The sequence below is a fragment of the Mixophyes fleayi genome, chromosome 2 (assembly GCF_038048845.1).
Source record: "Mixophyes fleayi isolate aMixFle1 chromosome 2, aMixFle1.hap1, whole genome shotgun sequence".
Classification (NCBI taxonomy): domain Eukaryota; kingdom Metazoa; phylum Chordata; class Amphibia; order Anura; family Limnodynastidae; genus Mixophyes; species Mixophyes fleayi.
The window spans coordinates 362,681,887-362,812,042 of NC_134403.1; the positions used below are offsets into that span (position 1 = coordinate 362,681,887).

Here is a 130,156-nt window from a genome sequence, read left to right on the forward strand (position 1 = left end):
CATACGCAAGTGATACAACATTTGGCAAAGATTATTAAAACATATTAGTAGAGCCTCATGCTAGCAGCAATTAGTAGGACTTGCGTTATCCTAGCTCCAAGTACTCTGGACCATGGTAAGAGACCCAATTGACAACCACTCTAAATTTTTTAGCTCTTCCATAATCTTATTGATATTTTGTTCTATATCAGCCAAATTAATTGGTATAAAGGTACAACACTCTTGTCCTATCGAAAGCACAGACACCCTCCTTGCAGGCCAACAGAAAATCCAATGCCTTCCTATTTTAAACTACAACTAGAAGGTTTGGGCAGATTCGGTAACTAATTTGTCCAAAATTTTCGATAAGTAATTTATGATAGTTTCAATTCAGCGGGAGGTTCCGCAGAACATCGCCTCCAAGTACAGCGCTGTGGAATCTGAATTATTTATAATTATTTATTGCACAACAAAAGAAAGATCCCTCACTGACTTATTATTAAGAAGCCATCAAGCTGAATTCAAGTATAGTGAAATGACATTTACTTTTTCCTATATTCCTTGATCCTTTCCCAGTGAAGACAACATGTCCTGAGAAGTGAGATATCTGTGATCCTTTTTTTAAATGCACTGATGTAATAAGTAAGCCCTGTTGCTTCATAATACTCAAATACTGATCCATCCCGATAACAGCACCGTCATTGCTCATTTTGGGTACATAGAGAACTGCTGCTGAAGGATAGCTCCTTATGTATAAACAAGGACATTGGAACTCAACCAACAATTTATGGAATTAGTGATATATGAGTATTGTATAGCCATCATAAACCAAGCAGTATCAGACCAGAAAGCATTAAATAGTGGGAAAAAGAATAAATAAGGATAAAACGTCAGCGTTGCCAAATGCCAAAGCATCAGTATCTTTCCCTCCCATGCTTTGGAGCCTCAGAATTCTGAAGGATGTCCGGTTGCTGATACAAGTTGAGTTGTTTATGCTCTAAAAAAGCTGATACATCCACAACATGAGCTGCAAAATCAAAATCTTTCTTAGCCCATCTTTGTTTTGATAGTCCATAGCTCTTATTGCTAAATGCATTCAGTAGTCAGTAAATTAATCCTTTCTTCTCTATTGTATTATTTTCATAATTTTGTTTTTCAGAGTATGGTTCATTCTCTCAACCATTCCTGCTGATTGTGGATGTTAAGGAACATGAAACCTGATTGGGATCTCCAACAACTGACATGTGTTTCATAAACTATCCTATAAAGTGTGGACCGTTATATGTGCTTAATCTGTTTTGTTTGTGGCTGATAAAACCTCTATCAACTTAGAGAAAATATTCACTTTTACTAGTGCACAGCTAAATACTCCCTTTGTTATTGGCAGAGGACCAAAGTAATCCATCTGAATGGACAGCCTGTGATAATGCTATTTTAAGCTGTTTGAAAGTTTCTAAGGATGTGATGTCAGTGATTTATTCTGTCTGTTCAGGTGATCCCTTTAATAATCTATATAATGGTTCAGCAATTTCAGCAAAGTTTTCATTACACTCTCTAGAGAAATTGCCCAGTACTAGAAACTTCATCAAATCTATTACAATTTCTGGGATGGGCATTCGCTCATATCCTTTGTACTAATTCAGCCACTGGGTTTTTCCTTTGCCTGGAAAATATTAAACTGTGGCGCCTGCGGGAAAGGACAGATGCACACAGACTTCTTACCTTCCTGATGATTGGGCCACCTACTATTTGTACCGATCCCTCAGCATATTTCCCCGCGCCAATTCGGTCTAAGGGAGATACCACAACAATTATTGGAGTGCAATAATACAGAGTGGCAGAAAGGGGATGTCTGAGCTGACAGCCAGAAGTAGAGAACCTGCACTCTACTCTTGGGCGGCCAAATGAAATATGAGGTTTAACACAGATAAATGTAAGGTTATGCATTCAGGGATCAAAAACAAGCATGCAATCTATATATTAAATGGAATTAATTTAGGAGAATCTATAATGGAAAAGGATTTGGGAGTGCTCGTAGACAGAAGACTTAGCAATAGTGCTCAATGTCAAGCAGCAGCTGCAAGGGCAAACAAAGTATTGGCATGCATAAAAAGGGGCATAGATGCAAGGGAAGACAGTGCAATTTTGCCACTGTATAAATCATTGGTAAGACCTCATCTTGAATATGCAGTACAGTTCTGGGCACCACTCTATAAAAAGATAATTTGGAACTAGAAAGGGTTCAGAGAAGGGGCAACAAAATTGATAAAGGGTATGGAGTCATTAAGTTATGAGGAAAGGTTAGCCAGTTTAGGCATGTTTACTTTAGAAAAGAGGCGTCTAAGAGGAGATATGATTACTATGTACAAATACATTAAGGGTCAATACAGAGAACTTTCATGGGAACTTTTTACCCCAAGGACTATACACAGGACGCGCGGTCACCCCCTAAAGTTAGAGGAGAGGAAAATTCACAACCAGCAAAGGAAGGGGACCTTACCAGTGGCAGAACTACCATTGGTGCCGCAGGTGCAGTGCACAGGGGCCCATGGAGGTAATGGGGCCCACTACATGGCAGATGCAGAGGGTCTGGGGCCCCGGTTCTTTCCTCCCCGCCTCCCTGCATTGGGGTCCATGGAGATAATGGGGCCCGCTACATGGCAGATGCAGAGGGTCTGGGGCCCCGGTTATCTCCTCCCTGCCTCCCTGCTCCGAGGCCCATGGAGATAATGGGGTCTGCTACATGGTAGATGCAGAGGGTCGGGGGCCCGGGTTCTCTCCTCTCCGCCTCCCTGCACTGGGGCCCATGGAGATAATGGGGCCCGCTACATGGCAGATGCAGAGGGTCGGGGGCCTCGGTTCTCTCCTCTCCGCCTCCCTGCACTGGGGCCCATGGAGATAATCGGGTCTGCTGCATGGCAGATGCAGAGGGTTGGGGGCCCCGGTTCTCTCCTCTCCGCCTCCCTGCACTGGGGTCCATGGAGATAATGGGGTCTGCTACATGGCAGATGCAGAGGGTCGGGGGCCCCGGCTCTCTCTTCCCTGCATCGGGGCCCACTGTTCGCTAGTTCTGCCTCTGGACCTTACACTAATTCAAGAAATAAATATTTTCTCTATGTCTTGGGTTAAATGTATAATTAATGTTAGATAATGATAAGTGTGTGACAACTCCTCAGTTTTCTCAGAGAAAAATAATTTTGTCTTCACCATTTCTGTGTAGGAAACACATTTATCAAACTGAAATTTTCTTCCTTTCAATTACTTTGTTTTCTGGTGATCACATCATGTCATAAATAGGAATATTTCACATATTTGTAGATTTATGTTAATTCTGCACAATATGATCTTCATAAAGATTGTTTTCTTGTCCTCATCATTAATATTTAGTCATTGGTACCGTCGGGGACCAGTAAACCTCTGGTTCTGGTTCCTGGGTTGTCAGGACGCTTACTGAAAATTGTATGCAATTCCCTGTCTTCATCCTGGTGGTAACTTACATCATCATCATCATCATCAGCTATTTATATAGGTCCACTTATTCCGTAGCGCTGTACAGAGAACTCACTCACATCAGTCCCTGCCCTATTGGAGCTTACAGTCTAAATTCCCTAGCATACACACACACACAGACCGATAGAGAGACAGACAGACTAGGGTCAATTGTCAGCATGATGTCACATGATCAGTAATAATGCCCAGCAATATATAATATCATACTTGCCTAAAAGTGATAACTAACTAAGTGGGATAAAAACATCAAAAGTTTGGGTCCATGGCCAGGAAACTCCTCAGACCTTAATCCCATTGAGAACTTGTGGTCAATCCTCAAGAGATGGGTGGACAAACAAAAACCCACAAATTCTGACAAACTCCAAGCATTGATTAGGCAAGAATGGGTGTCCATCAATCAGTATGTGGCCCAGAAGTTGATTGACAGCATGCCAGGGCAAATTGCAGAGGTCTTCAAAAAGAAGGGTCAACACTGCAAATATTGACTCTTTGCATAAACTTAATGTAATTGTCAATAAAAGCCTTTGGCACTTATGAAATGCTTGTAACTTTACTTCAGTATAACACAGCAACATCTGACAAAAAGATCTAAAAACACTGAAGCAGCAAACTTTGTGAAAACCAATACTAGTGTCATTCTCAAACCTTTTGGCCATGACTGTACTGGTGAGGGCCTACCAAGAGAAAGACGAGGGCGAACAATGATTCTCTCCAAGTAGCCACTGTCTTCTTGTAATGGTTGTCTGCAACTACCAGGATTGGCATCCAGGAAAAAGGGCGATGCACCACAGCCCACCCACAGAGCTTTCTACCGGGCTAGTATGTACCACGCACATTGGTGCTAGCTTCTTATTCACTTTCCAGCTACTTATTCAGAGAACTTTATTTTTAAAGGACTAAATCAAGTTAGATCACTGACTTAACATTAGATTAACACTAAAGGGTGCTCCTTACACAAATTTCATTTGTATTTTGCCTGGCCCAACATGTGAAATCTGATGGCAGAGTTGGCACAGTCATCATGTTTTATCATTTTGTAGTAGATGTAGTTTTGCATGGGTTAATGTGTTTATGAAAAAAATTGCAACAGCAAACCTGTCCAAATTATAAAGGACCAATAGGAATGAAAATACACCTTATCATGACACCCAATTCTACTACAATCCCTCCACAAAAATTACAACATCACTTCCTAAATAAGAAAGATATATACACCAAATAAACAATACATCCCCTAACACAATACTCTGCATTACAACAGCCACACCACCACTCTAAATACCATCCACACACCCTTCACTGTCAGGAAATGAAACCAAACTTCAATTGTAAAAATGGGAAATTCCACAAAGTCTAATAGTGGAAGAGCAGGATAGATAGCCAAGAATGGAGAGACTGCTAGATCTTAGCTGCCACCTAGGGATGTCTCAAACCCCGCCAGAGTCTACCCCTCTCTGGCCCCTCTGCATTTACCTTATTTTCTGATCCTTGCGCAGAATACTATCCACCACCTCGCTACAGGGAAAGATTTTGCCCCTAATGGACACTAAACACAGTGCATTCCACATGTAAAAGTTAACAACAGTATTAACTAAAAAACGAGGGCTTAAATCAAAATCGTCACACATTTTGAGCGTTGAAGAGGCCTGAAACTTCCACGATCCTGTTAAAAATGACCTTTGCCAGACTCTTCCTCTCCGAATTTAGCTTCATCAAAAGGAGTGTGAAATACAAACTGAAGGATGAAGGTGGCCTGGGAATGGTAACCCCGGTGCTGCCTTTTTGAAGCTTCATCTTGGGAGTCTCTTTTTTGAGTCTCCTCCTCAGTGGGTAGTAATAAAGTAATAAAAGAATTCCTTCAGCATAAGAGACTTTAAGAATAAAATTATATCATTGTTTATTTACAAAAGAATAAGCAAGCGCTGTGATAATTATCACTCCATTTCCAGTCTCTGAAAACTCTAGTCTTCAACAGGCCAGACAACGTAGTTTTTGTTCAAAAAAAAGTAGGCTGTACTATAATTTACAAATATCATATTACAATTGGCTGAGAAGGTATATGGGCGTATCCTGATCCAGGCTTCCCTGGATGCAATGGAAACACTGAAGAAATTCTTGCAACTCTTTGTTCCATCTGTGATTAGAAACATCTGTCCTTTGAATAACTCCTTCATTCCTGTTCATATCCTTTAGCTCACACGTAATGCTCCAATTGACATAACAATACCACATCAATTATTAATGATATACTAAAATAAGATAAAACAATATAAATATTTTCATATTAATAAATTGTCTTCATCCAAAATAAAATATCTTTGGCAGTAGCTGGATTTTGACATTCGGTGCACCCCTGTCTGAACGCATGGTTGGATGGGGGTCCTGTAAAAAGTCTTAGGACCTGAGTCATTAAGGCAAAAAAGGAGTATATGTTCTCTGGGACAAACCATGTAACAATGCAAGGGGTGCAAATTAGTTTATTATTTTGCACATAAGTTAAATACTGGCTGTTTTTTTCATCTAGCACACAAATATTTGCTAGTTTTATTATTACAGTGAAATTTAAAGTTGATCTAGGACATGCCCTACCCCAACTATAAATCTGTCCCCACATTTTAAATTTACCTCCCCCTCCAATGCAACATGGTTTTGCCCAGGTGAAAATGTTACTCCTTTTTTATGCTTTGCTCTCCTTAATGACTCAGGCCCTTAGAGTTAAGCATGGATACCTCCCAGCCTATGTGGTTCAGGGTTTAAAGGTGACAAGGAAATGGCAGATTGAGGTGGGTGAGGCAAAAAACTCCTCTATGAGTGTGTTGGAGAGGATTTTGCAAACTCGCTTTGATGTGCACCTGTTACTAAAGGATTGCCCAGGTGATATGTGCTCGAAGGGTTTGTCTTTGGTGAATTCCAAACAGATTCCTTCAAAGCTTAGAAATCTCACTTGGCTTGTATTTCATGGGAGTCTCTACATTAAGGGGAACCTAAAGCATAGGAGTGTCGTTGACTGGGAGGAATGTTATGGGGAGGTGGAGACAATTGACCACTTCTTGCTTCAGTGTCCTTTTAATATAGAGGTTTACAACGATGTGTTTCATGCATTAGACCTTCCGTGCCTTTTGGAGTTTAGTTACCCCCTACCCTGAATGGGTGTATGGAGCGATTAAGAGTTGTGGGGGTTTTGATTTAAGCCCTAATTTTTTAGTTAGTATAGTTGTTAGATTTTACACGTGGAATGCACAGCATTTAGTATCCATTAGGGGCAAAATCCTTCCCTGAAGTGAGGTGGTGGATAGTATTCTGCGCGTGGTTTGGAAAATAAGGGAAATGGAGAGGGGCCAGATGGTTGCAGCGAACTGGGGTAAACTCTGGCGGGGGTTGAGACCTCACTAGGTGGAAGCTAGGATAGGTGGTCTCTCGATTCTTGGCTGTCTATCCCATACTTGCCAACATTTTTTTTTCCTTTTCCGGGAGATGCCGGCTGGGACGTGGGCGTGCAGGGGGCGGGGCTGCGAAATCGCGTCATTTTGGCCCCGCCCCCGTGACGGAATGACGCAAATCGCGTCATTTTACAGTGGGGGCGGGGCTAAACGCCGCGATTCCGGGTGAATCGCGGCGTTTAAACTAAATTTTTACCCCTTCCTATCAGGGAGATTGCCACACTCGTCCGGGAGACTCTTGCAAAATGCGGGAGTCTCCCGGACAATCCGGGAGAGTTGGCAAGTATGGTCTATCCTGTTTTTTCACTATTAGATTTTGTTGAAATCCCTCTATTTTTAGTAAGGCTTACATACATTTAAAGTTTGTTTTCATTTCCTGACAGTAAAGGTTGTGTGAATGATATTTTAGAGTGGTAGCAGGGTTGTTGTAATGCAGAGTATTGTGTTAGGCAGGGCCACCTTAACTACTTTATGGGCCCCCGGGCAATGCAGTGTACCGGGCCCCTAAAGAAAAAAAATAATAATATATATATATATATATATATATATATATATATATATATATATATATATATAGTGTGTGTGTGTGTGTAAAAAAATTATATATATAATCACTTTTTTTTTACATATATGTGATGTGACCGCAAGGTAAGTATTTAAAAAAAAAAAATTTTTTATTCGGATGGGCCCCCCTTGCCTGCAGGGCCCCCGGGCACCTGCCCATCGTGCCCAATGGAAGAGACGGCCCTGGTGTTAGGGGATGTCTTGTTTTGTTTGGTGTATATAGTTATCTTATTTGTGAAGTAATTTTTGTGGAGGGATTGTAGTAGAATTGAGCGTTATTGTAATGTGAAATTTAATTCCTATTGGTCCTTTTTACCCAAATCCTTTGATGTATATAGTCTATTTTACTTTGAACAAAGTGATATGGTATTTTTTTGTTGCAATTTTTAATAAAAACATTAATCCTTGCAAAACTACAGCTACTTATTCAAAATAATTAAAATGGTACTTTGCCACCTGATTTCATCCCCAAACCCATATTGTCCCAGTCTAAATACATTTGCAATTTGTGTCAGGAACACCCAGGGGCGCACGCAGGGTTTTTAGGTGGCGGGGGGGTTTCCCCCTCCCCCCCCCCAAAAAAGCAGCAAAAAAAAGCAATAGAGCTGCTGCGCATGTGCCCGCTCCGTTTCGGCAGCACTGTACTATACAGCAGCCGCGGCACTGTCAAAGAAGCGTCCGCGGAGGTGCTGTATACAATACAGCACTGCCGCGGATGCTTCTTTGACAGCACCACGGCTGCTGCATAGTAGAGTTCAGCTACGTGGGGCACTTCGTTACCAGAGGGGGGGAATTGCTGGAGGCCCAGAAACCCCCCCCTGCGTGCGCCCCTGACACCCTTTTGTGTTCATCTAATCTTAAAACAATGATCCAACTTGATGCAATGCTTTATAAGTAAAGTTTTCTGAATAAGCTGGAGCACGAATAAGAAGTGAATATATCTGTGCGGAATTTGTATGTTCTCCCCGTGTTTGCATGGGTTTCCTCCAGGTGCTCCGGTTTCCTCACACACTCGAAAAACACAATAGTAGCTTAATTATCTGCTATTAAATTGCCCTTAGTCTCTCTCGGTCTGTGTGTGTATGTTAAGGGATTTAGATTGTAAGCTCCAATGGGCCAGGACTGATGTGAGTGAGTTCTCTGTACAGCGCTGCGGAATTAGTGGCGCTATATAAATAAATAGAAGATGATGATGATGATTGTGATGATGAATATGAAACTGGCCGAATAAGAAGGTAATGGAAAATAAGTATCTGTTCTTACAGATGTTGTAGTTTCAGTTTTGATTTCTCAGAAATGTGCTCTCCTCCTCCTCCTATATCCTCCATCCCATCTATATAAATATGCTGTGTCTTTCGCTGTGCTCTTGTTGGACTCTGATATCCTGCAGCATCACACAGCCTGATATTCAGAGGGAGAACTCAACACATTAGACAGGTGAGATGGGAGATTTATTACTAAGCTTATATCTATCCTAGCACTAAATAATTGAATAATAAATCTGTTACTCTGAGATGTTTTGTTTATGTGTTTATATAACTTAAAACCCAGAAGCCGCAGACACGATTTGCTCAGATTTGCTATGCTACAGGTTTTAAGGGAACACTATCAAAACTGAGCACTGTATATTTTAATGTAAGCTTAGGGTCCCCATATGTAAATGAGAAGGAATGCAGGTAGGCAGACACTTGATAAGGGGCATGTGGAGTACTCAATTACTCAATGGTGAGGAGGGAGCAAGTGGGCACAATGAAATTTGGAGGTGGGGCACAAGCATGTAATGAGGGGGCTGTGCGGGACACAGGTAGGTGATGATAGGGCTGGGTTTGGCACAAGTAGGTGATGAGAGGGCTGGGTGGGACACAGGTAGGTGATGAGAGGGTTGGGTGGTACACAGGTAGGCGATGAGAGGGCTGGGTGGGGCACAAGCATGTAATGAAGGGGCTGTGTGGGACACAGGTAGGTGATGAGAGGGCCGTGTGGGACACAGGTAGGTGATGAGAGGGCTGCACGGGACACAGGTAGGTGATGAGAGGGCTGCGCGGGACACAGGTAGGTGATGAGAGGGCTGGGTGGAACACAGGTAGGTGATGAGAGGGCTATGTGGGGCACAGGTAGGTGATGAGAGGGCTGGGTGGGGCACAAGCATGTAATGAGCAGGCTATGTGGGACCCAGGTAGGTGATGAGTGGGCTGGGTGGGGCACAAGTAGGTGATGAGAGGGCTAGGTGGGACACAGGTAGGTGATGAGAGGGTTGGGTGGGACACAGGTAGGTGATGAGAGGGCTGGGTGGGGCACAAGCATGTAATGAAGGGGCTGTGTGGGACACAGGTAGGTGATGAGAGGGCTGTGTGGGACACAGGTAGGTGATGAGAGGGCTGCGCAGGACACAGGTAGGTGATGAGAGGGCTGGGTGGGACACAGGTAGGTGATGAGAGGGCTGGGTGGGGCACAGGTAGGTGATGAGAGGGCTGGGTGGGGCACCAGCATGTAATGAGCGGGCTATGTGGGACACAGGTAGGTGATGAGAGGGCTGGGTGGGGCACAAGTAGGTGATGAGAGGGTTGGGTGGGGCACAAGTGTGTAATGAGGGGCTATGTGGGATACAGGTAGGTGATGAGAGGGCTGGGTGGGACACAGGTAGGTGATGAGAGGGCTGGGTGGGGCACAAGCATGTAATGAGGGGGCTATGTGGGATACAGGTAGGTGATGAGAGGGCTGGGTGGGACACAGGTAGGTGATGAGAGGGCTATGAGGGGCACAGGTAAGTGATGAGAGCGCTGGGTGGAGCACAAGTAGGTGATGAGAGGGCTGGGTGGGACACAGGTAGGTGATGAGAGGGCTGGGTGGGGCACACGCAAGCAATGAGGGGGCTGTGTGGGGCACTGGTAGGTGATGATAGGGCTGGGTGGGACACAGGTAGGTGATGATAGGGCTGGATAGGACACAGGTAGGTGATGAGAGGGCTGGGTGGGACACAGGTAAGTGCTGAGAGGGCTGGGTGGGGCACAAGTATGTGAGGAGGGGGCTGGGTGGGACACAGGTAGATGGTGATAGGGCTGGGTGGGACACAGGTAGGTGATGAGAGGGCTGGGTGGGACACAGGTAGGTGATGAGAGGGCTGCGTGGGACACAGGTAGGTGATGAGAGGGCTGTGCGGGACACAGGTAGACGATGAGAGGGCTGCACGGGACACAGGTAGGTGATGAGAGGGCTGGGTGGGGCACAAGCATGTAATGAGCGGGCTATGTGGGACACAGGTAGGGGATGAGAGGGCTGGGTGGGGCACAAGTAGGTGATGAGAGGGTTGGGTGGGGCACAAGTGTGTAATGAGGGGGCTATGTGGGACACAGGTAGGTGATGAGAGGGCTGGGTGGGACACAGGTAGGTGATGAGAAGGCTATGTGGGGCACAGGTAGGTGATGAGAGGGCTGGGTGGGGCACAAGCATGTAATGAGGGGGCTATGTGGGACACAGGTAGGTGATGAGAGGGCTGGGTGGGACACAGGTAGGTGATGAGAGGGCTATGTGGGGCACAGGTAGGTGATGAGAGGGCTGGGTGGGGCACAAGTAGGTGATGAGAGAGCTGGATGGGACAAAAGCGTGTAATGAAAGGGCTATGAGGGACACAGGTAGGTGATGAGAGGGCTGGGTGGGGCACAAGTGTGTAATGAGGGGACTATGTGGGACACAGATAGGTGATGAGAGGGCTGGGTGGGGCACAAGTAGGTGATGAGGGGGCTGGGTGGTACACAGGTAGGGGATGAGAGGGCTGGGTGGGGCACACGCAAGCAATGAGGGGGCTGTGTGGGGCACTGGTAGGTGATGATAGGGCTGGGTGGGACACAGGAAGGTGATGATAGGGCTGGATAGGACACAGGTAGGTGATGATAGGGCTGGGTGTGGCACAAGTAGGTGATGAGAGGGCTGGGTGGGACACAGGTAGGTGATGAGAGGGTTGGGTGGGACACAGGTAAGTAATGAGGATGAGAGAGCTGGGTGGGACAGAGGTAGGTGATGAGAGGGCTGGGTGGGACACAGGTAAGTGATGAGAGGGTTGGGTGGGACACAGGTAGGTGATGAGAGGGCTGGGTGGGACACAGGTAGGTGATGAGAGGGCTGGGTGGGACACAGGTAAGTGATGAGAGGGTTGGGTGGGACACAGGTAGGTGATGAGAGGGCTGGGTGGGACACAGGTAGGTGATGAGAGGGCTGGGTGGGGCACAAGCATGTAATGAGGGGGCTGGGTGGGACACAGGTAGGTGATGAGAGGGCTGAGTGGGGCACAAGCATGCAATGAGGGGGCTATGTGGGACACAGATAGGTGATGAGGGGGCTGGGTGGGGCACAAGTAGGTGATTAGAGAGCTGGATGGGACACAGGTAGGTGATGAGAGAGTTGGGTGGGACACAGGTAAGTGATGAGAGAGCTGGGTGGGACACAGGTAGGTGATGAGAGGGCTGGGTGGGACACAGGTAGGTGGTGATAGGGCTGGGTGGGACACAGGTAGGTGATGAGAGGGCTGGGTGGGACACAGGTAGGTGATGAGAGGGCTGGGTGGGACACAGGTAGGTGATGAGAGGGCTGGGTGGGGCACATGTATGTGATGAGAGGGCTGGGTGGGACACAGGTAGGAGATGAGAGGGCTGGGTGGGGCACAGGTAGGTGATGAGAGGGCTGGGTAGGACACAGGTAGGTGATGAGGGGGCTGGGTGGGGCACAAGTAGGTGATGAGGGGGCTGGGTGGGGCACAAGTAGGTGATGAGGGGGCTGGGTGGAGCACAAGTAGGTGATGAGAGGGCTGAGTGGGGCACAAGCATGCAATGAGGGGACTATGCGGGGCAGAGGTAAGACTGGGCATGTGAGCAGAGAATGGTGAGGAGGCGGCATGCAGGGTATGGAATGGTGAGAAGGGGGGCATGTGCGGTACAATGAACCAGGGAAATCAACATCTGGGGCACAAGCAGGCAAGGATAGGGCTTGTGTTATAGAGACTTGTGAGTAAGGTGCATGTGGAGTAAAAAATGGTGAGAATGGGCGGATGTGGGGTAAAATGAAGTAAGGAGGGGGCATATATGGCACAAGCCAATGATCAGAGAAGGGGAGCATGCGGGGACAGAATGGTGAAGAGGGAGCATGGGAGGCACAGGTAGGTGTGGAGAAGATCATGTGGGGCATAGGCTGGTGATGAGGGGTATATAGTGTACACACTGGTAAGGGGAATGATGGCACAAGTTACAATGGAGAGGGGCATGTGGATTACAGACAGTTGAGGAGAGGGGCAAATGAGTTAGAGACAGGTGAGAAGTAGGTATGTGGGGTTTAAAATAAGACTTTTGTGCTTTTTAGTATGTGCTACAACCTATAGAAAATGTACTAGAAGGTGAAGTAATTGGTCGCTTTTTCATTAAACAAACCTCAATCATATTTTGTTAGTTATAGGTAAAATATACTCCTAAAATTCCCTCTGCTGTTGTGAACATTCCGATGCTCTGATTGGTTACAGGTTATTCTATCTCCACCCACTTCAAGACTGGAGACATGTGAATGAGCAGGAGATGAAATTAATAACAGAAAGATGCTCTGTCACTAAGCAAAAGCACTTTAAGAATACCATAGGGTGGCCTAAAAAGAGATTACCTCCGTTTCTGGAAAATGAATCGTTAAAAAAAGTTATAAACAAATACAGAACAATTTAATTTAATTTAATTTAGTATATGGCTATCCTGTAGTTTACAGTGGTACCAAGTTGCTTGTTATCAATAAAGTGTATGAAATGTCTTTAAAAACACTAATGTTAACTGTGGCATAGGCTACATTATTGCAAGACCCACCAGACTGAAAAGTAAGGCCGTTATAATGCATAGTGTCTAAGCTATGTTGTTAGTGAATTGACATGATTCCGGGGTTTTGTGGCATCCCCACAATATGATGTGACCACGCCCCTTTCTCATGCACACTTTGTACCGTATCATCCATCATAAATGTTGATGATGAGAAATAGGATGCACTGCATTATATATTTTTCTTCTTACAGGATGTCTAACTACTTGCATGACACCTATGAGGAGAAGATCCGCCCATGTATTGATCTCATTGACTCGTTGAGGTCACTGGGGGTGGAGAAGGATCTGGCGTTACCGGCGATCGCAGTCATCGGTGATCAGAGTTCCGGGAAAAGTTCTGTTTTGGAGGCTCTGTCTGGGGTCACTCTCCCCAGAGGCAGCGGTGAGAACCTTGTTTTTATCCTCTTCAGTATGCAACATGCCAAGTTCATGCAATTTATGTTGTTAACTTTGTATTCAAGGCAGAAAAACCTTATTTTTTCCATATGATTTCTCCAGTGGACATGAGACATAGAGAAATACAGATATATGAACAAGTCTGCAGAGGGGCTTTGCTAAAAGGTTTGACCCTCATATTGCCAAATGCAATGGTGGCCACTAGTGTGATCTTTGTGTACTAAATTGCCCCTGCTGCTGCCCTTATCTCTATGAGCAACTTGAGGGACATATCGGTTTACGTAGAAGTGAGCTATAGACATCTTATCTATTCCATGGGATTATGTTCTATTCTTGTTCTATGACAAATCAAATGATGGAACTATGATTCTTGATCATTTCAGACCCCTTCTTGTTTTGCAGGGATTGTCACCAGATGTCCCTTAGAGCTTAAACTTGTGAAAGGTAAAAAAGATTCCGAATGGAAGGGAAAAATCAGCTATTTAACAATCAACCAGGAGCTGGAGAATCCTATGCAGGTGGAGAAGGAAATCATGAAAGGTTAGTGATATAAGCACCTCCTGCTTGTTATCTTGCCGTGTCCTGTGTTGTGGGTAGAAGGATCATTTGTCAAAAACAAATGAGAACTATTTAATTGTGAGTGTCTGCTTATGAAAGTTTATGCAATTATTTATGGGAATAATAAAACAATAGTGGAAAAGAGAGTAGAAAATAAACTCTGGTAACTGGAGTGGGGTCCATATTAGAACCCCTGAGAACACTACACCATTCACCATCAGGACACCCAAGAGGAATGTGAGGCCCCAGGACAGCAACTTTTTGGGGCCCCTTCCATAGCCTCCAAAGGGTTTGTGGTTTCTACCACTATACAGGCAGGCCAGGGCTCCCAGTCAGGCCCAAGCCCCATGTACCTGCCCCCCCCCCCTCTCGGGAACCCTGTTCATCAAGCCCCCTGGGTGGGACCTTCAGTCAGACATGGCTTCACCTAAAGCCATGCAACCAAATGGACGTAACATATAAATAGATTTTACCTGGGGGTTCCCCCCAATACTTTAACTAATGTTGCTTTGCCTCTTTTTCATTTGCAGCTCAGGATGCAATGGCTGGTCCAGGTGTGGGGATCAGTTCTGAGCTTATAAGCCTTGAGGTGACCTCTCCTGAGATTCCTGATCTGACGCTAATTGATCTCCCTGGAATTGCAAGAGTGGCTGTTGGAAACCAACCAAGAGACATTGGAGACAAGGTGAGATGTTAAACTATGGTAAAGATCTATTCTGGAAAATGTTGGTGTTGCATGTTTCCAATCAGCATCTGAAGGGTCTGGTAACTGATATAGAAAGTTGTAGAGCACACATAGATATACGTCACACATAGATATACGTCACACACAGATATACGTCACACAGATATACGTCACACATAGATATACGTCACATATAGATATACGTCACACACAAATATACGTCACACACAGATATACGTCACATATAGATATACGTCACACTCAGATATACGTCACACACAGATATACGTCACACACAGATATACGTCACATATAGATATACGTCACAAACAGATATACGTCACACAGATATACGTCACACATAGATATACGTCACACACAGATATACGTCACACACAGATATACGTCACACAGATATACGTCACACATAGATATACGTCACACACAGATATACGTCACACATAGATATACGTCACACATAGATATACGTCACACACAGATATATACGTCACACATAGATATACGTCACACATAGATATACGTCACACACAGATATACGTCACACAGATATACGTCACACATAGATATACGTCACATATAGATATACGTCACACACAGATATACGTCACACACAGATATACGTCACACATAGATATATGTCACTCATAGATATACGTCACACACAGATATACGTCACACATAGATATACGTCACACACAGATATACGTCACATATAGATATACGTCACACACAGATATACGTCACACATAGATATACGTCACACACAGATATACGTCACATATAGATATACGTCACACATAGATATATGTCACACATAGATATATGTCACACAGATATACGTCACACATAGATATACGTCACACACAGATATACGTCACACATAGATATACGTCACACATAGATATACGTCACACATGGATATACGTCACACATAGATATACGTCACACATAGATATATGTCACACAGATATACGTCACACATAGATATACGTCACACACAGATATACGTCACACATAGATATACGTCACACACAGATATACGTCACACATAGATATACGTCACACACAGATATACGTCACACATAGATATACGTCACACATAGATATACGTCACACACAGATATACGTCACACATAGATATACGTCACACATAGATATACGTCACACACAGATATACGTCACACACAGATATACGTCACACACAGATATACGTCACACATAGATATACGTCACACATAGATATACGTCACACACAGATATACGTCACACATAGATATACGTCACACACAGATATACGTCACACAGATATACGTCACACAGATATACGTCACACATGGATATATGTCACACACAGATATACGTCACACAGATATACGTCACACAGATATACGTCACACATAAATATATGTCACATATAGATATACGTCACACACAGATATACGTCACACATAGATATACGTCACACACAGATATACGTCACACATAGATATACGTCACACATAGATATACGTCACACACAGATATACGTCACACATAGATATACGTCACATATAGATATACGTCACACACAGATATATACGTCACACACAGATATATGTCACACATGGATATACGTCACATATAGATATACGTCACACACAGATATACGTCACACACAGATATATACGTCACACATAGATATATGTCACTCATAGATATACGTCACACATAGATATACGTCACACTTAGATATATGTCACTCATAGATATACGTCAGCTTTCAAGACTTCTGGTTATTATATCTTATCTGACATTTTGGCACAAAATACCAACATTTGTATTGTAAAATTGTACTCTTCAACAGTATGTCCAGGTAGCTCAACCATTACTGTTCAGCAATAATATCATCACATTAACAATGGAAACATACATTTACCTTGCACAAATGCAATCTAACAGAGGTACTTTAATTATAACTTTCAGTTGCAATCTCCAGTAACTATAGTTATGCAGTATATATTAGCATTTCATTATTTAACAAAACAAAATCAGTTTTCATTACCTCATTTGCCATCCTATGATGTCTCATCATACTACATCATGTATAACACACTTTATCAGGAAAAACCTCATCTCCTCTACACTACCTCCCACATAGGAGGGGTGGGAGGTAGTGTAGAGGAGATGCGATCTCATATATAACACCAAAATGATTGAACAACTGGGCATGTCCATAATAACTGCCAGAAAGTACATACGGGGTCTCTGCACTTAGGACACTCAGAGGAGGTGCAAAGTCTCATCATGTGAAGGCTAGAGGGGGTTAAATGCACTCTATGTAATATATATATATAAATGTATTTGTTGGAACTTGAGACATGAGGTTGCATTTTTTTGTACCCCCTATCGCCAAGCTCCATTCGTCCTCTGAAAGGACGCCCAGATCAGTCTCCCATTTATTTCTCAACTGTTCCAATCCTCTCGGAGACACCTGAGTCAGTAATGTGGAATACAACACTGATATTAATTTACAGGAACCTAGAGAACCCATCACATTTTTTAAAGGGGAGTCTAGGATCTGTGGCTGCTCTCTAGAAAATTAAGCGTTAATGGCATGCCTCAATTGCAGATATCTGAAGAACCGGGAGTTAGGTAACTGGTAAGCGGACTTTAGTTGCTCAAATGATCTTAAGTGACCATCTATATGTATTTGACCAATAGTATGCACTCCCGCTTTTATCCACATCATTGTATCTTCTAACTTCACCAATTCCCCAAAATCAGAATTATGCCACAGGCGGAAGTCTGGATCCAGCCCTTAGCCTCCCAAGAGCGCATGTGCCACTGACCATATCATTGAGACCTGTCTTATAATTGGAGCCACCGTACTTGGTTTGTGTTGGATCAAAAGAACCTGTAGTGGTTCAAGGGAGGGATCGGTCTTCTTGCCCAAAAAGTGTCACCAAGCTACACTTCTTAGTGACAACATGCAAGTAAGCCTCTTTAAATGGAGAATAGACTTCTGGGTAATGTGGTTTAGAAATGTTAAAGCGTACGATTTTACAGCACAGAAGAAGCAATTGTGATCGGGCCAAGTATAGAGCCCTACAATTGTAGTTTTATGGTTGTATTCAATTAATATTATAATTTTGTTAAAATCTTTCCTTGAGCTTTGCTATTGGGCGATATATTCTCTAGTTATAGAAATCATATACAGTATATAAACAATACCAGAAAAGCGATAATATAAAAAGAGCAATCTGGCTGGTTCATAACGTCAATCTCAAAGAACACTAGACCAATAAGGACAAGATAATATAGCAGCACGGTGGCTTAGTGCTTAGCACTTCTGCCTCACAGCACTGGGGTCATGAGTTCGATTCCCGACCATGGCCTTATCTGTGTGGAGTTTGTATGTTCTCCCCGTGTTTGCATGGGTTTCCTCAGGGTGCTCCGGTTTCCTCCCACACTCCAAAACATACTACTAGGTTAATTGGCTGCTATCAAATTAACCCTAGTGTCTCTCTGTCTGTCTGTCTGTATGTGTGTGTTAGGAAATTTTGACTGTAAGCCCCAATGGGGCAGGGACTGATGTGAGTGAGTTCTCTGTACAGCGCTGCTGAATGAGTGGCGCTATATAAATAAATGATGATGATGATAATATACAACAAATAGGAATAATGAATGGTAAACAATACTCGATGGCTGGATTCTATACGTTACCTGTAACATATTATGTTTACAGATCAAAAGGCTCATCAAAAAGTATATTGAGAAACAGGAAACGATCTGCTTGGTGGTGGTTCCGTGCAATGTGGACATTGCCACCACAGAAGCTCTAGACATGGCTCGTGAGGTGGATCCTGGTGGAGAGAGAACTGTGGGTGAGTTCAAAGATCATCTCATATTTTCTCTGGAACAACGGTGGGGAAAAAACATGGGGACCCTACGGTATAGGGACCCTCAAGAGAAGTTTCTCAGGCAGCTATAACAGGAAGACTTTTCCGTTGAGCCTGTAGCGAAGCGCATGCTTTCAGATATAGCTGGTTAACGGATGCTTTGAGTTCATTGAGGAACACGTTTTATGTCCAGTATTGTCACAAGGGATCATTTCATCATTACTAAAATGATTTCCTTTAATCTGCTGCAGGAATTCTAACTAAACCGGATTTAATTGACAAGGGCACAGAGGAGACTATTGTTAACATAGTAAATAATAACATTATCCACCTGAAGAAAGGTTACATGATCGTTAAATGCCGAGGTCAGCAGGAGATCCAGGACAGGCTCTCATTGAAGGAAGCTATTGAGAAGGAGAAGACTTTTTTTGAAGATCATGAACATTTTTGGTGAGTTTCTCTGTAAAATCTTTTGCTTTATACATATATTCATGATGAGAGGGGTCATTGATGAACCAAACCTACTTTTTAGTTTGCCTAACTGTCCGCCAAGTGCATTTCCAGGTCCCTGCAGAGATCCCATCCTTTAGAAACACCCCTGTTGAAGAGGCATGCACCTCCATGTGCAGGGTTGTAGATATTCTGGAAAACACCCATGGTGGAATCAGTAAAAACATCACTGGCTACTTCCACTCTAAGATAACCCCCTTCATTAAACGTTTTCTCACTCCTTGTTTTAACCATATCAATATTGTGTATTTGAAGGCTTTCTAATTGCACTTAGCAAGAAATGCCCCCAATCCACGCATTCCATTGTGACGGGCAAACTTCAGATGCCTGGCCATCGTGGCTTTAAATCCATGCACTTACCTGTAAAAACATACGAATTTGTTAAAAAATTAATGCGTGATGTAGCTAAACAGCATTTGCTTTGTAATTTTGCACTTTATCACATCATCCTTAATATTGGAATCTTATTCACTTCTTCGTATTCAACAAAGTAATTAGTAGCGTCATTTATAGGCACACTAATCCTATTTTGTTGTATTTTTCAATGTAAATATTCTGATACATGTAGAAAAAATAAAATATCTTATTTTTAGTATTTCGTATTAGTTAAAAGAGTTAGTTAATAGGAATCCTCTTGTTTATAACACAATCTATAATAAACAATATCAGAAAAACAGAGGACTGATATATCTTCGGACACAAATCCATTTGTTTGCTGTATCATGTTCAGAAATGGACCTTACAGCGATGAGCACAATTGCACGGGGGTCGGGAAGGGCGGACGATTGTAGGCCATATACAGTAGGGAGTGGCGAGGGCGTGCTGAAGCAGATGTGGCTTATTCAAGTCCCGTGTTTCTCGAAAGTACGTTTATCATTTTCAGCAGCAACAGATCAGGTGTAAGTGCCGACTGATAGTGATGACGGACATGGCATAGTCTTTAAAACTACACATACGCGTACCACTAGCTAGCACAATAAGTAAGGTAAAAACTATAAAAACACATTGGACCTGATTCATTAAGGAAAGTAAAGCAAAAAAAATGAGCAACTTTGCACCTGGGCAAAACCATGTTGCATTGGAGGGGGAGGTAAATTAAAAATGTGGGGACAGATTTATAGTTGGGGTAGGACATGTCCTAGATCAACTTTAAATTTCAGTGTACAAATAAAGCTATCAAGTATTTGTGTGCTACATGAAAAAACAGCCAGTATTTATCTTATGTACAAAATAATAAACTAATTTGCACCCCTTGCATTGTAACATGGTTTTGTCCAGAAATAAACTTACTCCTTTTTTTGGCTTACTTTCCTTAGTGAATCAGGCCCTTTGTGTATATACACTAGGCATTAAGAACATTCTTATTTATATATTTATTGTTAAAAATACATTTTGTGTTACTAATATGTTTTATTAATGTTTATAGTATTAAGAGTTGTTGATTTGTTTTATAAAATATTTTTTCTTTTGCATGTGACTTTATATTGTGACTATGCTGCAGTCTGTCCTGTCTGTCTACATACGTCAAGTAACATTTAGCCAAAGTGCACTTATATACCCAGATTCAAATGGAGACGTATAATGGGATCCGCTTGTATTTGAATATGGTCAAAAATACGTTCAGGTTCCATGCTCGGTTATTAAACGCAAGTTGCGTGCCGGCTGTGTCCAAGATGAATGGGGGCCCATAGTGTCAGAAAATAGAGGAACAGAATAAACAACAGTTAAGAATAAGGAAGAGACAAATGTATGAAACATTAATAACAGGATCTTTATTAGCATCTGTGAAACAGTTATTAAACCGACTGGCAGAACCTTTTCACTAGACTGCCATTGTTTGTGTCCCTCTGCTATAACCCCCAGGTATTATCACAAAGCCTTCCTGTGTATCTTATTCATGAAAACCTCCCAACATATAGAATATTTTCAGGACAGTGTGCACACACTCGAAGGGCAATTGGTCATGCCACATGGAACGGTCATGCCATATTGGTGGTGTGCCACCTCCCACCCTTTCCCTCACCTAAAACCAGCTCTTCAATGCGACACGCACATGACATGAGTGGATGTGAGCAGCCCATGTTTAATCAGTGCCCTCTTCAGCCAGGTATGCCCGGTTGAAACCGATTGTAATAAATAGTCATCATCATCATTTATTTATATAGCGCCAACATATTCCATAGCGCTTTACAATTGGGGATTTGGTTGTGGGTATCAAGCCCATTTAATGGCTGCCCCTGCTGCACTTATGCTTCTCCTGCTCTCCGCTCACCTCATGCTTATTTTAGTACCAGAACCTGGCATTAGTGGGCTTTGGACTCTATTTACTAAAAGGTGTCGATAGAACTTGGTTTCTATCTCTGCTTAGCTCCACCACATATGGATTAAATTTTTCTGGGGCAGCTGAGTGATACACAGCACCCAGGCGACCCGTGCCAGCCGCGGAAAGAGGAGTCTTACCCCTTTTGCCAGCCAGCCTTGCATGCATCTGTGCATGCGTGACCCAGCTTTGCCAGTTCAAACGTGCGCAGAGGCACTGGGAGCTGTGACATGTTCTTCCAATGCCACCTTAAAAAATAAAAAAAAATTATTTCTTTTTTTTTTTACAATTTTTTTAAAATAATATTTTAATAACATTCCCAAATTTTAAAAATTCATTATTTAAATAAATAAAGCATTTATTCATCTATTATCTCTTGCTATCTTCATCCTGACACTGCGATAGCGGTAGAAGGACATAATCTTCCCCATCCTTTGATAGGAGAAACATTAGCTGAAAAAAACCCCTGTCCAGGTTTTCTCCACAGTTAACCCTTTGATAAATAGCTATAAGCGCTAACTCCAGTAAATACACCAATTTTCGCCAGAGAAACTACTTTTCTCGCTTTGATAAATAGGTCTGTTTCATTGATCTCTAAAAATATATATCACAAGCTGTTATCCATGGCACATTTTCTAAGAGGTGAAATGATGCCTCTGATGTATATCTAGGCAAGCAGTTCAACCTGCAATAGAACTTCTGATGCTGGCAGCAGAGTGGATATTTTTAATAGTTAATTACATTTTTTATTTAATGTTATGAATTGCATTACGGACCATGTAAAAATGTACTTGATCTTACAACACCCACAACACATTACAATTAATGTTTACTCACTGCCCTGAAAAAGGCCCTCATTACCTGTAATGATGCATCCGGTCCTTTAATTGTTTTATTTCATTCCTGCAGCGATCTTCTGAGTGAAGAGAAGGCCACGGTCCCCTTTCTAGCACAAAGACTCACAACGGAACTGGTGGAGCACATCAATGTAAGTTGGCCGTATTATTGTGATGTATTATTATTATTATTATCATGATGTCTTAGTCCTATTATTATTATTATTATTATTATTATTATTGTGATGTCTCTGTCTGACTTCTCTAACTGTGCCCTGGAGGACTCTGCCTTTTGGACACAAATCAAAGAGTTACAGGGACCATAAGATCCGACTGCTCAACCTGACCCCCAAGCTGCCGTAACTTACCATGCACGTTCCGTTAACTCTCATATAATCATCATCATCACCATTTATTTATATAGCACCACTGATTCTGCAGCGCTGTACAGAGAACTCATTCACATCAGTCCCTGCCCCATTGGAGCTTACAGTCTAAATTCCGTAACATACACACACAGACAGAGGGACAGAGAGAGACTAGGGTCAATTTTGATAGCAACCAATTAACCTACCAGTATGTTTTTGGAGAGTGGGAGGAAACCGGAGCACCCGGAGGAAACCCACGCAAACACGCGAACATACAAACTCCACACAGATAAGGCCATGGTTGGGAATTGAAGTCATGACCCCAGCGCTGTGAGGCAGAAGTGCTAACCACTTAGCCACCGTCTCTGTAATAACAACATTTTCTCTCACTCTTAGAAATCACTTCCCACTCTGGAGGATCAGATTAAAAACAAACTTCACATAACAAAAGATGAGCTAGATCGGTGTGGAAAAGGGGTACCCGAGGACGAAAGCGACAAAATCACCTTCCTGGTAGAGGTAAGTGAGTCAATAACAAAAAGTAAGTCAAAGCTGGCTAGTTAAAATACAAAAGAAACTAAACAGCAATTGAACATATTGTTGTATAAGCCTGCACTATCCAGAATCTTATTGGTCCCCCTTCCCCCAGTTAAACAAATGAGGTGCAGATTATAGATTAGATCTGCAGAGCGTCACCGTATTCCTACTAGAGATGAGCGGGCTCGGATATCTGAAATCCGAGCCCACCCGAACATTGCCGATCCGAGTCGGATCCGAGACAGATCCGGGTATTGGCGCCAAATTCAAATATGAAACTGAGGCTCTGACTCATAATCCCGTTGTCGGATCTCGCGATACTCGGATCCTATAAATTCCCCGCTAGTCACCGCCATCTTCACTCGGGCATTGATCAGGGTAGAGGGAGGGTGTGTTAGGTGGTCCTCTGTCCTGGTAGATCTCGTGCTGTGCTGTGCTGTGCTGTGCTGTGCTTTGCTGTGCTGTGCTGTGCTGTGCTGTGCTGTGCTGTGTTCTGCAGTATCAGTCCAGTGGTGCTGTGTGCTGTGCTCTGTCCTTCTGAGGTCAGTGGTGCTGCTGGGTCCAGTGCTGTGTCCTGTTCAGTCCAGTGGTGCTGTGTCCTGTGCTCTGTGCTTCTAAGGGCATAGTTATTTCCCCAATATTCCCCTGTGTTTAAAAAAATTAAAAAAAGTTATTTAAAAAAATACCAAAAACTAATTTAATTTTTTTTAATTACCACAAAATTTGCACAACCAATCCTGCAGTATAAGCCCATTGGTACTGCAATATTACCAAGTTCACACATTCAGCAGTAAAAGTCCAGTGGTACTGCAATATTACAAAGTTTACACATTCTGCAGTATCAGTCCAGTGGTGCTGTGTCCTGTGCTCTGTCCTGCTGAGTTCCGTAGTGCTGCTGGGTCCTGTGCCGTGTCCTGTTCAGTCCAGTGGTGCTGTGTCCTGTGCTCTGTGCTTCTAAGGGCATAGTTATTTCCCCATTATTCCCAAGTTTTTAAAAAATAAAAAAAAAGTAAAAAAAAATAAAAAATTAAAAAAAAAAAAAATATATAATAATTATTATAACCAAATTTGCAAAACCAATCCAGCAGTATAAGTCCATTGGTACTGCAATATTACAAAGTTCACACATTCTGCAGTATCAGTCCAGTGGTGCTGTGTCCTGTGCTCTGTCCTGCTGAGTTCCGTAGTGCTGCTGGGTCCTGTGCCGTGTCCTGTTCAGTCCAGTGGTGCTGTGTCCTGTGCTCTGTGCTTCTAAGGGCATAGTTATTTCCCCATTATTCCCAAGTTTTTTAAAAATAAAAAAAAAGTAAAAAAAAAAAAAAAATTAAAAAAAAAAAAAATATATAATAATTATAACCAAATTTGCAAAACCAATCCAGCAGTATAAGTCCATTGGTACTGCAATATTACCAAGTTCACACATTCTGCAGTATCTTGTGCTACATATAATGGAGACCAAAAATTTGGAGGATAAAGTAGGGAAAGATCAAGACCCACTTCCTCCTAATGCTGAAGCTGCTGCCACTAGTCATGACATAGACGATGAAATGCCATCAACGTCGTCTTCCAAGCCCGATGCCCAATCTCGTAGTACCGGGCATGTAAAATCCAAAAAGCCCAAGTTAAGAAAAAGTAGCAAAAAGAGAAACTTAAAATCATCTGAGGAGAAACGTAAAGTTGCCAATATGCCATTTACGACACGGAGTGGCAAGGAACGGCTTAGGCCCTGGCCCGTGTTCATGACTAGTGGTTCAGCTTCACCCACGGATCTTAGCCCTCCTCCTCCTCCCCCCCCTACAAAAAATTGAAGAGAGTTATGCTGTCAGCAACAAAACAGCAAACAACTCTGCCTTCTAAAGAGAAATTATCACAAATCCACAAGGCGAGTCCAAGGGTGTTGGTGGTTGTCAAGCCTGACCTTCCCATCACTGTACGGGAAGAGGTGGCTCGGGAGGAGGCTATTGATGATGTAGCTGGCGCTGTGGAGGAACTTGATGATGAGGATGGTGATGTGGTTATTGTAAATGAGGCACCAGGGGGGGAAACAGCTGATGTCCATGGGATGAAAAAGCCCATCGTCATGCCTGGTCAGAAGACCAAAAAATACACCTCTTCGGTCTGGAGTTATTTTTATCCAAATCCAGACAACCAATGTATGGCCATATGTAGCTTATGTAAAGCTCAAATAAGCAGAGGTAAGGATCTTGCCCACCTAGGAACATCCTCCCTTATACGTCACCTGAATAACCTTCATAGTTCAGTGGTTAGTTCAGGAACTGGGGCTAGGACCCTCATCGGTACAGGGACACCTAAATCCCGTGGTCCAGTTGGATACACACCAGCAACACCCTCCTCGTCAACTTCCTCCACAATCTCCATCAGATTCAGTCCTGCAGCCCAAGTCAGCAGCCAGACTGAGTCCTCCTCAATACGGGATTCATCCGAGGAATCCTGCAGCGGTACGCCTACTACTGCCACTGCTGCTGTTGCTGCTGTTAGTCGGTCATCTTCCCAGAGGGGAAGTCGTAAGACCGCTAAGTCTTTCACAAAACAATTGACCGTCCAACAGTCGTTTGCCATGACCACAAAATACGATAGTAGTCACCCTATTGCAAAGCGTATAACTGCGGCTGTAACTGCAATGTTGGTGTTAGACGTGCGCCCGGTGTCCGCCATCAGTGGAGTGGGATTTAGAGGGTTGATGGAGGTATTGTGTCCCCGGTACCAAATCCCGTCGAGATTCCACTTCACTAGGCAGGCGATACCAAAAATGTACAGAGAAGTACGATCAAGTGTCCTCAGTGCTCTAAAAAATGCGGTTGTACCCACTGTCCACTTAACCACGGACATGTGGACAAGTGGTTCTGGGCAAACGAAGGACTATATGACTGTGACAGCCCACTGGGTAGATGCATCCCCTTCCGCAGCAACAGCAACAGCTGCATCAGTAGCAGCAACTACAAAATGGCGGCTCGTGCAAAGGCAGGCAACATTGTGCATTACAGGCTTTAATAAGAGGCACAATGCTGACAACATATTAGAGAAAATGAGGGAAATTATCTCCCAGTGGCTTACCCCACTTAGACTCTCATGGGGATTTGTGGTGTCAGACAATGCCAGTAACATTGTGCGGGCATTAAATATGGGCAATTTCCAGCACGTCCCATGTTTTGCCCACACCATTAATTTGGTGGTGCAGCATTACCTGAAGAGTGACAGGGGTGTGCAGGAGATGCTTGCGGTGGCGCGCAAAATTGCTGGACACTTTCGGCATTCAGCCAGTGCCTACCGCAGACTAGAGGCACATCAAAAAAGCATGAACCTGCCCTGCCATCACCTCAAACAAGAGGTTGTGACGCGCTGGAACTCCACCCTCTATATGCTGCAGAGGATGGAGGAGCAGCAAAAGGCCATTCAGGCCTACACAGCCACCTACGACATAGGCAAAGGAGTGGGGATGCGCCTGAGTCAAGCGCAGTGGAGACTGATTTCCGTGTTGTGCAAGGTTCTGCAGCCATTTGAACTTGCCACACGAGAAGTCAGTTCCGACACTGCCAGCTTGAGTCAGGTCATTCCCCTGATCAGGCTGTTGCAGAAGCAGCTGGAGAAAGTGAGGGAGGAGCTGGTAAGCCATTGCGATTACACCAAGCATGTAGCTCTTGTGGATGTAGCCCTTCGTACGCTTTGCCAGGATCCGAGGGTGGTCACTCTTTTAAAGTCAGAGGAATACATTCTGGCCACCGTGCTCGATCCTCGGTTTAAAGCGTATGTTGTGTCTCTGTTTCCGGCGGACACAAGTCTACAGCGGTGCAAAGACCTGCTGGTCAGGAGATTGTCCTCTGAAGAGGACCGTGACATGCCAACAGCTCCACCCTCATTTTCTTCCACATCTATGGCTGCGAGGAAAAAGCTCAGTTTTCCCAAAAGAGGCGCTGGCGGGGATGCTGATAACATCTGGTCCGGACTGAAGAACCTGCCAACCATTGCAGACATGTCTACTCTCGCTGCATTGGATGCTGTCACAATAGAAAAAATTGTGGATGATTACTTTGCTGACACCATCCAAGTAGACATGTCAGACAGTCCATATTGTTACTGGCAGGAAAAAAAGGCAGTTTGGAAGCCCCTGTACAAACTGGCTCTATTTTACCTGAGTTGTCCCCCCTCCAGTGTGTACTCGGAAAGAGTTTTTAGTGCAGCGGGGAACCTGGTCAGTGAGCGGCGAAGGAGGTTGCTTCCTCAGAACGTTGAAAAAATGATGTTTATAAAAATGAATAATCAATTCCTCAATGAAGTACAGCACTGCCCTCCAGACAGTACAGAGGGACCTGTGGTTGTGGAGTCCAGCGGGGACGAATTGATAATGTGTGATGAGGAGGAAGTACACACTGTAGGGGGAGAGGAATCAGAGGTTGAGGATGAGGACGACATCTTGCCTCAGTAGAGCCTGTTTAGTCTGTACAGGGAGAGATGAATAGCTTTTTTTGGTGTGGGGGCCCAAACAAACCAATCATTTCAGCCAAAGTTGTTTGGTAGGCCCTGTCGCTGAAATGATTGGTTTGTTAAAGTGTGCATGTCCTATTTCAACAACATAAGGGTGGGTGTGAGGGCCCAAGGACAATTCCATCTTGGACCTTTTTTTTTTGCATTATATGACCAATCAACAGTCGTTTGCCATGTTCAAAAAGTAAAACCAAATTTAAAAAAATACAAGAAATTAAACCAAAAGTAAAATGCCGTGTCATAATTTAAAACAAGAGGTATTGACGTGCTCTAAAACTACTGTATTGTTGTTTATATTTTATAAACACTACACTTGAAAGCTTGAGTCTTTCAATAAAAAAGTAACTGTCCATTGCACGACTATGTGCAACAGGGACAGTTTTTTGGGTTTACAAAGTCAAACAATAACACTTCGACCCTGTCTGTCTGGGATCTCAATGACGAATTGTCTGTACCATGTTTGGAGGAGGTATTGTGGCCCCGGTACCAAATTGTGTACCGGGGCCACCACACTACGCAGTCCAGATACTTGTTTGGTGGAATTCAGACCAGTTGAGGGTTTTATTATTATTATATTGTGTGGACCACTCTATCTATAGTATACCACACTACAACTCTATATACCTCTCTATTTCATACTTTAATTCTATTTCATACTTTAATTCTATTTAATACTTTAATTCTATTTCATACTTTAATTCTATTACTAATTACCATAAAGAGGAACAAAATAAACCAATTTTACCAAAAGTATAATATGACTTAGACTTACAAACACTACACTTGAAAGATCGTGCCTTTAAATGAAAAAGTCAGTCTTCATTGCACGACTATGTGCAACAGGGACAGTTTTTTGGGTTTACAAAGTCAAACAATAACACTTCGACCCTGTCTGTCTGGGATCTCAATGACGAATTGTCTGTACCATGTTTGGAGGAGGTATTGTGGCCCCGGTACCAAATTGTGTACCGGGGCCACCACACTACGCAGTCCAGATACTTGTTTGGTGGAATTCAGACCAGTTGAGGGTTTTATTATTATTATATTGTGTGGACCACTCTATCTATAGTATACCACACTACAACTCTATATACCTCTCTATTTCATACTTTAATTCTATTTCATACTTTAATTCTATTTAATACTTTAATTCTATTTCATACTTTAATTCTATTACTAATTACCATAAAGAGGAACAAAATAAACCAATTTTACCAAAAGTATAATATGACTTAGACTTACAAACACTACACTTGAAAGATCGTGCCTTTAAATGAAAAAGTCAGTCTTCATTGCACGACTATGTGCAACAGGGACAGTTTTTTGGGTTTACAAAGTCAAACAATAACACTTCGACCCTGTCTGTCTGGGATCTCAATGACGAATTGTCTGTACCATGTTTGGAGGAGGTATTGTGGCCCCGGTATCAAATTGGGTACCGGGGCCACCCCACTATGCAGTCCAGATACTTGTTTGGTGGAATTCTGACACGTGGAGGGTTTTTTAATTATATTGTGGCCTCGGTACCAAATTGTGTACCGGGGCCACCACACTACGCAGTCAAGATAGATAGATGCGTATCATAGATAAAGTACATTCAGTGGTGTGGGGCAAATTGAAAAATATTCAAAATGCACTGACATTATCAAAAACAAGAGGTTGTCACACGCTAAAACTCCAACATGTATATGATGGAGAGGATGGAGGAGCAGCCGTATGTGTAGTGTAATGCAGACCTGTTGAAGGTTTTTTATATATTTTATTGTGGTGCCCAGTGCCCACTCCTCTACGCAGTCCAGGTACATTTATTGGTGCGATTCATAAAAGTTCAGGGTTTTTAATATATTGTGGTGACCCACTCCTCTACGCAGTCCAGGTACATTTATTGGTGCGATTCATAAAAGTTCAGGGTTTTTAATATATTGTGGTGACCCACTCCTCTACGCAGTCCAGGTACATTTATTGGTGCGATTCATAAAAGTTCAGGGTTTTTAATATATATTGTGGTGACCCACTCCTCTACGCAGTCCAGGTACATTTATTGGTGCGATTCATAAAAGTTCTGGGTTTTTAAGATATTGTGGTGACCCACTCCTCTACGCAGTCCAGGTACATTTATTGGTGCGAATCATAAAAGTTCAGGGTTTTTAATATATATTGTGGTGACCCACTCCTCTACGCAGTCCAGGTACATTTATTGGTGCGATTCATAAAAGTTCTGGGTTTTTAAGATATTGTGGTGACCCACTCCTCTACGCAGTCCAGGTACATTTATTGGTGCGATTCATAAAAGTTCAGGGTTTTTAATATATATTGTGGTGACCCACTCCTCTACGCAGTCCAGGTACATTTATTGGTGCGATTCATAAAAGTTCAGGGTTTTTAATATATATTGTGGTGACCCACTCCTCTACGCAGTCCAGGTACATTTATTGGTGCGATTCATAAAAGTTCAGGGTTTTTAATATATATTGTGGTGACCCACTCCTCTACGCAGTCCAGGTACATTTATTGGTGCGATTCATAAAAGTTCAGGGTTTTTAATATATATTGTGGTGACCCACTCCTCTACGCAGTCCAGGTACATTTATTGGTGCGATTCATAAAAGTTCAGGGTTTTTAATATATATTGTGGTGACCCACTCCTCTACGCAGTCCAGGTACATTTATTGGTGCGATTCATAAAAGTTCAGCATTTTTAATATATATTGTGGTGACCCACTCCTCTACGCAGTCCAGGTACATTTATTGGTGCGATTCATAAAAGTTCAGGGTTTTTAAGATATTGTGGTGACCCACTCCTCTACGCAGTCCAGGTACATTTATTGGTGCGAATCATAAAAGTTCAGGGTTTTTAATATATATTGTGGTGACCCACTCCTCTACGCAGTCCAGAAAGATACCTTGTTGCAACGTTTTGGACTAATAACTATATTGTGAGGTGTTCAGAATACACTGTAAATTAGTGGAAATGCTTGTTATTGAATGTTATTGAGGTTAATAATAGCCTAGGAGTGAAAATAAGCCCAAAAACTTGATTTTTAAACTTTTTATGTTTTTTTCAAAAAAAATCCGAATCCAATACCTTAAATCCGAACCGAGACCTTTCGTCAAGTGTTTTGCGAGACAAATCCGAACCTCAAAAATAACGAAAATCCGGATCCAAAACACAAAACACGAGACCTCAAAAGTCGCCGGTGCACATCCCTATTCCTAACCCATCTACAGATCTTATGGGGACTCCTGCGAGAAATACTCAGAGGAGCTAAATTCCCAACTGCACTACTCACATCCCGAACCTAGAAGCCCTGTCACTATCATTATCACCAATGAATATTTAGAAGGCATCTCAGATCTCCGCAGCTCAAGAAGGTCAATAGAGCAAATTATACATAGTTTCATTGTGTCTCGTTACAGAAAATTCAACTGTTTAACCAAGACATTGTCCGTGTCACACAAGGAGAGGAATTTGTATCTTCCAAAAAGGATCCTAAACTTTTTGCAGAAGTTCGAAGATACTTCAATAATTGGCAGGATGAACTGGATGACTCCATCATGCAATGTAAGATAAGGCAGTGGTCATCTGTGTTATTGTTGCATGTTGTGTATGTTTTTGTAATTCACAATTTATATGAATAAATTATTGCTGGAGGTTTTATATAAATGTTTGATAATAAAAAAATGTGCTATAGTTTTAGCACCACATATAGTGGCAACATTGTGGACGTTAGACATTATGGGCCTGATTCATGTTCAGACTTAAGTAAGGAATGGGACAGAAGAACGTAGGCAATATACAGTGAGGGTGTGCGGATGGCATGCTGGGGCAAATGCAGCCTATTCGAATCCTATGTTTCTCTTAAGTATGGCTATTTCAGCCGTATCACTTGCACCAGCTTTTGACTCCTGGCTGGGGGCCAGGGGTCAAAACAAGAGTCAGCCCCGATATGTGTTACTTTTTTTAAAAAATAAAGAACACTTAAATGATCTACGTATAATTTTTATCATACTTGCCAACTCTCCCGGAATGTCCGGGAGACTCCCGAAATTTGGATCGGTCTCACGGACTCCCGGGAGAGCTGGCAAATCTCCCGCATCTTGCTACTGCCACCATTAAATGACGCGACCCCGCCCCCACGACAAAGCGGCATTTCCATTGTGCGGGCGGAGCCAAAATTACGACTTTGGCAGTGCCCCGCCCCCTCTCGCCCTCCAGTCACGCCCCTCTCCCGGAAAGAGCTTCGAGAAAGTATGATTTTTATTCCTGAGCAAATTAAAGGGACTCACAGGACCTGTTTAAGAGCCCGAAAGTGCTTGAACCAGAAATATGTGGGTGTTAATCTGACTTCCGATTTCACTCTGCCACAAATCTTGCTTGGAAATATATATTTCCCAAATACATTGATGGAAAAACTCTCTAATTCCAACCAAGGGCCTCAAGGTCCTTCACCCGGATACAGAGCAGCTGATTATCTAGGTCAGATCTTATTTTTAAAAATCAGGGCACTGAACTCGCTCACCTGTCCTGGAGTTTAGAACAGTACAGGCGAGTCCGGGATGAGGTATATTCAGGTATATTCTCTACATGTCAACGCCATTGCTGTGAATATAATAGTGGGTGGTATATTAGTCACTATTAGATCCAGGTTATTATGTATTTTCTAATGCTAGCTATAGGATACACCCAAAAAATCAAATACTCCATGGTCTTTTCTTGTCTAAGGAAAGCAAAATAAAAAAGTTACAGAAAATGAGGGCATAGGGAATATATCATCATCATCATCATCTATTTTTATAGCGCTAATTCCGCAGCGCTGTACAGAAAACTCATTCACATCAGTCCCTGCCCCATTGGAGCTTACAATCTAAATCCCCTAACACACACACAAAGAGATAGACTAAGGGCAATTTAATAATAGCCAATTAACCCACTAGTTTTTGGAGTGTGGGAGGAAACTGGAGCACCTGGAGGAAACACACGCAAACACGGGGAGATCATTAAAATTCCACACAGATAAGGACATGGTTGGGAATTGAACTCATGACCCCAGCGCTGTGAGGCAGAAGTGCTAACCACTAAGCCACATTGGGGATAAAACACTGACAGCTGAACGCTCACTATGTAGGGGGGTTCACCTTCTCGGGGCTCCATTTTGTCTAAAACACGCCAAAAAAACTATAGTATATTGACTGTTTTTAGAAAAGTAATTTTATCTGATTAATACTTTTTACAAGAGAATAAAAACCAAATGCTAAAAATACCATTTAATTCCCTTTAAACCTTTTATTTTATGATTATAGTTAACGAAGAGCTAAGAGACGAAGTTGAGGAATTTGAGAAGTTGCATCGTGGAAGGGAACTCCCAGGATTTATCAATTATAAGACATTTGAAGCAATCGTTAAAGATAAAATTGGCAACATGGAAGATCCTGCCAGGGAAGTGATGAAAACTGTGATGGGTGAGAATGTCATAAAATATATGTATGTGAATTACACGTACTCTATATGTAAACATAGTCATAGCCGTGTTAGTCCACCTATATCAATATACACTGCTTAGTACTATTGTATTTAGTGATTTCTGTTAATGTTTATTTGTAAAGGGTCTGAGCATCTAATCTTCCAATAGTGATATAAGTCAAACCTACACTTGTCCAATGCAGCCATTCCACAGTTTTACAAATTGTAATTTTTGTTGGCCAGGGACTGTCCAACATCTATCTGCCATACAGTCCACTTAGCCACTGAGTTTGTTTTAAATGTTCTTTGAGCTTTGTGGGTGTGGCTCTAGTTTCAAATAGGCTGCCATTGTCTTCTGGAGCGCTTTTTGTTTGGGTTTTAGATTAGCTTTTTGGACTGCTGAACTTTTTGGACTGCTGAATTTAGTCCAGGGAGTAAATGTATCAAGCTGAAAGTTTTCCGGCGGGTTTGAAAAACCAATCAGATTCTAGTTATCATTTATTTAGCACATTCTACAAAATGACAGCTAGAATCTGATTGGGCAACATCTCCACTTTTCAAACCCGCCAGAAAACTCTCAGCTTGATACATTTACCCAGAGGACTTTTTTTTGTACTTTAATATGAAAGTAACTGCTGAGTGGATAACTACTTTGAGTTGCCGAGAGCAAACAGGAAGATGCCAAGGGTGGCAAAGGAAACTGCAATAACAATAACTAGAAGCACCAAGCCATTGACATTTTCCTCATCATCATCATCACCATCAACGCGTAGTCAGGCAACATTATGCATGCAAAGTTTAGAATAGGAAAATAGGAGCGTATTAAAGATGTTCCTGTACACTCACTACTTCTCTACACTGTTCCCTGATAAACTTGTTAATTACTGGCACCCTTTCTGTAATTTTCCTTGTACTATGTGAGATCTGTTTGTAACAAATTCACATCCATCCATCCATGATCTATTCATTTTAAAATCCCTCTCTCTCTCAGCCACACTCCCAGACCAGGAGAGAGACCAGATAGTGGAGAAGGCATCCTACCTTCTTCACGCTGCACCGTACGAGCCTTGTAAACCTTCCTCTCCTTCTCTTCTTTGAAGTCCACACTATCTGTCTATTCTCTTTGCTCCACCTTAATGTTGCATTTATTTATCAGCCCCCAGGTTCTGGCTCACATATTTTCTATCCTTTGACCTACCTACTCTCATACTAGGCCATTTAAACATTCCAGTTGCAAACCCCAGTCTCCCTGCTACCAGAAAAATTTTGCTCACTTCCTCCTATGGTCTCTCCCAGTAGACTTCATCTCCCGACCCCTGTGATAGACACACATGACCTTGCTTTCTCCCGCTCCTGCTCCATCTCTATTTTCTCCAACTTAGTCTTCTTACATTCTGACCACAAACTCCTATACTTCAGCCTCACCTTACCTCATACCTTCATTCTGCCAACTCCACATGCATACAGAGACACCTAAATATTTCCGATCCAATCCACTTCTTATCTTCACTAAAATTACTACCTTTCCTGCCCTGATCTGGGTTGTCTCTTTCTACAACAACACACTCAGTTTATTCTTAGACAATACAGCTCCAGACAAAACATACAGTCAGTGATGATCCAAACATCATTCACTGGAGGAAATCTCCATTATAAATTCATCCTTTGACCTTACAACATTGCCCTTTCACTAGCCAAGCAAACATACTTCACTTCTATACTATACACCCAGTGTTCTAAGTCCTAATACCTCTTTGCTGTCTTCAACTTGCTTATCTGCCCACTGACACAACCTCCTCTTCTTCCTTCAAAGTCCATGTATTTGTTGCCTTTTTCAAAGACAAAATCAACACCCTTCGACAAGATACTTCCTCACGCCCGGGGCCGGATTAATCCGAGGTCTAACTGGGCTACAGCCCAGGGGCCTCGGGCATCCAGGGGGCCCTTGAAAGTGCTCAGCAGCATTATTTATCAGTGCGGGGGCGCCCCCGGCCCGATCAATGCTGCCGAGCCTTTCACTGCAGTCCTTCCCCGGCACTCAGTAATCTCCTTACTGAGGAGATCAGTAATGTAGGCCACACAGATGTTGAGAGATCTGGAGAGGATAGATAGATAGATTTGGGTATCGTTGTGTAGATGATGATACGGAAATCCAAAAGAGCTTATAAGTTTTCCAAGAAAATTGGTGTAGATAGAGAATAGCAGAGGACCTAGGACTGAGCCTTGTGGTACGCCAACTGATAAACGAAGTGGAGCGAAGGTGGATCCAGAGAAATTAACACTGAAAGAGGGATTAGATAGGTAGGATGGGAATCAGGATACGACAGTGTCTTGAAGACCTAGGGATTGTAGTATTTGAATAAGAAGAGAGAAGAGGGAATGTAGACATTGATGACCACTAACTCACCTCTTCAACCTGTTTCTCTCTACTAGTACATTTCCATCCTCCTTTAAATATGTTCTCATCTCATGAATCCTAAAGAATTCATCTCTCGACTCAACTTCAGCCTTATTTCTCTTTTCCACTTTGCCTCCAAACTACTTGAGAGGCTGCTCCACAGAATTTGCTCATCTCTCTTTCTTTCCCAAACTTCTTTCTCGACTCTCTGAATTCGGCCTTCCAGCCCCAACATGCAACTGAGACTGTCCTTACAAAGTGATCATTGTCATCAATGTGCTGCAAAATCTAAAGTCACTTCTCCATACTCATCTTCCTCGTCATCTTTGCTGCATTTGACACTGATGATCAGGGTCTCCTCCAACGCACCTTTCACTCCAATCGGCCTTTGTTATACAGTTCTTTCCTGGTTTACTTCCTTCCTATGGAACCACTCCTTCAATGTCTCTACATCTGGCACATGTTGCCCTCTACTCCCACTTTCTGTTGGAGTCCCAAACGACTCCACTCTCTGCCCTTTGCTTTTTGTCAATTTACACCTCTTCCCTTGGTGAACTAATTTGGTTATTTGGCCTCCAGGACCATTCATGTTGATGACACCCAAATCTACTTCTCCCCTGACCTATTCCCTATCTTGTGAAATGAGTCAGCATAGAAGACAATCAGATGACAATAAGCTTTAAGCCAACAACACACATTGCAATCTGTGTGTTCGACACAACTACTATACAACCAGCTAAGATGGCCATGTTCCAATGATCTGGTTTGTTAGATGCAGTGTCAAACAGGATCATATTGCAGTAACAGGTTCCAACATTTTATGGCAAGATTTAAAGGGCAAAGGTTACACAAACAGGTATTAAAATGTTTCCAAACATGTTGGGGAAGTGGCTGGTATATGTCAAATAGATTGTGGTGTCAATGGTAACATTTTTGAGGGAAAAAAGTTGGGAAGAAAACCAATAAAGAATGTAATATATGTAAATAAAATATAATAGATCATTCTACTATTAAACATTACAAACAGTAAGCAAATTAAGTCAGTATTTTTGGAATTGCACTAATATAACAGCCTTTTCTTATGGCCATTAATAGTTTCTTTTCTTTTTGCCTCCAATTTCATTTTCACTTTCTTTAGTTATATTAATTATGTTATGCTATCAAAGCAAATGATTTCATCCTAAAGTGTTATAAATGTTACACCTGTCCCTTAGAATTAATATCCAGGAGCTGTACCCAGATTCAATGATTGCTCTTTCCAACCCGATTCCCCAATACTGCTATGATGTCCTTATGATGTTCCATAAATAATGTTGATAATGTTGATTTTAAGTTACCCCGGTAAGGATAGTTCAGTTCTATTTGTTTTAATTACAAACTTATTTTTTTTTTTTTTAGATATTGTACGAAAAATGTTCAGTGACATCGCAGAGTCACATTTCCATAACTTTAATAATCTTTGCAGACTTACTAAGGTGAGTGATGATATTTTTATTTGCTCTGTATGAGTTTACATGAAGTGTCAAGAAATCAGACTTGTTTATGGATATCTGACATTTTTTAAATACATTTTAGGCCATTTTTAACGCATGTAAATGTGCCTGACACAATTGTATCCAGTTCTACCATATCCATTGTTTTTTTACTTGCATTATGTTGTGGCAACAGTGATTGGAATGCTACTTATTTGTTTTGTTTAGTTTAACTTATGTAAATGCATCGGGAAGCCAACAATGAGCTCTAAAAAACTAGTAAACACACATATCAAACACATTTTTTAACTAACATTTTTTTTGCTAACATTACTAACACACGTAAATTGCTAGTGGGTATGAGGCTTTATTTACAAAACCTGTGCTCTTTCATACAATAATGTTCACTGTTGGAATTAACATTTTTTTTATATAATATAAAATATAGCTTTTGGTGATCGAAAGGACAACATTTTATAGCTTATTTTAACAACTTTTGTTTTAATTGAGAGCTGTGAACCCTGAGACCTTTGAACCGCGAATTAATTCAAGGACAATGAAGCGCTGTAGTCAAACCCAAACTGAACAGCCACAAAAATCACAATTGTACCACAAGCAGTCCAAGGCCTTCAATCCGGCCAATGTGATTGTATTTTTATAATTTTAATAATTCAGGCATCTTTATTGATGAAGTTTCTACTCTTGTCTTTCTGCCATTTCCACTCATCATCATCATCATTTATTTATATAGCGCCAACATATTCCGTAGCACTTTACAATTGGGGGCAAACATAGTAAACTAATAAACAAACAGGGTAAAACAGACTAAGAGGTGAGAAGGCCCTGCTCACAAGCTTACAATACACTTGAGTAGGTCCATTCTGTTATCTGATATAATACATGGTTGTCAGTGTCAGATTATATCAAGAGTATTAAGGGGAGGGGATATCCTTGGGTCCATGGCTGTAAGGCAGTGTTTTCCAAACCCAGTCCTCATGTACCCCTAACAACCCAGGTTTTCCAGGTCACAAGTGAAATAATTAGTACCACCTGTGGATCTGTTACAATGTGTCAGTCAGTAATGACTACACCTGTGCTCCAGCAAGGAGATATGGAAAACATGTACTGTTAGGGGTCCCTGAGGACTGGGTTTGGGAAACACTGCTGTATGAGATTCCAGACCTAAGCCATTGGTGTAAGTTGGGTGATTGGCTTACTGTGGGTTCTAATGAAAATTTGATACCAAGAGGTATGGAGTTCATATATTAGAAATTATGAGTGTCTTCTGGGATGATCAGCTGTGTACAAGTGCTGTGGAGGCCCATAACATGAAACACTTTGCAGGCCTGAAGGACGTTTTAATGTTCCACTGTCCAGTGCCAATAGTATAATCTCTTAAGATCTACATCCAAGTCCGCGGCACATTACGATGACTGCAGTTATGTGAACTGTAGTGACATCACTCGCCCTGTCCTTGTAGGGTATGAGTCAACCAAGTAACATAGTGCATTTCTGCAAAGTAAGACTGCCAAGCTGTCAGTCACTCTGTATCTGCCTTGTTAGAGAAGCACTTCCCTCTAAACATGATAATCTGCCTCAGAGGGAAGAGACCATGGTGAACTCAATAAGAATAAAATCCTTGTTTATTTTAGCTCAGTAATACACAGCCTTTGTTATATATTAATGTGAAATACTGGCTTTACTTTCTCTTTGAGTAGTCTACAGAAGTCAACAATTAGCTACCAGTGGTATGGTCCATGTATTAGGGAGAAAGAGATTTATCAATCATATCTGTTTCTCTGCTTCTAGAATAAAATTGAAAATATTCGCCAAATACAAGAAGACTCTGCAGACAATCTCATCAGAACCCAGTTTTTGATGGAACAGATGGTCTACTCTCAAGACAAATGTTACAGGAATGATTTAGAGGCCATCTGCTCTGAACTGAGCCAACCTCTGAACAAACATAAACAACAAGTAAACCTTATGCAGTGCTCAGTCAAAGAGATGACCCATCATCTAGAAGCTTATTTTAAAGTAAGTTTTGGACTAATACTGGGGGGGGGATAAATTGGTATGTTGTTAATTTATAAAGTGCTATTCTTTTATTTGATGACCACTGTAGATGAGCATACATAAGGTGATGTTTTTAGTTAGTTTGGACAATTTAAACATGGCCTGAAATTGCTTCACAAGTTGGCCTCCATTGACCACCATTTATGGTCAAAATCAAATAAAATCCATTTGATAATCATGATGGTGCTCCATGAGGTTTGGCCTGACAACCAAGTGGTTGGAACCTTCCAGTTTAACCATCTACTGCCAGGTTTTAATGTGAGTTTTCAGCTTGAACCAATAATACATGTTGCTTTATGGTCAGATATTTGAGGCAATAATGGAAATATACTAAAACGCCAAACATGCGAAACTGCTGATCCTACTAGCCCATACATAAGTTAACACCCACATACAAGTATTGGGACCTGCCCAATTTGTGGGAGAGTGAACATGACTGTAAATCTATTTGTGGGATAGAGGAGCCGACTGTAAATCTACATGGTGAAAAGAGTGAAAATGTGTCTTCGAAAACCGTCCTACAACCACTTATGTTCCACAACCTTCCTTAATTGCAACCATACCAATTTCTCCTAAAATAGGAGGATATCTGAACTTGCTTTTGTATCTGTTACTCTTGTGGGTTTGAGAGTTGTTTCACATTGGCTTGCCTGTGCTTTCCCATATAAAATGCATCTGTATGATACTAAATGCATCCCATTGAAATCATTGGCTGGTGTCCGGATTCTGATGTATTTCATGAATGCTCTACAGGGGCAAACACAGGATTTGTAGAGGGGGGTTTTCACACCACGCCGCCAGTGGGTGTGACTAGCATGCATGGGGGTGTGGCTATAGATATAGACAGTGCTTGGCTGCACTCCAACTCTTCCTATCCCCATAAGATACATGGGAAATGCTGCGTGGACTACTGTTAGGTGCACGCAGCTCTCCCTTTTCAAGCAGAGCCGCGTGAAGCGGGGGCAGGGTCCAACCACCTCAATTATACAGTGCCCCAGGCTTGGAGGGGGGTTTCCAGGCACTAGGAACCCCCCTTGGTTTGCCTATGCTCCGTGGTCCTCTACTAAACAGGGAATGGCGATATGCACTGCAAGAGGCGCATCTGTTGTACTTTGTAACATTTTTTTCAAATGTTAATATCCATTGCTGCCTTCCATGGCTGATCCCAGAGGACAATAATTGCACTAAGGTCATAGACAATGTAAAGCATCTCAAACATCAAACATCCACAAAGTGTCTCCTACCTTAGTGATGTCACTAGTTCCTAGTGAGTAAATAGGTTACATTCTTATGTAAATGGCTGGTACACTTTGACAAATTAATATTGCCTTAATAAAATACAGTCAACAACATATGGAAATCTCAGCCGTGGCCTGGAGACCGCCAGCCTTAATATGCAAGGCTCTAATTGGCCACTCAGTGGGATAATGGCATCCACGTCTGTGACCAAAAAGAGTAAAGGTCTCAATGCTATATGTGCTACATACATAACATAAACATCAGTGTTGAGGCATTACGTTTATTGAAATAGGTGGAGTAAGTAAGAAGTTTGCAGAGTCAGCAAAAATATTGTGTCCCTCTTTTTCCCTGGAGACCATAGGCACAGGTCTATATAGCCCATTGTGAAACCCATTTGTCTTTCATCAGTCACCAATGTTGCACTTGTCTCACAGGGAGCAGCGGACCGCCTCTCCAATCAGATCCCGCTGATCGTCCAGTTTTACATTCTACAAGAGAATGGGAAACAGCTGCAGAGAGAGATGCTTCACCTTCTGCAGGACAGAGAGCAGCACGATGAGCTTCTGAAGGAGAGTAGAGATCTCACCAGCACCAGGAATTTCCTGAAGCAAAGGATCCACCGATTGTCAGAGGCACATAAGCGTCTGCTCGGTTTCCCAGGCTAAACCATGGTCATCCCACCCCTCCAGTCAATGATAATGTCTACAAACGTAGTGGGCAAATCAATTAGTCGCGTGGTGCCCGAGGTCCGGTTGTGCACATTGGCGGCCAATACGGTACAGAATCTCCGCTCATAATCTCCTAGCAGCAAAACTCTGACACCTCGCATCAAGTTGAATTCCCCCAAAGAACAAAATATTTTTAATTTACCTGAACATGTCCTGTTATTGCACAAGAGCTATTTATCTCATTAGGCGTTACCATAGACTGTAGAAATCTGTAGTGTATATGTATCATTTATAAAGCGAAAGAATCTTCTGTCCGGTAAAAGCAGTGTGTTTCCAAAGCACTAAAATGTATTTGCAAGTGAACAATTTAAAGTCTCTCTTTGTGTCCTTAGATTACAGTTGGCACTCCTAGAATTACTGTGTCCACGTCTTCAGAAATTGCTCTTTGTTTTATATTCTTTGCTCATCATATTTTTCACTTATGTATCATGTGACATGTTCTGGTACGTTGTGAGGAGCTTTTACTGTAACCAAATTTAGTGGATGATTATATCCATTAGCAGATAACACTACATGTAATTTAGGCATTGATTAATGATGAAACTGTTCTATTATTGTTCTGTTACTGCCGGTTAGTGCATTAAACATGTGAGAGTTCTATTATTGGGTCCTGACTGCTTTCATATGGGCTTCATAGTAGAAAACATTTAAAAACAGATTCCAGGGACAATGTAAAGCTCAGAAGGTGTATGGAAGTTAGTCACGCCTTACAGACTCTAACATTTGTTAAATGGCCAGAGACCCCAATGCACACATCCCATAGCCAGGAAATTTGTATAACATAAATCAGACATTACCAATCAAATACCAACATGATCATTCTACATTGACTTTATCTATATATATAAATGTTAAAGAAGAAAAATGCAAGTCCCCCTCTCAGGTGGAAGCCTAGCAGGAGCTTCTCCCCTTGACTCCACCTTTCCTTACTTGCAGGATTGGCATAGAGCATGCAACCAGTTGACAAATGTTTGAATCTTTCCCAGCGTCATCATCATCATCACCATTTATTTATATAGCGCCACTGATTCCGTACCGCTGTACAGAGAACTCACTCACATCAGTCCCTGCCCCATTGGGGATTACAGTCTAATTTCCCTAACACACACACACACACACAGAGAGAGACTAGGTTCAATTTGTTAGCAGCCAATTAACCTACCAGTATGTTTTTGGAGTGTGGGAGGAAACCGGAGCACCCAGAGGAAACCTACGCAAACACGGGGAGAACATACAAACTCCTCACAGATAAGGCCATGGGCGGGAATTGAACTCATGACCCCAGTGCTGTAAGGCAGAAGTGCTAACCACTACGCCACCGTCCTGCTTCATCTCTCAAGCACTTGTGCAATCAGCAGTTCATTCTTCTTTCCATGCGATTGTAAGTTATAGCACTTTTTAACTAGAAACAGACATACACAGAGCAATATACATTACACAGAGTACACAAATTATCACACATGGACATATTTTTAATTTGAGCACTACTTTCACTGATATTTCATCTAACCACAGATGGCCAAGCGATACATATAGCAAATATGTTAGAGGTATGAACATTGTTTCACATCGTGATGCATTTCACAATACTCTTAGTGCACTAGTGTAACAGGAGCCTCTACTACTACTACTACTCTGTGCTGTAGGGAGGTTCCTGCCTCTTCCAATATCTAACTCTCAGTCTCTGACTTCCAACGTGTCCCTATGCCCCTCCTCATATAATGACACTGTCACATGCAGTCTTGCTCTCACCTGCACAGTCACGAGTGGACAAGCCACTGACTCCAACAGGATCAACACACTCATCTCCCAAATAGTCTACACTGCTGTTAATATTTTGAAGTTCTGGGTGGCTATTGGTGGTTCTGTCCCGGCCCACATCAAAACTGGGAATAAGGAAGAGCAGGAGATGAAGAATTACATTAGTACATTAAGTACTCTGACCCTTGTGAAATACACCTAATATATATACATCTTCGAGTTATGAAGTCACATATATAAAAGCAGCAAAGTGTTGGTTTATCTTGTTAATATGTAAATGCCTTATATATTATCATCATCGTTATCATCATCATCCTTTATTTATATAGCGCCAGAAAATTCCGTAGCGCTTTACATTTGGGAACAAACATTAATAAAACAATACTGGGTAATACATACAGACAGAGAGGTAGGAGAACCCTGCTCGCAAGCTTACAATGTATGGGACAGTGGGAGTTTGAAACACAAGGGCATGTGCTACATTATATTGCACACTGGACCAGCTAGAATGCAAAGGTAAAAGTATTGAGTGGGCTGTGTGTGTATCAATGTTGGCCAGAGGGTTGTTGTCTTGTGTTAGCAGTGTAGAGGGTGGTAATAGGGTAACCTAGGGAGATTAAGATGCTGGTTGAGGAATATTATAAACTTGCCTGAAGAGGTGGGTTTTCAGAGAACACTTGAAGGTTTGAAGACTAGAGGAAAGTCTTACTGTGCGAGGGAGGGAATTCCACAATGTGGGTGCAACCCGAACAGTCGTATAGCCGGGAATGGGAGGATGTGATGAGAGTGGAAGAGAGACGCAGATCTTGTGCAGAACGGAGGTGTTGAGTATTATGTCAGTTTCATTGAGTTGAGAGAGAAAACAGCCAATAAAAAGCAGTTAGCTAATGCTGGCCATCATCATCATCACCAGCGTGTATCTGCACCAGTCCCCAGGCTGGTGCAAATAATACAGCTGAGAAAGGCACATATGCATCGGTGTTCACATCTGCATTGGCACACAATTCCGTGAACGTGTTATTACTGTATTCGGCCTACATTAGAATGCCCCTTCCCTCTACTGTCACGCCTCTTCATGTACAAACAGGCACAAATGCGGACTCATGCCATTTTTGCAGGATTTGTTTGTGGACATGCGCAGAGCGAATCAATGCAATTTACACCACGCAAACAGGTGTACGTTCAAATCTGCACCAGACCCGATATGTACAATATTTTCAAAGTGAAAAACAACTAAAACCCCAATGTGATTTTGTCTAGTCGGAAGGTCTTGCTGAAATTTGAGAACATCTGGGGGTAGATGTATGAAGTATAGGTTTCTGTAAGTCGCCGGATATCGGCAACTTTGCAGGGGAAATTTAAAGCGGCATTGGCTTTCAAGGCAATACCTGCCTTGTAAACGATTGCCGTTTTAAATTTCTTCTGCAAAGTTGCCGATATCCATCCAGTTGCAGAAACCGATGCTTAATACATTTACCCCCTGGAGTAGATGGTTTGATTCCCCCTATGCTTGGACCTCCATGAGGAACTGAGTGTAGGTACTATAGCATTGAGAATTTAGATACTGTTATGTATGTTTTCTGTATCCGTATAAGCATTGACAATTCTCCACTCTCTGATTTACTGTGTTACATTTTGTACTTGGTATATATTATGTATATGTGGCCTACTTTGCGATATCTGTAGTATGTTGGTTTTAGTATTTTTTAATTTTGTTATGTTTTGAAATACCAATAAAAATACTTGCGTTATTTCTGCACGGGTGCCCACAGCTGGACCGCATGCTTCGTTATAGAGGGCCATTAGATGACCTGCACATAAACATTAATAACATACTTGCCAACTTTTTGGAGTTGGCTTCTGGGAGCCTCCCTGGGGCAGGTGGGTGTGCGGGGTGCGGGGCTCCGAAATCGCGTCATTTTGGACCCGTCCCCGTGACTTAATGACGCAAAACGCGTCATTTTACAGAGGGGGACGGGGCCAAATGCTGCGATTCCCATTTTGGCCCTAATTCTGCCCACTTCACTAGGAAGTGGGCAGATGCGGGAGAATGCCACACTCTCCCTGGAGTCTGTGAGACCCACGCGAAATGCAGGAGTCTCCCGGATATTCCGGGAGAGTTGACAAGTATGATTAATAAACTGTCCCGCCTGCTGTTATCTCCCTTAGAAAATATCCAAATTCCCATACCTTAAAAAAAAAAAAAAAATTTTTAAAATTTGTGCCTGCTGAGCCAGGAAGTGTTTCCTACGAGTCACACACATATGTATATATATATATATATATATATATATATATATATATATATATATATATATATATATCAAAGACAGACATAGATCCTCTGCACTCTCCAAGTACAGATTGAGGTGTAAGAGGGAGTTGCCCTCAACCAAACACATAATTAATGCTGTACCAATTACTTTTCTATATTAAAACAGGGAATGTTAGGATGAGAATGGGAAGACTTTGGAGTGAGTTGATCAACTTAACATCTATTGCAATATGTGGAACGAACATTCCCTGTTTTAATATAGAAAAGTAGTACAGCATTAATAATACCGGCTGTCAGGTCTTTTGCTGGGATGCGTTGCCTGCCTCATGCTTCTCGTTATTAGGGAGGATTGTTCCTGTCATCTACACATAATGGAGTCGGACAATTTACGGGTGTCCCCAGTATTCACCTTATGAATTCCATAGGTAATATCACCGATATCAGTGATATCCATGATATCTCGAGCTCCCAGTTTCTTAATGAGCTGGTTCCCATAAATATTGGTTCACCTGATAAAATGGCTGCCTGAATTGGGTGTACACGTTTATTTATTTCAAGGTACAAAGTTACAAATGATCACAATGGACCTCGTTCAGTTTCCTGATTTCTTCATCTATGCTCCATACACATGGTGTTGGTACTCCGTATATGGGACTGATCCCTATGCTGGGCCGCCAGGTCACTCAGCTTATCATTGTGTTGGTGAAGCATATCCTTTTCTTTCATTATGGTCTTATGCTCATTTTCCGTTGGACAAGATTGAGTAGAGAAAGTCTTTGGTCAGCCTCATCCAAGGGGCAATTTGAACAAAACATATCCAACCAGTGATTCCTATTTATCTTCCACCATGGTTAGAGCTCATCAGTGCAGGAAAAGATTTTCTGCTCAACATATGACGGTCTACAAAGATAGATGGAAATGATGTGCTCATTGAAAGGGGACAGACACTCTGGAGAAGTAATGGAAGAATTGAGTATCTTGAGAACTGCCGGGTCTGTGGTGTCGTGGGACACCCACTATAATGCTAACCTGGAGAGAGTTAAATCTCGTTAGAAAAAAAACCCCAACAGGACTTGTGTGTTATGTTCATACACACATTGTGCACTGAGTGACCTTCACAAAGCCCCAATAACCATTTTCAGCTTAAATGTTCTTACTGTACTTGAGTTTCAATACTCTGAGTAGCTCATACTATTTACATTCAGGTACTTCCTAGAGATGAAGAATGCAGGGTCATCACATGAACACTTTGCTAGAAGTTGTGTATGCGTGGCCGGCTCAACCGGTTCAACTGGCTGAGAACAAAGGGGAATGATCCGATTTCACTCTGTCCTGTTACAGTAAAGGTGGGTAACATGACCTGAGCTAATCTACTTTACCACTAGGATGAGAAATGCTAAATAAGAGGGGTGGTTCTGTATTGATGGGGAGGGGGGGGGGGTTTGTTACTACATAATACCCAGAGATGTCCCATATAAAAATGTACAGACTACATGTTAGGTGGATGCAAACAAGTGACAATGAAGGGTCACTGTGATCAGAAGTGTAGCGTGGAGCATGGTGCCATGCACCAGGTCCCATGGAGATAATGGGGCCCGTTGCATGGTGGATGCAGAGAGTTGGGGGCCCCGGGTCCCTCCTTCTAGCCTCCCTACACTGTGGCCCACAGCTCGCTAGATCCGCCTCTGCGGCCTGATTCATTAGTGATCTTATCTGCCGTTTTTTGCTTATCTTAAGCAAATCCACTCTGTGCATGCTCAGGAAAGAGAGATAAGAAGCAAAATCCACTGCTTAAGTGAAGAATTTCTGAAGTTAAGATGAAAATCCATCTTAACTTCACTTTTATCTTCCCATTTCTTCGTAAAAATAAGCATCTTAACTTTTGCACATGATAAGATTACTAATGAATGCCCCTGTAGTCCTATGTATCATCTTGGTTTTCCAGCATTATTGTAAACATCACCGGTTTGTGTGTATATGTATCCTATTATTATTTGAAGGCTATTATAAGCGCAAAAAGACATTCTATGTTTCTGTATAATTGGGCTTTACAGCTATTTTGGAAATACAAATTCCAGCTTGCCCTCTGGCAGGACATTCTGTGCTCTTTAGTTCTACACTGAACAGCCAGAAAGGCTGATAAAATTAAAGTGTCATTGACTGAAACCCCACTTATCTTGCAAATTGTATTCTGGCCTGTTGAGCTCGCCTGCGTAGCAACTCCGGCGCAGTGCAGGGAAGCGGAGTCCATCCCCGTGGGAAGCTTGCAGCTCTTCGGAGCAGAGCTGACAGCATTAGATTTCTTCAATTCCGATGATTAACATGACAAGTTCCCGAAAAAAATGTTTTTTCGGGACTTGTTAGATTGCGGCCAGGAGCAGTCACCATTCTGTTGAATGGTGACTGCCCCCAACAACGAAGAGGAATGCAAAGCAGCAGATATCCATGATATCTGCTGCGATGCACCCTTAATAAATTTGCGGAGGACAGGAGGACACCTTAATGACCCGTTAAAAGCACTATCGTGCTTTATTAAATATGCCTCTATGAGACCTTTTTATCATGATTGGCCCCTTTGTGGTGATATGTAACATGTAAAAATAAATCCCTTGTTGTTACAATTTATCGAAATTTTTTTTGCTGAGACAGCTGCCCTAGAAATACTGGCCCGAAGCGGTATGGGTTAACCTACCACTTTGCCAGAACAGTTTTTGCTTGACAGATGTGGTCTTTCATCATGCAAGGAATAAAGCATGTTTTAATGACTTTAATATGTTATCTGTGAACAAATAGGCATTGCAGCGGTACAAGTACCTGCTACTGTGGAACTATAACTACCAGCATGCTGGTAATGGTTGTCTGTAGGTTTCTGTTCTTAGAGAACTTGTAGTTTCAGTTTCGATTTCCTACAGCCAGAAAAATTCCCCTCCTCCCTGTTTCCTCTAACCCATTTATATAAGAGGCAGCAGGATGCTGTGTCATTAGCTGTGCTCTTGTTGGACTCGCTGCAGCTTCGCGCTCTGAGACAGCCTGGTATTCAGAGGGAGAGCGCTGCACACTTGACAGGTGAGATGGGTAAATTATCACATCTCTATAACTATCCTAACACTAAATAATAAACTGTTGATCTATGAAGGTTTAGTTATGTGTTTATGTAACATGACACTCAGAAGATGCAGACAAGATTTGCTCAGATTTGCTATGCTGCAGGTTTTAAGGGTACTCTATAAAAATTGTGTACTATATATTTTAGTGTAAGCTTAAGGTGCCCATAAGCAATTTATCAGGGGGGAATGTGCGGCACAAATTGTCGAGCAGTGGGCATGTGGGACACAGAAAAATGAGAGGGCATATGAGGCACAAGTAGGTGATGAGGGAGGAACAAACAATTGACAAGGGGAAGTTCCCCTTGTCATGCCCATTCACCTGCTCGTGCCTCCCATGCCCATTCACCTGCCTGTGCCTCTCATGCCCACTCACCTGCTTGTGCCACACATGTTCCTGGGGAACATGTGTGGCACAAGCAGGTGAGTGGGCATGAGAGGCACAGGCAGGTGAATGGGCATGAGAGGCACGAGCAGGTGAATGAGCATGAGAGGCACAAACAGGTGAGTGGGCATGAGAAGCACGAGCAGGTGAGTGGGCATGAGAAGCACGAGCAGGTGAATGGGCATGAGAGGCACGAGCAGGTGAATGGGCATGAGAGGCACAAACAGGTGAGTGGGCATGAGAAGCACGAGCAGGTGAGTGGGCATGAGAAGCACGAGCAGGTGAATGGGCATGAGAGGCACGAGCAGGTGAATGGGCATGAGAGGCACAGGCAGGTGAGTGGGCATGAGAGGCACAGGCAGGTGAATGGGCATGAGAGGCACGAGCAGGTGAATGGGCATGAGAGGCACGAGCAGGTGAATGGGCATGAGAGGCACGAGCAGGTGAATGGGCATGAGAGGCACGAGCAGGTGAAGAAGCATGAGAGGCACGAGCAGGTGAAGAAGCATGAGAGGCACAAGCAGGTGAATGGGCATGAGAGGCAGAAGAAGGTAAGTGGGCATGAGAGGCACCAGAAGGTGAGTGGGCATGAGAGGCACAGGCAGGTGAATGGGCATGAGAGGCACGAGCAGGTGAATGGGCATGAGAGGCACGAGCAGGTGAATGGGCATGAGAGGCACGAGCAGGTGAATGGGCATGAGAGGCACGAGCAGGTGAAGAAGCATGAGAGGCACGAGCAGGTGAAGAAGCATGAGAGGCACAGGCAGGTGAATGGGCATGAGAGGCACGAGAAGGTGAATGGGCATGAGAGGCACGAGCAGGTGAGTGGGCATGAGAGGCACAAGCAGGTGAGTGGGCATGAGAGGCACGAGAAGGTGAATGGGCATGAGCAGGTGAGTGGGCATGGGAAGCACAAGCAGCTGAGTGGGCATGAGAGGCACGAGCAGGTGAGTGAGCATGAAAGGCACGAGCAGGTGAGTGGACATGAGAGGCACAGTCAGGTGAGTGGGCATGAGAGGCACAGTCAGGTAAGTGGGCATGAGAGGCGCAGGCAGGTGTGTGGGCATGAGAGGCACAAGCAGGTGAGTGGGCATGAAAGGCACAAGCAGGTGAGTGGGCATGAGAGGCACGAGAAGGTGAATGGGCATGAGAGGCATGAGCAGGTGAGTGGGCATGGGAAGCACAAGCAGCTGAGTGGGCATGAGAGGCACGAGCAGGTGAGTGAGCATGAAAGGCACGAGCAGGTGAGTGGACATGAGAGGCACAGTCAGGTGAGTGGGCATGAGAGGCACAGTCAGGTAAGTGGGCATGAGAGGTGCAGGCAGGTGTGTGGGCATGAGAGGCACAAGCAGGTGAGTGGGCATGAGAGGCACAAGCAGGTAAGTGGGCGTAAGAGGCACCGGCAGGCGAGTGGACATGAGAGGCACAGTCAGGTGAGTGTACATGAGAGGCACAGGCAGGTGAAGGGGCATGAGAGGCACAAGCAGGTGAAGGGGCATGAGAGGCACAAGCAGGTGAGTGGGCGTAAGAGGCACCGGCAGGTGAATGGTCATGAGAGGCACAGGCAGGTGAGTGGACATGAGAGGAACAAGCAGGTGAGTGGTCATGAGAGGCACAGGCAGGTGAGTGGACATGAGAGGAACAAGCAGGTGAGTGGGCATGAGAGGCACAGGCAGGTGAGTGGACATGAGAGGAACAAGCAGGTGAGTGGGCATGAGAGGCACAGGCAGGTGAGTGGACATGAGAGGAACAAGCAGGTGAGTGGGCATGAGAGGAACAAGCAGGTGAGTGGGCATGAGAGGCACATACTGTTCGGTTTATTGACTCCTGACAGAAATGGACCCTAGTGTGTGTGTGTGTTTGTGTGGTAAGACATTAAAACATTTATGGGTTTATTTACTAAGCTGCAAAAAAAATCTGAAGAGAACTGTTGTTTTCCCTGGATAACGGCCATCACAGCTTTTCTTTTCATTTATCAAGGGGTTAAAACAGGAGAAATAAGAGATAACAGGAGAAATAAGAGATTTCTCCTGCCTTAACTTTGGTCACAGCAGTCCCTGTAAGCTTTATGGGGACTGCAATGTGACCCAATTTACCAAGCAGTGAAAAGCAAAGCTTTTCACTGCCAACCTTAAAAAATGAATGCCATCTCAAGATGGCATTAGCTTACCTTTCTAATGGAGTCAATCGCTGCTGGGGAAGCCACTACTCATTCATCAATGGGTGACATCTTTATGTGCATATGGGAGCTTAGCTACCAGTAGAGTCAGATCTTCCAGTAACCAGCAGTGTTAGATGCCGGTAAAAAATTAACAACAGGTTCTATGTCCTAATGACCATTTTAACTATACCAAAAGATATACCGAAAGGTAGTCTAACAATTCACGCATTAAATACTGCAATAAGAACAGTAAAAGAGGTAAAGACAACTAGATTATGTGTAACGGAAGATTTGTAATATTAAATACCTCATAAACAGTTAGTGAAGATATTTCCATATTGCTGTTTGATTGGCGTCCTCACTTGCAATTTTCTTTGCTTTTATCCGAGCATCATCAGCTGTGTGATTTACCCTTAACCATCTTTGCACTGTAGGAGTAGGATTCCATTCCTTCAGCGGTAGGCCGATAAGACCGATAATCATAATGTTTGATATATTGGAAACAGTTAGCCGACTTCTCTTCTCAGAACATATAATGTTCATCTTTGAAAAACCCCTTTCTGCTTCTGCTGAACTTACAGCAATTGTTCTGACAATATTTCTAGCTCTTTGAACACTTTCAGGAATTGAATAGTTCTCGTTGCTTTCTAACACATTTTCCACAAAATCTCGATACTCATTAATCTCAATTTGGTAATTGAAAAATGTATTAAATACATGCAATTGCTCTTCAGCTGCTTTCCATGGAACTATTACTTCTTCAATATTCCAGTAATCAGGCTCCAAAAACTTGAGAAATTGTAATGTATTACTATCATCAAATTGGCTACTACAACTTGCTTTTAAATGGCCACAATCCATTAATCTTTTTTTTAAATTCGTAACAATGCCTTGTAAGAGTGTTTTCGGAGGAAGGCCAACAAACCGATGATTTTCTACAAAATCGATTTTTTTGTAGCTTTCTGAAGTAATTAATTCATTAACCTTTTTTTCGTATGGACCCTTTTCTTTTTCAAGCATTTCAAATGCTTTAATAGATCGAATCACAAGTTTTTCAGCCTTTATTATGTCTGTATTTCTTGCTTGCAGTGCATTGGAAAGCAGAGAAATTTTGTTTAAAATATCAATCATTAATGCCAAATCAGTTAAAAAATATATATTTTTAAGACGGGTAGCCATACCCAAGTACTTGGCATTTGAAGAAAAATAGTGATGTAGTGCAGGATAAGCGCGCCACACAGCTAGGCTTGACCTTAAACTACAGGCAGCCCATCTTGGTCCCAAAATTCTACCAATCTTAATAATTTCAATTCCAAGTTGTTCGGATATTTTGGTAAGTTCAATCTGGTTCTTATTGGATTGATGAAAAATAGTATATATCTTATCAAGGAATATTTTGAAATGATTTACTTGCTTTATTTCCTTTATTGAGTCATCTAAAACAAGTTGGAGGCGATGGTTTAAACAGTGCCATATTATTATGTTTGGGAAGTCTTTTGTGATCCTAGTGCTCACTCCAGATTTTCGCCCAAGCATAACACTTGCACCATCAGAGCAAAATCCGATTAAATTTTTTTGTAAGTAGTTCTTGGTAAGCCCAATTTTATGTAAGCTTTCCAGAACTGAAGAACATATTGTCTCTGCATCTTGTTTTTCCAATTCAACTAGCTCAACAAAAATTGTTGGAGATGAAACTGAGTCCTCAACTTTTAAGAACAGTATTATAACTGGTTTGCAAGATATAGTTGAAGCTTCATCAATAATCAAACATATTTTCTTATCTTTTGCAGTAATTTTAGTAAATATTTCTTTTTTAATTTCCTTGGCAATAAAATCTACTATTTTCACAGCAGTTTTACGTGAATGCAATCCTATTTCCATATCTAATCCATTTTTCATTTGCAGTTCGATCTCATCTTCTATGTCTAAAAATGGTTTACATCTTTTTGTCAGGCTGTAAATTGTATTAAATACTCTACAAGTAGTGCTGAAATATTTTTTATTCATTGTATCTACTACGTTTGTTATAGTATTCTGCTCACGTATTTTGAAGTTGTCTTTACAAATGTTATGAGCATTTGAGGAAAAATGTTCTTTCATTTTTTTCCTTAGAGAAGCTTGTTGTACCATTCTGTTTTTCCCTGATGCCTCAATCTGAAAACCTTTCCACTCTTTTGACACATGAACACTTTTCTCTTTTATGAAATCATATTTCGCACAATACTCACAACCTAACTTTTTGTTACAAATGCCCAGGCCTTCATATTTTTCTTTAAAATTTTTATATTGTTGCACTGACCAGCATTCCGGAAGACTGTCTGCAATATTGGAGTTGTTGTGATTTTCTATTTCAATTGACGTGCTGCTTTCTTCACACTGGATTGGTTGTGCTAGTGACCGTGTTGAACCTTCCAAGGGCAATTCTGATACAACAGCAGAATCTGACTTTGTTTTCTTATTGAAAAAAATCTCTCAAAGTATGTTGCCTTTTCATCCTTGTTTCAAGGGCTACATAAAAAACATTAAAAAAAATTGTATATAATAACATTTATTTATGGACATGGAAGTAGAAGCATACATCTCAGCCTCACTCTAAGTACAGAAGTCATGGTCCCATGGCAGCATGAAGAATCTTCATCATACTACTGCGCCATTTTGATTCCCCCCTCCCACCCCCACCACTACAGGCTAATTAAAATGGCTCCTCTCTGGCCAGCCCTCAGCCAGCCCAGCAACCAGCCCAGCCATACTGGCTTCCCTCTCAGTCTCTCCCCAATTTGTGCAGCTACCTGGCAGCCCCTGAGCTAACCTTCTCCTCCTCAGCAAGCTAGCAGCAGCCTTCAGCCGCCCCCTCCCCTCTCTTGCCACATTAAACACTGCAGTGACAGGCTCAGCACATCAGCATCATCACGGTTACTCACCCCAGATGCCGACGGTCGGCGACGGTGAGTGACCCAGTAATGTCCGTACTCCTGGCCCGGGCTGCCTGTCTGCTCTGCTCTTCTGCGTTGCCGCGTGATGGTGGCTGATGGTGGCTCCGCGGCCTCCGCCCTGGGCTGGATCTTCTTCTCACATCTCTCCTCTGCACAGTCTGTTGTGCGTTCAGGACACGTGTAGGGGGAGCCAACCAATCATTGCAAAGAACAAGGGAGGCAGGGTGGGGCTTACATGATGACTGACAGCCTGGACAGCCCTGCACAGCTTAGAACAGCAGAGCCAGGCCGGTGTGAGCTATTAAACTGATTTGGGATCGTTGTCCAGGCCAGCAGGGCAAGCTGCAGTGCACAAGGTGTAAAAATTTAAAGCAGCCACACAGCAGGCCAGCAAACGGTTCTGCCGAACAGCAAGTATTTTAGGAATCGGTTCTATAGAACCGGTGCGAACCGGCTGAATCCCACCACTGGGTAAAGGGGGTTTTAGTTGGTTTATATGAAGGATGGGGGGTTGCCAGAGTTTGCCATTGAGCCCTAATATGGTAAATACCAGCGGCAGGACATTTTGTATCGTTGCGGTATTTGCAGTATGCAAGATTTTTCTCCCTGCCGCCCGCTGCTCACCAATGATAAATGGACTCCCTGCTCAGGAAAGTGCTGCGTAACACGTAACATGGTGGTTATATTTAATATAATATAATTTTCTTTCTGACAATGATGCTGGGTACATGGGACAATTATACCCCATTCATACTGCACCAAAATCCTGGGTTTTTGCCGGGGCGAGCTCAAACGACCCGGGTCTTGGTGCAGTATGAATGGTACAAGTCAAAAATCCCAGGTCTAAAAACCTGGGGTTCGAGGTGCAGTATGAATGGTGTTTCTGAGCTGGGACGCTCCGAGCCCCGGCAAAAACCCGGCTTGAAAAACCCGGGATATTGCTGGGACGGCAGTATGAAAGCGGTATTACTGGCAGGAGCAAGTTTCCTTTAAGGAGCACACAGAACCTTGTGTTACACAATATTGTTTTTCTTACTTTGTTTTATGTGTACCGAAACTGCATTTCTCCTGGAGTGCTCCATACCTGTTTTGCCATGGGAGAACGTGTTTATCTTCAGAATATGAAATGACAGACGTAGATTGGTAGTTGTGTTTCTTTCTACACTTCAAATTTGCCTTTATAACATTGTCTCTGTAGCCCTGATCTAATCGTAACATTATGTATAACTTCCAACTATCCCGACTTAGGCAGGACAGTCCTGATTTGAGGCGACTGTCCCGCCGCCTTGTGTTTCAGGACTTTTGTCCTGATTCGTTGTGAGATAGGTCAAACTGAGTGATCCTGTGGTAGGTGTGCACAACATTAATGGGGTGTTTTCAGGGAGGGGAAGGGGGCAAGGGGTGGCCCAGTACTTCCAAATTACTGTGCATTCCCCCACGGGGATATATCATATATCATGCCCTCAATGTGATGTGACCACACCCTTCTAACATGACCACGCCCCTTTCTTATGCACATTTTGTCATGAATTATCCATGATAAATGTTGGGAGATATGTATTATATACTTGATGATGAGAAATAGGATGCACTGCATTGTATATTTTTCTTCTTACAGGATGTCTAACTACTTGTATGACACCTATGAGGAGAAGATCCGTCCATGTATTGATCTCATTGACTCGTTGAGGTCACTGGGGGTGGAGAAGGATCTGGCGTTACCGGCGATCGCAGTCATCGGTGATCAGAGTTCTGGGAAAAGTTCTGTTCTGGAGGCTCTGTCTGGAGTCACTCTCCCCAGAGGCAGCGGTGAGAACCTTGTTTTTATCCTCTTCAGTTCACTGTAAAATGTACACACATCAGTTACTGCAGTGAGAAACCGTCTATGGTATACATCTCATAAATACAGGAAACACTCATAAAAAATATTTATAACACATATTAAACTTTAAAGCCTATATTAATTTGCATTTTGACCTAAAATAATTTACAATAACCACAGTGCCTGGCAGTGTAAGAAAGGTTTGGTGCTTTATCACCACCTGTTGGCCACAAGATTTAATGCAGCAACTATATTTCACCATGTACAGTTTCCACAGTACATAGAAAAACCGAGGGGGGGGGTTTCCTAGTGTGTGGAAACCCCCCTCAAAGCCTGGGGCACTGTATAATTGAGATGGCTGAACCCTGCCACTGCTTCACACGGCTCTGCTTGAAAAGGGAGAGCTAACAGTGGTGCACGCAGCATTGCCCATGTATATTATGGAGATTAGAAGAGTTGGAGAGCAGCCAAGCACTGTCTAAAATTATAGCCATGCTCCCATGCATGCTGGCCACGCCCACTGGCGGCGTGGCGTGGAAACCCCCCTCTACAAATCCTGTGTTTACCCCTGCAGTACTACAAGTTCATGTAATTAACGTTGTATTAAAGACCCACTAACCTTATTTCTCTGATATACTATGGGGAGACTGGATTACCATTGGGGTATAAATATGAGTGTGAGGAGCTCTGGCTCTTTAAATAATTCTTCAATGGACGAGCTCCTCTCCCTCTATACCTCTAGTGGTCACAGAATACTCAGTTTATATAAAGTGCCTGCAGGAACCAGAAAGTTTTAGGAGGCTGCTCAGCAGCTCCCACTTTTTAAAGTACTTATTCTATGTGCATTTGTTTATGTTAATTATTTTTGGCTGGTAACATGTAGCGCTGGGTTCCGGCACTCGGAGCTGCGACGGAGGGATTATAATAGAATATAGCCGGGATCCTTAAGCGTCAACTTGTTTCCAGTGCTTCATCGGAGAGGGGAGTATTTTGTTTCCTATGCAAAGCGGTCTATCCCTGTTGGGCAACTCGGTGATAACCGGGGTGCCAATTTGGTCGCCCTATGCATCAATGGAGATCGACAAGGTGGGGGTGTCCTCACAGGACTGGTGGATTATTATTTGACACACTCACTGAGAGAGTGTTACCATATTGGCAGCATACATTTGGAAGTATTGTTCTCATCCTCTGTGTGAGTACGTGTGTGTTTCCTTTCTGTATAAGATAGCGGCACTGTTTGGATCACACAAATTTTACGACAGTGACACCTTCTTTCTGTCTGTACTAGTAAATACATATACCTTGTACTTTATTGCCTCCCTCACTTGAGTATGCCTGGGAAGGGTAAGACCTCAAGGGCTTTCCTCAAGAGGGAACGGTGGCAGAGATTTTGGCCTGCTCTAAGTGTACTAAACTCAAGTGTGCACAGACAGACATGGGAGCTTTGTGTTCAGCATGTGAAGCAGAGGCTCAGTGCAGCGGAGGCTATGCGTCGACTGGGGACCAGGATTTTGGTCTTGCCTATGGCTGCTCACCATGGTATCTGGTTGAGAGCTTGGCGAACAAACTCAGAGTCCAAAAAGATTCCATTTTCTGGTGAGGTTTTGTTTGGCCCAGAGTTGGAATAAAAGCTGGGGTAGAAGTGGCAGGGGGAGGCTACTAGGAGAAGAGCTCATTCCTTCCATCCAATGCTCCTAGGCCTAGGGATCCTTCCTTTTGGTCCTTTCGTTCCCCAATAAAAGTCTACATGCCAGGCCACCTCCAGAGCCCGGGGAAACCAGTGGAGAGGTAAGCAATCCTGGGCAGCCAGGTGCCCAGCTTCCACGCCCACTGATAAGAAAATTATGTGACTGGCTGGATGCCCACCAGCGGGCTCCTGTGGTGGGTGCCCGTCTGCTCCTGTACCAGGACAGGTGATTTGATTCAATATCATATGCTTTGAACAGGGCATAGTCTCATGGGGCTACATGATAGATGTCACATGGTCTCCCCTGCAGAGGTTATTCATCATGGGTCCAACAGGAGAACCCACAAAAAGAATAGGCCATTCACACTTTCCTGTCTTGCAGAGTTATATCTCTGGTCCCAAAAAAGGAAAGAGGATGGGGTTTCTACTCCAATCTTTTCTTAGTTAAAAATATGGACATGTTTTACATACCATTCCTAAAGTCCTTGAACATCCATCTACCGATGGACAAGTTAAAAATGGAGTCACTAAGGTCTGTAATCAGCAGTATGGGGCAGGGAGAGTTCATGGTGTCCATGGACATCAAGGTACACACGCGTATACCAGTATAGGAGGGACATCAGTGTATCCTCAGGTTCACTGGGCAGTCTCAGCATTTCCAGTTCAGGGCCTTATCTTTTGGATTGTCAACAGCCCCTTCCCTCTTCCTCTGTAGCAGCATATTCTTCCCTCTCCAACCGTGCCATAGCACATTCTTCCCTCTCTCCCCCGTGTCGTAGCACATTCTTCCCTCTCTCCCCCTTGTCGTAGCGCATTCTTCCCTCTCTCCCCGTGTCGTAGCGCATTCTTCCCTCTCTCCCCCGTGTCGTAGCGCATTCTTCCCTCTCTCCCACCGTGCCGTAGCACATTCTTCCCTCTCTCCCCCGTGTCGTAGCGCATTCTTCCCTCTCTCCCCCGCGTCGTAGCGCATTCTTCCCTCTCTCCCACCGTGCCGTAGCACATTCTTCCCTCTCTCTCCCTGTGTCGTAGCGCATTCTTCCCTCTCTCTCCCTGTGTCGTAGCGCATTCTTCCCTCTCTCCCCCTGTGTCATAGCACATTCTTCCCTCTCTCCCCCGTGTCGTAGTGCTTTCTTCCCTCTCCCCCGTGTCGTAGTGCTTTCTTCCCTGTCTCACCCCTGTCGCATCACATTCTTTCCTCTCTCCCCTGTGTCACAGCGCATTCTACCTTCCCTTCCCCATGTCGTAGTGCATTCTGCCTTCTGTCCCCCCGTGTCATAGTGCCTTCTGCCTTCTCTCTCTCGTGTCGCATTGCATTCTTCCTTCTCTCCCCTGTCGCAATGCATTCTGCCCTCCCTCCCATGTGTAGTAGCGCATTCTCTCTCCCCCCGTGTCGTAGCACCTTCTGCCCTCTCTCCCCTGTGTAGTAGTGCCTTCTGCCCTCTCTCCCCATGTCGTAGCGCCTTCTGCCCTCTCTCCCCATGTCGTAGCGCCTTCTGCCCTCTCTCCCCATGTCGTAGCGCCTTCTGCCCTCTCTCCCCATGTCGTAGTGCCTTCTGCCCTCTCTCCCCATGTCGTAGTGCCTTCTGCCCTCTCTCCCCATGTCGTAGCGCCTTCTGCCCTCTCTCCCCCATGTCGTAGCGCCTTCTGCCCTCTACCCCCAGTGTCATAGCGCCTTCTGCCCTCTCTCCCCGTGTCTTAGTGCTTTCTGCCCTCTCTGCCCCCGTGTCATAGCGCCTTCTGCCCTCTCTCCTCCTGTGTCGTAGCGCCTTCTGCCCTCTCTCCTCCTGTGTCGTAGCGCCTTCTGCCCTTTCTCCCCCGTGTCTTAGCGCCTTCTGCCCTCTCACCCCCCGTGTCATAGCGCCTTCTGCCCTCTCTCCTCCCTGTGTCTTAGAGCTTTCTGCCCTCTCTCCCCCCTGTGTCTTAGCGCCTTCTGCCCTCTCTCCCCCCGTGTCGTAGCGCCATCTGCCCTCTCTCCCCCCGTGTCGTAGCGCCATCTGCCCTCTCTCCCCCATGTCGCAGCACAATCTCTCCTCTCTCTCCCCCATGTCGCAGGCGTATTCTCCCCTCTCTCCCCCGTGTCGCAGGCATATTCTCCTCTCTCTCCCCCCGTGACGCAGCACATCCTTCCATCTCTTCCCCTGTAGAGCCACATTAACACATTCTCCTCCCCTTCTGCACAATTCTTACTTGTCTTCCATAATCTCTCGGGAATCTAAAGTCCACACTTGTAGAAGGACAGTCTAGAGGCGAGTTAGAGTGAAGCTCATTCATGCTCATCTGCTGCAGGTTATCCCTCATACTCCAAATACAATCTAAGGCCACTAATGTGATCTCTGTTCTGGTCCCACTATTCTCCTCTGAATGAGCCGTGTGAGGTTAATATTAGTTTACCTAGAAGTAAGTTAGACATCCTATCCTTTGTATGTGATATTGTTTGTAATGTAAGTAATAAAATGATGGAACTGTGACTTGATCATTTCAGACCCCTTCTTGTTTTGCAGGGATTGTCACCAGATGTCCCTTAGAGCTTAAACTTGTGAAAGGTAAAAAGGATTCGGAATGGAAAGGAAAAATCAGCTATTTAACAATCAACCAAGAGCTGGAGAATCCCATGGAGGTGGAGAAGGAAATCATGAAAGGTGAGTGATATAAGCACCTCCCGGATATTATCTGTGTCTTGTGTTGTGGGTAAAACGATCATTTGTCAAAAACAGATGAGAAATAATTTCTTTGTGGCTCACACCCAAAAATAAAAGTTTTGACACAGCTGGGCTGGTGGGAGCCCAGGTAAATACAGCACCCTCCTGCCGCACTTACCGTGTTCTGGTGGCCCTGTGTATTACACCCTGTTCACTGGCAGTGTGGGTAGGTGCATCCCCCAAGCACCTACCTCTTCATTGGATCTCATCCTTGCTTAGTCCTCCTCAAGCTCTGGTGGATTTAAAGTGAACAGGTGCTCCATGCAGTTTAAGTAACATATTAGTTGGAGAGCAGCTGATACAAGTACAGAGACTAGGCACCAGACCATCTCTCTTGATTAAATAAATGCACATCTTTATTACATAAACCTTTTCCTCTCTCCTGCATAGTTCCTTGGTGAAATGCACATGAAGGTAGTGGCTCATAGCGGTGGACGTTACTCTGTCTCTACCTCTCATCTACACTGCAAGTCTCTACAGCTTGCTCAGCCTCAGGCCTCACTCTCAATGCTGTCACACATGGGTACCTTCGCCTTCCTTACTCGATTCCTCGATAGGTCAGATTTACTATTCTCTGTCCAGGTCTTCTATATTGAAGCTCTCACACACTCAGCTTCTTGCCAGCTCCTCACAACATTCACTGGGTTTGGGAGCCTCCCTCTTGGAACTCAGACTTGCTTTGCACTCGATCTTCAGCTCACTCTATCTCACTAACCCTTGGTAACCGGAGTAGGATCCTCATGAGAACCCCCGATCACACTACACCTTCCATCATGCCCATAGTGTGGTTCCTTCAGCACTCACACATACAGCCAAACGGATATTGCATATAAATAGTTTCCCCTCTAAGCAGGAGGGGGGGTTACCCCCAATACTTTAACTAATGTTTCTTTGCCTATTACTCATTTGCAGCTCAGGATGCAATGGCTGGTCCAGGTGTGGGGATCAGCTCTGAGCTTATAAGCCTTGAGGTGACCTCTCCTGAGATTCCTGATCTGACACTAATTGATCTCCCTGGAATTGCAAGAGTGGCTGTTGGAAACCAACCAAGAGACATTGGAGACAAGGTGAGATGTTAAACTATGGTATATATATATATATATATATATATATATAATCATAATGCAATATATAAATAATATCGGAAAACACATAATATAAAATAAACAATGTAGCATATCAATCTCAAAGGACACTAGGGGGTAAATGTATCAAGCTGAGAGTTTTCCGGCGGGTTTGAAAAGAGGAGATGTTGCCTATAGCAACCAATCAGATTCTAGCTGTCGTTTTGTAGAATGTACTAAGTTAATGATATCTAGAATCTGATTAGTTTTTCAAACCCGCCGGAAAAAACTCTCAGCTTGATACATTTACCCCTAAACCAATAAGTGAAGCATAATATACAACAAATAAAAATAATGGATGTTAAACAATACTCGATGCCTGGATTGTATACGTTACATGTAACATATTATGTTTACAGATCAAAAGGCTCATCAAAAAGTATATTGAGAAACAGGAGACGATCTGCTTGGTGGTGGTTCCGTGTAATGTGGACATTGCCACCACAGAAGCTCTAGACATGGCTCGTGAGGTGGATCCTGGTGGAGAGAGAACTGTGGGTGAGTTCAAAAATCATCTCAGGTAATCTGTGGAACAGCGGTGGGGAAAAAACCTGGGGACCCTACAGTATAGGGGCCCTCAAGAGAAGTTTTTCAGGCAATCTGTGCAAGTGGGATTCTCTACCGCTGAGCCTGTAGCGAAGCACATGCACAGATATGGCTGCGTAACGGATGCTTTGCATGTACATAAGTTGATTGAGGAACACATTTTATGTATAGTATTGTCACAGGGATCATTTTATTACTCAAATGATTTCCTTTTTTTCTATTGCAGGAATTCTAACTAAACCGGATTTAATTGACAAGGGCACCGAGGAGACTATTGTTAACATAGTAAATAATAACATTATCCACCTGAAGAAAGGTTATATGATCGTGAAATGCCGAGGTCAGCAGGATATTCAGGACAAGCTCTCATTGAAGGAAGCCATTGAGAAGGAGAAGATATTTTTTGAAGATCATGAATATTTTTCGTGAGTTTCTCTGTACAGTCTTTTTTTAATTCATGAAAATAGTAGGAGAATTTAATTTGGAGCCATGTGTCGCAGAGTGCCGCTGGAGCAGTCTGTGAAGGCACCCCACGGCGATGTATCTCCGCCCCTATAGAGGTGCACAGAAAAATGAGTGGAGGTACCTTATCATAATAAGCGGTAATGTGCAGAGCCGAACATTGCGTTAATGTCAGGCGGGACAATTATGTAAATTGAATTTACCCTTAAGGGTCATTTATCAACCACACAAAAAATGTTTCGCCGGACTGCTTTGTTGTTTGCTGAAGTGCACCTAATTGTCTGCCAAGTGCAATCCAAGGTCCAAGACCAGCTCCTGGCCTTAGGAAACACACCATTACTTAAATAAATAAAGCATTTTTTCACCTATAAGTTCTTGCTAGCCCTATCCTGAGATGGCGATGGTGGGAAGAAGACTACGGCAGTACTTACAAAACCATGTGTCCCCATAACTTGATTGGGAAAACTTTCTCCGGAGAAACACTGTGAAAGTTTTCTCCGGTGAAACACTGTGAAAGTTTTCTCCGGTGAAACACTGTGAAAGTTTTCTACGAGGTAAACCTTTGTTAAATAGGGAGAAGCACTAACTCCACAAAACACCAGTTTTTGCAAGAGAAAGGGCATCTCTCCCTTTCATAAATAGGCTAATTTGACTGACCTTTAAAAATATATCACAAGCTGTTGACCTCTTACAAAATGTGCCATGGATAAGTGATGCCTCTGACTTATATCTAAGCAAGTGGTACCATACATAGAACTTCTGATGCCGGCAGCAGAGTGGATATTTTTAATGGTTAATTACATTTTTTATTTAATATTTTGAATTGCATTACAAACCATCTAAGAATGTATTTGATCTTACAACACCCACAACACATTACAATTAATGTTTACTCACTGCCCTGAAAAAAGCCCCTTATTACCTGTAATGATGCATCCGGTCCTTTAACTGTTTAATTTCATTCCTGCAGCGATCTTCTGAGTGAAGAGAAGGCCACAGTCCCCTTTCTAGCGCAAAGACTCACAATGGAACTGGTGGAGCACATCAATGTAAGTTGGCCGTACTATTGCGATGTATTATTATTATTATCACGATGTCTTAGTCCTATTATTATTATTATTATTTAGATGCCTTTGTTTGACTTCTCTAACTGTGCCCTGGAGGACTCTGTCTTTTGGACACAAATGAAAGAGTTACGTGGACCATAAGCTCACCCTAACCCCCAAGCTGCGGTATCTTACCATGTGCGTTCCCTTAACTCTCATATAATGATAACTCTCTGCAATAAGAACATTTTCTCTCACTCTTAGAAATCACTTCCCACTCTGGAGGATCAGATTAAAAATAAACTTCACATAACAAAAGATGAGCTAGAAAAGTGTGGAAAAGGGGTACCCGAGAACGAACATGACAAACTCACCTTCCTGGTGGAGGTAAGTGAGTCAATGACAAATAAAGTCAAAGCTGACTAGTTATAATAAAAAAGAGACACAAAACAGGAGAAAACATATTTTTTTCTTTCCAGTAAATGAACATATAACCCTATAAACCTGCACTATCCAGAACCTTGTCCCCCTCCCAGATTTTAAGCTTTAAACAAACGAGGTGCAAATAATTCTCTAGTGATCACAGCATCACCATATTCCATTTACTGTTACACTTGCATATGTTCTGCAAAGGACCGGGAACAGCTTCAAATCAAGACATAGTATTAACCTATCTGCACATTTTATGGGAACTCTTGAAAAAAGGACCTAGCTCTGTCGCTGTCATTAATATCATTGATTATATATAAGACACAACAAAACTCTGAAGTTCCGGAATGTCGATATAGCAACTCATATGTAGAAACAAAGCAAGGATATACTTGGCTGACGGAGAAGGGGCCGATATGAGACAGGGTAGAGAGCTTTTGAGGGCTTACTATTCACTGTGTGTGGAGAACATCCATATTCTGGTCTCCTAATCTACCCCATTATGGTAGCTACTGGTAAAGCAAATATGAATAAATACATATATGCATTTTACAATAAAGGTCATTCTGAAGGCTCTGGCACTTCTTGCATTGGCGTATGTTTGTGTAATGGAGAATTTTTCAGTCCCTAACGTCAGTCCGGTTTATCAGCTCCACCAACGCATTTTATCGTGTCTCGTTACAGAAAATCCAGCAATTTAACCAAGACATTGCCCGTGTCACACAAGGAGAGGAGTTTATATCGTCAAAAAAAAATCCTAAACTTTTTGCAAACATCCGAAGGTTCTTTAATACTTGGCAGGATGAGTTGGACCAGTCCATCATGCAGTGTAAGATAAGGCAGTGATCATCTATATATTTATGGCATGCAGGCCCGGCGCTCCCATTAGGCAAGGTTAGGCAATTGCCTAGGGCGCCGGGCTCTGGAGGGCACCACAGATTAAAAATTTCTTTAAAACTGTGCGGCGACCGCTGACCATACCTTTCACGGCCGCCGCACAGCTTCAGATACATCCACAGGGAGGGGGGGGAAGGACTATTGCTCACCACCACCACCTCTCTGCTCTGTCTCCTCCCCTCCACTCACTGACTGACTGTCGGGCGTGACATCATCATCACGGCCCGACAGTGTCAGTGAGTGGAGGGGAGCAGACGGAGCAGAGAGGAGGCAAGTTAAGGTAAGAAAAGATGCACATTTTCAAAATCGGCGCCCCCACCCTGCACACTATTTTGTAAGTGTGCAGGGTGAGGGTGCCGATTTTGAAAACGTGCCTAGGGCGCCACGGACCCTAGCACCGGCCCTGATGGCATGCTGCAGATGACGCGTGAGCTATGCTCATTCAGTTTGAATTGTGTATTATTACTGATCTAAAAAAAATGTTTATTAGCACCACATCCTATAGCAACTGTCTGGGCATTAGACATACTGGCCCTGATTTCTCTTTGAACGCATCTGCCCATATTCAAGTACAAACGGATCTCAAGAAATGTTTCCATTTGAATCTGGGTATACATATGATCTGGCTATACATTACTTCCTGTATGCACAGACATAACCCAGTGCAGGATACACACATGAATATATGCAATATAAAGTCACATCATAATGCATGTAAAAATAAAAATGTATAAAAGAAATCTAAAACTTTTTATACTATAATCAGTAATAAAAATAAGCATAAACTTTTTTTTTTACATGAAATACATAAATCAGAATGTTCTTAATGTGTACTATCTTTTGCGTGCGACCATAAATTGCATGCAGTTGCGTTCACTGGCGTAAATCCTGTTCTGGCGTATTTTGGCTGATTGTTTTTAGTAAAGTAGTAAAATGTTACCTAATTCAATACTATTTACAAGAGAATAAAAAAAAACAAATGCTAAAAGTACCATATCATTTCCTTTAAGTCTTTCGTTTTATGATTTTAGTTAACAATGTGCTAAGAGACGAAGTTGAGGAATTTGAGAAGTTGCATCGTGGTAGAGAACTCCCAGGATTTATCAATTATAAGACATTTGAAGCAATCGTTAAAGATAAAATTGGCAACATGGAAGATCCTGCCAGGGAAGTGATGAAAACTGTGATGGGTGAGAATGTCATAGTATATATGTATGTGATTTGCACATACTCTACATTTAAAAATAGTTATAGCCCTGATAGTCCTGCTATAACAATATACACTTTTTAGTACTACTGTATGTAGCCCTATTGTTTGCTCTATCAAAAATTGAAACATATTAATTGGACATATCAAAAGAAAAAGAGTGTGGTAAAAACAGGGATGAAGCAGCTGTATTGGAGCAGTCACAGGAGAAATGCAGAGCCGTAACTTAGAATTCTAGCGCCTGGGGCGAGAAAGACAAATGACGCCCCCCTAGCCCTCCATTTTAACAGAATGAACTTAAAACATTCCTAAATTGCGCCCCCCATTCAGCGCTGCACCCTGGGCGGTCGCCCCTATCGCACAGCCCTAGTTAGGGCCCTGGAGAAATGTATCTAACCTTGTTGAGGTAAATAACTAGGAAAAACAAATCATGCTGAAATAAGCCACACATGTGGAAGAGGCTGATATCTCAATGGTGCCATTAAAAGACTGAGAAACAACTTCTCTAAGCAGAAGCAGCACCTGAAACTCAGAAGGATATGAATGACCTCATGTAGTGTCCCTGTTGATGTTGACACAAGCTCAGAGGTATCAACAACATCAGCGATTCGATCAAAAGCATGATACGTATTTACTGCTGCCACTAGATTAGAAAAACCGCTCTTGCTATAAAAAAAAATTGACAGCTGGAATATAACTTTGAATGTTGAGAAGGAGGTAGTGCAAGAAAGGGCAGATCACTTACATTTAAACAAAATTCAAAGTACAGATGTAGAAAGTGGGGTTGGTGGTGAGAACATACTGTGCTCTTAAATTGGTCCTTGTATTTTTGGAGATGATAAGTCAGATTCAAGTAACAGTGATAGTGATGATCTCTTGTTTTTTAAATTATAACTGCAAAGAATGCACTAAAAACAACAAATACAATCTTACAAAAAGAAAGCAAAACAAGACCATTTTTCACAAAATATAGCAAGTACTTCAAAATTACTTCCAAATTAATATCATATCAAGTTGTCTATTCAACAGTTCATGCTGAGTGGGTCACCTTGTGTGCCTGCCTTGGACTGGTTGGATTACCATTACTTCAGCAGCATCATTATCAAAAGCAGGATCATCCTGCCCCTCTTAGTCTTGCTTATTATGGTAATTACAAAGAACCTCTCTGCTACCACCACAACCACAAACACGATTAGTACACATCTATTTACCATACAATCCACTTAACCACTGACATACGGAGTAACAGGCATGGAGGTGGAGATTATATGACAGTCACTGCCCACTGGGTGAATACTTTGAGCTGCAGAGAGCAAACGGGAAAGATTCCAAAGGTGGCAAAGAAACTTCAGTAACAACTAAAAGCAATACCAAACAGTCATCTTCCTCGTCATTCTCACCAAAAATGCGTAGTCAATCAACATTATGCATGAAAAGTAAAATGGGAAAACCGGAGTGTATCAGAGATGTTGCTATACACTCAACAACTCGCTTCTTCCATATACTGTTTCTTGTTAGTTTTATTAATAAACAAAGTTTTGTAATAAACTCACATCCATCCATGACCTATTTAAAACCCCTCAACTTCCTAACCATTACAAACATCTGGCTCTTACAATAAATCCTCTGCAGCTCTCCTACAGGCGACTCTCCCTCAACCACACTCTTAGACCAGGAGACAGACCAAATAGTGGAGTAGGTATCCTACCTTCTCCATGCTGCCCCTTCCAAGTACTGGTACCTGTTCCTTTGAAGTCCACACTATCCGTCTATTTTCTTCTCTTCACCTTCATGTTGCTTTCATTTATCACCCCCCAGGTCCACATGCACACAGAGACACCTAAATATTCCCGATATACATATCATTTTCACTAAAACTACTTCTCCTATAACTACCTTTCTTGCCCTGATCTGGAATTGCCACTTTTTATAACAGCACACTTGCTTTTGCCGTGGACAGTGCTATTCAAGCCACCATGTATAGTCAGTGATGATCCAAACATAATTCATGATACACCAAACAGACTCACCACTTTCAAAAATACTTTCCCTACTCTGAGCATCACTGGAAGAACTCCCCTTCACTATAAATATATCCTTTAATCTTAAAACACTGCCATTTCACTTGCCAACCAAACATATTTCACTTCTCTAATATCCACTCAGTGGTCTAAGACCTAATACCTCGTTGTCATCTCCTTATCTGCCCCCTGCACCACCCCACCCTTCCACCATCAAAGCCCATTTTTTTACCTCCTTATACAAAGACATAAATCAACTGTCTTCGATAATACTGTATATTTCATCATGTCAGAAAACACCTTCTCTGACTCTCCACAATCCAACCTCAGTTCACTCTCCCTGGTAACTGAAGACAAAATCTCTGCACTCATGTCATCATCTCAAGTGTCCCCATTGACCTTATTACTTTCCAATTTCTCCACTCGTTCCACCAATTGCATGTCCTCTTCCAGCTTACCTCTTCTACCTATCTCTACACTGGCACATGTCTATCCTCCTTTAAGCCTGTTCTTATCTCACAAATCCTAAAGAAATCATCTCTTGACCCAACCTCTGTCTTCAACTACCACCAACTTTTGTACAACAGCCTATCTCCCTTTCAGTCCCCGAATCTCGAGTCTCTGCAATTGTGCTTCCGTCCCCAAAATTGCACTGTGACTGCAAACACAAGTGTGATCAATGATCCATTTATAGCAAAGTCTAAGAGTCCATAATCATCTTGGACATCTCTGCTGCATTTGATACTGATGATCACCCTCTTCTCCAGCGCACCGTTCACTTAATTGGCCTTTGTGACACAGTTATTTCCTGGCTCACTTGCTTCCTATTGAACCACTCCATCAGGATCTTTACCTCTGCACATCATCCCCTGCATTCCCACTATATGTTGGGGTCCCACCATGCTCCAATTCTTGGCCCACTGATTGTCTCATTGTACACCTCTTCCCTCAGTAAAATAATTTGCTCATTTGGACTCCAGTACCACCGTCACGTTGATGACACCCAATTCTACAGCTCCGCCCCTGATCATCATCATCACCATTTATTTATATAGCGCCACTGATTCCGCAGCGCTGTACAGAGAAATCATTCACATCGGTCCCTGTCCCTCTGGAGCTTATAGTCTAAATTTGCCAACATACACACAGACAGTGAGAGAGAGACTAGGGTCAATTTGATGGCAGCCAATTAACCTACTAGTATGTTTTTGGAATGTGGGAGAAAACCGGAGCACCCGGAGGAAACCCACGCAAACACGGGGAGAACATACAAACTCCACACAGATAAGGCCATGGTCGGGAATTGAAGTCATGACCCCAGTGCTGTGAGGCAGAAGTGCTAACCACTTAGCCATCATGCTAGCCTTGATCTCTCTCCTTTGGTACTATCTTGAAATGGGTCAGCTTAGGGGACATTCAGCCTTAAGGCACCAACACACATTGTAATCTGCTATACAACCAGGTGAGAGAGCAAATAACATGTTAGCATACATACATATTGTGGAAGTGGCTGGTATACGTTAAGCAGAGTCTAATTAGCTTGTTGTGTAAGTACATTTCTGAGGGGAAACAGTGGGGAAGGAAAACTTTTACACAAAAAAAAAAAAGTTTCAATGCAAAATATTTACTATTAAACATTACAACAGTAGACAAATTAAGCCTTTTGTTGTGGCCAGTAATAATTTATTTTCTTGTTGCTTCCAATGCACATTTTCACTTTCTTTAGTCATACTGTAGACCAGTGGTTCCCAAACTGTGTGCCACGACTCCCTGGGGTGCCTCAGCGATCTCACAGGGGTGCCTCCGCCAGGGCCAGTGGTAAGCAAGGCGGGGACTACTTGGTAATTATTTTGGCTTAGGGGTGCCTTGAAAAAATTATGGAGACCCTAAGGGTGCCTCGAACTGAAAAAGTTTGGGATCCACTGCTGTATACTATAGACGGTTCGGATTTGGAGAAACCCAACAGATCCGAATTTCAGAGTAACTAGTCGAACAGAGTCATGACTCGGTTTCTCGCATCAGTGATCTGAAAAAGAGTTGAAAACCTAATGGATAGACACCTCGTGCAATCTTACTGTCAACACCTCCATTGGCAACCTCCACATTATTAGTACATAGTCCAGCATCCAATTTGCACATGCAAACTGACTCCCCTAATGTAATCCATGATTCTCATGGAGAGTCTTTTTATGCTAGGGCTGCTGCTGCTGGCGGTGAAACTTCTTTACAGAAGGTGAAAGATAACTATGACATCTGGTCAGGCTCAAAAGAAATGTCCGAATATATTGACACCTCATCTCCGTCTGATACAGTTTGTATTAATAGAATGCTGGATAATTACGTTAATGATAAGCATCTCAGATTAGCATCTCAGACATTCCGTTTGTATTTTGAGAGTAAAAAAGGCAATTTGGATCCCCTTGTACAAACTAACTATGGTGTACTTAAGGTGACGACCCTCCAGTGTGTATGCAGAAGAAATGTTTAACACAGCCGGGAACAGTGGGAGTGAGCACCGTAGATAGCTACTTCCTAAAAAAGTTAAACTGGTGTTCATCAAAATGAACTACAAATTGTTTAAGGAATACCGTTATTGCCGCCAATCTAATGCTGGATCCCATGGGAATCATAGAATAATACTTGGGGGGGGAGTGCACCCTCACATTAGTATACTTCATTAAGAGTGGGAGGGGAATAAGAAAATGTGTCAACTTGGGACCCTCAATGACTTTTACATTCAATTACATAAAATATGCATTACAGCATTATCAAGACCTTGATAAAGCCACTAGCGAAACGCGCGTCGGTGCGACGCCACCTTTGCTACTCCTACTCTTTATGTTTAAAATATAATCCTCTTGTAATCAGATCTGGATGATGATCGGTATTTAGTGTCTGTGTGGGCGCAGTCAGTGTGAATGGGCTTACTTGTATGAATGTGTCCCAAGGGCTAGCAGTATAGTTAGCTGCTTCCTGCAATAGGAGAATTTATTACTAATTTATTAACAAACTGATTAGTACTATCCTACAAAATATAGAGGTTATGAAGTGGCATATGTAGGAGGAATCCCTAAATAGGAAAAGGCCAGTTAATGATATTAAACTGCTAATCTTAGGTGATTCTCAACACTACAGCAAAAATAGCTGGCTATCCTTGTTAACACAAGAGTGAGGGACTTGCTGAATCAGCATTTCTATCACTGGTAAGTGGAGAATCTATCAGGGTGGATTTAATCCCTTACTGTCGTACTTAAAACTAATCCAGTACATATTAGAATGTAGTGATTCCCTTCATAAGAAAAGAAAAGCAAGTAGCTACACTAGTTACTAGGAGACCATCAGGAGTCCAATCTAGAGTATTTCCCTTATATGATTGAATATACAACTTTTATATAATAAAAAAACCTCACACAGATGGAAACACTTTAATTGAATATTCAAGCATTAACTGAAATATATGGAACTTTATTGTTTTAAAGAGTGTTTTTAATAAATATCAGAGGATTATTAGTTTATTACTGGATTTCAGGGAGTACAAACAAGGCTAGCAGCTTTTTGCTGCAATTTTAACAGTTGTTATATAGCTTGGATGTTAAATTCTACTCATCATCTTCTTTTTAATATTTTGCCAGGTGATTTTACTGACAAAAACAGGAAATATTTCAGTACATTTTAATGAGTATCAATAAAGCTGTAATGCATATTTTATGTAATTGAATGTAAAAGTCCTGGGGGAATATTCAGTTGTCAGCGAGTTGTTTTTTTTTGACCGCGTTAAAAGTCATTTTAACGCTCTTTTTTTTATCATTTTCAAGTGGGTTAACTTTAAACGCGATTCAATTCCATTTTTAACGCTCATTTTTTTTTCATAAAATGTTTATCTCGTGGGCCAGTAGAAGGTCTATTGAAAGTATAATGTGTGCGAGAGGCAGCCGCGTTAAAAGCTATTTGAATTGTTTTTTAACGCGGCGCGTTAAACAGGAAAATATGTTGTTATATCTCGCACCTCTTTGGGGTGTGTTAAAAATAAAAAACCTCTGAAAAGTATTTGAAATCATATAATAATGTGGATAAAAAGTTAAACTTATGTTTATCACTGATGCCTAACATGTGTAAAATGATTTTCTTGTGAAAAAATAATGAAATAAAATAAACATAAAAATAAAAAATAAAAATCAATAATTAATTATATTTATGTATGTTTTTGGTACAAATATGAATGTAGTAATGTGTTTTGACGTGGTATAGATGTTTCTATGGTAAAAATAGTTAAATTAATAAATATGCTAAAGAAAGTACTGTAATGTAGATATTAACAATGTGTAATGCAATCTAATGTATGGAAATGTATGCAAAACCTTTTTTTTGCGTTATACATGACCGCGTTAAAACTCCCCTAAAAACTCGCAAATGCAATGTTTAACGCGTGGGGGCAGCGTTTCCTCTTTTTCAATTGAATTGCACAAGTTTTCCCGCTGCGCTAACTCAAAACGGTCGCTATTGCCGTCAAAAACCCGCGGGAGATTTCTTTTTTTTTAGCACTGCGGGGAAAAAAACAAAACTCGCAGACAATTGAATACCCCCCCTGGAGTGCCCCAAGTTGACACATTTTCTTTTTCCTCTCCCATTCTTAAAGAGGATTATGACATTGTCAGCATTGAGGAAGATGACTATTGTTGGCCTAAAGCCCATTAGTAAATTGTTTAAATCCCTATCTTTTCTACAGTTCAATAAGCAACAACCAAAATGTTTTCCTTTGTGGGAAGCCCAAACAAATAAAGCACTTCAGCCACAAAAGTGGCAGTCCGTGTCGCTGAAGTATTTGGTTTGCTAAACTATGCATGTCCTTGTTAATATACAACATAAAGGTGGTTGGGAGGGACCAAGGACAATTCTATCTTGCACTATATTGGCCAACTTGGTCTATCATCTTTTCTAAAATGGCTAAGTCACATACTCCCCTCAATTCCCACTATATGTTGGGGTCCCCCAAGGCTCTAATTCTTAGCATACTGATTTTCTCACTGTACACCTCAAACCATTTAATTTATGGTGGCAGCCCACCTTGGTCTATCTTCTTTTCTAAAACTTTTATTACTGCCGCTGCTTTCCCTATCTACAGTGTGGTACACCTGCTGTTTAACATTGAGAATAACACATAAGGCTTCTGGGTGAAGCCCACCCTGGTATATCTTCTTTTCTAAAACACCATCCTAACAGCTAGTGCCCTGCCTATATGTTATAAAGGTGTCCTTTACTTTATTAAACTGCCATCCTATCTGCCACTGCTGCGTCACTATGTTTTATAGCTACTGTATATTTTTATTTATTTATTTTAACTGCCATGCATTAGTGTCGCTGCTTTTACTATTGTTAGCCAGCCAGTTATTTAGCAAATAGATTGCAAATGACTGTACATGACTATTAATTATATAAATACTAATGTAGGAACAAAAACAGCTAAAAAAATACATGATTTTTACCTGTTTTTCACTATTTCTAAGAAAATATAGATCCAAAACCATAAAATGCATAGCAGGGAAGTTTTTCCCAAATAACACACCTGGGATAAACCTTTTATTCCAAACCAAATAAAGACACGGACACAAAATTAAAGTTGGAATGAATGACGGTATTTATTTATTTTTAAACTAATAGGACTGTAAGGCAGACGAGAGCAGGGCAGTCAGGAACGCAAAACCAATAAGGTGGAAAGGTCAGACCATAATACCACCAACCCAGGATCATTCCTTATCTATTGGCCGGTGCTAAGATGAAGTCCAACGGCAAGACTACACCCCCTATAAACTCCGCCAGTATAAACCATACAAAACTGGCCCAAAGGTCCTACTAACAAAACGGACCAACCATGGTATGACACCATAACCGCAGGGGGGTAGTGACCTATGACAAGATCACCCAAGCACCATATGCACAGTTACAGACTGCACTGTTCTCCTACTCTCAACAACTACATTCAAAGTTATGTAACCAATTGTAGGGAGGGCGGGCGGAATCCGGAAGCAGGAAGGGCAGAAGCCTCTGCACACTGACTTATAACTGTGTATAAGTCCCAACCCCTTCCTGCACTCATTGGCTGAAACTTACAGGAATCCACAGCTAATAGGTTCTTTGGTAAGTCACTCACCCGCATGATTTTAACTGCGTTTAGTCTGAGGGACACACTTCTCAAACACGAGGTGTTTATACTAAAACCAAAACACAAAGGGTTTAGAACCAACACTAAAACCAAAGCACAGGGGTCTGCACATTTCTATTCTATACATTATGTACTGCTATCAAAGCAAATGATTTCATTTGTTATAATTGTTACATAAATTTTTTAAACTTAATATCCAGGAGCTTCATTTATTCCTCTTCCATATCCCCATTAATGCCATGATGCCCTTTTGTTGTCCCATACAAAATGTTGATTTTAACTAAGAATAGTCGAGTTCTATTTGTTTTAAAGACAAAAATGTAAAAAAAATTTTTTTTAATTTTTTTTAGGTATTGTACGAAAAACGTTCAATGACATCGCAGATTCACATTTTCATAACTTTAATAATCTTTGCAGACTTACTAAGGTGAGTAATGTTATTTTTATTTGCTCTGTATGATTTTACATGAAGAGTTATCAGGATATCATACTTGCTTAGAGATAACGGCCATTTTTTTGTTAAACTTTATGGGCCTTTTTAATACATGTAACTGTGCCTGGCACAATTGTTTCTAGTGCTACCATATTTATTGGTGTTTTACTTTTATTGTATTGTGATAGCATTTTTTTGGATGCTACTTGTTCCATTTTTTTTTTGTCTTTTAGTTTACCGTTTGTAAATGCATCAGTAAGCCTACAATGACCTCTAAAACACTAGTAAAAACACCTCTCAAACACATTTTTTTCATACTAACATTAAAAATAAGTAAAATCCTAGTGGGTATGAGGCTTTAGTTACAAAAAATGTATTGCTTTCGAAAAAAAAATCATGTCCTTAAATAAAATGTTAGATTTTTATGTAGAATAGATTTATTTTGTTCGCTGTTTTCACTTTTTAACCTTTTGATATTCTGTTAAGAATCATATTATTTCTTGTTGTTATCCCTACTTCTTTCCAATATTTGTTTCTATAATTATTTGGTGTGCAAGACTAGGAGCAGAGCACTTACTGATTTCCTTTTTAAAAAACATAGATGAAAAGAAAATGAGGTGGGAGAGATAAAATAACCTTTAGCCGTACCCATTGTTACTCTGTTCACTCATAAAGAGGGGGGATCAGAGAGAGAGAGAGCCTATAAACCAAGATTGTGCATACAAAATGTTTAGGTGACCATTCGCCACCCTAATGTACTTCTTATGATGCTCACTGGTCCATTTATTACAGATGCTCACATTTGCTTTGAAACCAGTTTATTTGGCTCTATAGTTCAAAAATTCATAATATATTTTACAAATTTAGAAAGATTCTAAAAATTCTAGTTAAATTTCATCAGGTCGAACAACTTTGACCCTGTTCATATGTTCATGCTCAACATGGCTACAGTGAATAAAATTTTCCATGGACACTTTTCGGTGGGGTTGGGTACGCTTGACCGATGAGGAAAAATCCAACATCGACAAGCCCTCCAAATAAAATCCGAATTTCTGCCAAACCCAATGGAAAATAAACAGACTTACCTTGAAACCGACTCTGGAGATCTCCGATTGGATCACCATGCTGACAGCAAGTTATTCCGGTTGGAGAAGTGTTCGGCACTGCAGCTTGTCGGCATCGCGATGTCTGTCAATAGAATTTTAAACGGCAATGTGAGGACGCCTAAGGTTAAGTGTTTAAACACTTAACAACAAGCATTGCCTCTTTAAATTTATATTGACAGACGTCGCGATGACATCAAGCTGCAGTGCTGAACACTTGTCCAATCGGAATAACTTGCTGTCAGCATGGTGATCCAATCGGAGATCTCCAGTGTCGGGTTCAATGTAAGTCTGTTTATTTTCCAATCGGTTTTTCAAAAATTTGGATTTTCTTTGGAAGGCTTGATGATGTCGGGTTAGGGGCAATCGTGAAAACGATTACCACCGTTTTCTGGGGGTGCTGCCCCAAAGGTTAGGGCAACTATTTAATTCATTCTTCAAAACTGGTTACATACAGATGTACAGGAAATGAAGTGGTCAGAGATAAAACAACCCTTATCCAATCAGTGTTAGCAGCAGTAGTCAACATTTACATGTCCTATGGGCTAGATTTACTAAGCTGCGGGTTTGAAAAAGTGGGGATGTTGCCTATAGCAACCAATCAGATTCTAGCTTTTATTTATTTAGTACATTCTACAAAATGACAGCTAGAATCTGATTGGTTGCTATAGGCAACATCCCCACTTTTTCAAACCCGCAGCTTAGTAAATCTAGCCCTATATGTTGACAATTCTGAAGTGGCAGGGGCTAGGTCAATATAGCTAATTAGAGTATCTAAATATTAACAACCTCACAGAGTAGTGTTCTGAGGCTCCTGTCAATCTGGCAACAGATAATTGTGGGTCACACTGGAACCCAGTCAACTTCATTACTTCTCTTGCTAACAGAGAGAGTGATCTCAGAGAGAGGAAGTCTATAGCTCAAGATTGGGCCACAGGGCGGTTTGGTGACTGTCCAGTAACTTGATGTGGCTGTTCTGCTGCCTACAGGTTCATTCCTTAGTGAAATGCTGAGGTTAACCAGGTAGAACATGTTGAAGCTTAAGTAGCTAAATTTCATAGGATTTTTTTAACATTTATTTCGGATCAAAATACTTGAAGTTCGAGGTTTGTCGTACATATTTGTGCACTTGGGTGAGTGGCTTACTGTGTGGTCTAATTTAAAATTCATGGAGTTCAAATATTAGAAACTGTGTGTGTCTTGGCGGGTGATCAGCCGTGTACAAGTGCTGTGGAGGCCCATAGCAGGTAGGCCTGTAGGTAGGATGGTTTAATACTCCACTGTCCATTGCCAATAGTATAAACTCTGAGGGCCTGATTCAATAAGGAGAGTAAAGCAAAAAAAAAAAGAGTAACTTTGCACCTTGGCCAAACCATGTTGCATTGGAGAGGGATGTACATTTAAAATGTGATGGCAGATTTATAGGTGGAGTAGGGTATGTCCTAGATCAACTTTACATTTCAGTGTACAAAAAAGCTATCAAGTATTTATCTGCTACATGAAAAACAGCCAGTATTTAACTTATGTACAAAATAGATTCATTTGCACCCATTGCATTGTAACATAGTTTTGTCCAGGAGAAAACGTACTCATTTTTTTGCCTTACTTTCCTTAGTGAATCAGGCCCTTAATATGTACCTCCAAGTCTGCGGCACATTACAATGATTGCAGTGATGTGAACTGTAGTGACATCACTCACCCTGCCCTTGTGTATGAGTCAACCAAGTAATATAGTGCATTTCTGCAAAGTAAGACTGCCAAGCTGTCAGTCACTCTTTATCTGCCCTGTTGAGAATCAACTCCCTCCAAACATGGCAATCTGCTGCAGAGAGAGGAGACTTTGGCAAATTTAATTTGTAAAGGATAAAATTGTTGTTTATATTAGCTCACTACTACATCCCTTTGATACTTATTAATGTGAAATACTGTCTTTACTTGCTTTTTGAGTAGTCTATAGAAGTCTTTAATTAGCTACCAGTGGTATGGTCCATGTATTAGGGAGAAAGAGATTTATCAATCATATCTGTTTCTCTGCTTCTAGAATAAAATTGAAAATATTCGCCAAATACAAGAAGACTCTGCAGATAATCTCATCAGAACTCAGTTTTTGATGGAACAAATGGTCTACTCTCAAGACAAATGTTACAGGAATGATCTAGAGACCATCTGCTCTAAACTGCTCCAACCTCTGAACCAACCAAAACAACAGGTTAACCTTATGCAGTGCTCTGTCAAAGAGATGACCCATCATCTAGAAGCTTATTTTAAAGTAAGTTTTGGAGTATTATTGGGGATAAGTCGTTATGTTGTTAATTTATAAGGTGCTATTCTCATATTCCACGACCACTCAAAATGACCTTAAATAAGGTGATTTTGTTGGCTTGTTTGGCCAATTTAGACCACCTTGGCATGCTATTGCTGCAAATGACTACCATCAAGGGTTGAAATCAAATAAAATCCTTTTGGATTTTTAATTTTTGAAAATGCAGTGAGCCAGTAATTGTGATCATCATGGTGTTACGTGAGGATTGGCGTGACAACCAAGTGGCTGGAACTTTCAAGTTTTGGCACCTACTGCCAGACCTTAATGTGAGCGGTGAGCTTAAACCAAAAATACATGTAGCTTTATGTAAAAGACCTATAACAAATAACTAATTAGATATTTTTGGATATTTGAGACAATAAAGGTCATTTGCTAAAACGCAAAACATGCAGACCCACAGAGCTTTTCTATTTATGCGCCTACTTATCCAACTAACCCATACATAGGTTAACACCTACATACAGGTTTTGAGACCTGCCCAAGAAAATCTATTTGTGGTACAGAAGATCTGACTGTAAATCTATTTATGGGAGAGAGGATTCAGCTGTAGGTGGAAAGACTGAAACTGTGTCTTCCAAACCCATCCTACAACCAGTTATGGCCCACAACCTTATTAAATTTCAACCATTTTTCCCCCAAAATACTTCACACTTTAGCTACATTATTCATTAACTAAGTCATGAAAATGGGGGACATTGGGACTCGCTCTTACATGTGATTTCCCATATAAAGTGCAACTGTAAGATGCGAAATGCATCCTATTGAAATCGTTGGCTGATGCCCGGATCCTGACGTATCTCATGAAGGCTCTGTGGAACTCTGCTAAGCAGGGAATACCCATATGCACTGCGAGAGACGCATCTTTCATACATTGTAATATTTTTTCGAATGCATCGTTGCTGTTGGTAATCCTATTGAAGGAATCGTCTTTACATTCATGGCTTATACCAGAGGTCAAGGTCATAGACCTTGTCTATAGTAGCACGGTGGCTCAGTGGTTAGCACCTCTGCCCCACAGCACTGGGGTCATGTGTTCTATTCCCGACCATGGCCTTTATCTGTGTGGAGTTTGTATGTTCTCCCCGTGTTTGTGTGGGTTTCCTCCCACACTTCAAAAACATACTAGTAGGTTAATTAGCTGTTGACAAAATTAACCCCAGTGTGTGTGTGTGTGTGTTAGATAATTTAGACTGTAAGCTCCATTGGAGCAGGAACTGATGTGAAGGACATTCTCTGTTCAGCGCTGTGGAATTGGTGGTGCTATATAAATAGATGATGATGATGATAACAGACAATGTGAAGCATCTCAAACCTCAACCATCCACAAAGTGTTTCCTATCTCCCTGATGTCATTAGTACCTAGTGAGTAAATAGCCGGCATGGTCATGTAAATGACTGGTACACTTTGACAAATGATTATTGCCTTGATGAATATTTCCTGTAACATAATGGCGCCAACATATTCCAGAATGCAGCTGTGGCCTGGACACCATAGTAAGGGTTACTATGCAAGACTCTGATGTCACTCAGTGGGGTAATGGTCTCGTATCAGTGCTACATATATAACATAAACATAGGTGTTGAAGCATTTAGTTTATTGAAATAGGTGGAGTAAGTAAGAAGTTTGCAAAAAAGTATTGTGCATATTTTTCATTGCCCATTATGAAACCCAGTTGTCTTTCATTAGTCACCAATGTTGCACTTGTCTCACAGGGAGCAGCGGACCGCCTCTCCAATCAGATCCCGCTGATCGTCCAGTTTTACATTCTACAAGAGAATGGGAAACAGCTGCAGAGAGAGATGCTTCACCTTCTGCAGGACAGAGAGCAGCACGATGAGCTTCTGAAGGAGAGTAGAGATCTCACCAGCACCAGGAATTTCCTGAAGCAAAGGATCCACCGATTGTCAGAGGCACATAAGCGTCTGCTCGGTTTCCCAGGCTAAACAATGGTCATCCGACCCCTCCTTTAGAATGTCCTCTCACTGATAACTTTTACAAAGAGAGATTGAAAAGCTGGCATCTTGTTGTTGTGCTACAAATGCACATCAAATGGTCAAAACCTATTTATCCCTGCAAGAAATATGGAGTTACTGTCTTATTGGCACTTACATGAATCTATAACAGTAGAGTCCGTCAGACGGTTGAGGATCTTTTCATCATAAACATTTAGTTGTGACATTTTTCCAATCAGATGCTGAGTGCATTGAAACCACTCATCTAATAGCATTTTGATTTCTCCTTGTCCCCCCTTTATGTATCCTAGAGGACTCGCAGTCCATCTGAGCAGACCCATTGAACGTTATTTAAGATATTTTGTACTGTAGCTGAAATTCTAATGAGCAGAAGTAACAACCCCACCTCAATGTCCTCAAGACAAGATCCTAGGCTCTAAATTATTACCACCTAAAAATTAAGATTAAATAATTTCTACAAAAGAATTTGGACTACGATCTTCTGTGGCTGTTAATATGATTCCTCCTTGCTATTGCTCTAACACATCCAGTACTATTAAATATAAGTGCTAGGTCATAAGGTCAAAAGACGCTCACATCAATTAAATCAATTCATATAGACCATAAGAAATAGAATCAAAATTTACAGCAGAATTAAATTCACTGGAGGACCTCGTTAATGTAAAGTGTCGGCTTTCTAAAATAGCAAAGGTATTTTGATTCACAATCAAACAACTGGAAAAGACTGAAAACTAATACTGATGCTAATGATTATTATTAATTGAACAGATATATATTCACCAGGACAGTAATCCTATCCCAGCTTTAGAATTCTTTTTACAAAGATGCGATGAGCCATACAATTGAAGAAAATTCGTTTTTGGCCATCGCATCTCATCAAATTATTTAGCAAGTGTTCAACGCAGGAGAAATCATAGATTTCACCTGCCATAACCCTTTTAACGATGCTGAGCAAAGACCCCACATATTAATATGTAGACCGCAAAGTGATGCAGTTTACAAAGCTTTTTGCAACTAAGCTTAAAATCCTAGAGCCGTTTAACGGCATATCACCCAGTCGTAGGTCAGAGACACTACACTAAACTCTCCAGCCGGAGCCTTTCGCATGCATTAACTGCGCATACTTGGATATTTTAATGGTGCATGCGCAGAACATCAGCAGGAAGTCAGAAGAACCATTGTAGAAGACCATCTCGTCTGTGTAAGAATCAATGCAAAGCTCTTTCCTCTATTGCAGCCTACTGACGACCAATAGTAAATAGACTCCTTAATATATTTGGAGATTACGCATGTATCCTAATTGTGGAGAAATAAATTTACACCAAAATCTCATAAGTGCTTTCATAAGGAAGTCTTGTCATATCTCTGGGTTAGACAATTAGGAGCCTCCTGTCTCCAGAATTGCGGATCAATCTACGAGTCCCCTGAATTATATTGTTCTTTGTGTATTAGACAACAAAGGAAATGTTCTTCCAATAGCGGTATTCAGATCGGTAACTAACCAATGTTTGACCACCTGTAATTTATGAGTAGTCTGAAGCTGAGACTCTCCAAATAATTTTGTGCCATTTGTATAAACTGCATCGATCTCCCATTGGGATTTAAATCTCAGGCATGTATTATAGTTCCACTCAATTGTAGCTCACTGTCTGCCATCATCTGTGCTGTTGCTCACTTGCTGACGCATTTTGTCCATGTTTGCGGACTTTTTCAAAATCTGCACCTCCATGTCCTACATTTGGACCAACTTTCATCTTTATCTGATCTTTTTTTTTTTTTTTGGTTTATTTTCATAAACTTCTTGTTTGATCCTTATAAAACTCATGGGAAAATGTTCCATTCTTATAACATTGGTTTATCTGCACTTATCAATCCTTGTCCTCTATAAAATACATTTAGACTGTGAAAAAGGCATGCACCAAGCCCTGACACCTGCCACAAAAGTGGTGTTAAAATTCAACCACTTTGCACAGCCACACGATGTCTTGTAAAACTAACACCCTCAGATTTGCTCAATCTCCACCCCTTCAGGCTCATTATAATATCCCACAAAACAAACTTTATTTTTGCATTGAGACACATTAATGTGGATATCCCACATTCCACCGAAAACAACATAATTCGGATGTTATAACTAGGCTTTTACCAATCAGTATGAAGTCAAAGTCACGAGCCAAATATCCAAATGTGAACTCCTTTGTTCATTCAAGCAAGCATGGGTACAGCATTTCTATCAAGAATCGGAACGACAAATAATGCATTTACACAGTCTCATATACTTTTCTTGTTACTGGGCAGATTTTAGTAGCACGCCCTGGTCTATGACTCACCCCTATACAGAGTTTGACACTGTAACGTGGTACAGTCAGGCACAAGATTGTGCCTTATATCTTTCCTTATTAGTTCCTCCTGCATAATATTAACTCTTTAAGCATAAGTATATGTATACATTCATAAGTTGAATTCAACCAAATTCCATAAAATTTTTAACACCGTTCATGCTCAGGTATCTTATACAAGTGATTGCTTTTCCTATAACTGATATCCTCTTGCCACACTAAAAACAGGTGTAACGGCACAAAAATAATGGATTCGGTCACACTACAAGTAGTAATGCTGACACACTTCTCTGCATTCGTGAATTACCTCCTTACTTTTTTGTAAATTTGGTATTACCCTTATGTAACCCTCCCGATTTTCCAGGGATTAGTTGTTGGGGCTTCTATAGTATTGGAAAGAAGAACCGGCACAGCACTGTGACCTAAAATTGGCTAAAGTCTTAAAACCCAAAACATCTTTCTTTTAGAAATAAGTTAGAACTGTCGTGGCAGCCAATTCCACTTGCACTCTTAATTTAGGTTCATCAGGAATGTCAGTTATGGAAATATAAGTATTGTGAGTTAAAAACATATATACTACGCCCCTGTCCGAAGGGCACACTTTTTGTTACCCAGAAACCCCCTTTTTCTAATCATGAAACCTCCCAGTTAGTAGGTGTCATGTGCAAGCTAATTTTTAGGCATATAAATCTGCAAATACGTGTTTGTGAATTAATTCCTAGAAATTGTATGACATGGCTCAAAGAAGCTGTTTAAATCAATCTATTTTGTTTATGTTAAACTACCCAGGGTGGGCTGGTAGATAAGAGCCTGGATCCATTGTAGCACCTTGTATCATTTATGGCAGGTCGCAAACGTGAAAGCCTTTGCAAATATTTCTTTCAAGATAATGAAATCTAACACATGTCTGGGAGGCCCCAGACATGACGACTGCAGAGACATTGTTATATGTGAATGACAAATTCAAGCTGAATAGGGTCACAGGAAAATATCATATAATTTTCTCCAATATCATAGTTACTAGAGGCATGAGTGGCATGCAGATGAAGGGGAACTTATGACCTGTTGTGTGGAGTTAAAATCATGTTTGTAAGTCATACTGATGAAAAGCATACTTGTCAACTGTCCCGGAATATCTGGGAGAGACACCTGAAATCCGGGTCGGTCTCCCGAACTCACGGGAAAGCAGGCAAGTCTCCCTTATCCTGCAATACCCTGGCCAAAATAACGCGATTTGCGGTGAATCACATAATTTTGGCCCCGCCCCCGTGACAAAATGTCCCTTTTTATGCTTTGCTCTCCTTAATGACTCAGGCCCAATAAGTTCAAGTCTCTGGGCCTGAGTCATTAAGGAGAGCAAAGCATACAAAAGGAGTAACATTTGCACCTGGGCAAAACCATGTTGCATTGGAGGGGGAGGTAAATTTAAAATGTGGGGACAGATTTATAGTTGGGGTAGGACATGTCCTAGATCAACTTTACATTTTAGTGTAATAATAAAGCTAGCAAGTATTTGTGTGCTAGATGAAAAAACAGCCAGTATTTATCTTATGTGCAAAATAATAAACTAATTTGCACCCCTTGCATTGTAACATGGTTTGTCCCAGAGAACATTTACTCCTTTTCTGCCTTAATGACTCAGGCCCTCTGTGTTCTTCTGAATTCACACGACAGTTTGGTCAAGGCAATACATAATTGAAACGAGGAGAACATTGGGGTTTATGTTAACTCTGATTAAAGTAAATTGTGCTAGATTAATTCTAGGGAGATCCGAAGGCTTCCTAAATAAGAGTGTCAGCTTGTCATAACAAACCTTGGTGGTGTCATAGTTGGTACGGCAAAGTTAGTGTGTGGCATAGATAGGGAAGGATTTAATCATTTTAGACAGACCAGGTGGTTGTTTTTTGGTTAACCCTTTGTCACACACGCGTCACGCAGGCTCAGGTAAGTGTTGTTAGTGACAGTAGGTATAATCTAAATATAACACATTGCCTGCAGCCTAGGACACATTTCCATGAGCATCTGCATATGTTTTCATGAACATTGGCCCCAACAAAACAGCTGCCATCACTAGTGTATTATTTTTACAGTTTTGCATTTAGTGCTCTAGTGTTTGTCTGACATAGAAAATACATAAAGTAAATGACCTATTATCTGCAGTCTAATGTGCAGCACTGGGTAAAAACATTCTTTTTATGTCAAATTTTATTACATTTATGTACATTTTGCTGCTCTAATTCTAGTTTTCATATCTGAATACAGCACTACTGCTTAATTTCTGTTTTGTACGCAATTCTGAATTGTTTTGCTATGCGGAATGTGTGGACACTTCTCTTTATGTCATTTCCACGCTATACATATATACACTGCACAGTACCACTTCTCTTTATGTCATTTCCATGATATACACATATACATTGCACAGTACCACTTCTATTTATGTCATTTCCATGATATACACATATACATTGCACAGTACCACTTCTATTTATGTCATTTCCATGCTATACACATATACATTGCATAGTACCACTTCTCTTTATGTCATTTCCATGCTATACACATATACATTGCATAGTACCACTTCTCTTTATGTCATTTCCATGCTATACACATATACATTGCAAAGTACCACTTCTATTTATGTCATTTCCATGCTATACACCAGGGTTGTCCAACCCCAGAAGGAGTTTTGGTTGTGGCAAGGGGGCAGCACCGTTAATGGAAAAAAAAAATCCTGCAAAAAAAAAGAAAAGAAAATACTTACCTTGCGCTCACGCGGTCACGTCAGCTGGTACTCCGGCTCCCTCCCTTGTCTCCTCCTCTGTGCGGCGCTCGCAGTGAATGTCGGGCGTGATGTCATCACACCCAACATCCATTGCGGAGCGCAGCACAGAGGAGTCACCCGCGCGAGAAGAACAATCAGCAGCACAGAATTGGAGAAAAGAAGGGAAGAGGACAGGAGAACAAGCCGATTAAAAGGTAAGTTAAGGGGGATTTTTTTTATTATTTCAAGGGACGCTGACAAGTGAATAAAAGTCACCTGGTCCTGGAGCATCATGGACCTTATCTCCCTGCTACATACTTCTACTTGTAATACTAATGGGGCATTATATATTATTCTCTTTGGCCCATTATAAGTTGTTATCCCTTAACTAACATAGTGGTGTAATTAGCAAAACAGGTCACAATTTGGGGTCACAGTGTTGTGTATGTCAGGTACCGCAGGCCTGGTCAGGGCACCCTGATATACAATGCCTGGCTTAAATGCACTTTATTGATATTGCATCGAAACAATGCAAAAAGTGATTATAGTATAATAACTAGAGAGGATTTTTGGAACAGGGCGATTGAAAGGTAAGTATAGGGGGATTTGAAAAAAAAGTGATATATATATATATATATATATATATATATATAACTTTTTTTCTCATATATATGTTAACTATGTTTTCTATGGTTTTTTGGATGATCAGCTATCGTTAGTGTTAGTGTATCTTATGTGTGGCCCAAACCAACTCATCGTCTTCCAATGTGGCCCAGGGAAGCTAAAAGGTTGGACACCCCTGCTATACACATATACATTGCACAGTGCCACTTTTATTCTCATGCTGTACATTTAGAAAAATCTCCCCTGCCCATACACAGCTATAAGTCTCGGAAGCCCGGTGGTGGCTAAGGTTTGTTTTTTTTATTAAAAAAAAAAATGAAACTTAAACTTAAAATTCTAAAATAAGTTATTATTACCGGGGTTTCATGAAAATTTCCTGATCAGAGTCAAATTTCCCGAAAGCCAGGAATAAAACCGACAAGTGGAAACAGTGGAGCAAACGCTTCTTAGCAGCTGCTTCTGCATCAGTTGTTATTAGATTATGGGCTAGATTTACTAAACTGCAGGTTTGAAAAAGTGGAGATGTTGCCTATAGCAACCAATCAGATTCTAGTTATCATTTGTTTAGTACATTCTGCAAAATGACAGCTAGAATCTGATTGGTTGCTATAGGCAACATCTCCACTTTTTCAAATCCGCAGTTTAGTAAATCTAGCCCTATGTCTTACGCTCTGTGGATCAACCAAACTTTACTTTTACAATCAAACAATTTAACTAAAAAAAGTATCTGTTGCCGGTTTATTGCAGTGTTTGTTTTTGTTTTGTGTTTGCTTTGTTCCAAAATCAAACATTTGGAAACCTCCCTCTAGAAATGCTGCGTTTGCCCCTGCCTGTCCCACCTACACAACAAGGAACACTGTGCTGTCAGTGCTGCAATACCAACCACTGTTGTCCACCTTTCCAGTCCACCCACAACCCATTAGCTTTTATGGGAAGGGTATCATTAAATCTATGGCGAAAGAACTGTCATTATGTTACGAGCCACGGCGGTACTCACAGCCACCGTGGCTCGCTTCTGATGCCCTCTGACGTCCCAGCCGTCACCTTGACGACCGGGACGTCATTTCTGGAGTCCACCCGACCATTGCTAAGGCAACGGTTGGACGTCAGCAGTAGCAGCGCCTCGTCCCGGCGGCTGGGGACAGCCGGGCATGTGCGCAGTAGTGGACACAAGCCTGTGGGCTAATTTGATGAAAGCATGGTTAATTAAGCAGGGGCTGTGTGTGTGGTTTCAGAGCTGGGCTCTGGTTGGCTGATGCTGGTATGTAAGGCAGTGAGGTCTGCAGCCTCACTGCCGGTTATAGCTTTTCTGCCACAGTCCTGCTGACCTGCTTGTTCCTAGTACCTGCCTTTGTTCCTGTTCCTGTCCCGTGGACACTCTATTGGATTTCCCGTGTATGACCCCCTTGCTTGGATTTGGACCCTGCCTGTTTGCTCGTGACCCTGACCTTTTTGCCTGTATCTTGACCTTGCTACCGTGCCTGTGACCTCTGACCTTGGCTTGTCTATTGGATTCACTGTCTGCTGCCGGCCCTTGACCCTTGCCTGGACTTCCCTCCGCTTTCCTGGGTTCTCCCCAGCCGGTACGCACTTCACGACCCTCTGCTAGTCTGCAGCCAAGTCTGTCCCCACCACTAGGGGCTCCAGTGAACACCTGACTGGCAGAGCAGACTCCGGGTTGTGCTGTACCGGCTAGAGGGGTTCCTAACACATTAAAGTGAGTTGTCAATGTAGAATGAGATTTCCATTCAGAGGGCTCTTTATTGTTTTCCCAATGTAATAGTTTTTTCTTTTTGTCTTGTGAATTTAATTTAAAAAAATCCTGCCCCTCCTCATTTTTACTCTTTCAGTATATTTCACTTGGTTTACAGCTTGAGAAACGGATCTTACACTTTTGAGGAACTTGAAAAGTCTGATTGTCATCACTGACAATGCTTTAGGCACATATAAATAGGTAGTTCCTGTACAGAGAATATAATCCATAGCAAACATTTCACAAGTTCAGCTACCTTCATAACTATGCCCATAACCATTATCAGGGCATGCGGTCATATTTCCAACAACGTAAATGTCGGCAGTTATGCCACATGTCGGTAGGCTAAACGACCGAAACTTCCATTTTGATGACAGCTTCAAAATGTCGACAGTGTGATTGTCGACAGTCACAATACCGACATTAAAAGAGCAATGCCGCTGGGTCCGGCGGCTATACAGCAGTCACCTGATCATTTGGTCGCTCCAGGTAGTTTGCCCTAAACTGCATGTGGTTTGGCCTAACCCATGTGCAATTTAGGGGTCTCCAAACCGCCATACATCACCAGCAATTTGGATTTTCACCTTACATTACACTGAAAAGGCTCATGATGTTAATTAAAGGAATAGAGGTGCCCCCATAAATATCTAAACGTCAACCTCCATAAATATTCAGAGGTGAGTAACTAGTGTAGTGTGTGCTTCAGTGGTGTCTGGTCTGCAACAGGAGGTGCTGCCTGGAGAGCGGAGGAATAGCCCCCTCCTCTTTCCTAGTGTGTTGTAATGAGTTTCATTTTCCCGTGCTGTATCGCTCTCCTCCCTTCCCAGAAGACCTGATTGCCTGCCTGACGCTCAGACTGCAGTGTTTGATAATTGTATGGTCACATGATTGCAGAGCATGTGAGCAGCTTCAAATGTAGTGGGGAGAAGAAGTGCTAATATATCATACACACACATACTGCCTCACTTCAAGCACTGGTTATTAATATAATAATGTATTTTGCTGTGTGCGGTGCACTACATATAGTATTTTTGGGCGAACAGCATGTTCATTTAACTGTTTGACACTAATATCATACATATATTTTGCAGCACCTGTTTTCAGGACTGGACAACCTGTGGCTCTCCTGGTGTTGTGAAACTACAACTCCCAGGATATCCTGACAGATATTAGCTGGCTAAGCATACAGGTGCTTGTAGTTTCACAACACACAGAGAGCTACAGGTTGTTCAGGACTGATTACTGTTATCTCACTAAGAAAAAAAAATCAAGTTTGCAGGTCTGTTATAGGTCGTGCTAGTGAGAGAGTGCTGAGGGACAGTAATTAATGGAGGCAGTGTGATTCTACATACCTTCCAGGCTAAAATGCTTCAATGCTGTGCCTGATCTGTAGTTTATAACGCAAGTGGAAACCCCATTCTATTCAATGTGTCCATACCTATTTGTATTCATAAACTGCACATTGTTGATGCATCTTTCTTCTGCGCAATACCCCTCTGACATGTTAAACTAAATTACTGTAAATAAAGACATAACACAGATGTACTTTTTCCAAAATAGGTCACAGTTATATAAATTGGGGGTGGAGAAAGCAAACCTGCGAGACAGTTAAAACAACTAAATACTGAACCCAAATGAGTGGACGGCCGACATAGTGCTGCTTCTACTAAACCAAGGATAGTTCCCTTATCGAATGGCGGTAAAGCTGGTGTCAGAGTGATGATTACAGCCCCTCTAGACTCACAATTGCAGAGTCCCCACAAAGCCGGTCAAGGAATCCAGCACCCAAAGGGACCAAGAGCCACCTTTACCTCGAAGATGGCAGTGAACTGCGGCCCATCAGTGATAGCGCTGTATGTATTAGTTTGCTGATTGCAGTGCTTACCTGCCAACTGTGTCTGCTCTGTATGAGGGAATAAAAGGTTAGAGAAAGCGAAAAAATATTACGACAGTAAATCACATATGAAAGGGAGGGAGGGAGGGAAGCTGTTCCAACGAAAGAGGCAGAACATGCAGCATGGGGGTTTTAAATGAAAACTTACAAAAACCTCCCCCTGGATTCTATCGGCCGAAGAAGGACTGCCAGTGAACTTAACCCCTGATGATTAGTGACTTGAGTAAGACGCACAAATTTAATAAGTTTAAGTGCTTTCGGCTTTAGGGCCTCTGTTGTCATAGTTATCAATATTATTATTATTGATCTTTTATTTATAAACCCCTGACATGCTACGCAGCACTGTTCACTGGGGGGTACATAACATAAAATACATACAATGACATGAAACAGAAAGTAAAGATGGCCCTGACCAAATGAGCTTGCAATCTAAGAGATTTGGGGAACACTTGATACATAAAGTAGCAGAATAACAATTGTAGCATCGATATCAGCCAACGATAATAAATCATACATTTGCAACTCTGCAGCTACCAGTGGTGCGTCAGGACAGACAGCCGGGTGTCAGGATTTGAACCCAGGGATTCTGCTTCTGTGGACTGCTGCTCTGCTGGCTGAGCTATTCTGGATGCTGGACAGCTCTTTGCCTTCACTCTCTGTTCTAGCTCAGTTTCAATGATCTCTTGATGTTCCAGCATGTTATGGCTCCTTCCCCTGTCCTCCTATAAAAGGCTGACCTGTTCCTATCTTCCTTGACTGATTATTCTGCCTGTAATCTAGTTCATGTTGCTGCATTCTGCCTCCCTTTATCAATTACTTGTGTACCGACCTCTGCTTGTCCTCGACTACGCCTCTTCCTGAACCCTTTACTTATTGCCTTACTGTGTACCGAACACGGCTATTGTTGACCATTCTTTATTATCTTCTTGTGTCCTGCCTTCCTTCCTGCTACTGGACTCCTATTCAGTCTCCGGACTGTTACACCGGGACAGAGACATGAAACATAAACTCGTCACTCTAGATATCTTGTCAGCTGCTTCCTCTTCTGATTCTAGAGAAGACTTTCGCTCGGGCACTCTTGTAGTTATCTAACAGCCCAGGTTTTATGATCTCCATTTTCAGTGCAGCCACTGTGACCAGGAGGACAGTGGAGATTGCCTATGGAAGAACCGGGATGACGACAGCAATGACAGTTGAACTCACTGGCAGCTGAACCTGAAATGGTTCAGAAAAGTTTAGTAGGTCTTCTAAACAACCCCGACAGTAGTAGATACCAACACTTTCTATCAAACTATTTTTGACAGACGACTCGTCCCATTTTTAAAAAAATTAATTCTGGCCATAACCACTTGCAGACCACACTGACCTAAACCCACACCTGCACCTGTTTATTTCTGAGATAGCAATCAGCTGTTTTGTTTATTCCTTTCTTTACAACCAGCTGTTGCTACACACATGTTATCATGTTATTGTCCTATGAACATGGATAGCTATTTGTTAATGCCAACTTCTCCACATTGAAACATACAAAAATTGGGACCAAATAAACCTCATTCAAACATACAAAATTGGGAACAAATAAGTCCCGTTCCCGATCTACCCAACCTCTCCCTGATCTTCTTCAAAATTCCCACTTTCTGACAAAACTCTTTAAGCCGTGCACCATATGGGGTTTGCGATAAGGAACTGTCTCGCCAAAGATAGGACATTCAGGAGGTATGGTTTATGGTGCTCTGCTGCCATTTAGACTTGGACTATATATATATATATATATATATATATATATAGTGGTGGAAATGGGGGTATATACAGTGATATGCTAAACTGCCAATTCTCCTGCTGCCTTCATTGCAAAATCAAATTCCATGTCATAACAAGTTTCTTTGCCTACAAGAGAACAGGAGATTTCCTCGGAAGTGTATGTGTGTTTACAGGGATATGTCACACGAGAGATAAAACACTGCTAATACACTGATACATAGTAAGAATTGGAGATTCAGAACAAGCATATAGACACCCTACAATCATGAGCTCCAAGACTCTTAGTTGCTATTGAGTATATTTTATAAACTGTGGATTTGAAAAAGTGGAGATGTTGCCTATAGCAACCGATCGGATTCTAGCTGTCATTTAGTAGAATGACCTAAATAAATTCTAATTAGAATCTGATTGGTTGCTATAGGCAACATCTCCACTTTTTGCTACACTATAGAAGCCAGTGTTTTAATCACTTCTGTGACATTACCCTAAGGCTCACATTGTGCGCTGAGTAACATTCAGAAAGCCCTGACAATTATTTCTAGCTCAACTGTTCTTACGACTAGAATTTCAAAACTATGTGTAGATCATACTATTTACATTCATGTACTTCATGGAGATGAAGAATGCAGTCGTCATGTGAACATTTTGCAAGAAACTAGAATAAGTGGGTGGCTCAACCGGTTCAACTGGCTAAGGACAAAGGGGATGATCTAATTCCACTTTGTCCTTTCACATTAAATGTGGATAACATGACCTGAATTAAACCATTCTACCACTAGGATGCAACATGATAATAAAGAAGGATGGTTGTGCATGAATGGCGGGGGAATCATTTTATTACATTATTCAGCTTTTAGGGTTGACTTGGAAGTCTGACAGGGATGCCACATGAACCCCCTCTTATATGTTTGCCATATGTTCCCTTCATCCGAAGGGTGAAAGAGGTAGCACAGTGGAAGCATTGTTACTGAGCCTGTAGAAGCCAATGTAATAGCTTTTGTGGGGACCAAGTACTTTGGCTTGGTGAGTAAGGTCAGTGGTTTGTTTTTCCAGATAACCTCTATGAAGCTAGTCAAGCGATATAAGTATTAGGAGTTATATTTTGCCCGTGCGATTAAGTCTTCTGAAATTGGGAGCTTAAATTGGAAGAAGATTTCTAATCTCTGAGGGAAAAAGGGTTGACCTTATCAAGACTTACCTGATCTAAAAAATGTTGTACTCCAGTTATGTCTGCATTTTGCCATAATCTCTGTGGGCCGGGGTTAATGCATTATTCTTCCAGATGCTCTGTGGTAATAGCCTTAGCCTGATAAAGAGTACTGTGACCTACAAACCAAGGAAAGAGGAAGGGTTGAGTATATTACACCTGGTACTCTTCTTTTTGAGAACTTTTGTGAAATTAAATTTAGGTGGTCTCAGTTTAGAGACTCCTCCTCAGTGGGTAGAAAGCTTCAGGATCTGGGTATCTCCTTTTCTTTATGAATGGGTAAGAGGTGGTAGTGTACAGAGTTTTTTAGTTTGGCATGGATACGTCCCAGTCTATGTGACCCTGTGCTTGAAGGTGGCTCTACTTTGGCGAATCGGTATGGAGGAGATTAAGACCTCTTCTAGAACGGTGTTAGAGAAGAGAATCTCAAGATCTTACTTTGATGAGCTGCTGCCACTAAGGGACTTCCCAGATGATGGGTTGGTTTGTCTTTGAATTCCCAGAGGATTCTCCCGAAGTACAGAGATATTACCGGGCTCTCTTTCCATGTTAAGCTCTATGTGAAGGTTAACCTAAAATATAGAAATGCTGATGATCATGGTGACCCATGGGCTGAGTGTCTTGGGGAGGAGAAGAAAATAGACCATTTCTTGCTTAGGTGTCCTTTCAATATAGAGGTTTACAAGAGACTATCGGGTGCTTTGTTCCCTCGCCTTTAGGGGCTTAGTTACCCCGAGTGGATGTGTGGATTATTTAAGAGGTGCCTGAGTCTTTGACTATGTACAATATACACCCATCTGCAGAAACTACAAAATTATGTCTTGTGCCAGTACGAGTATGGCTGGAGATTGCTCAAAGACTTTATAATTCAACATTTTACTGCATTATATTTAGTTGTTTGACGTTCCGGTGAGTTTAGAATCCATGGTTTTCAGCTATCATCCTACAGATCACTATTTCCTTTTTAATACTTTTCTGAGGGCAAATAATTATGGCTACCAAAGGGTCACGGTTCTCAGTATGTCATAGGATGGCAGAGGGGGTGAAGGAGAGGGGAGATGTCCCAGTGCACAGAGCAGACACAAAACATATTGTCTGGCTGCCAGACACAGTCAGTCTGCTACACAGACACAGGATCAAAGCACTAAGCCTAACAGTTAGAATAACCACACTTACAACTTATAACTTGGCAGAAGATTATAGCTTATTTTTAGTTAAATGAAACCAGAATTGGCGGCGAGAGCAGAGCAGTCAGCAGGCAACACGCAAAAAGCCGAAAAGTGGAAGGTCATACCATTGCCCACTGGTCCCAGGAGTTAGCTCCTTTACGATTCACTGGTGTTACATTTGGGCTAACGAGGCGGCTGTGCCCCTCCTGATCTCGACATTGGCACCTGCTCAAAGCCTTCACTCAGGAGGACCATGAGTCTTTGGAGGGGGCAATGACCCCAGCCATACTCAGGTGTGCACAAAGGGGGGTTTTCTGGGTCTTCAGAAACCCCTCCCCTCCGCTAAAAAAGTGCCGCTGCGGTGCTGTATTGTATACAGCACAGCCGCGGATGCTTCTTTGACAGCGCCGCGGCTGCTGTATAGTACAGTGCTGCCGAAACTGAGCTGCTACGCATGCGCGGGCGCATGCGCGGCACCTCTCTCGCTTTATTTTTTTTGGGGGGTGGAGGGGAAACCCCCTTTAAAAATCCTCTGTGCGCCCCTGATACTGGTAACACCATTTGCTTATTAACCCCTGACTGCCAGCTTAACCTTAGCGAATGAGGAAAACATGCTGCAATGAGCTGCTCAATAAGCCGGGCGGGAGAGAGGCAAGCGATGCAGGAACCAAGAGACCGGCTTGCCCACGTAGGGAGGATATATACTGTAAGAACCATGGACCCTCCCTGTGCCCTCATTGGCTGGGCTCTGCATCATCATCATTAACCCCCATTTAATGATAAGTCGCTGCCAGACCCAATACCATCAGTTTAAGTTCTTTCAGCCTATTACTTCACTCAGCATTATCACTCTGCTGCCAGAAATTTAGCACCAGCCAATTTTAAAGGATTATATCCTGGGACCAGTGGTGAAGATGGCCTGAACTTCAACTGTTTGGTTTTGCAAACAGTTCTGCAGACTGCCCTGCTCTTGTCAACACCCGGTTTATATATACATTTTATGCCTAAAGAAACTGTGACCTTATGCCCAGTTTGGTGTCCGTGTGGTTATTTATAATATGAATACAGTAGTAAGATGAACATTAGCAGGAGGTTGGGTGCATGAAAAGAGGGACATCAACACTGCGCAGTTTAGTACACTTTCCTCTTTGGTGGTATAGAACAGTTGGGCATACTTACCTACTTTTGCGAAGTCCTTTCCAGGAGATGGGCGTAACTGGAGGGCTGGAGGGGGCAGGGCGGGGCCAATAGCGGCATTTTGACCCTGCCCCCCGCAACGGAAATGGTGATTCGCCACAAATCGCGTCATTTTGGGAAGACAGTAGCAGGATGCAGGAGATTTGCCAGCTCTCCTGGGAGTCCGTGAGACAGACCCGAATTTCGGGAGTCTCCCGGTTGGCAAGTATGCAGTTAGGCAGTCTCTGTCTCTCCTGTTGTTGTGGAATTACAAATGTCAGCATGCTGAAGCAGGTTTCCCATCATGCAATGTATACAACACGGTGACGACAGCTGTATTTGTGTTGTATACTCAAAGTGCCAGACTGTGAGTCTGGAACTGAGAAAAGAGAAAGACGGACTGGTTTAAAGCTATTCACGTGTTCCGAAGGCTGGCCACACCAATACGCAGTCGCGTTATTTCATGGACCCCTGTTTTCTGTTGACAACCCAGGGCCTGATTCATCAAGGTACGCAAACTCATGTTTCATACTTTGAGTGACGCAAACCCTTATATTTGCGTTGGAGTTTGAGATTGAGTTGACTTTGAGTGCCGTATCTGCTCTGTTTGCGCTGCGTATGTGGTGTTTTACGTAGCTCAAGTCCCGTTTAGCAGATGCGCATGAGTTTGCGTACCTTGATGAATCAGGCCCCCAGTTCCTAAAGTGGACAAGGACAGACTGCAATTAGTACTGCATATAGCCTTTTTCAATGATTTGATCGCAGGCATTTAGAGGTGACACTCGAGCTGCTGTGGAACTACAAGTACCAGCGTGCCTTGCCAGCCTATTTACTTTCCTCTAGACAGCCTGCAGAAACATAGATAATCAAGGTTTCTGTTCTTAGCGACCTTATAGTTTCAGTTTCTATTTCTCAAAGCCAGAAAATTTCCCTCCTCCTCTCCTGTTTCCTCCAACCCATCTATATGTTATTAGCTGTGCCCTTGTTGGACTCCGACACTGCAGCGTCACGGTCTGAGACAGCCTGGTATTCAGAGGGAGAGCGCTGCACACTAGACAGGTGAGATGGGAGATTTGTCACTGCTCTTATAACTATCCTAACACTAAAGAACTATATTCATCATATAAGTACAAAAAGTAACAACATTTGTTCTTTTAAATAAGTTTAAGTTTAATTTAAAAATATAAGCATTTGATATGTTATATGTTATATATTATATGTGAAATACTCTGCAGCTGCAAGGTTATTTAATAGTAAAAATTAAAAATAAATATGATAATATATTTTTAAAAACATATTAAAATACTTAACATTCACTTATCTACATACAAGTTAATGTAGTTTCACTTTATTATTATTATCTCTAATTTCTTTCTTTCTTTCTTTCTTTATCTTTTCTTTCTTTCTTTCTTTTTCTTTCTTTATCTTTTCTTTCTTTCTTTCTTTCTTTCTTCATAGTTACCAACTCTTTTTTAATTATCTTCGAGAGGTAAAGTACAAGTACGTAGGGGGTGGGGTGCTTAAAATTGAGTTATTTTGGCCCCACTCCACTGCATGAACAGGGCCAAAATAATGCTATTTGGGATGAATAGAGGTCCCCATCCCGCCCACTGCACTATTAAGTGGGCAGGATGAGGGAGAATTACACTCCCGGGAGTCCTACAGACCTACATGGAACTCAGGAGACTCCCATACAAGTATGACTTTGGGCTCTATGTATTAAGCTCAGAAAAACCATATCTCCAACAATAGTTAGGATACAGGGTTTATTGTCAGATCTCTTACCGTGCCAAACAATGAGAAGTGCCAGAATACAGCCCACAGACAGCACACCTAGTACACTGGGTGGGTATAATTCACACCTAGGCAAGTATCTTGATAAATGCAAAAGCATTTTTATTGGAACAATACAAAACTTAAAAAGGCTATAGCACTTAAAAAAACATTATACCATGGGGTTCACCACGCCATACCATCCCACACAACCCTATCTCGAGGAGAGCTATAGTCACCAGCGTCAGATCACTGATTCAGCTGATTTTTCACTCCTCTTCCAGCAAGGCATAGACCAAGTCCAATGTCATCTCGCTTTTTGCAGGAACATAAAGAGAAAAAGTCAGCATAGTCTTGAGCCACTACCAAATAATCTCAAACTGATCCCAACCAGTCTAACTGGAGCTGTAACTCCTAATTGGTATTATCCAAGTAAAAGTCTCTCATTGCCTCCTTTTATGGCAGGCCAGATTCCCACAGTGGGGTAACTTGACCGTGGCCACTAGATAGACCCATCAGGATTGCTACTCGCTTATCAGAGAGGCCACACTGTAGAGTTTGACTCTGGGAAGTCTGGTTAGACCTGGTGTTAAACAATAGGGTCCTACTTGTCCATGCAAAGGAGCATACCTTGATATTGGGGCATCTGGAGTTACTTCCTGGTTTAACCCCTTAATGTCTTTTTAGGCAAATTATGACTCAAACTGACCAAAACTTTCAGTAAAATGTGGCTGACTCCTAGTTTATAAAGTCCTGGAGATTACTGGCCAGCGGCTTAATGACATCAGTCAGCTGGGTGGTTATTATAGCAGTTTCTTGTGGATTAGGTACAGAATAAAACGATGCTCAATAAACCCACGTGGTTACATTTAAGAACAGGGCAAACTACTTTCTCCACTTATACCTGATGATGAGAAATGGGTTGCACTGCTTTGTATATTTTTCTTTTTACAGGATGTCTAACTACTTGTATGACACCTATGAGGAGAAGATCCGTCCATGTATTGATCTCATTGACTCATTGAGGTCACTGGGGGTGGAGAAGGATCTGGCGTTACCGGCGATCGCAGTCATCGGTGATCAGAGTTCTGGGAAAAGTTCTGTTCTGGAGGCTCTGTCTGGGGTCACTCTCCCCAGAGGCAGCGGTGAGAACCTTGTTTTTATCCTCTTCAGTTCACTCTAAAATGTACACACATCAGTGAGAAAACATATTACATGTCAAAGGATATTGAAAACTTGTTACCCATCTCATAAATACATAAAACACTTATAAAAAATATGAATGACACCACCTGCATTGCGGGTGCAGTAGGTACAGCAGTTATGGGGCCTGGTGGTTGGGGGAGTCCGTGAATGCTGGGTTGCCCCAACTCCAAGCCCCTGCTCCTACCACACAACTTCGCTGATACCACTGTTCTACTCTCAATAGAGCACAGTGGAGGCGTCTTACAATTATGCCTCAGACCGGCCTATGTGCACTGGGTACCTACTCTAGACAGCACATTCTCAATTAAGAGCAGAGAGTACAGTATAACCGTGCCCATATGCAAATCTTGCTATGGGGCCCCGCAATGCCTTGTTCTGCCTTTACTTGTACTGACTTTTTAGAGAAAGCTTCATACATTTTGCATTTGAAAACAGTTACAAGTTATCCCTCATATTTGCAAAATGCTATGGAGGCCCAGTAATGTGATTGTTGTTTTAGGCCCACTAGTCCATTGAATAGGCCCTGCTGCAATCTTCATCTCAGTGGGCCATTTACGTTCAATTTTTGTGGCTGGAAATCAGTAAAACTCTTAACCATGTTGTCAATATGTGGTGTATATCAGGTTGATTTCATAATGATTTTCTTGGCTGTAAGTTACAGACATCTTAAACATTGTGTGTGATAGTCCTGGTAATATGAGATATCAAATGATGGAACTATGACTCTTGATCAATTCAGACCCCTTTCCTGTTTTTTTCAGGGATTGTAACCAGATGTCCCTTAGAGCTTAAACTTGTGAAAAGTAAAAACAATTCAGGATGGAAGGGAAAAATCAGCTATTTAACAATTATCCAGGAGCTGGAGAATCCCATGGAGGTGGAGAAGGAAATCATGAAAGGTGAGTGATATATTATCTCTGTACTGTGTTGTGGGTAAAAAGATCATTTATCAAATATTAATATTTCTGTCACCAGCACAACTCTTTGTTGATTTACACATAAAGACAGTGGCTAACACAGGTGGTCACAAGAACTGACACTCTCTCCATTTGGCCAGTCACTCGTCCTCTCGACCTCTCACCTCTACAATGTCAGCTCTTGTAGGTCTTCTTTGCTCTCTCTCAGCAGTGGTTCTCTCAGGTAGCTGTCACACTTGAGCATCTCTGGTGAACTGAATTGCATGCATACCCCTGCTAGAGGTTGTCTTCTGGACTGGACATCCCAGAACTCACTGCTCAATTCCCATACAGGTCAGGTTTACTACACTCTGCACCAGTCTTCTACATTGAGCTCTCATTCACTCGGCATCTTGCATTCACTGGGTTCCGGAGCCTCTCTCTTTTGTGGCATACAGCTAAACTTCCGAAAAGAGTCATGGTCAAGGCTATAAAGGACATTATTATTATTATTCACCTATGAAGCACTTTTACAGAGTTTTTATCGACATATGGAGATCATATTATCTCGACACAGATAGATTCCTGGTTGGTATAGAACCCATGACCCCAATGATGCGAGCCAGTAATCCTAAAAACGGAGCCACCATACCACCTATGTTCCATGAAACTGAACTGGAATACATGTCAACTCAGTATTCCCACATGAACCCACCAACCATGGGAACTGGAGGGGGTACTATTCAAAACCCTCAAATCACTATTTATCGCGTCCCCTGGTGTGGTACCTACAGTTACCCGAGGTATCTCCTACACTAATTCAACATAATGGATGTGATGTATAGATAGTGTATCCCTATAAAAGGGTGTCGCCCCCAATCATTTAACTAATGCTGTTTTCCCTATTTCTTATTTGCAGCTCAGGATGCAATGGCTGGTCCAGGTGTGGGGATCAGCTCTGCACTTATAAGCCTTGAGGTGATCTCTCCTGATGTTCCCGATCTGACACTCATCGATCTCCCTGGAATTGCAAGAGTGGCTGTTGGAAACCAGCCAAAAGATATTGGAGTCACGGTGAGATGTTAAACTCTGGCAGAGGTCTCTTCTATATTATGTTTAGCACTTGTATATTTTTATCACATGCTCAAATTAGTTTTGTGAGGGTTGCAGCATGCAGGCATCAGTTTGATATACCTGCTTTAAATCATTAAATCCAAGTTTACAGGAAGTAAATATTATATACTGTTTTTAACCACACAATGATTTATTAATATCATCGAGACCATGTAGAAAGTATATCTCTTACTATTCATCAAATGTAAAAATGATATACTTTCCCCTGTACCTGTTTGGAGGGCTGGTGGGTGGCTGCTTCCCTGGAAGCCAATTACTCTGTCTGGGAGGAACCTCTGAAGAAATTAGGCACCCACAATGGAAGACCCAAAATGTACAGCTGGCCCCAGGTAAGTGCACAGTTTGACCAGTCACCAAAGTAATCAGAGTTGGGACAGAGCTGGCCCCAAGTCTAGCAGCACATTATGCAAGAATATTTGAGGACTGTAATCATCCCCCATCCCTGCAACTAAGTTTAGAAATTATACTAGAAAATACAGTATAAATTAAAAAAATATTTCACAAAAGAGAATCAAAAAAATACCAGGGCCTCTTGATGATGTAATTGAAATAATATGGTGTAATTTTTTATAATATACAGTATATATATATATATATATATATATATATATATATATATATATATATATGTATATATATATATTTTAACTCAAACTGTTCCTCTCCTTCATCACTGCTCCCCTCCATCATCACACTGCTCCCTTCCCTTACCATCCTGTTTCCCCTTGATCACATTGTTCCCCCTCCATCACACTGTGCCCCCTTCGTCACACTGTTACCTCTTCGTCACTCTGTTTCCCTCCTTCATCACACTATGCTCCTTCAGCAGACTGATCCCCTTCTTCATTACACTGTTCCCCCTTCATCACACTGTTCCCCCCTTCATCACACTGCTGCTCCCTTCATCACACTGTGCCCCTTCATCACACTGCTCCCCTCCTTCATAGCATTGTGCCCCTTCATCGCACTGTGCCCCTTCATCCCACTATTCCCCCTTCATCAAACTGTTCCCCTCCTCTTTACACTGTTCCCCTCCTCATCACACTGTTCCCCCTTCATCACACTGTGCCCCTTCATCGCACTGTGCCCCTTCATCACACTATTCCCCCTTCATCAAACTGTTCCCCTCCTCTTTACACTGTTCCCCTCCTCATCACACTGTTTCTCCTTCATCACACTGTTCCCCCTACATCAATCTGTGCCCCCTTTATCGCACTGTACCCCTTCATCACACTGTGCCCCCTTCATCACACTGTTCTTCACACTGCTGCCCCCTTTATCAACCTGTTCCCCCTTCATCTCACTGTACCCCTTCATTACACTGTGCCCCCTTCATCACACTGTGCCCCCTTAATCACACTGCACCCCCTTCATCACACTGTTCTTCACACTGCTGCCCCCTTTATCAACTGTTCCCCCTTCATCACACTCTGCCCCTTCATTACATTGTGCCTCCTTCATCACACTGTGCCCCTTAATCACACTGTGCCCCTGCATCATTCCATTTTTTGCTTATCTTCCTATGACCTTAATTTCCACTGTTTTTTTTGCGTGTTGCTCCTCTGACAGAGTCGGGACATGATTATGATAATGTCAGGCCCAATAGTCACTGCCAAGGAAGAAGGAGGGAGCATGGCACATGCAGATGCAGGAGGGGGAGCGAGGCACTATCTGACCGCCGAGTCAGACTGTTCCTCAAGCTGTCCTTGCATAGCGATCCCTGCCATAGGCTGAATATCTGCGCATCGTACGGGGCGCTCCATAGGTCTAGGTGCCCTGTGCGGCTGCATTTTTGGATCATGTTTTGAACTGGCACTGAGTTGAGTCCACTGCAGTAAAAATTGTTGCAGGAACCGCAAAAAATGCCCATTAACTGTCATCTTTTATCGACGCTTTTTGAAGCTATAAGAGATAAAGAAATATAGCAATTTATCAATTAATTTTGGCAGGGACAGCATCTCAGATAAGTGGTTGTTCAGGCCTAGACTGCATAACAATGTGATATCTTTCCCTTCTTGGAGATCACAGCTGCGAAAGACTACACTCCAGGCCATCATTAGCGCATGTGCGCATAACCATTAGTGACAGGATGGAGGGACGAAGTGTCCTGCCTGACAGGGAGGGATCAGAAGACCCCTCTCCAGCCGTGGTTTAATTATAGGTAAGAACCTCAAACACCATCCTCAGATGGAGCTAGGAATTGGAGAAGAGCTGCAAAAAGCTAAGCTTTACAGAGCTTGTTAAATTACTCTGTCGCCGTCCCCATGAAGAGCTAGATCCTTGATGTAGTGAACATCGGAGATATGATAGATAGATAGATATAGATAGTTAGATAGATAGATAGATAGATAGATATAGACAGACAGACAGATAGCTATGACACTTTACCTTGCTGTAATAAGATTTAAGCTAACATAGGAAGGCATACAACGAGTTTTTAGAGCATGACACGGGTTTGCACCAACAGACAGCCTGTTTCATCCTTGTTTGGCCTCATCAACGTAGGATAGGATCTATTCAGTTGAGAAGATCCTTAGTAACATAATGAAAAGAATAAGGGGAGATTGCCCAACTATACTTTTTAGGGACAACATGGAAATAAGCCTCTTCAAATGGAAAATACATGACTAAGTTATGTTATTCAGTATAGAAATTTTGAAGCAGAGAAAAAAAACAATTTTTCTATCTATTCTGCCCATTTTTCAATTAATATTATTATTTTAGATAAAGTCCTTACACAAGTCTTGTGAATTGTCCGATATCCCCTCTTGTTATAGACATTCTCTTGTGTGTAACATATATATAATATCAGACAACAATGCACGTTTTTCATCATTAATGTCAATGGGCAGTAAGAGGAACAGAATACACAACAAATAACAGTAAAGGATGGTAAACACATACTAGTCCTGAGTCGTCTTGTGAACACAACTTGCATTTTAAAAAAACACACGTAACTTGCATGAACGTACGCCCGGATTTAAATTCAAGAAACGTCTCCATTTGAGGCACTTGCCATATGCACAGATAGAACACAGTACAGGGTACACACATGCATATGTGCAATACAAAGTCACATCACATGCAAAAAAAAAAGATTTGATAAAATTCATTTATAACTCTTAGTACTATAACCATTGATAAAAAATATGTTTTTCAATAATGTTTTTTTTGTATCTTTTTACATGAAATACATGAATTAGAATGTTCTGAATGCATACTGTACATAAAATGCATTTTTATAATATCTCTTACTTGCTAACGGAAGTTCTGGCATGCATACGTGTAGTCATCACTATCAGTCGGCACTTACACCTGACCTGTAGCTGGTGCAAGCGATACGGCTAAAAATGATGTACCTAAGAGATTCCCTGAATGTGATTCGGCTGCCCTTACTACATACTACCTACATCCGTCTGTCCTTTCCCTCCTAATTTCTGTCCTCCAAGTCGCAAGCAGTTGGATGTGTCATTTACAGGCAGACATGACTTGTGTGCAATTGAGGTCACTGGCGTAAGTGCATATGGACTTGAATTTGAAGATGAATCATGTGCGCTATGTTTATAACAATGTCTGGATTGTATACGTTACATGTAACATATTATGTTTACAGATAAAAAGGCTCATCAAAAAGTATATTGAGAAACAAGAAACGATCTGCTTGGTGGTGGTTCCGTGTAATGTGGACATTGCCACCACTGAAGCTCTGGAGATGGCTCGTGAGGTGGATCCTAGTGGAGAGAGAACTGTGGGTGAGTTCAAAGGTCAACTCATGTAATCTATGGAACAGTGGTGGGCCCCAAAAAAAACTGGGGACCCTAAGGCCCTCAGGAGGCATTACTGAGATGTTTTACAGGCGGCTGTAATGAAAAGGCTAACTGTTCTGCTGTGCCTGCTCCAAAGCACATGCTTTCATATATGGCAGGTTAAAAAACCAAAACAAATGTCCTAGGCGCTTATAGTGTTAACATTCTCAATATTACAAGTCAGCTCATTAACAATAGCTAAATAACAACAACAAAAATATTTGAATGCAGATTAAATGAGAAATTGTAAAACAATGTTAAAAACACAGTCTCCACGGCTGCATAGTTAATGAACTGAAAGCGCTTTATAAGCAAACAAAGGTAGATGGGAGGCGAGTGGCCAGATAACCTCAATAGTTGTAGATTTTGTTATTTTACACAATGAGTGATGTAGAATGTATTTAATGTGGCACCTCACTCCCCATGAGGATAATTATAGCGGAATACAGGGTCAGTTTGTAAGGATATTGATGACTCGCTTCACTTGCAGCAGATGATAATGGCTGAAAACAGCAGCTATTTCTTCCCTTTCTACAGGAGTATTCTTTAATACTATGAACTCTGAACTCTGCTGCAGCAATGTAACACATAGCCGGATAGGGCATCACTCGTCCCCTCGCTGCAATGTTCCAGCCCAAATAATTCTTGTGTAAGTAGTTACCGCAGATGATTCCTCATATGGGGAGACTCCTATATTCTGGGTCTCAGCAGCTAGTTGTTATAGAACATACTAAATGGAAATCTCAGTCCTCTGATAGCGAGTACTAATGGTTAAAGTGCACTTAATGGGTAAATATAAAAGCACAGTATATTGTTAATCTCCAGAAAGTGTCCTGCTGATGTGTTTCATCACATATAGTGACTTTATTAAAGAGCATTTGGTAAAGTCACTATATGTTACGAAACGCGTCAGCCTGCATTGCATTTACGTGACTTTACATTGTATATGCAGCATAAGGGGCAAGGATTGTCATCGGTGATAGCCAGCATATCGATGCTGACTACCCCGACAAGATTTACAACGACGTGTTCAGACCTAAGGGCTCCTTCGCCAACCAAGCTCCAGGATGACTGATGTGGAGAACGACTGGAAGCAAGCGCGATCACTGAAGAACCCGGCGCCAGCTCATTACGTCACCTATACCCGCGATGCTGTTATCGGTGCTGTTAAGGGGGTAATGTAGGTTTGCAGCCAAGGACAATGTACTTTACAAAGTGTTGTACATTGTCCATACCTCCATACCTACATTACCCCCTTAACAGCACCGATAACAGCGTCGCAGTTATCGGTGACGTCATGAGCTGGTGCCGGCTTCTTCAGTGATCACGATTGCTTCCAGTCGTTCTCCACATCAGTCGTCCTGGAACCTGCTCAGGGAAGGAGCCCTTCGGTCTGAACACGTCGCTGTAATTCTTGTCGGAATAATGAGCATCATTATTTCATACCCAACTCATTGTCATAGGGATTATTTTATCATATTCAAATGATGTCTTCTTTTCCATTGCAGGAATTCTAACTAAACCTGATTTAATTGACAAGGGCACAGAGGACACCATTGTTAATGTAGTAAATAATAACGTTATCCCCCTAAAGAAAGGTTATATGATCGTGAAATGCCGAGGTCAGCAGGAGATCCAGGACAGTGTCTCATTGAAGGAAGCCATTGAGAAGGAGAAGGCTTTTTTTGAAGATCATGAATATTTTTCGTGAGTTTCTCTTTAATGTCTTTCTTTTTATTTATACAATAAGCATCATTAACAAAGCACAAAAACATAGCCTAGGACTGTTTTTATGTTTGCAAAAGTCCACCTAATTGTCCACCATGTGCCTGTCAAGAGGGATGGACCTTTATGTGCAGGGTTGTGGATACTCTGAAAAATGTGCATGATGGGATCAGTAAAAATATCACTTCTAAATTCTGCTTTGCTAAAAAATAGAAAAGTATCCCTACTGGCCAAATATATTAATACCACATCTAAGGTATTTCAGTAAATGTTTACATCTGGTCATTTAATTCTTTTATTAATTACTGCAGTGATCTTCTGACTGAAGAGAAGGCCACTGTCCCATTTTTAGCACGAAGACTGACAACGGAACTCGTGGAGCACATCAATGTAAGTTGTCCGTATTATTGTGATGTATTATATTGTTATCATGTTACTTTAATTATGATATCTTATAATTATTTTGATTAATATTATTTTGTTGTGATGTCGTAATATATCACTTGGAAATATCATCCGACTGCATACACATGTATGAGAGATTCATTCAAAGATGCTGTAGGGTGAGATGCATTCATATTTATTACAGGCCAAAGGGTAGATTTATCAAAACTTCTAAAAAGGAGAAGAGGAGGCAACCAATTGCTTTGGGCAATTGGTTGCCCAAAGCAACCAATTAGATTCTACCTGCCACTTATCTAGTACATTCTAGAACATGATAACTAGAATCTGATTGGTGGCTATGGGTAGAATTTTTCACTTTCAATGTTCAAATTATTAAAGCTTATAAGTAAATGGTGCTCCCAATGGTTAAATAATGATGGCAATTGATAAAATGTTTACGCAGTATTTCCACCAACAGATTAATTTAATTTATTGGATTGCCCAGATTTGATGAATCTTTATTGCAGACGCCATTGTGTTGCCTAGCAACTCCAATTATGAGAGTTGCTAGCCAACGTGCTGGCCTAATGTATTTCATTAGGGAGGTGAACGAACGGGTACCAGGTGTTCCAGCATCCAATAAATGTATACCGCTAACTGTGCCCACACATGCCACAATTCTGCTGGTCATTTGCGTCGTTTTAGATATATGGGCCCAAAAACACAGTCAATCCTGATCAACATCTTTGAGAATCTTTGAGATATTAATCACAATGACTAGAAAATTTGGCCAGACGGTGACCAAATCTAACTGTTTGTCATCACCTATCTTCCCTAACTGTGTCCTGGAGGGATCAGCCTTTTGGACACTAATCCAAGAATTATGGGGACCACAAATGAGTCGTACACTCACCCAAGCTGCCGTATCTTACCGTATCTTGCGTTCCCTTTCCCTCTCAAATAATGATAACTTTGTAATAAGAACACTCTTATTCTCTCACTCTTAGAAATCACTTCCCAATCTGGAGGATCAGATTAAAAACAAACTTCAAACAACAAAAGATGATCTAGATCGGTGTGGAAAAGGGGTACCCGAGAATGAAAGCGACAAAATCACCTTCCTGGTGGAGGTAAGTGAGTCAATAACATATAAAATCAAAGCTGGCTATATAAAAAGAAAAAAAGAAAATGAAATAGGAGAAAGTGTTCTCTTTAAAATAAATTAATATATAGTCCTAAATAGCTGCACTTTGCAGAATCATGCCCCCCACCCTCGACTTTATGATTTAAACAAATGAGGCGCAGATTATTCTTTAGAAATCTGCAGAACATCGCCCTATTCCAGGCACGGTCAACCTGTATCTCTCCGAGTGTTGTGAAACTTCATATCCCAGCATGCTTTGCATCTGATCGCCAGTCGATAACTGGCAGGGTTTGCTGGGACTTTCATAACACCTGGAGAGCCACAGGTTGTCTAGGCTGCCTTATTCCAACTACCCTATGATACTTTGCATATATTCAGCTGCAGAATGGGACGTATTTATGGCCCAGAACATCTGTGAGTCTTATGGGTCCTCCTACAAGTAGTTTCTTACAGGAGTTGATTTTTCAATTGCCCAGTTACAGTACTCAGAATCTGAACCTAGTCTGTAACTTTGTCACTATTACTGTGTGAGTAGAACATCCATGTTCTGGACTCCTAAACTACAACAGTACTGAAGCACCTAATAGGGCAAATGCTAATAACAATAAATACATTTATAGTGTATTATAACTAGGGATGAACGGGCTCGGATATCTGAAATCCGAGCCCACCCGAACCTTGCCGATTTGAGCCGGATCCGAGACAAATCCGGGTATTCCCGCCAATTGCAAAACTGAAAGCGAGGCTCCGAGTCATAATCCCGTTGTCGGATCTCGCGATACTCGGATTCTATAAATTCCCCGCTGGCCGCCGCCATCTTCACTCAGGCATTGATCAGGATAGAGGGAGGTTGTGTTAGGTGGTCCTCTGCCCTGCTATATCCTGTGCTGTGCTGTGCTCAGTCCAGTGGTGCTGTGTCCTGTGCTCTGTCCTTCTGAGTTCAGTGGTGCTGCTGGGTCCTGTGCTGTGTCCTGTTCAGTCCAGTGGTGCTGTGTCCTGTGCTCTGTCCTTCTGAGTTCAGTGGTGCTGCTGTGTCCTGTGCTGTGTCCTGTTCAGTCCAGTGGTGCTGTGTCCTGTGCTCTGTCCTTCTAAGGGCATTGTTATTTCCCCATTATTCCCAAGTTAAAAAATTTTTAAAAAAAAGTCATAAAAAAAAATAAAAATAAATAATTATAAAAAAAAGAAATTAAAAAAAAATATCCAAAAACAATCCTGCAGTATAAGTCCATTGGTACTGCAATATTACAAAGTTCACTGATTCTGCAGTATAAGTCCACCAGTGGTACTGCAATATTACAAAGTTCACTGATTCAGCAGTAAAAGTCCAGTGGTACTGCAATATTACAAAGTTCACTGATTCTGCAGTATAAGTCCAGTGGTACTGCAATATTACAAAGTTCACTGATTCTGCAGTATAAGTCCAGTGGTACTGCAATATTACAAAGTTCACTGATTCTGCAGTATAAGTCCAGTGGTACTGCAATATTACAAAGTTCACTGATTCAGCAGTATAAGTCCAGTGGTACTCTCCTGTGCCGTATATAATTTTTAAAGGCTTTGCCGAGTGTGTGTGGCTTAGGGGTACGCTCTCTTGTGCTACATATAATGGAAAACAAAAATTTGGAGGATAAAGCTGCAAAGAAAAAGCTCAGTTTTCCTAAAAGACCCGCTGGCGGGAATGCTGATAACATCTGGTCCGGACTGAAGGACCTGCCAATCATTGCAGACATGTCTACTGTTGCTGCATTGGATGCTGTCACAATAGAAAAAAATGGTGGAGGATTATTTTGCTGACACCATCCAAATAGACATGTCAGACAGTCCATATTGTTACTGGCAGGAAAAAAAGGCAGTTTGGAAGCCCCTGTACAAACTAGGGATGTGCACCGGCGACTTTTGAGGTCTCGTGTTTTGTGTTTTGGATCCGGATTTTCGTTATTTTTGAGGTTCGGATTTGTCTCGCAAAACACTTGACGAAAGGTCTCGGTTCGGATTTAAGGTATTGGATTCGGATTTTTTTTGAAAAAAACATAAAAAGTTTAAAAATCAAGTTTTTGGGCTTATTTTCACTCCTAGGCTATTATTAACCTCAATAACATTCAATAACAAGCATTTCCACTAATTTACAGTGTATTCTGAACACCTCACAATATAGTTATTAGTCCAAAACGTTGCAACAAGGTATCTTTCTGGACTGCGTAGAGGAGTGGGTCACCACAATATATATTAAAAACCCTGAACTTTTATGATTCGCACCAATAATTGTACCTGGACTGCGTAGAGGAGTGGGTCACCACAATATCTTAAAAACCCTGAACTTTTATGATTCGCACCAATAAATGTACCTGGACTGCGTAGAGGAGTGGGTCACCACAATATATATTAAAAACCCTGAACTTTTATGATTCGCACCAATAAATGTACCTGGACTGCGTAGAGGAGTGGGTCACCACAATATCTTAAAAACCCCGAACTTTTATGAATCGCACCAATAAATGTACCTGGACTGCGTAGAGGAGTGGGTCACCACAATATATATTAAAAACCCTGAACTTTTATGATTCGCACCAATAAATGTACCTGGACTGCGTAGAGGAGTGGGTCACCACAATATCTTAAAAACCCCGAACTTTTATGAATCGCACCAATAAATGTACCTGGACTGCGTAGAGGAGTGGGTCACCACAATATATTAAAAACCCTGAACTTTTATGATTCGCACCAATAATTGTACCTGGACTGCGTAGAGGAGTGGGTCACCACAATATATTAAAAACCCTGAACTTTTATGATTCGCACCAATAATTGTACCTGGACTGCGTAGAGGAGTGGGCACTGGGCACCACAATAAAATATATAAAAAACCTTCAACAGATCTGCATTACACTACACATACGGCTGCTCCTCCATCCTCTCCATCATATACATGTTGGAGTTTTAGCGTGTGACAACCTCTTGTTTTTGATAATGTCAGTGCATTTTGAATATTTTTCAATTTGCCCCACACCACTGAATGTACTTTATCTATGATACGCAATACGCATCTATCTATCTTGACTGCGTAGTGTGGTGGCCCCGGTACACAATTTGGTACCGAGGCCACAATATAATTAAAAAACCCTCCACGTGTCTGAATTCCACCAAACAAGTATCTGGACTGCATAGTGGGGTGGCCCCGGTACCCAATTTGATACCGGGGCCACAATACCTCCTCCAAACATGGTACAGACAATTCGTCATTGAGATCCCAGACAGACAGGGTCAAAGTGTTATTGTTTGACTTTGTAAACCCAAAAAACTGTCCCTGTTGCACATAGTCGTGCAATGAAGACTGACTTTTTCATTTAAAGGCACGATCTTTCAAGTGTAGTGTTTGTAAGTCTAAGTCATATTATACTTTTGGTAAAATTGGTTTATTTTGTTCCTCTTTATGGTAATTAATTAGTAATAGAATTAAAGTATGAAATAGAATTAAAGTATGAAATAGAATTAAAGTATGAAATAGAATTAAAGTATGAAATAGAATTAAAGTATGAAATAGAGTGGTATAGAGTTGTAGTGTGGTATAGATAGAGTGGTCCACACAATATAATAATAAAACCCTCAACTGGTCTGAATTCCACCAAACAAGTATCTGGACTGCGTAGTGTGGTGGCCCCGGTACACAATTTGGTACCGAGGCCACAATATAATTAAAAAATTGGGCATCAACTGTCACCGTTGTTTAATATCTGATACACCTAAATATGGACTGCACAGTGGAGTGGCCCCGGTAGTAAATTTGGTGCCGGGGCCACAATACCTCCATCAACCCTCTAAATCCCACTCCACTGATGGCGGACACCGGGCGCACGTCTAACACCAACATTGCAGTTACAGCCGCAGTTATACGCTTTGCAATAGGGTGACTACTATCGTATTTTGTGGTCATGGCAAACGACTGTTGGACGGTCAATTGTTTTGTGAAAGACTTAGCGGTCTTACGACTTCCCCTCTGGGAAGATGACCGACTAACAGCAGCAACAGCAGCAGTGGCAGTAGTAGGCGTACCGCTGCAGGATTCCTCGGATGAATCCCGTATTGAGGAGGACTCAGTCTGGCTGCTGACTTGGGCTGCAGGACTGAATCTGATGGAGATTGTGGAGGAAGTTGACGAGGAGGGTGTTGCTGGTGTGTATCCAACTGGACCACGGGATTTAGGTGTCCCTGTACCGATGAGGGTCCTAGCCCCAGTTCCTGAACTAACCACTGAACTATGAAGGTTATTCAGGTGACGTATAAGGGAGGATGTTCCTAGGTGGGCAAGATCCTTACCCCTGCTTATTTGAGCTTTACATAAGCTACATATGGCCATACATTGGTTGTCTGGATTTGGATAAAAATAACTCCAGACCGAAGAGGTGCATTTTTTGGTCTTCTGACCAGGCATGACGATGGGCTTTTTCATCCCATGGACATCAGCTGTTTCCCCCCCTGGTGCCTCATTTACAATAACCACATCACCATCCTCATCATCAAGTTCCTCCACAGCGCCAGCTACATCATCAATAGCCTCCTCCCGAGCCACCTGTTCCCGTACAGTGATGGGAAGGTCAGGCTTGACAACCACCAACACCCTTGGACTCGCCTTGGGGATTTGTGATAATTTCTCTTTAGAAGGCAGAGTTGTTTGCTGTTTTGTTGCTGACAGCATAACTCTCTTCAATTTTTTGTAGGGGGGGGGAGGAGGAGGAGGGCTAAGATCCGTGGGTGAAGCTGAACCACTAGTCATGAACACGGGCCAGGGCCTAAGCCGTTCCTTGCCACTCCGTGTCGTAAATGGCATATTGGCAACTTTACGTTTCTCCTCAGATGATTTAAAGTTTCTCTTTTTGCTACTTTTTCTTAACTTGGGCTTTTTGGATTTTACATGCCCGGTACTACGAGATTGGGCATCAGGCTTGGAAGACGACGTTGATGGCATTTCATCGTCTATGTCATGACTAGTGGCAGCAGCTTCAGCATTAGGAGGAAGTGGGTCTTGATCTTTCCCTACTTTATCCTCCAAATTTTTGGTCTCCATTATATGTAGCACAAGATACTGCAGAATGTGTGAACTTGGTAATATTGCAGTACCAATGGACTTATACTGCTGGATTGGTTTTGCAAATTTGGTTATAATTATTATTTTTTTTTTATTTTTTTTTAATTTTTTATTTTTTTTTACTTTTTTTTTATTTTTTAAAAACTTGGGAATAATGGGGAAATAACTATGCCCTTAGAAGCACAGAGCACAGGACACAGCACCACTGGACTGAACAGGACACGGCACAGGACCCAGCAGCACTACGGAACTCAGCAGGACAGAGCACAGAACACAGCACCACTGGACTGATACTGCAGAATGTGTGAACTTTGTAATATTGCAGTACCAATGGACTTATACTGCTGGATTGGTTTTGCAAATTTGGTTATAATTATTATATTTTTTTTATTTTTTTTTAATTTTTTATTTTTTTTTACTTTTTTTTTATTTTTTAAAAACTTGGGAATAATGGGGAAATAACTATGCCCTTAGAAGCACAGAGCACAGGACACAGCACCACTGGACTGAACAGGACACGGCACAGGACCCAGCAGCACTACGGAACTCAGCAGGACAGAGCACAGAACACAGCACCACTGGACTGATACTGCAGAATGTGTGAACTTTGTAATATTGCAGTACCAATGGACTTATACTGCTGGATTGGTTTTGCACATTTGGTTATAATTATATATTTTTTTTTTAATTTCTAATTTTTTATTTTTTTTTACTTTTTTTTTATTTTTTAAAAACTTGGGAATAATGGGGAAATAACTATGCCCTTAGAAGCACAGAGCACAGGACACAGCACCACTGGACTGAACAGGACACAGCACAGGACCCAGCAGCACCACTGACCTCAGAAGGACAGAGCACAGCACACAGCACCACTGGACTGATACTGCAGAACACAGCACAGCACAGCACAGCACAGCACAGCACAGCACAGCACAGCACAGCACAGCACAGAACAGAACTAAACAGCACAGAACTAAACAGCACAGAACTAAACAGCACAGAGGACCACCTAACACACCCTCCCTCTACCCTGATCAATGCCCGAGTGAAGATGGCGGCGACTAGCGGGGAATTTATAGGATCCGAGTATCGCGAGATCCGACAACGGGATTATGAGTCAGAGCCTCAGTTTCACTTTTGAATTTGGCGCCAATACCCGGATCTGTCTCGGATCCGACTCGGATCCGCAACGTTCGGGTGGGCTCGGATTTCATAAATCCGAGTGCGCTCATCCCTAGTACAAACTGGCTCTATTTTACCTGAGTTGTCCCCCCTCCAGTGTGTACTCGGAAAGAGTTTTTAGTGCAGCGGGGAACCTGGTCAGTGAGCGGCGAAGGAGGTTGCTTCCTCAGAATGTTGAAAAAATGATGTTCATAAAAATGAATTATCAATTCCTCAATCAAGTACAGCACTGCCCTCCAGATAGTACAGAGGGACCTGTGGTTGTGGAGTCCAGCGGGGACGAATTGATAATGTGTGAGGAGGAGGAAGTACACACTGTAGGGGGAGAGGAATCAGAGGTTGAGGATGAGGATGACATCTTGCCTCAGTAGAGCCTGTTTTGGACTAAAAACAATATTGTGAGGTGTGAGGTGTTCAGAATAGACTGGGAATTAGTGGAAATGATTGTTATTGAATGTTATTGAGGTTAATAATAGCGTAGGAGTGAAAATAAACCAAAAAACTTGATTTTAACACTTTTTATGTTTTTTTCAAAATAAATCCGAATACAAAACCTTTAAATCCGAACCAAAACCTTTCGTCGGGTGTTTTGCGAAACAAATCCAAACCCAAAACCTCAAGGAAATCCGAATCCAAAACACAAAACACGAGACACCAAAAGTGGCCGGTGCACATCCCTAATTACAACATGTAAATAATACTTATAATATACAGAGAAAGGAAATATCCTACAGAGATATAAACTGGTCTTGTATCTTTTAGAATCCCTTTCAGAGGTTAACTATTTGTTTTCTGTGCGTTATGGATAAGGGCATTTTTTGTGCAGCTAAATAGTATTTAATGGTAACATTATTCACCGTGTTTTGTTGTGTCTCATTACAGAAAATTCAACAGTTTAATCAAGACATTGTCCGGGTCACACAAGGAGAGGAACTTGTGTCTGCAACAAAAACACCTAAACTTTATACAAAAGTTCGAAGGTTCTTCAGTAACTGGCAGACTAAATTGGACAAGTCGATCATGCAGTGTAAGAGGGCTCATCTGTAATTATTGTGTGTTTTAGAGGACCTCTAGTGGTATCTTCATGTTTTAAGAGCCTAATACTTTACCAACAATGTGAAATGTGGACATGTTATATGTTACTGTTTTTTAAATAAAATTTGGTTTTGAGTCTGAGCAAAAGGAACTCACAGAACCAGATTAAGAGACTCAGGGGCCTTAAACAAGAAATATGTTGGAACTACACTGACATCTGACCTGGTCTCGCTCTGCCACTAATGTGTCGGCGCTGTCAGTCACATGAGTGACAGTTCCGATGATCGCCGCTGCAGATTCCTCCGTGTTTCCCCTACAAAAGCTGCACAGTCTTGTTGACTTTAGACAAGTCACGTAGACACGCTTGGGGCGTGTCTACGTGACTTGTCTCTTGTCAACAAGACTGTGCAGTAGCGCTCATTGCCTCATTGCCTTATTGCCTTATTGCCTTATTGCCTCACTGCCTCATTGCCTCATTGCCTCACTGCCTCACTGCCTCATTTTGGTGTGAATGTGTAAGCTGCTCTAGTGAATCACAAATTACACTACAGTGTGCTCTGTGACAAATTGCAGGCTCCTCCATAGTGTGCTCTGTGACAAAAATTAGAAAGAGCCTTTTGATTCCTCCTGCTGCACATCGCATTTATGATAAATAAAACTTGAGTTCAATAACTTTATGTAATACATCTTTTTTTTAATTTTGGGCCCCAAAATTAAGGTGCGTCTTATACATGGGTGCGTCTTATACTTGGGGAAATACGGTATGTCTAAATGCAACCATTGGTCCCAATATCCATCCCTTAGATACAGGGAAGATGCTCATCATCTAGTTACATATACTGCCCACGTGAATGGTCCTCTGCCCAGTTCTCATTTTTAGAAATGATGGTAGTGAACTCTCTCACCAATCCTGTAGCACAACTGCCAACATACAAACAAGGACGTCTCTGGCTGAAGGACATTGCAAGGGAGACCTGGATCAAGCTTGTTCCTTGCATATCAGCGCCATTGCTGTGAATGTAAAAATATGTGGTACATTAGCCACTATTAGATCCAGATTGCTGTGTATCTGGGGAGTCTTTTTGTGACCCGTCGTGTTTTCTTTACATTTGATTATAATTTTTTATCTCAATTATAAGAAATGATTTAGCGTTCCTATTTATTAATATTGTTCAGCCAAAAGGAGCCTGTCCTGGTGAATAGTCTATAGTAGAGTGGTTATAGGTTCTGACCTTTTGGCCTTTTCACAATTTGCGATCAGAAGGATTGGAGGAGCAGGAAGCTTGATGGAGAGGGATCCGAAGAGCCCTCTCCTGCGATACTCAATCCAAAGGATAGAACGGCTTATGCCATCTTCAGATGTCGTTAGCTGTTGGGGTCAAACTCCAAATTTTAGAGTTTGATAAGTAGGCCATTTTAGCAGTCCTTATAGACACCTATAGGGACTGCATCTGTCATTGAAGATGCTGGGAATGCAGAAGATATACTCAGAAAGGTGAAGTTTTCACAGGGTTTACCGGAATACAAACTAAAATAGATCCTTATTAGTTCTGGCAATAAAACCAGTAAATCAGATACTTCATGGTCACCTCTTGGTAAAGGAAAGCAAAATGAAAAAAAAATAATAATGAAAACTTTGGTTAACGTGAATTGCGTGGAAGTCAATCACTGACAGCAGAAGGAGGCCGGTCTAGGGGTCTGCCCAGGGCTCCATTTTGTCTATAAAAAAAACGATAAAAACATTATAGGATATTGACTTCTACTTTTAGTAAAGTAATGAAAATGAAAACGCATGCTACATTTACCGCAGCATTTCCTTCAATCCTTTCATGTGTTGATTTATTTTAGTTAACAAAGTGCTACATGAAGAGATTGAGGAGTATGAGAATATGCATCGTGGGAAGGAGCTGCCTGGATTTATTAATTATAAGACATTTGAAGCAATCGTTAAAGAGAAAATTGGCAACATGGAGGATCCTGCCAGGGATACGCTGAAACGTGTGATGGGTGAGGATGACATGGCATCCTGGTGCATGAATTAAAGCTCATTGTATATAGAAAAATAGTTATTGCCATGTTAGTCTAGCTGTAATATACACAGTTTAGTACTGTAGTATTTGTTGACCATTTGCTAAGCTTCTTTCTTTACGGTACTTAGCAGCCAGCGATGTTCTCTGGAGCTTGGGACAAATCAGAAAGCAGTTAAGAGATGCCCTCGGACTTCCCTGCGATGCTCTAAAGCTCAGTGAACTCCACCCACAACAGTGAACCTAGACACAGCTAACTGCCATCCTCATAGATGTTTTCAGTAGTGGAGATGAATGGAGGCAGCGGAGGAGCTCATAGTGTCAAATTTAAGTGCATGGGCCAGGTTCTGCCCATTAGTCTTGCTGCTAGAATATCATTGTGCCCATTAGTCTTGCTGCCAGGTATGACTCTGGATCAGAGATGAGCGAAAGTGGTACCATTTTTGGCAAATCGAGTTGGAATAGACCTTTTCGCAGAGTTGCGAAGTTCGAGCTCAACAATCTTAGAGCTCTGCTGTTACTATACAAGTCGGAAGAATGTCCTTCCGAACTGTATTTGTAAGTTTTTATTTCACTGAATTTAAAACCTTTAAATTAAGCTGTTACGACGACAATCGAATCATTTTTCTTTATGGTGTTGTTGTGTTACGGTAAGGATATGATAACAAAGCATTACAAAGGTAAGGAGCGCAGCAGCTGAAATTCATACAATTGAATTTATCTTTGGCGTACTACAATTAATATTACCAGTACTAAGTATTCATTTCTTTGCCCACTTGCTAAAACAAAGTGAAAATTGCTGTGTTATGATGAATTAATTTGAAGTAATATGAAGTAATTACCTATCACAATCTTATGGCAGCTGAAATTCATTCAATTTGGTTTTGAGTCTGGAAATAATTACAATCATGATGTTGAGGGGAAACAAAGCAAGAAGGAAAAGATAGAATTTACTTACATTTAGATAAATCTCAATATACAGATGTATATGGAGTGGGAGTGATGATGATTATAATAATGAATAAATTATTTAGATACCCTATACATTATGCTCTTCATTCAAAGCAAATTGTTTCTCTTTCAAGTACTATAAGTGTAGATGACTGATACCCAGGAGCAGTACCCAACTTCAATTATTTCTCTTGCCAAACCCCAGTACTGCCATGATGCCCTTATGTTGTCCCATAAATAATGTTGATTTTATTTTACCCCAGTAAGAATAATTCAGTTATGTGTTTTTTCTTTCTTTCTTTCTTTTAGATATTGTACGAAAAACTTTCAGTGACATTGCGGGATTTCATTTTAGTAACTTTAATAATTTTTGCCGAGTTACTAAGGTGAGTAATGCTTTTTGTTTTTTATGTGTTCACATAAAGACTCACTAAGATATTTGACATGTTTAGGGCTAGTACCCTCTGATATCTTTAAATGTGTTTCTACATGTAATTCTTATGCACTTAAATCCATGTAAATGGGCCTAGTACCATTGTTTGTAATGTTATGCTACCAACTGGTGTCTTACTTGCTTTGGGGTAGCTTTTTTCAGGACTCTTATTTATTCCATTTTTTAGTTTACCACATGTACAGCTTATAGTGAGCATTAAACACTGGTATAAGTCACTTGTAAAAATGCTTATCACAGTCCACTTTCCCTCCCTCCTCTTTTTTTTATTTTCACCTAAAAATATAAAACCCTGGTTGACAATTCTGATATGTCTAATATTTTTTTTAATAGTTTCTGTTTCAAACTATGTTTGTGATTTTTTGGGGATACCGATTCATGTTTCAGACGAATCTCATTTACATGTCTCCATTTACACTTGTTTTAACATGTTTATCTATGTTTGACTATGGGCCTGATTCATTAAGGAACGTAGGCAAGAATTTGAGTAAGTTTTCTAGACAAAACCATGTTGCAATGCAAGTGGTGTAAATTAGTTTATTAGTTTGCACATAAGTTAAATACTGTCAGTTTTGTCATGTAGCACACACATATCAACTTTAAATTTCAGTGCACAAACATGCTATCAAGTATTTGTGTGCTACATGAAAAAACAGCCAGTATTTAACTTATATGCAAAATAATCTAATTTGCACCCCTTGCATTGTAACATGAAAAACTTAAGTAAGTTAAAACTTAAGTAAGAAAACTTACTCAACTTCTTGCCTAAGTTTTTTAATGAATCAGGCCCTATATGTTAATTTTTTATGTTTATTTGTTACTGTAAGATTGTTCAACCTCACAATAAATAAAGTTTAAAAACAAAATGCATATCAAATGTGATTGAATCTGCTAAGTGTTTTCACAAGCATTTTCACTAGCATTAAAATGTGCAAATAAAATGTCAATAGGTATTAGACTAAATTGTGCTCCTTCACTTCATCCCTCCCAGAAAACGAGGACATTGCTTACTTTCAATATGTTATTTTATGACTCCTGATCATACTAAATGAGTCTGGATTATTAAACGGAATCGCTTATGTAATAATATAATTACATGTACATTTCTTTAATTCCCTGTGCATCGAAAAAGTAACTTGCGTAGTCAGTGGTGTAATGTCCAAATGTCTGCTAAAAAGAACAGTATTATCTCCGTACCCCGTTACAGACAGCTGAAGCTCCTTCCCGATTTTAGGGTAGCATCTTAATGGAATCTGATACAGTTCTCTGGTCTTGGTATTGTATATGCACAACTAACACAGTGCATGTAGGAAAAGTAAGTCTGCAAATTTGTCAGTCATATGCTACTGAGAAGGAAAAAAGTGTGTTTATTGTGAGGCACTCAAATGATCATTTTAAAAAACTTTAATTTTTATTATGTACTATTAAAATTTATAAACAATTTTTTTTTATCATAAAGAAGTTGTAGCGAATATTAAAAAATGAATATGAAATGTAATTACACAAAAAAGATTAAAGCTTCATATTTTTTAAGTGAAACATAAATTTGAAGAGGGATATTTTTATCCCCACGAGATCATAATTAGGCTCCAGAAAATATTAACTATATAAGTGTCGATATATTAACCTCCTGGTATATCATTTCCAATTTACATGGATTATAAGATCAGCACACGACTAAGGAACTCATTCTAACATGCAGCTGGTGATCATGGATTGAAAATCTTATTTATTTATGAACGATGTCTGAGTAATTATAATTTCATCTAAATAAATGTATAAAAGCTATTATATTAGAATGATTTGAACAGCATCGCGGCTAGGTAGTATTACACTATCTTAACAGTTAATATTTTTTTTGGTGGCAATTACATTTCATATTCATTTTTTAATATTTCGCTACAAGCTCTTTCTGAGAAAAAAAAATTGTTTATAAATTTTAATAGTACATAATAAAAATTAAACTTTTTAAAATGATCGTTGAGTGCCTCACAATAAACACACTTTCTTTTCTACTCAGTAGCATAGGATGCGATAATAGTGTGAGAGTGCACCCTCTTTTAATAAATAACATTAATCATATGAGAACATATTTTCTAACTATACATATTTTGGGAGTTATAATAGTCTACTTGGTGCGGTGCATTATATTTTTTTAAAAAAATTGTCAGTCACTCGAGGTACCTGCCATGTTAAAGAAGCTCCACAATCCTAACATGTCAACCGGCTGCAGAGCTGAAGAGAGCAGGGTAAACTTAATTAGTTAACTATAAAATCTCTATTCATTTTAGCTCAGTAATACGTCCCCCTTTGGTATATATTAATGTGAAATACTTACTTTGTTTGCTCTTTAATTAGTGTACAGAAGTCTATAATCAGCCACCAGTGGTATTATCCATGAATTAGGGAGAACGAGTTTCATGAATCATATCTGTGTCTTTGCTTCCAGAATAAAATTGAAAATATTCGACAAATGCAAGAAGACTCTGCAGATAATCTCATCAGGATTCAGTTTTTGATGGAACAGATGGTCTACTCTCAAGACAAATGTTACAGGACCGATCTAGAGACCATCTGCTCTAGAGTGCAACCATCTATGACCCCATTTACAGTAGTAACCACGTTTGGCACTGGGCAAAAGCCTGACCTTTTCCAGTGTTCTGTCAAAGACATGGCCCATCATGTAGAAGCTTATTTTAAAGTAAGTTTTAGAGTAATTTTTGGCGGGGGGATGTTGATAAGTTATAGAGTGCTATTCTCATACTCAATGACCTTTGTTGAGGACCTTATGTAAAGTGATTTTGTCAGCTAGTTGCCCAATTTAGACCAAAATGGGCTGAAATGGCACATGGGTCAAAATCAAATAAGATCCACTTGGATTTAAATTTTTCTTCTCCGAAAATGTAGTCAGCTGATGATAGTGATCATCATGAGGTACGGCCTGACCACCAAATGACTTGGAACATCCAGCCTGGCCATCTACTCACAGATCTTAACGTATGTGATCTGCTTAACTAAAAAAATAAATGTTGCTTTATGTAAAAGGGCTACAACAAATAACTGTGTATCAGAATTTTATCTGATATTTGAGACAATAAAGGTAATTTACTTAAATGTAAAACATGCAGTCCCACAGAGATTTTCTGTTTGTCCAAGAAAAATTAGTCTGCACCTACTTTTGGGGGGGATAGTTGAACCAATTGTAAATCTACATGGTGGAAAGAGGGAAAATGTGTCTTCAAACTTCATCCTACCACCTTCATTAACCTCCCCCATTCCCCTTTCTCCTAAAATAATACTCACTTTAGCCTTGTATAATCCTTAAACATATTAGGAGAATGAGGGGATACCGGGATTATCTTTTTATCTGTCACTTTTGGGTGTTTGGTTGACTTTCCCATATAAAGTGCGTCCGAAGGAATAATAAGGAGTAATTAATGTCTAGTTTCTGGCATATCTCAGGGAGCTCTGCGGCCCTCTGCTAAACAGGGAACAAATACACATTTCCTATTAGTAACCCTAATAAAGGAAACTGCAGGGAGTCCTTTTTACATTCATGGCTGATACCAAAGAACGAAAACTTTCAATAAGCTAGATTGCAAGATTAAACACAGGGCCTGATTCATTAAGGAACACAAAACGAAGTGTAGGTCTGCTCTGTTCTACTAGACATGACACTGACATTGAAAAAATATTCATTTAATATCACATGTTAATGATATAGTCATTAATGAAAAAACATTAAAAAAGTAAAGTTTAAAAAAAAACAAAAAAAACATAGAAAACATTTATTAGGATGCTATTAATGTCTACTGTACATAATTTTGTTTTTTTACAGTTACTGCTGATTGCAAATACATGTCCTAGTATGCATGCTCAGCCGTCATCACTAGTAATCAACACTTAGGGCTAGATTTACTAAGCTGCGGGTTTGAAAAAGTGGGGATGTTGCCTATAGCAACCAATCAGATTCTAGCTTTCATTTATTTAGTACTTTCTACAAAATGAGAGCTAGAATCTGATTGGTTGCTAAAGGCAACATCCCCACTTTTTCAAACCCGCAGCTTAGTAAATCTAGCCCTTAGACTTGACCTGTAGCTGGTGCAGTGGAAAAACAAGTATCTTAGAGATGTCCAGAGCTTGAATTGAACGCTGCTGCATGCGCTGGAGCTTGCCACGCCCTTACTGTACAGTGACTACGGGTATACGCCCAGTCCCTTCCCCATCCCCTCCCTGAAATCGTAGGCTGTAGTAAGTCTCCTTTGCACTCGAAGATTAATTGGAAGCTGTTGTGTTCTGTGGCGTATGGGCTGGTTCTGGGCATGCGCAGAGTAATTATGCGCATTATATGGCAAAAAAAAATCGCCAATTACGCTCCTTAATAAATCAGAACGACAATGTGTAGCACTGCAAAGTACATCCCTCCACAAAGTTCCTTGTGACTAATTGATGTCACTAGTTCCTGATGATTTAGTGAGTTACATTTTCATGAATATGGCTGCCTCCGGTGCACGTAAGTGCTGGTACTCTTTAACAAACGATTATTGCTTTAATAAATGGTTCCTGTACCATATTGTCAGTAATATGGAAATATCAAGTTATGGCCTTGGTATCACCACCCGTACTATGTAATACTCTACAGAGCCCGTCACTGGGATAATGTCACCGCTACATGACCACAATCAGTAAATGTCCCAGTAATATCAATGCTGGAGCAGTTAGTTCGTTGAGAACACTGAAATATGTGGAATAAGTAAGAATTGTGCAAAGTCAAAAAACGATTGTGTTCCTCTTTTTCCCAGGAGCCCATAGGCACAGGTCTGTATTGCCTATTGTGAAATCCAGTTAACTGCCATCAGTCCCTAATGTTGGTTTTTGTCTCACAGGGAGCAGCCGGCCGACTATCCAATCAGATCCCCATGATCATCCAGTTTTACATTTTACATGAATACGGGAAGAAGCTGCAGAGAGATATGTTGCAAATTCTGCAGGACAGAGAACAGCACAACGAGCTCCTGAGGGAGAGTAAAGATCTCACCAGACACAGGAATTTCCTGAAGCAAAGGATCCGCCGGTTGTCTGAGGCACGAAAGCGCCTGCTCCACTTCCCAGGCTAAACAATTCTCATCCAACTCCTCCTTTAAAGCATCCAATCCCTGAATGTGTTCACAAAAATAGAATAGTACATTGTTTTTTTTACGTTCTTGGCTGTCGTGCACTTGTACAAATTGTCTTCTTATTTATTGTGTTGTAAATGATCATTAAACAGCCCCAAGCCCAATGATTTATCACAAATCTTGCTTTGTATCCACTTTGTATTGCAATGAATAGCAAACAGGAACATTTTTGTAATTGGGCAACCGTTCGCACTCACGGATATTTCTTTTACCCAGATATGATGAAGCAATCTATAATATAAATGTCTAGTGGCGTGTGTTAGTCTGTCTGTGTGTGTGTGTAAAAAATAAAACCAAGCTGCAGCGCCACCTGCTGGGCGGAGTTATACACTGACCTACTAAATTCTTAGTGTGTGTGGAAAAAAAATTCAGAAAGGGCTGAAATTTGGTATACTAAGATGTTTTTAATTTGTTAATTTAATTTGTTAATTGTTAAAAGTGTTTATAAAGATTTAAAAAAAAATATATATATATTTCTTGAAAAAGAAGTGACAGTTGGGAGTGGTTGGTGGTAGAGGCCTGGGCTATGGCCCAAATGCATGACAAGAACCCTTTTAACACCTTAAGTAGCTTGATTTGACTAGAATGCATGAGTATCATGCACGGGTTAACGTGTAGTGTATAAATTTAGTAAATATTTGCATGCATTAACCTCAATTTATATATATATAGATGTGCATAGGTGCATTTCACACCACACGCTTTCTGCACTAGTGTGATAGGAACCTCACATCAATACTCTGTGCTATTGGGGGATACTGTTCCTTCCACTGTATAACTATTAGTCTGCGGCCTCACAGGTAGCCCTGTCCTCACTTACACAATCATGTGACAGGCCATTGTCTCCTACAAGATCAGCACACTCATGCCTTGAAATATTCTGTGTTGCTGTTAATATTGCGATGCTCTGATTGGTTGTTCTTAGGGATGTGCACCGGCGACTTTTGAGGTCTCGTGTTTTGTGTTTTGGATCCGGATTTTCGTTATTTTTGGGGTTCGGATTTGTCTCGCAAAACACTTGACGAAAGGTCTCGGTTCGGATTTAAGGTTTTGGATTCGGATTTTTTTTGAAAAAAACATAAAAAGTTTAAAAATCAAGTTTTTGGGCTTATTTTCACTCCTAGGCTATTATTAACCTCAATAACATTCAATAACAAGCATTTCCACTAATTTACAGTGTATTCTGAACACCTCACAATATAGTTATTAGTCCAAAAAGTTGCAACAAGGTATCTTTCTGGACTGCGTAGAGGGGTGGGTCACCACAATATATATTAAAAACCCTGAACTTTTATGATTCGCACCAATAAATGTACCTGGACTGCGTAGAGGAGTGGGTCACCACAATATATATTAAAAACCCTGAACTTTTATGAATCGCACCAATAAATGTACCTGGACTGCGTAGAGGAGTGGGTCACCACAATATATTAAAAACCCTGAACTTTTATGAATCGCACCAATAAATGTACCTGGACTGCGTAGAGGAGTGGGTCACCACAATATATTAAAAACCCTGAACTTTTATGAATCGCACCAATAAATGTACCTGGACTGCGTAGAGGAGTGGGTCACCACAATATCTTAAAAACCCTGAACTTTTATGAATCGCACCAATAAATGTACCTGGACTGCGTAGAGGAGTGGGTCACCACAATATATTAAAAACCCTGAACTTTTATGAATCGCACCAATAAATGTACCTGGACTGCGTAGAGGAGTGGGTCACCACAATATATATTAAAAACCCTGAACTTTTATGATTCGCACCAATAAATGTACCTGGACTGCGTAGAGGAGTGGGTCACCACAATATCTTAAAAACCCTGAACTTTTATGAATCGCACCAATAAATGTACCTGGACTGCGTAGAGGAGTGGGTCACCACAATATATTAAAAACCCTGAACTTTTATGAATCGCACCAATAAATGTACCTGGACTGCGTAGAGGAGTGGGTCACCACAATATCTTAAAAACCCTGAACTTTTATGAATCGCACCAATAAATGTACCTGGACTGCGTAGAGGAGTGGGTCACCACAATATATTAAAAACCCTGAACTTTTATGAATCGCACCAATAAATGTACCTGGACTGCGTAGAGGAGTGGGTCACCACAATATATTAAAAACCCTGAACTTTTATGAATCGCACCAATAAATGTACCTGGACTGCGTAGAGGAGTGGGTCACCACAATATCTTAAAAACCCTGAACTTTTATGAATCGCACCAATAAATGTACCTGGACTGCGTAGAGGAGTGGGTCACCACAATATATTAAAAACCCTGAACTTTTATGAATCGCACCAATAAATGTACCTGGACTGCGTAGAGGAGTGGGTCACCACAATATATATTAAAAACCCTGAACTTTTATGATTCGCACCAATAAATGTACCTGGACTGCGTAGGAGTGGGTCACCACAATATCTTAAAAACCCTGAACTTTTATGAATCGCACCAATAAATGTACCTGGACTGCGTAGAGGAGTGGGTCACCACAATATATTAAAAACCCTGAACTTTTATGAATCGCACCAATAAATGTACCTGGACTGCGTAGAGGAGTGGGTCACCACAATATATATTAAAAACCCTGAACTTTTATGATTCGCACCAATAAATGTACCTGGACTGCGTAGAGGAGTGGGTCACCACAATATATTAAAAACCCTGAACTTTTATGAATCGCACCAATAAATGTACCTGGACTGCGTAGAGGAGTGGGTCACCACAATATATATTAAAAACCCTGAACTTTTATGAATCGCACCAATAAATGTACCTGGACTGCGTAGAGGAGTGGGTCACCACAATATATATTAAAAACCCTGAACTTTTATGATTCGCACCAATAAATGTACCTGGACTGCCTAGAGGAGTGGGCACTGGGCACCACAATAAAATATATAAAAAACCTTCAACAGGTCTGCATTACACTACACATACGGCTGCTCCTCCATCCTCTCCATCATATACATGTTGGAGTTTTAGCGTGTGACAACCTCTTGTTTTTGATAATGTCAGTGCATTTTGAATATTTTTCAATTTGCCCCACACCACTGAATGTACTTTATCTATGATACGCATCTATCTATCTTGACTGCGTAGTGTGGTGGCCCCGGTACACAATTTGGTACCGAGGCCACAATATAATTAAAAAATTGGGCATCAACTGTCACCGTTGTTTAATATCTGATACACCTAAATATGGACTGCACAGTGGAGTGGCCCCGGTAGTAAATTTGGTGCCGGGGCCACAATACCTCCTCCAACTTCCAAGTGTAGTGTTTAAAGACAGACAGCGTCGAAGTGTTATTAGTTGACTTTCTTAACCCTAAAATTGTCCCTGTTGCAAATATTCGTGCAATGGACAGTTACTTTTTTATTGAAAGACTCAAGCTTTCAAGTGTAGTGTTTATAAAATATAAACAACAATACAGTAGTTTTAGAGCACGTCAATACCTCTTGTTTTAAATTATGACACGGCATTTTACTTTTGGTTTAATTTCTTGAATTTTTTTAAATTTGGTTTTACTTTTTGAACATGGCAAACGACTGTTGATTGGTCATATAATGCAAAAAAAAAAGGTCCAAGATGGAATTGTCCTTGGGCCCTCACACCCACCCTTATGTTGTTGAAATAGGACATGCACACTTTAACAAACCAATCATTTCAGCGACAGGGCCTACCAAACAACTTTGGCTGAAATGATTGGTTTGTTTGGGCCCCCACACCAAAAAAGCTATTCATCTCTCCCTGTACAGACTAAACAGGCTCTACTGAGGCAAGATGTCGTCCTCATCCTCAACCTCTGATTCCTCTCCCCCTACAGTGTGTACTTCCTCCTCATCACACATTATCAATTCGTCCCCGCTGGACTCCACAACCACAGGTCCCTCTGTAGTATCTGGAGGGCAGTGCTGTACTTCATTGAGGAATTGATTATTCATTTTTATAAACATCATTTTTTCAACGTTCTGAGGAAGCAACCTCCTTCGCCGCTCACTGACCAGGTTCCCCGCTGCACTAAAAACTCTTTCCGAGTACACACTGGAGGGGGGACAACTCAGGTAAAATAGAGCCAGTTTGTACAGGGGCTTCCAAACTGCCTTTTTTTCCTGCCAGTAACAATATGGACTGTCTGACATGTCTACTTGGATGGTGTCAGCAAAGTAATCATCCACAATTTTTTCTATTGTGACAGCATCCAATGCAGCGAGAGTAGACATGTCTGCAATGGTTGGCAGGTCCTTCAGTCCGGACCAGATGTTATCAGCATCCCCGCTAGTGCCTCTTTTGGTAAAACTGAGCTTTTTCCTCGCAGCCATAGATGTGGAAGAAAATGAGGGTGGAGCTGTTGGCATGTCACGGTCCTCTTCAGAGGACAATCTCCTGACCAGCAGGTCTTTGCACCGCTGTAGACTTGTGTCCGCCGGAAACAGAGACACAACATACGCTTTAAACCGAGGATCGAGCACGGTGGCCAGAATGTATTCCTCTGACTTTAAAAGAGTGACCACCCTCGGATCCTGGCAAAGCGTACGAAGGGCTACATCCACAAGAGCTACATGCTTGGTGTAATCGCAATGGCTTACCAGCTCCTCCCTCACTTTCTCCAGCTGCTTCTGCAACAGCCTGATCAGGGGAATGACCTGACTCAAGCTGGCAGTGTCGGAACTGACTTCTCGTGTGGCAAGTTCAAATGGCTGCAGAACCTTGCACAACACGGAAATCAGTCTCCACTGCGCTTGACTGAGGCGCATCCCCACTCCTTTGCCTATGTCGTAGGTGGCTGTGTAGGCCTGAATGGCCTTTTGCTGCTCCTCCATCCTCTGCAGCATATAGAGGGTGGAGTTCCAGCGCGTCACAACCTCTTGTTTGAGGTGATGGCAGGGCAGGTTCATGCTTTTTTGATGTGCCTCTAGTCTGCGGTAGGCACTGGCTGAATGCCGAAAGTGTCCAGCAATTTTGCACGCCACCGCAAGCATCTCCTGCACACCCCTGTCACTCTTGAGGTAATGCTGCACCACCAAATTAATGGTGTGGGCAAAACATGGGACGTGCTGGAAATTGCCCATATTTAATGCCCGCACAATGTTACTGGCATTGTCTGACACCACAAATCCCCATGAGAGTCTAAGTGGGGTAAGCCACTGGGAGATAATTTCCCTCATTTTCTCTAATATGTTGTCAGCGTTGTGCCTCTTATTAAAGCCTGTAATACACAATGTTGCCTGCCTTTGCACGAGCCGCCATTTTGTAGTTGCTGCTACTGATGCAGCTGTTGCTGTTGCTGCGGAAGGGGATGCATCTACCCAGTGGGCTGTCACAGTCATATAGTCCTTCGTTTGCCCAGAACCACTTGTCCACATGTCCGTGGTTAAGTGGACAGTGGGTACAACCGCATTTTTTAGAGCACTGAGGACACTTGATCGTACTTCTCTGTACATTTTTGGTATCGCCTGCCTAGTGAAGTGGAATCTCAACGGGATTTGGTACCGGGGACACAATACCTCCATCAACCCTCTAAATCCCACTCCACTGATGGCGGACACCGGGCGCACGTCTAACACCAACATTCCAGTTACAGCCGCAGTTATACGCTTTGCAATAGGGTGACTACTATCGTATTTTGTGGTCATGGCAAACGACTGTTGGACGGTCAATTGTTTTGTGAAAGACTTAGCGGTCTTACGACTTCCCCTCTGGGAAGATGACCGACTAACAGCAGCAACAGCAGCAGTGGCAGTAGTAGGCGTACCGCTGCAGGATTCCTCGGATGAATCCCGTATTGAGGAGGACTCAGTCTGGCTGCTGACTTGGGCTGCAGGACTGAATCTGATGGAGATTGTGGAGGAAGTTGACGAGGAGGGTGTTGCTGGTGTGTATCCAACTGGACCACGGGATTTAGGTGTCCCTGTACCGATGAGGGTCCTAGCCCCAGTTCCTGAACTAACCACTGAACTATGAAGGTTATTCAGGTGACGTATAAGGGAGGATGTTCCTAGGTGGGCAAGATCCTTACCCCTGCTTATTTGAGCTTTACATAAGCTACATATGGCCATACATTGGTTGTCTGGATTTGGATAAAAATAACTCCAGACCGAAGAGGTGCATTTTTTGGTCTTCTGACCAGGCATGACGATGGGCTTTTTCATCCCATGGACATCAGCTGTTTCCCCTCCCGAGCCACCTCTTCCCGTACAGTGATGGGAAGGTCAGGCTTGACAACCACCAACATCCTTGGACTCGCCTTGTGGATTTGTGATAATTTCTCTTTAGAAGGCAGAGTTGTTTGCTGTTTTGTTGCTGACAGCATAACTCTCTTCAATTTTTTGTAGGGGGGGAGGAGGAGGAGGGCTAAGATCCGTGGGTGAAGCTGAACCACTAGTCATGAACACGGGCCAGGGCCTAAGCCGTTCCTTGCCACTCCGTGTCGTAAATGGCATATTGGCAACTTTACGTTTCTCCTCAGATGATTTTAAGTTTCTCTTTTTGCTACTTTTTCTTAACTTGGGCTTTTTGGATTTTACATGCCCGGTACTACGAGATTGGGCATCGGACGACGTTGATGGCATTTCATCGTCTATGTCATGATTAGTGGCAGCAGCTTCAGCATTAGGAGGAAGTGGGTCTTGATCTTTCCCTACTTTATCCTCCAAATTTTTGGTCTCCATTATATGTAGCACAAGATACTGCAGAATGTGTGAACTTGGTAATATTGCAGTACCAATGGACTTATACTGCTGTATTGGTTTTGCAAATTTGGTTATAATTATTATATATTTTTTTTTTTTTAAATTTTTTATTTTTTTTTACTTTTTTTTTATTTTTTAAAAACTTGGGAATAATGGGGAAATAACTATGCCCTTAGAAGCAAACAGCACAGGACACAGCACCACTGGACTGAACAGGACACGGCACAGGACCCAGCAGCACTACGGAACTCAGCAGGACAGAGCACAGGACACAGCACCACTGGACTGATACTGCAGAATGTGTGAACTTTGTAATATTGCAGTACCAATGGACTTATACTGCTGGATTGGTTTTGCAAATTTGGTTATAATTATTATATATATTTTTTTTTTTTAAAATTTTTTATTTTTTTTTTAATTTTTTTTAATTTTTTAAAAACTTGGGAATAATGGGGAAATAACTATGCCCTTAGAAGCACAGAGCACAGGACACAGCACCACTGGACTGAACAGGACACGGCACAGGACCCAGCAGCACTACGGAACTCAGCAGGACAGAGCACAGGACACAGCACCACTGGACTGATACTGCAGAATGTGTGAACTTTGTAATATTGCCGTACCAATGGACTTATACTGCTGGATTGGTTTTGCAAATTTGGTTATAATTATTATATAGTTTTTTTTTTTTTTTAATTTTTGTTTTTTTTTTACTTTTTTTTTATTTTTTAAAAACTTGGGAATAATGGGGAAATAACTATGCCCTTAGAAGCACAGAGCACAGGACACAGCACCACTGGACTGAACAGGACACGGCACAGGACCCAGCAGCACTACGGAACTCAGCAGGACAGAGCACAGGACACAGCACCACTGGACTGATACTGCAGAATGTGTAAACTTTGTAATAT

General features: G+C 41.8%; 4 protein-coding genes across 4 annotated transcripts; 3 read left to right on the plus strand and 1 right to left on the minus strand.

Annotated features, from left to right (window-relative positions):
- Positions 1–8,833: 8,833 nt before the first annotated feature.
- Positions 8,834–41,925, plus strand: LOC142139570 (interferon-induced GTP-binding protein Mx3-like). Its single transcript, XM_075197279.1, has 13 exons — positions 8,834–8,930; positions 13,531–13,721; positions 14,138–14,275; positions 14,824–14,978; positions 18,724–18,862; positions 19,129–19,327; positions 22,617–22,695; positions 23,308–23,430; positions 31,369–31,513; positions 33,253–33,411; positions 37,209–37,285; positions 39,092–39,319; positions 41,032–41,925. The coding sequence occupies exons 2-13, from the start codon at positions 13,532–13,534 to the stop codon at positions 41,260–41,262; spliced, it is 1,863 nt and encodes a 620-aa protein (XP_075053380.1). The 5' UTR covers positions 8,834–8,930; position 13,531; the 3' UTR covers positions 41,263–41,925.
- Positions 41,926–48,308: 6,383 nt separating this feature from the next.
- On the plus strand, positions 48,309–81,212 carry LOC142139569 (interferon-induced GTP-binding protein Mx1-like). The gene is made up of 13 exons (XM_075197278.1): positions 48,309–48,427; positions 55,563–55,753; positions 59,955–60,092; positions 61,065–61,219; positions 61,636–61,774; positions 62,049–62,247; positions 63,255–63,333; positions 63,595–63,717; positions 64,444–64,588; positions 65,688–65,846; positions 74,395–74,471; positions 77,622–77,849; positions 79,617–81,212. Exons 2-13 carry the CDS (start codon positions 55,564–55,566, stop codon positions 79,845–79,847), a joined length of 1,863 nt encoding a protein of 620 aa, XP_075053379.1. The 5' UTR covers positions 48,309–48,427; position 55,563; the 3' UTR covers positions 79,848–81,212.
- Positions 50,917–55,026, minus strand: LOC142139979 (E3 SUMO-protein ligase KIAA1586-like). The gene is made up of 4 exons (XM_075197842.1): positions 54,981–55,026; positions 53,933–54,102; positions 51,591–53,465; positions 50,917–50,925 (listed from the first exon to the last, which is right to left on the minus strand). The coding sequence occupies exons 1-4, from the start codon at positions 55,024–55,026 to the stop codon at positions 50,917–50,919; spliced, it is 2,100 nt and encodes a 699-aa protein (XP_075053943.1).
- A 14,086-nt stretch (positions 81,213–95,298) lies between the features above and the next one.
- On the plus strand, positions 95,299–122,659 carry LOC142139568 (interferon-induced GTP-binding protein Mx3-like). Its single transcript, XM_075197277.1, has 13 exons — positions 95,299–95,626; positions 97,295–97,485; positions 98,308–98,445; positions 99,362–99,516; positions 103,190–103,328; positions 104,891–105,089; positions 105,419–105,497; positions 106,499–106,621; positions 113,783–113,927; positions 115,784–115,942; positions 117,223–117,299; positions 119,814–120,065; positions 122,251–122,659. The coding sequence occupies exons 1-13, from the start codon at positions 95,532–95,534 to the stop codon at positions 122,479–122,481; spliced, it is 1,983 nt and encodes a 660-aa protein (XP_075053378.1). The 5' UTR covers positions 95,299–95,531; the 3' UTR covers positions 122,482–122,659.
- The last annotated feature ends 7,497 nt before the right edge of the window (positions 122,660–130,156 follow it).

Bases quoted from the DNA above. Each gene is read 5' to 3' on its own strand.
- LOC142139569 (XM_075197278.1), top strand. From the start codon at position 55,564: ATGTCTAACTACTTGTATGACACCTATGAGGAGAAGATCCGTCCATGT. The intron at 60,093-61,064 runs GTGAGTGATATA...ACTCATTTGCAG, and splicing joins GGAGAAGGAAATCATGAAAG to CTCAGGATGCAATGGCTGGT. The intron at 63,334-63,594 runs GTAAGTTGGCCG...TCTCACTCTTAG, and splicing joins AACTGGTGGAGCACATCAAT to AAATCACTTCCCACTCTGGA.
- LOC142139570 (XM_075197279.1), top strand. From the start codon at position 13,532: ATGTCTAACTACTTGCATGACACCTATGAGGAGAAGATCCGCCCATGT. The intron at 33,412-37,208 runs GTGAGAATGTCA...TTTTTTTTTTAG, and splicing joins AGTGATGAAAACTGTGATGG to ATATTGTACGAAAAATGTTC. The intron at 39,320-41,031 runs GTAAGTTTTGGA...CTTGTCTCACAG, and splicing joins ATCTAGAAGCTTATTTTAAA to GGAGCAGCGGACCGCCTCTC.
- LOC142139568 (XM_075197277.1), top strand. From the start codon at position 95,532: ATGTTATTAGCTGTGCCCTTGTTGGACTCCGACACTGCAGCGTCACGG. The intron at 103,329-104,890 runs GTGAGTTCAAAG...TTTCCATTGCAG, and splicing joins TAGTGGAGAGAGAACTGTGG to GAATTCTAACTAAACCTGAT. The intron at 105,090-105,418 runs GTGAGTTTCTCT...TAATTACTGCAG, and splicing joins GAAGATCATGAATATTTTTC to TGATCTTCTGACTGAAGAGA.
- LOC142139979 (XM_075197842.1), bottom strand. From the start codon at position 55,026: ATGGAGCACTCCAGGAGAAATGCAGTTTCGGTACACATAAAACAAA. The intron at 54,103-54,980 runs GTAAGAAAAACA...AACGCACAACAG, and splicing joins TTCGGTACACATAAAACAAA to ACTGTGCAGAGGAGAGATGT. The intron at 53,466-53,932 runs GTGAGTAACCGT...TTTTTCAATAAG, and splicing joins GCCGACCGTCGGCATCTGGG to AAAACAAAGTCAGATTCTGC.